This window comes from Primulina eburnea, chromosome 6 (genome assembly GCF_022965805.1).
Source record: "Primulina eburnea isolate SZY01 chromosome 6, ASM2296580v1, whole genome shotgun sequence".
NCBI classification, from domain to species: Eukaryota; Viridiplantae; Streptophyta; class Magnoliopsida; order Lamiales; family Gesneriaceae; genus Primulina; species Primulina eburnea.
This window is the reverse complement of record NC_133106.1, coordinates 26568477-26712655: the sequence shown is the minus strand read 5'-3', so window position 1 is coordinate 26712655 and position 144179 is coordinate 26568477. Positions and strand designations below refer to the sequence as shown.

Below are 144179 nucleotides of genomic sequence, written 5' to 3'. Positions count from 1 at the left end.
ACTCTCGAGCTTCTTTCTTCGTTTTTAAGCAATTCTGAAGGATTTGTATATATACGTCCATTGCATTCTGAAGAAACATGTCATTTTTTCATGAATTTCGGTCGGCGCTCGGGCGGTGCTAAACTACCGCTCGGGCGCGGCATTTTCTGTTGAGATACTCGGCCAAACATCTCCTGGCGCTCGGGCGGTAATATTCTACCGCTCGGGCGCCAAACATTCTGTCCAAGAAGTAAAATTGGCGCCCGGGCGGTTCTTTTCTACCGTTCGGGCGCGATATGTTCGGTCCAACATCTTGAGATGTTCGGTCTAACATCTTGGCTAATAATATAACGATGCCCTGCTTCTTCATTTGAGTTCCTATAACCTCAATTCTGACAATAATCAACGTCTGATTACAGCAATTAAATATCGGGCATTACATTTCTCCCTCCCTTAGATATGATTTCGTCCCCGAAATCACAGGCAATCAAATCAGATATGGAAAGAAATGCATAACAGAAATCAATCAGAAAACTTACAACCATGAAACAATTTTGGAAATCTTTGTTTCATATCAAAATCTGTCTCCCAGATAATTTCTTTGATGCTCTGAAGACTTTACTGTACTTTCAATAGCAGAATAGTCTTCGTTCTGAATTATCTGTCTTTCATGGATTTCTAATTTCAATCTGGAATAATACTTCAAGAAATATAATATCATAATATAACTCAAAGTAACTCTGATAAAATCAATCTCACAATACTGGTTATACAACATCCGTATATACCAATCAACATCTCATAACAATTCACATCATCAGCTGTTATCAAATATGTTTATCCCGGTCAAGGATATACTCAATCTTCGGCTTCAAATACTAACAGTCATCGTCCGACTCTGGCATATTCAGTCTGTTCATTCGAAGCTGGTTTTCATTTTTTTCTGAATCAGCTTCATTTTCTTTATCAAATTTCTGCTTTTCTCAAATTCAATCTCAAACATTACCGTAATTGATCGAGCAAAACTTGCACTGTGAATTCCCCAATAAAATATGATTTTGTATGCTCAAAAAGTAATCGCAAGTGCACGATGTCAAGTAATAATATAGTGTATGTGAATACGAGTATCGTTCCGCTGAAAACTGTATTTAACAATTATTATTTTAGTTATTAAAACTTTAGCGACGAAAAGTGATTGGTTGTGTTATAACTAATAGAATGCAAGAAAATTAAATAAACAAGTTCAAAGATTAAATGATAAAATATGATTGCTAAATCAATTGATTAAATTTCAAATGATAAAAGAATTTGTTGGGAATTCTGGTTCACCTACCCCTTATTAATTAATTAATTCGTTCGATTGTGTTCTACGCTTCCGACAGGATTTCCTATTCAATTGAACACACTCTCTCGAGCTATGCCAAACTAATTCACTCAATGAAGTAATTAAATGTCTTTAATTATTTATCAAGAATGAATCGCATTTCGATTGATGAAATCCCCTAGTTTTCGACCCTAAGGACTATGACTATCGACACGTATCCAATTTCATATCTCTATGTAAATTGTAGATCCGCGAATTATACTACTAGTTCTTATCACAAGTTATTCTCTCGAACTCACTCGCGAAATAAAAACGTTGTTAAAGTTAGCTGCGCTCTAATAACACAATAAAACAATAGTATAACCAAGAACAAATCACAAATCGAAAGATGAATTAACTAGATCAAAGTTTTGGGGTAGGATCCCCTTTAATCCCAACAAATATGAAAGTTTAGCTACTAGACTTCATAATTAAAATAAGCAAAACAATATTTAAATAAAGGAAAATAAACTAGAAATACGAGACGTGACGAAATCTGCGAAGACGATGCCCGGAAACCGTCGAATCTTCAATCCAAGTGCAAAAGCTCTCCAAAACTCCTTGTCGTAGCTTCAATGATGTCTGAATAATCCCTCAAAAACGTGCAATAGCCTTACCATATCAACCACACCTCCAAAATAAGGTAGAGAATCGCGCACAATAATTTCCAAAAATAGGCGGCGCTCGGGCGGTAGAAAAGTACCGCTCGAGCGCCAACTTTCTGTGATGTTCCTCGGCTGGTGCGGCATTCGCGCTCGGGCGGTAGAAAAATACCGCCCGAGCGCCACAAGTTCTGTTTGGCACTTCGTCTTCTCGCGCCCGGGCGGTATAAAAGTACCGCTCGGGCGCCAACTTTCTGTAAGGCTTGCTCAATTAGTCATCTTTCGCGCCCGGGCGGTAACATTCTACCGCTCGGGCGCCGAGTATTCTGTCCGAGTTCTTCAACTTTGCACACTTTGCTATATTTTCCGTTTTCCGACCATTTTTCCTGCAAATTCATCACCTAACAGTGAGATATGATAAAATGCAAATGGTTACTATAAAATGAACAAAATGTAAATGAAATGCATGCATGCACAATGTAAACACAACTAAAACTAATGCAATAAACACGTAAAAACGACACATATCAGTAATATCATTCCCATTCAAAGGAAATCCGTAGTACTCCCTGTACAATGTCTCATATGTAGCTATCTTAATACTCATTTGATAGCTATCATTATACAATAATTCATATAGTGACAATATGTCATGTCAACTAGTGCTAGCATCTCGCACTACAGCTCCATAATTATCTTCCAATATCTGGATTAAACACTCTGGCTATCTGTCAGTCTGTGAATAATATATGAAAGAGCTCATGGTATATTCTGCCATAAGTACAAATTCAATCAAAATTCACAATCTGCTATAGTCTATTTCTATATTCTGATCAATCTGACCATTCCTTTGACATCGATCTTTGTCCTCTGGTCATGTTTGTACGTCATCTTGTACAAACTAATAGATATAGATTGAACAATCTGTCAATCACAATCATATCATATCACAATCTGGAAAGTATTGCAGTGGTTTCATTACGAAATTCAGCGAAATATACTCCCCATGTCTAGTCAGAAATATACAAATTCTGTAATAAATCTTCTGATTTCTATCTTTATTTATTGGCAATTCAGGCATTTCAGTACAATTCTTGCCAACATTTCAGTACAAATCCTATCATAACTGATTTAATCTGTCTATATCAAAACTGTCTGTCCGAATATTATACATTCTCAGTCATCAAAATGAAAACTGAATCCACTACTGTGTGTTTCTGACACTATCTGTCATTTCAAATTCGAACTATTCGATACAAACAAATCAGTTAATAATATAATTTAAAGAAAAATACCTACCTGTTATTCGGTTCTGACTATTGATATCAAATTCTGCTGTACAATTCTGAAATATTTGACATCACAAGATAATCATTTTCATACAGTAAAAATCATGTATCTGTCACTCTGATCGATGCTCTGCTCTGATTATCGAAATTAAGTTCTGAACATTCTGGTTAAATCTTTGAATTGCCGTAATTCTCGAATTCAGATCTGATTCGGTTTGAATAATCTGTATCAAACACTGACTCAGAATAACAGTACTATCAACTCAGATTCCAAATATCCATAATCTATGCTGATCTAGTGAGTTCAGTAAACTCATAAAACGACAATTTCTGGCAATATTGTCAATTCTGACTAATCAATCACGTCTTCATGTCGTTTTGATCAACTGCTATAAATCATCTGCAAATATAATATGCCCCCAAACAATGTAAGCTGTCTCAACTACTGTTTTAGAACAATAACAATACTCAAGCAGATACAAAACAAAAATCGTATAAGATAATCTGCCAACTCAGACCAAAAATAAATTTCTGACATTTCTGAAATTTCTGATATTTCTTATCTTTCTGATATCGGTATCATTCCCAGTCACTGATCATGATCTCAACTGTGTCAAAATCAATCGGTGTACTAACTACAGATATCGCATACTCTGAATACAATCTGTTTCAAGCAGGATTCATATCTGAATAATTTCTGTATACAATAATCACAGTTATCAGAGTATTCAATACAATCTTCAGATATTCTATTCAATCAATCAGATGCTGCAAAATATATCAAAATATCATATATACAACGAGCATGAAATCATCAGAATATCTCTGAACATACAGAAACATGACAAAGAGAGACAATAAATCAGACGTAACTCCTGATCGGTACTCTTCTACGGATCTTTCAATTCATTCAGTGTCATTCTGTGCATTCAATGTCATTCTGTGCTGAATTCTAAAGCACAAACAGTACCTGGTATCGATTCAATCATGAAATTTATCTTTCTAATACAAGGCAAATCTGAAATCTTATCTGGGCAAACATCAGCCAACTCGTACATCACTGGAAAATCTATCAATGCTAGGCTCGATTTCAGTACGTCTACTGAATACATAAGGATACCATCTGCTCCTTTCTGTATCAATCGAGTCATAGACAATACAGATATCAAAGGAATTCTAGATCTAGAATCCTTACTGTGGAATTTCTACTCATCAGCCCTATCTGGTCTGAATCTTATATTTTTCTGGAAGGAATCTACAATAGTTCTGTACTTGTTCAGCATATTAATATCAATAATGCGATCAAATCAGAAACACAAGTACATCATAATCTAACTCGATCTCATTCCCCTCTTACTGTATTATAAAATATTTTACAGAAATCTCTGATATCAATCTTTCTTTCCCAAAAAGTAAGGGAATCAATACTACAGTACAAACAGACTCAACCGATACAACATATATCAATGCAATTCATTCAAAAATACTCATAATGAATGCATTAGTATATATCAATACATATGCAACATAATCATAGAGTAACAGTACCTGCCACTGTATCATCAAGTGCCTCCTGGAGCTATTCTTCGGTTCCTGCCACTAGATGGTCCTGATCCCTGAAATCTTCGGGAATCTCTCTGTGGACAAACTCTAGCAAAGTGTCCCGGCTGTCTACATATATTGCAACTACCATGTACTCCCTGGCAGTGCTAGGTGGGATGTCTCCCTCCGCAAGTCCTGCAATATACTCCAGTATAACTCGGGCTGGAACCACTGGAGCTAGATGAACTACTCGGTCCACCTCCTAACTTCTTAAACTGTTTCTTCCGAATTTTCAACTGCTACCGCCAATCTCAACTCTGGAAGGCAGTTGCTGTGAATTCGGTGCTGGAAGATCATACGATGCTCTCTCTTTTCCTATCAAAACTGTTTCTGCTCTTTTGGCTTTGTTCAAGGTATCAGCAAGATTAATCGGTCGTTTCACATTCACCAACGTACGTATCTCCGGATTCAATCTCTGAATGAACTGACTAGTTATAGCTTCATCATTTCTAGCCACAAGAGGAGCAAAACGTAGTAAAGTAAAGAACTGGGCCAAATACTCATCAATACTCAACTGACCCTGTCTCAAGTTTGCAAACTCTGCGCCCTTGTCTTGTCTGTATGATACGGGGAAAAATCGCTGATAAAATTCAACCTTAAAAATTTTCCACGAAATTACTGAACTGCGCTGTTCTAGGGCTTCTTTGGTTACCAGCCACCAACTTCTTGCAATATCCTGTAGCTGGTTCCCAATCATTGTAACTCTACAATCGTCTGTGAAACCAAGAAATTCAAATAGCATTTCTATGTCTTCAAGCCAGTTCTCACAATCTACTGGCGTCTCAGTACCCTTTAAAATCGACGGTTGAGATAACTGAAACCTCTTCCACTGTATTTCCATATGAGTATCTGATATATCTATCTGTTCAGTCGAAGTACTATCCCTTTCTGGAATTCTTCGTGGAGGTATATCTGCTTATCAAAACATTAGTACCCAAATACTACAAATCTGTTCCAATCTTTCTCTGATCATCTTACTGCTGATCAAGAATCAAATCTGATTCATACTCAATAACACATAATACCAATTCAACTCAGATAATCAGATAACATGTATTTTAAAGCAGTAAAACATAATCTCATGCTAGCATACTCAATGTCAATCAACATTAAAATAAATCTCATGCTAGCAATCGCATACAAGGAAAGAAAACTCAATCTACCCCGCTCATTCTCTTCTATCTCAGTCTAAAAGATCTATCGCTCTGATACCACCTGTTGTGGGGACCGGACGCTAATCATCTTCTTAATCGTCATTGGGACTACTTCGATCAATTAGAATAAACATGGTCTAAATTTTTTTTTAAAATGCGGAAGGTAATGGAATCATCTTATTATACAAACCAGTATAATAATACAAATCCTGTACAACATGCATCTAGTTCAAACAAAGGTTCAACTACAACAATCAAGTAATGAAACCTATCTATATCTAAGTCCGGAATCACCACTCTAATCTCGATCTCTCATCATCTTCTTGACCCTGATCCTATCCCACCTGTTGTCATGCACACATACAAACAAGACAACAGCCGGATAACTCCGGTGAGATATAAATATCCCAGTATAAACAATGTATCAATGCAATCATATAAAACATATATAAAAGCATAAACAAACAATAAAACATGTATCCAATCTGACTACATGAATTAACACAAATCTGTACTTACAACAAGGACTCATTTCTAATCTAGGGATCCCGATCTAATTTAGACTTTGGCATGTTGTATCGAGTGTCTACAATAGAAATCGATCTACATCTAAGCTCATCGATACACCATGAGTCTAGAGTCTTAGCGGTTCTGACAAAGACTCGGCGGTTCTGCCCTAGCTAGGCTGATCTGCCCTAGACTCAAATTCTGGCTCTGTTATAATTCAATAGACTAAACATATCAATCTGATAATCTGCAAATATCAATGCAATAAAATAAAGTATGTGATTTTGAGAAACTCAAGTCAAACCTAACTCGAGTTGTGCAATCCCGAATCAACATTTATTTATACATTTATCTTCTTGGTCTGACAAAGACGAAGTCTCGCATTCCAATCGGTCCATACCCAATCTGGAAATGACAATATCAAATATGCACAATATCAATGTACAATTCAATTTAAGACATGTTCTGATCAATACCCAAATCCAGACATACTCTGATCAATGTCAACAAAGTACGATACAATCTCAATCAATACAAAATCTGATCAATATCAATCTACTGATGTTTCGACGGTATAACAATACAATCTTGATAACCCCGTCAATCTCAACATCCCAGATATAATATCATAACTCATACTCGGTCTCAATACAGATCATAATCTTTAATAATCACAGGGCATAACATCAAATCTGCGCAATCTCAATCATATCATTTCTGAAAATCATAACAATTAATATTTTACCGCTCGGGCGCCAAACATTCTGTCCAAGAAGTAAAATTGGCGCTCGGGCGGTTCTTTTCTACCGTTCGGGCGCGAGATGTCCGGTCCAACATCTTGAGATGTTCGGTCTAACATCTTGGCTAACAATATAACAATGCCCTGCTTATTCATTTGAGTTCCTATAACCTCAATTCTGACAATAATCATTTGAATCTCCTCCATATATTTTTAGTTTTATTTTAACTTTTAAAAACATAATTTTTTATTCTTAACAATAATTTAGAATTAAAATTATTAACATCGTTAGTTTTTTTTTATGTAATTCACAAAACCTCGCAAAATTTAAAATTATATTTTTAAAAAATTTTAGCAAAAAATTATTAAACTACATAATAAAAAAAATTATCATATTTTATTAGTGTGTATGATTGATACATAGTTTTAAAAATTATCGATACGCATATATAAGTATGATTATAATAAATTAAATATATTAAACTTTTATAAAGTTACACTAATTGTAAATATTTAATATATTTATTCTCTATTTTCAGGTCAAATCTTGTTCATTTTTTAGACATATTGTTAAAAACATAATTGATAATTTATTAATATCAAAAATTAATGTTATATATTTTTTTAAAAATATTAATTAACTAAATAAATATGTTGAATTGACTTGAATAATTGAAATTTTAATTGCAATAATTTTAGTATAAACTTATTTATTGTCTTTCGTAAATTAAATCAATAAGTAAATAATATTTATATTGATACATAAAAATATTTTCAATAAATAAAAACTATCCAAGCTCAACTTTAATTCAAAAGATTTTAAAAAAATCACAATCATAAATTACAAATTTCATAAGTTTCTACGAAAAAATTACAAATGTCAATAAAAGTCGTGCAAAATAAATCTGTAAGCTTATGTGAAAATCTTTATAAAAGTATTAACTCAACAAAAGTCTATTATTTAAAAAGTAAGCAAATCTCCGCAATGAATAGACCCTCTTTACTCATAAAAATATTGAATTTATAATTATTATTAAAGTTAAAAGGTGAAACTCGTGTCGAACTATTGCTCTGATTACTATTGGTTTGAACTATAATTTATCATTTTAAATTTAATTGTAAGAATAAAAATATTGATACAATATGTCAAACAAAAAATATTAGTATTTCAATAATTATAATATATAACATAATATTAATATACAGTTTTATCCAAAAAAATAAAAATAAAGGGTTAAATTTAATTTATGATGACCAGATATTCTAATTACATAATTTAATGTGTCTATTTATATAACAAGATCTTAAAATATAAGATTAATTTACGGTTCCTAAAAAATAAGGAAAAAAAATTAAAATATAATTCTACGAATCCTGACCGATATTGGAACCGAAATCGTTTTCAGTTTTTGAAAGACGGTTCCAGTTTCGGTTACACGATTCCTATTTCAATTCTAATTTTGAGATATGGCTCTGGTTTTAGTAACATGGTTCTCAACAACAGAGGTTAGGTTAGAAAATTTGATATTTTAGTTTTTTTAGCATGTAATGATTTGGTGAGTTATGATTAATTAAGACTGTATTTGGATTGATAGATGTTAGTATCGAAGCTAAAATTTAAGTAAGATGAATAAATTTAGTCAAAAATATTTCGGTTGAATTGGCTACACTGAAATTTGATTATTGACATAAGAATTTTCAGCTAGACAATCGATTGATCTGCGCAGAAGTTGTCGTACTGAAAATGATTGAACAAATGACTCAGTAGAACTGAGAAAATAATTGAATGCGAAATTGTTTCTGGATGTTTGGAGATTTCAATACTCATACGTCATCATTTCTTCTTCGCGTAAGGTTTGCACTAAAAAACTTTTGTCATTATAATAAATTTGAAATCATCCACTTCAGCAGGACTTAAACACTCTCTAACTAAAAATCTTATTAAAAACTCTGATCTAAAGAATTTTAAGAAGTAAGAATTATTACTTTCAATTACAAATAGTACTGAAAATCTTCGAAGCACGAATGAGATCCCGAACTGATCTGGTAATGAATTGTCCATATGTATTGATTTTTAGTTGGGCTTTGAAGGCTTTATAGAAAGATTATCGATTTTCTTTGTATGATCAAAAGTTGGAACTACATATTGATTCAAGTCAACAGATTTATTTATACCTTCAATTGAAAATGGTAATGTTCCAAATATATCCCTTAATGAATGTGGATATCCTTGTTTCCAGGTCATCATCTTTTCTAATATATGTAAAATTGATGAATCGGTTCTGACACCTGCGAGGGTGCTTCAAACACAATATTATCAATGAGCTGCAATAGCTCGTGTTCTAAAATATAAATACCGATGAATTAGATCGAGTTTTTGGTTTTAAACCAAGAAAAAATACTTGGAATAATAATTCGTTAAGAAAGCTGACCTTGTGTGAATTGAATAACTGAAATGAGAGGGATCAGTTCGAGCTGATATCAGATATCAATTCAGTTCTGGCGAGAACTTACTTGATATCAGCTCGAACAGATCAAATCAATTTGAAAACAATAGAAAACGGTTAAGTACACAAGATATGTTTATGGATGTTCGGAGACTTCAATTGCTCCTACGTCACCCCTTATACAACCACGAGAATGATCTACTAGAAGACTTTGATTTACACAACACCGTGTACACCCACTCAACTTAGGACTTACGCTACTGCCTAACTGAACTCCTAGCATAGACTGAAGGTAGCACCTTCCAACCAATACTTGTTTAACGTCTACGTGTCAAAGACTACATACACAAGTTTAACGTCTTTGTGCAAGACTCACTCAACTAATATTTGAAGTTCAACTTTCTTGTAAATATGTGAGTGATTATGTGCATGTGTGTGATAATTTATACGAAAGTGTTCTCACACACCGAGGGAAATGTGCTTCTAATATAAGCTGATAACACTTTGAAGTGTTCCCTCAAATCTGGGTGGATTACTTCTTTTAAGCTGATATACGTTGAGTGTGCCCTCTTCTTTTCTCATGATTTTCACACACTTGTTTGTTGATGGTCTTGATCTTGTATTTAAAGATGCTTTGTGACCGTACTTCAAGACTCATCAAAATATATTTCCATTGCAGTTTGAATCTGTTCCTCGATATTTGTGTCTTGTTCTTTCTGACAGCAATTCTGGGACGTCTCATCACGTTGCTCATGTATATACACAAAATGGATTAGCTGAATCATTGAATAAACGTCTACAACTGATTACTAGACCAATGATTATGAAAACAAAACTACCTGTTTCTATATGGGAATATGCAATTTTACATGCTGCTGCATTAATTCACATCAGACTAAGTGCATATCATAAATATTCCTCATTGCACCTTTCATTTGGTAAAGAACGAGACATTTCTCATTTGAGAATTTTTGAATGTATAGTATATGTGCCTATTGACTGCCTCAACAAACGAAAATGGGACCTCAAAGAAAGATCGGAATTTATGTTTGTTATGATAGCCCATCAATAATTCGATATCTTGAACCTCAGACAGGCGACGTTTTTACAGCACGTTTTGCTGATTGTCATTTTAATGAGAAAATCTTCCCAATGTTAGGGGGGAAAAGAAAAATATCGAAAAGAAAATTACATGGTATACATCTTCATTGTTACATTTGGATCCAAGAACTAAACAATGTAAAAAAGATGTACAACAAATTGTACACTTGCAAAAAATATCAAATCAAATATCAGATGCATTTGCAGACACAAAGAGGCAACTAAATCATATATACATGTTGCAAATGCCCCTGATGGAATTGAAATTCCAAAGAAACAAATTGAAGACACTCATGATATCATTAAACGCTTGAAGCGTAGAAGGCCTATCAATTCCAAGGATAAAAATTCTCGAAAAAGAAAAATTATAGAGAAACACGATGATAACAAAATATAGAATGATATTCCGACAGAAATACATGATTATGAAAATGTTCAGCCAGAACCACAAACTGATGAGAATCGTAAAATCTCTATCAATTATATTGATAATGGAAAAATATGGAACCTAAAATAAATAAAAGAAATTGATGAGATATTTTTTTTACAATGTAGCATTTGACATCATATATGATAATGGAGATCATGAACCAAAATCATTTGGCGAATGTAAAAATCAACATGACTGGATAAAATAGAAAGAAGTCATCCAGGTTGAATTTGATTCACTAAATAACGTTTTTGGGTATTTCAACAGTCCTTACACCTGAAGGTATAAAACATGTTGGATATAAATGAGTTTTTATTCGAAAACGAAATGAGAAAAATGAAATAGTAAGATATAAAGCTCGACTTGTTGCACAAGGTTTTTCTCAAAGGTCTGAAATTGATTATGAGGAAATGTATTCTCCTGTAATGGATGCAATTACGTTTCGGTATTTGATTAGTTTGGCGGTATCTGAAAATTTAGAAATACGTCTTATGGATGTTGTCACAGCTTATTTATACGGATCACTCGATAGTAATATCTACATATATATATGTGTGTGTGTATGTGTGTGTGTGTGTGAAAATCCCTGAAGGATTTAAGATGCCTGAAGCACAAAGTTCAAAACCCAGATAATGTTATTCTGTGAAATTACAAAGATCATTATATGTGTTAAAGCAATACGAGGGAATATGGTATAATCGGCTAATTGAACACTTAATCAAAAAATATGTAAACTATTCAATATACCCTTGCGTTTTCATTGAGAGAACAACATCTGGATGCATAATTATTGTTGTATATGTTGATGATTTAAACATCATTCGAACGAATAAAGAAATTCAAGAAGTTGTATCGTATTTGAAGGAAGAATTTGAAATGAAGGACCTTGAAAAAACAAAGTATTGTCTTGGTTTGCAAATTGAACATAGCGAATGTAAAATATTTGTTCATCAGTCATAATTGGTTATGTTGATGTCGGGTATTTATCTGATCTACACAAGGCACGTTCCCAAACCAGATATGTATTTACTCGTCGAGGCACTGCAATTTCTCGACGTTCACAGAAACAAACACTTGTAATAACTTCATCAAATCACGCCAATATTATTGCACTACATTAAGCAAGTCGTGAATATGTATGGCTAAAATCAATGATCGAGCATATCCAAATCTCATGCGGATTATCATTCGACAAGAAGCATGTGATACTATATGAAGATAATGATGTATGTGTTGCTCAAATGAAAGAAGGATACACAAAAAGCGATAGAACTAAACATATTCCCCCTAAGTTCTTCGCATTTACCCAAGAGCTTGAGAAGAATAAAAATATTGATATTCGTTACATTCAATCAAGTAAAAACTCATAAGATCTTTTCACAAAAGCACTTCCCACGACAGTATTCAGAAAGCATATATATAACATTGGGATGCACAATCTATGAAATTTGTGAAGAATCATTCATGTTAATATGAGGAGGAGTTTACATGACTATACTATTTTTCCTTTACTATGGTTTTTATCCCAATGGATTTTTCCTAGTAAGGTTTTTAACGAGGCAGTATAAAAGCACGTAATGAAGACAATCATTTTATCATGATCATCATCACAAGAGGGAGTGTTGAAAATAAGAAAATTGAATGTTGAAATAAAAAGTTGAATGTTGAAAATAATAGTTGTAAGTATTGAAAATTAGTGTGTGATGATGTATGTAATTATGTATTTATTTTTGGATTATTTCCAAAAAAAATTCTATAAATAGGTCTTTCAATGTGTGAATAAAATCACACTTGAGTACAGAGAAAATTTTATAAAGTGTGTAATTTAATATATTTTGAGATTTTTACTTTTTATCATAAATTTTTACTTTAACATATATATCGATTTTGGTCGTTCTTTGTAAAACTTAGTCAGCCAAACTTTTTAAACATCGACGTATTTTAAAATTTTTTTATAAGTTGGTCTATTCTAACTTCTATTGCTTACAATTATAATTGGTTCATTTAACTTTTACAATATCTTTACACTTTTTTTCCTACAAAATATTGATTATTTCGATAAATATCAATCTTTAGATATTTTGATATGAGCTTCACTAAAAAAATATGAACCTCACATGTTTTGATAAATATCTACAGTTAGATATAATCTTAATGCATAATTCATCGATACTTGGTTTCAATGTCCTGTGACCAAAAAATAAAATGCAATAATTTTTGTTATAATTTGAGTTCTTCAGTAACCAAACGGAAAACAGATTGAAACCTACAACCACTCGTCTTTCTTTTCCACTATATATGCTTACTTTCTCTTCGAATATATGCTTATCTCTCTTCTTTATTGCTCTCCTTTCCACCTTTGTTATAGAACAATTTGCACTCTGCTTTTTCATATGAATTTCACATCATCATAAATGTCGATATCACTAGGCTCATAGCAAGAAGCACATCCAGTTACCATGAATCCATTGATATTTTTTCCCATCACATAAACCTTCAACTGCTTGGGGTCATGACAGACGCTACCGATGCATTATGAATAAATCAGGAAGACGTGGAGAAGGGACGAGTTCGGTCTCCAGTAGCTAACAAGTCTACCTCAAGCAAAGCGGAAAAAATTAGCATTTTGAAGTGAAGTGAAAGCATGACAACTTCTAGCTCAAGCGAGGAAATTTGATGCGGAAATAAAATTAATAGAACCTAATAACTTCTTGCTTAATTTTCAAATCCACGATAACTACCATTACTGTGAACACGGGACATCAACAAATGATTTGACCAGCCGTGGATACAGAACTGAACCAAAATTTCAATCCTCCAAACGGTTAAAGTGCAGAAATTTATGGAAAGAAAGAAGACGCTCCATGTAAACAGACCAGCTGATCCCTTCATAATTAGTTCTCTGAAATAGAAAGCACACTATGCATAAAACTACATCAAATAAACAGCCTGAGTTGCGAAACTATGGTGTTAATCAGCTAAATATACAATGTAATACATACACACAGAAGATTCTATAACACCAAAACAGGGTATTACACAATAGAATGATGATAATACTTTTATGATTTAATATGTTAAAAAAGTTAATTTACAGGAGGGCTGCTATATTTTTCTCTTCCCAAGCCTCGCAATGTCCACATCCATAAGCCTAGCTGAGGAACGTGTTGGCAGGGGAGTAGATAAACCAAGTGATTCAGGAATGTCAAGACCGACACTCTGGGAAGGGCCCACAATAGATCGTTTGATATTTGACTCATTCAATTGAGGAGCTTGTAGTTTTACTTTGCTAATCTACCAAGTGCACGAATGAATATGAGGTGAGTTCCAATACCACTAAATGAAATTTTCCATAACTGATAACAATTAATCATAATGATAGATAGCCACAAGACTACATTGACTTTACCAGTTCGTTATGATGAATGGATAAGCGTGCACTGGCAAGCCTTTGCTGCAAATCTTCTACTTTTCTCCTTTGATACTCCAGATTTTCCATTTCACTTTGTTTCTCCCCTGATTGCTGGTACAAAGCTGCATATATTGACATCCACACCAAAAACAATGCAACTCCAAACTCAGTCAAAACGCAAAGAAAATGCAGACATTGCGAGCCTTGTAGCTTTCAATTAACCATTACAAATAAAGGTAAAAGTCCATGGTTTTAAAAGAGCTAGACTCCACTATTTACTTCTCCTAATTCATAAGTTCAATACTATTATGAAGATGCAATACACGATCTGCATTACCAGCTTTGCACTCATTTAACTGCAAATACGGAGAGCGTCAGTGGTAATGGAGTAAATAATCAGAATTTTCTACCTTAAAATGGACTTGCACATCAAACAAGAAATCAATCAATTTATCTGTCAAAAATTTTAGATATGCCATGAAGTCATAATTTAGTAAGGACCAACAGCAAAAAGGTGAAGATATCTCTGAAAAAAACAGTCTTGATGAGTCCAAGAGCCCAACTCTTGTATATACCTGTCAAATTTGACAGAACCCAATTTTGAGTTGGAATGTCATTGAGCTTCTTTGCCAATGTCAGCGCAGACCTTAAGATCTCTTTAGCTTGTACAGTGTCATGCAGGGAAAGTGCCAAATTTCCAAGTAGAGTCAAATATTGTGAAACAAGTTGAAGATTTCCCATAAAAGTATGAGTCATCTGCAAACCGGAGGCCAGCCGGAGTCTGCATTAAAATTATAGACTATGTAAGAAAATAAATGAGAGATAAGAGGATCTCAATTTGCGTATTAATTTTGATTGGGCCTCTTCCCAATGTGGCAGCTAATAAAGAAATCGAGTATAAGATCTGCTAGGGGACATCTTTGCTCAAGAATCTTTTTTCCTTTTCAATAAACAAAATTTTAGACTCGTATATAAGCAACTTCCATGGTCAACTGCAGATATAGAAACTTTATGAAAAATAAAATGAGCAAAGAACAAATGATTTAATATGAATAACAAATACACATTTCCATTATATACTTTCTATGGGAGCAGTTTTTTTACCAAGGCCTGTTGAAAATACCAGACAGAAACAAAATAGATTTCGTGCAATCCCGTTTCATTAGAATCATTTTCTGGTCTCATGCTCATAAGTCTCACCTCACACGCATACCATTTATCACAGACAGCACAAAAATCAATTTCAAGTTATATTGGCCAGGCTTCCCGACAATTTTAATTCTCTCCATTCGAACTGCCATAATATCAAATGAGAAAGAAATCATGGGTTACTCAGATCAAGAGAAATAACTTCCAACAATCACTTCTCTGCATTCCCATTTTCGCATTTCCAACGATTGTTGTCGTACAAACAGATCCTTACTCCTTTGGTCAAGGTAGCATCAGATCCTTTTCTATCCGAATAAAAATTTCAATAGATTTTTGGCAGTTGTAGTTCTCAAGGTCACAACCGACCAAATGGGGTTAAGGACAACCAATCTAATCCCTACTGGGAAGATATGAAAAATAAGACTGTAAAAGTAAGTGCCGAATATGATCCCAAAAAAGATGCCATATAACCAAATTCTTAAACATTGATGACATGCCCCGTAGCATGAGAGCAGTAAGTACATCAGTAAAGCTCACAGTCACCCAAAATATATATTTCCTGTCCAACTAAGAAAATTGAATGCAATATGAATAGACTTGTGCCTACCTTGCATCTAAACAATTTAATACATGAAGGTGAAATGCATATTACAATCTAATAAATAAAGCAAATTTTTTAACATCTTTGATCGGTAAAATGATGCAATACAGCCGAACTAGAAAACGAAAATTAGCATATGCTAATTAATACAAAATAAAATAAGCATTGAGTAATTTAATGACTACCTGGCTTCTTGTACATTCTGTTGCCTCATCAGCAGAAATCCATAAGCATAAAGGGTACTGGTTTTTTCTCGCATCCCAACAAAAGAATCAATCACTCCCATAACGGGTCCAATCAAATCAACAGCCTGTGTGTAAATTAGATTGAATAATAATATCTTAACAAGGCCATACGAACACTAAAACTCTAGAACTTGAAGGAGAGGGTGCCACCTTTGCAGAAGATTCAGCATCACCAAGGCAGATAAATGAGACTGCAGCATAGATGTTGCACATCGCTTGCATTGATTTACTCCGTGTCAGCTACATGCCAAGCAGTGGTTAACAAAATTAAAATTCATAAGTAGTGCAAGCCGCAGTCTCACACACCAATCTCCATAAAACTCCCAAGTACACCAATCAATCTATTACGTATCTAACCCATTATCATACAGGTCCCTACGTACTAAAAATGAAACAATGGTCCAAAATGGTAGATTGAAAGTCTTTGATTTTTAGATTCAGGGGAAATCATAAATCCTGTATGTTTTTGTAATTGATATTTCAAAAGAAGACTGCTAAGTAGCATATGAAATATACAAAAGAAGATTGCTTGCCAGAAAATATATGTATTGTATTAAAGAATGAATTTATACAGCATTATTAGTTGTATGCCTTAGATGACGTATAATTTTAAGTCCATCATATTTTAAATATCCGTGATGAACAATTGTTCATAATTGTAGTTTCAAAGACTTTGATTTTGAGATTCCGGGAAAATTTCTAGGTGATGTTTCAAAAGAAAACTTCCAAGTAGCACACGAAATACAAAAAGGAAGACTGCTTGCTAGAGAATATTTGTGTTGAATTAAAGTGTAAATTTATCTGGCATTGTTAGTTGTGTTTACATGGTGGATATTTTGTAAGTCCGTTATATTTTAATTATCCGGTGTAACTTTTCTCTATAGAGGAGATAACCTCATGCTATTATTATTCAATATGTACTCATTTCTTTTTCAACATGGTACCAGAGTAGAAAACTTGGATTTAGATTTGTCCCTATCCTTTTTTCCCGAGATTTTTAAAAAATGGTTGGCACTGTTCATGACTTGAAATGTTGATGTAATTTTATTTATTTTTCTTTGTTGTTTCAATATATATATATACATAATTGGCATTTTGGTTCCTAATGTTTGATTAAGACAAGATTTTCAAGGAGGCTTTTCTACTTAGATAGTTAGATGGCAAGGCTCCTATTCGCTACCTCACTTTGGTATTGTCATGAGTTCCCTATTACAATGGAATCATTCCTTGGTACTCCATCACTGCTAAAACTAAAGTAAATTTTATTTTGAATGTTTAGTTGAGTCCTGATTGAGACATATCAATCAGGAAAACATCATCGTGTTTCTGTTCTTGGTCGAGTTGATAAACCAAGTTTGTGCATCTCAATAAAATGGTATGGCTGTGAAAAAGCATCGGCATCTTCTAGATGTAGTTCGGACCTTTATGATTCACTTGGGGTTTAATAACTTAATACCTTTTTGTCTATGCTGTTTTGTGTGAATGTCAGCACGATAAATAGAATATCATCTCTATATGGAGGTTAATACCTCTTTGCCAATGATGTTTTGTGTGGATATCACTTGATAAATCTAATATCATCTTTTCTTCGGGGATTTGATCGGCGAGTTTTTCCACTAAATCCCAGTCATTGGGTATGAATGATCTAGATGAGTTGATATCAAGTGTGTACTTGTTGGATATTCTCATTCCAAAAATGACCATTGCTATTTCTTTTCTGATGCATATTTTTTGTAATCTTCTCCTATTTTCATTCCACTAGGATAGATGAATCACGATCACTTTGCTCCACTTCCTCAACCTATAGTTCCTTCCTCCAACGATGTGTCTATCTATATCTCGATGCCCACACCATTGTAAGTGTATTTCCAAAGAATGAAAACACAGGGTCTCTCGTGATCAAGACGAAGTCCGTAAAATCTGATCCTAACCATCACCAGCCTGTTTCTGATTTAGATGTGCCTATTGCCATTCATAAAGGCCTTCATCGAATTTTGTTTCTAATGAGCATCTTTATGCAAATCTTAGTCTATTCTCCTTTCCTTGTCTATATTTGTCCACCATATCACTAGAAGTCATCAAAAAGTATCTTAAACAATACTTTCTATCTCTTGGGATAGAGATAGCCTGTAGAAAATCACTAGTTGATACATCTCAAAGGAAATATACACTCCACCTTTCACAAGAAACTGAGTTACTTGTGCATAAACTTGAGAGCACTTTATTGATTTCGACTATGATTTCTGGCTAAAGATTGAGAGACATTTGAGGACACATTACAGTATCATTGACTTAATGGAAAAATTGTATATCTGTCCATTTAGCATTTACCGAAGTTGTAAGTCAATATATGCAGAAGCCTAAGGTTGTACAATGAAGACCTACCTTAAGAATACTTGCTTTTATAAAAAAAATTCTTAGAACAGGATTTATTGTATGGGAACAATGGGCATTTTGATGTTAAAACCTGTTAGACACAACTTATGCTGGTAATAAAGTTGATTAAAAAAAATCTACATCTACTCAATTCTTACATTGGTAAAAATTTGGTTATTTGGAGTCATTATTTCTATAATCATGTATTCCATGAGAGGAACCAACATATACAGGTTGATTGTCCTTTTGTTCACTGATGTGATGACAAAATAACAAGCACTCCCTTACAGATTATCTATATCTTCACAAAGGATTTAGGAGCAGGCTTGTTCTCATTTTTCGTTCCAAGTGTGGTATGACAAATCTATATGGTCGAACTTAAAAGGGAGATCGGAGAATATTTTTGTTGTGTCACAACATAATTTTTTATTTATTTTTTAATTAACAAATTTTTTTCTTGTATTGTTAGTTGTGGGTTTTAGATACTAGATATTTGCAAGTCCATTGATATTCTACATGAATGGTATGCGGAGATAATCTAACACTCGTATCATTTGATGAACTAATTTTTTTCTCGACACAGCTAAAGGTAAAGATTACTCGAGACTGAAGAAGGTCATGTGTGATACCATTGCGGAGAATCAGTCTGCTTTTATTAAAGGAAGACAGATATTGGATTGTTGTCTCATTGCGAATGAAACTGTTGAAGAATTTCGACAGAAAAAAAAGAAGGGATGGGTACTCAAAATTGACTTGGAGAAAGCTTATGACAATGTCGATTGCAAATTTTTGGATTTTGTGTTGCTTAAAAAAGGATTCGGTGACAGATGGAGATGGATAAGAGGTTGTGTTTCTAACGTGACTTTCTCAATTTTTATCAATGGAAAACCGTGTGGGAAAATCAAGGGAGAAAGAGGCTTACGACAAGGAGATCCATTATCACCATTCTTGTTCAATATTGTAGTCGATGTGTTGGGAAAGATGGTGGACAAGGCAAGGGCAACTAAAGTGGTAAGGGGACTCACAGTTGGGAAAGACGAAATCGAGATATCGCATTTACAGTTTGCGGATGACACCCTGTTCTTTGCAAAATCAAGAGAGGATGTGACGGCAATTGTGGACTTAATTCAGCTGTTTGGAAGCGTTTCAGGGCTGAAAATAAATTTTGGAAAAAGTGTGGTGTTGGGTTTAAACTGTTTGGAAGAAGAAGTAGATGATATGGCATTTATTTGTGGGTGCAAAAAAGAAACATGGCCGATTAAATATCTTGGACTACCATTTGGAGGAAACCCCACAAAGCTGGAATTTTGGGAACCGGTCCTTTCGAAAATGTATGACAAATTAGCAAGCTGGAAAAAATCTTTCCTATCGAGGGGGGAAGATTCACGTTGATAAAATCTGTGCTCTGTGCGATGCCATCGTATTTCATGTCATTGTTCAAGGTGCCGACTAGGGTGGCAAATAAAATGGAAAAAATGATGAGGGACTTCTTGTGGGATGGTGTTGACGGGGAGAACCACTGCCATGTGGTAGGATGGAAGCAAGTATGCAAACCTAAAGACAAAGGAGGGTTGGGAATGGGGAACGTATGTCTCAGGAACAAGGCACTTCTTGGTAAGTGGTGGTGGAGAGGTTCTGTGGATAGGGAGTCATTGTGGAAAAAAGTGATTAGAAGTATCTATGGGAATCAGGATAATGGGTGGGATTTGGGTTTGGCGGAGAAGGGGACATTCAGAAGTCCTTGGAACTGTATATCTCAATCTTACCAGGCTTTCCATCAACTAGTTAGGGGGTGCTCAAGGAAGGTAATATAATTCGTTTCTGGGAGGATGTTTGGGAGGGAGAGTCGTCTTTTAAATTTCGTTTTCCAGCTTTGTTTCGTATTTCCATTTCTGTCAACAAACCCATTACTCATTTTGTAGAAACTGACATTTCTGCGGGTACCTCCTCTAACGTTTGGGACGTGAGATTTAGAAGAGATCTAAATGAGAGTGAGATACTTGAATTCACTAATCTGTTAAGAGTTTTAGAGTGTCAATTTGCAGGGGGGTATTCAAGATTCGAGAGTGTGGTTGGGTGACGTTTCGGGGATCTTTTCTGTCAGATCTTTCTACGATTCTTTCTTTCCGACATCTAATTTTCCATTATTCATTTCGTACAAAAATATTTGGAAAGTGCCTGTCCCACATAAGATAAAGATTTTCTCGTGGATCGTGGCCTTGGGAAAGTTGCCGACATGCGACTTTGTGCAAAAAAGATGGAAGAACTGTGTTTTACAACCACAGTGGTGTAGTCTATGTCGAAATCATGAGGAGAGCCAAGATCATATACTGTTACATTGCTCCTTCACAGGAGGTATTTGGCTCAAAGTATTAACAGAGCTGGGATTTCAATGGGCTGTACCTAGGCAAGCCACTGACCTACTTCATGCCAACTCGTGGTATCCTTTCAACGGAAAATTCAGAGAATTTTGGTTTATCATCAGCCATTCCACATTTTGGACCATTTTGTTGGAATGGAATAAAAGGATTTTTGAAGATGTGTACGAGTCAAATGATAAAGTGTGGGAGAGAATAAAATTAAGGGTGGCAACTTGGACTGTCAACCTGTTTCAGATTAAGCATTTAAGTGTGTCAGAGCTGTTTAGGGATTGGAAGCTCGTATGGTCTTGAGTATTGTATTTTGTTCTAATTAAGCAATTCCCTACAATGGTATCTTTGTAACGATGTTGCGGATTACTCATCCGCACATATGTTGTAAACAATTCCTATTATAATAAAATAGTTTCTTATCAAAAAAAAAAAGAAATACTCAACAGGACTTAATAATGTAATTCTGCTAAGTGAGCAAGCAGATACAGAATATTGACTTTACTTTGGAAGCTTCAAGAAAATGAAAACTGGCTTCGCTGTAACAGCCAACTGAATGAGCATAGTGCCCCCTTAGTGTCTCAATAGTACTCTCACAATCCTGCAAGATTGTTGGGAAGCGTACAAACCAATTTTGCATCTGTACCAAAGCCTGGAAAGTGGTAAAGTTAGTGTCGTTATCACATCGCATCCAAAAAAGTAAATGGAAAGAGGAAAATAAATAAATAAAAAGGTTCAAGTATCAAGCGAGGAGAGAAAGCACCAACAGGTCAATCAGTTTGCATAATTCAGCTTTTGATACACACAACACAAGTAAAGAAATGCTCATGAGTAGTGAGCTTAGTATAATACCCAAATGACTACACAATGTTACATTCATTTGTAGAAGTGGATTGCCCCACACCTCCTGTTTTCCCTGTCCTCCCTCTTACATTCCAACCAAATAAGAAAAAATATTGGAGTTCCCCTCTTCCAAAGTGTCCCCTGTTCTAACCCATATACAATGTGGTATCATCAGTACGATGGCCATGAGGGTTGTAAACATAAATATTGCGTTTAGGCTTTCCTATGGGGATTGTTGCATAGCATCCTTCTAGTCTAGGAGTAAAAATCTGACATTGAGCCAGAATTATTTTCAGCCAAAAGCAATTGAACAAAAAGCCGAGTTTAAAAGGCACACAGTTTGAATATAGCATTAGCAATGCACAACACTTGAACAAAAAATAGCTAAATGATATCCATTTCAAGTGTATAAAAAAGGTGAAGACGACTTGCAAGTATAATATATAGCAAAGATGAAGGTAATAACGAACCTCTTGAGCTTCAACAAATTCACTTCGTGTAAGATCAATTGCTACTTTGTTTTCAAGGAGCTGCATAAGCAACATCAAGTAGACACCAGCAATCCAAATTGCTGAATGTTGCAATTCCACTTCTGACATCCAGCAATTTTGAAAAGATGCGTGAGACTTCCAAGATATATTTGCTAATCACCATATAACAGATAATGTTCATAAACTAATCACCATTAGAAGAGATGAGAATTCTCTGTTCATTTGGAGCCTAGTGCTCTTGACTGAAGCTAAAAAGTAAAACCATGCCTCTAAAACTTACTTCATTCTATTATTTCAAATGTATAATGCAAACACAAACCTCACCTTTGACACCATCGGTAATGCCCAGTTGAACCAGTTCCTCTGAAAGTAAGACAAATGGGTCGTTAAAAATGAGTGTCCGATGCGATTCTGATATGCTTTAGTCTTGGAAAAGAATTTTCTTAATGCAGAAGGTACAAAGAATGATACTAAAACTGCGTTTTACTTTCCAAAACCAACCTTGGATAATTTGCATTCCAGATTGAATCCTCTTTCCACACTCCTTAAATAGTCCTTTTGGGCGGCCAAAGACCACAGCCATAAGATCTACCAATGCATAGACCACACTTTTTGGCAGCCACTCACCATCAATCGGAGGCAAGGCCAACTCAAGCTTATCAGCCCAAGCTCTCTTCACATTTCCAAAGTACGCAGGTTCCAAAGTTGTTTTCCCAAATGAACTCATTCCACTATAACTGCCAATCTGTTCTTCAAGCTTAGCTTTTTTTTTAGCAAGAGCAGATCTGTCTCTGTGATCCAAATTAGAATGGAGGCTATTATTTAATGAATCAAGCTCAATGGTTAGTTCTTGGACATGCTGCATTCTCTGTAAATCAGACTTCATAGCAGCGTCCAATTTATCAATGCGTTGAGCAGCATTCTTGTAGTCACATATCCGGAGGAGGTAAAACAAGTGCAGAAGCTCATGATAGAACAGTAAGCCAAGGCACTGATTTTGCTGTCTCATTTGAACATGTAGAACAGAACATACAAAAAAGAAAAAAATTTCTCGATTTCAGCAGGTAGTGTAGCACACGATCTTCCAAGAAGGAAAATATAATATTTATAATTAGTTTATATTCTAATGGATATAGACTTGCAAATAAAGTTAATGGACATAATATATGTGGCATAAAATCTCTATCAAGTCATATAATTAGACTGTATTGCCATTAGATGTTATGCTTCATTCTTTGTCTATACTCAATCAGTCAATCCATTCGAGGGGATGAAGATATACCTAGATGTCTGGAGCAAATATGGAAAAAATTGTTTCAATTAGCCAAACACACACACAAACACACAAAGTACATGGAATAGATTAAGCTATAAATAAATTATAAATTAAAGTTAAACACATGAACATGTCTATACATATTAGGCCCATGAGCTAGACATTATAGACACATAACCATATATATCTATAGACTAAGCCCAAGGACCGGATTTCTTAAAAGCCATATCCACTAAATACACTAAGCCAAGGGGCTAGGTTTATCCCGTCTAGCACCAAAAGTAGCTCTCCCCCTACATAGGTGTGAGGGATGATAAACAAAAGAACTCTAGCTAGCCTGTCGCCTAGGCGCAGCCAGACGCTCGCCTTTTATAACAATGAGTATGTGTCTTTTGTATCTTTATACTTTTGTTTTCCCAAAAAACATGATAGTTAGGGATTTTGTCAAATACCACTTTGGAAAAGGGAGTATTATCTGCAATCAACCCAAATAGGAAACAAGGCATTACATTCCAGATTAAGAAAGCATAATTTCAGAAAAGTTATGCCGCAGCCATAAAGTCTTTCTTGGCCGTAGAATAGCCTAAAAAGTCAAGACTGATGGTGAATACTTTTTTTTTTGAGAAGAAACTATTTTTTATTGATAGGAATAGTATTACATAATAAGCGGATGAGTAATCCGCACAATCGATTACCAACCAAAAGAAAACACTACGCTAATAGTGTCATGCCAAAACAAATTTCCAATCCCTAATAAATCTGAAACAGACAAATGATTGAAATCTTAAACATTAGCTGTCCAAGTAGTCACCCTGAACTTGATCTTCTCCCAAACTTGGTCACCTAGTGTTGTGTGCAACGTGGACTGTTGTAAAAACAGTAAAATACCCCAACAAATTAGAAGATTCAACAACCAATACAACAGAAAACTAGGACAGGACAGTTTTCCAAGAAATCGAATATATCAATCACAGGATTCAGAAAAGTTTTCAAGTCAAAATGGTATAGGCCGGTTAGAAACAGTAGAGAGTCAGAGAAGGAAATTAAAACAAAAATAAAAATGCCGTGGACTTTCTTACCTTATCTGGCTCTATGGATTCCCATACCACATTGCATCTAGCAATAGATTCTGCTACAAGACTTGTGTTGTCCCACTGCATCACATGCACGTGCAATAACGAAGTAGAAAAGAACATCTGATCCACAGACAGCAAAAAACAGAATTAGATGCGTATCTGCACAGTCAAAAAACTGATCATATATAAAGCATAAGCTCTATTGGACAAAAATTAAATAATGAAATGACCATTGCCTAAATTAAATCAAAGCACATTAACACTTATAGATTGATGGTACACGAATAGTCTGATAGGCTTGCCAAAACAATCAAGTAAATAAAAACCACCACAATTGTATCGAGATCACTTGACAGAACGAGTGATTTAAACTTCCATAAAACAGTTCTTTATCAATCCAAACCGCAATGCTTTTACCATCAATATATTTATCGATTAAGCTCAATTTTGAATATGAAGAACCTGCAATTCCGGATAACACATCTCTGTTGCAGAAGCAAGTCCCTGTTGCAGAGCTGAAATCGACCCATTATAGTCCCCTTCAATTACCAAGGCATTTGCAAGCTGAGAAATGAAGTTGCAAGACCATAATCTTCCCACAAACCTTCAATGAGCAATCCATCGCAGGTTTAGAGCACAAAATTATGGTATAGCATAAGATTTGGCATACCTTTCAGTTAAAATCATAATTGCAACAGCATAAGAAGATATCATACTCAAAGTTTTAATCCTTCTTCACACAAGCAGCACTCTAACAGTGTTATGTATAAATATTCTTAGACGAAATCCAATATCAGATAAAACAGAAACATCACAGAATGATTCCCAAAGGATGATTTTTAGCCTTCATATATTCATGAAAACAATAGCATTACTGTTATATCTAGAACAACCGCATTGTCAACTAAAGAGCTCAAGAACCGAGAGCAGAATAGACTCAAAAATATGATGACAACATCTACTGCATGCTACCTAAATGATTCTTCATTCATTTTCAGAAAATATAAAGACTTCAGTGGTGGTGTTGCTGCTATTATTATTATACTAAGTGAGAATGAGACACAACTGCTTTCTGAAACTCCAGGCAAGGCAAATATAACAAAAAATTAAACCACTGAAGCTAAATGTTCAGCAATTTGGGTAATTTTAAGGGAAACATAAAGACTTAAAATAGCAGTCTTGTCATGCACAATAAAAGGAGGCTATGTTCAACTGCTTTCCATGGACAAAGCAACAACAACAAAAACATAATACTACAGTGGGTTATTGTGAATTAACCGAGACACATTTTTACTTGGCCAGGATGTGCATTTCCAAGATCAACATGTTCAGAAGGCTGTCAATGCTATTGTTTAAGATTATTTCTCTATAGTTTGAATTCAATAAGAGGGTCCCCCACCTGCTCTTAGAAGAAACCTAGAGGTACCTATTGTAGAACCAACAAGCAGAAACTGAAAACAGAAAAAGAGTGCCATAATTCCATATATAGTGCATACCCATCTCCAGAACTTGCAGAGAGTTCTAAACCCTTCTTCAGCATCTGTTTTTGTGAAGGAATCGCTCCCACAAGATGGTAGCACTGACTCAACAGACTATATGTTCTGCACTTGAGCTCAAAGCAAGAAGGAATAGAGTTCAGGAGAAGTTGCTGCGCCAGTTAACAGTTCATCAGAAAATGAAAGAACACTTTTGCCAAGCAATTGAATTTTATATACAAGAACCTTAGACATGAGACATCATGTTTTCTTTAGCACAAATTCAAAAATAATGTGACATGGTGTGATGAAGGAAACAAATCTACAAAAGTTGGTGCTGGGAGCTGTGAATCTCTAGAAAGAATGCACCCCTGTACACATGCAGGGTTTTATAATAACTGTGTGGATGCAAACGGTGCACAGAGAAAAACAGGTAACGTTGCATAATGGCAAAGAAACTATGTCTGATCCCGGTTACTTTCTAAATTTCTGTGTCTTGGACGCGGCACAGTGTGAGCCTAATGTATTACTTCAAATGCTTAAACAAATTTTGCATCCACTGGAGAATCATGTTGCCCTTTTTTCTACTTGGTTTGGCAAAGTGAAAACAGACATGTGTACATTAGCCACGAACACCCACCAGAAGTCACTAGTTTTAAGTCTTAAGATTGCATGTATAAAAAAACGATAATACTGTTTACATATTACTAGAAGTATATCCAAATTTATTCAGTGTTGCACTCAACAAAAACAATCAAATCATAATCTCTCGACCCCGTGATGGAAGAACATAGTAAATGAAAGTTAAAGTAGTAAAACTAAAGATTGAACAAAAAAACAAATGAACAAAAAAGCACAGGCAACAGAAAATGAAAGGTATACCGAGCGTTCAAGATGAGCTTTGGCGTGGTTAACATTATGGGAGTGCTTGAGAAGTAGAGTAGCGATTCGAAGGCGGGTCTTGATTTCGATAGTTGGGAGAAAAGAAACGGGGCTCTGACAAATGGCCTCGAGGCATTTCACCGCTTTCCCTATCTCCTTCCTCTGCTCGTGCTGCTCGGCCAGACTCCAAAGCCCTTCCGCCACCGCTTCCATTGCCGGAAATTATGCAGCTGCTTTTACAGTAGCTGTTGAGGTAGTAGAGATGTAAATGGGGGGATTTCTGGCCATTGGAAACTGTGAAATTTGAAGATTTTCAGTGTCGAAGCATGTTTGAGTGAATTTCCGTCATCGAATGAAACGTGATTACGTAGTCCCCGGGTCAAAATTAACGGTGACCCGGCCCCGGATCGTAACCGGTCAACATGTCGGTCAATCGTTGACCCGATTCGACGGTCAGAATCGGAAACGGGTCGGTTATGGTTCATGTTGTAGCAGCTAAAATTAAAATTTTTTTGGATGATTATTTGAATTAATAATTTTAGATTTCAATAAAAGTGAAAAAGTGTTTAAATTGAGATATAAAATAAATTTACTAGATTTCAAAGGAAACAAAATATCAAAAGAAGGGAAATAAAATAATTTTATTCCTTGATGATATTGAAATCTTGAAAAATCTATGTAAGTCTTGATAAATATCTTATCTATACTTTCTTTACTTGACATGGGCTTAGAAGGAAAGAAAAAAGGAGGCCCATTGAGTAAGAATAAAAAAGAGAAAGTCGGAGACGTGAAAGGGAGGCGCAAAAAGAGAAAAAAATCAGCGCGGAAGAGAGAGGCGCAAAAAGAAAAAAAATCAGCGCAGAAGAGAGAGGCAGAGAAAGAAGAGAAGTAACAGGAGAGAAGAGAAGAGAGAGAAGTGAACGGAGAGAGAAAAGAGGAGGGCCGTAACAGGAGAAAAGAGGAAGGAAGCACAGAAGAAAAAAAGCTACAGTGAAGCAGCGACAACGCGGAAGAAGAACATAAGGGGAGGAAGATTGGAGGACAGAAGATGAAGGAATTCCTCACACATGTCTAAATCACAGAGAATTCCTCTTATTTCTTTCTTTATTTTGTTTTTTTTTCTATGAACTTAAATATGACTTTTCACTTCTATTTTGAATTCATGGAATAATTTTATTTAGACTAAGACCATAATAGGGCCGAACAATATTTTATTTGATATTTGTTTTATTTTCATTATATTATTTTTCTAGATTTTGATTATTGATTGATGTTAGTTTAATATTTCTTGTTAATAGCCTGATCAACTATTTACATGTATGTTGATTAATTACGAATCGGAAGATGATTGATTAAATATAGCAACAAAGACGTCATCAACACATGGTTAAACTGACCAGAAATAGTATTCAATTTCAGTGTGCGATTTTAGGTAAAAACTGAAATTTCACGAAGATTTAATGCATTTAAATCTAATTAAATTCAATTAGAAATAATTGGACTGTTAGACTTAAATAGGTTTATTAACTCGAGGAATCGTTTAATAAATAAATTTGGGGATTTCACCGTGATTGTCAAGAATTAAATAATTAATTGAATTTAAACACGTGTCAACATAGTAGAGTTTGGTACCGTTGTGTGTCTTAGTTATTTATTTGAATTTGAATCCCTCCTTGATATCTGAATCCGTCGTTTTTAATTGCAATTATTTTATTTAAAGTTTAGACTAATAATCCACATATCATCTTTTTATTTATTTTTTCTAGCTTAAGTTAAGTGATATAAATTCTAGTAATTAAATATTAGTCTCTGCGGAATCGATACTTGGACTCATCATCCATTTATTATAACTTGACCTAGTCCGCTTGTTAGATTTATTCACAACTGAAATCGTCGGTCAATTTAGAAAACAGTTTCAACATTCATTATTCATAATTCAATTCAAATTTTTTATAACCTTAACATTTTTTGGTATCAACACAATGCACACGGTCCAAAATTTCGCTACTTGTTACAAGGACGATCTGTAAATGATCGAGCCTTTCGTCCATATGATTCTTGACTTGAGTGGTTTATATTGAAAATTCTGCGTTCATTTGAGTGGCTTGATTCTTCATCGTGGTTTGTTTGGAGTTCAAAGTCAGGAAGTTTATGTCGTTGAAGCTTATATCCGTGAGAGATTGTTTCTTGAAATGTTAAAAAAACGTTGTATGAACAAAGTTCTTGATCTTTAGGTTGTTGATTGACTTCGACAAGGCCCTAAGTTGAACCAATAGTTGTTGCGGAAATGAATCCTCTTTTTCGAGGTCATCTGTCTCGAAAAAAGTGCGAGGAGATAAAGAAGAAGCGGTTTGAGTTAATTAGAGAAGTAATAGTTATGGCTCTAAAGAAGCAGTCTGAATTACAAGTTATCCACCGGTTAGTTTTTAGGAGAAAAATCATCATCCACGTGTTATTTTTTCATCGGCTTGAGTAATGATTGGAAAGTGAGAACTTCTGCTTTTGGCTAGAGCCCAACCATTTTCTCCAATGGTTCGGGCTCTGGTTGAACCCGTTCAAAGTCAAACCGAGACAAGGATTTTATCACATCATTCATAGACGTGAATGAAATTTCTAGTAGATTCTAGATATGAGATGGAGTAAGGGATGCATAGGCTGATCCGCCCACTTGTATTGTGAGGCCTAGGGCCGAAGAGGACGGGGAGTGATCGTCAGTGCCATGAGGTTGCACGGACAATGAGCGGCTCATGTCAGGCTTCTAGGTGGAGGGAACATGAATGAACCTATCCCACACCAGAATGAGAGGGATTCCGAGACTGTTCAATGTAATGGACTGTACAGTTGAATAGGGTTTAAAAGATTCATATCAAGAAGGCGCATCTTCTTTTCGGTAGCTCATCACATAAGAACTCCAAAGTTAAGTGTGCTTGACTTGGGGCAATTTTGGGATGGATGACCTCCTGAGAAATTTCCTAGGGTGCGTGTGAGTGAGGACATAAGCACGTTGGAAAGATTCGTCTTAATACAGTGAGGACAGTCGTCGAATCTAGGGCATTACAGTTGGTATCAGAGCCGACCTCTCTTAGTACGGTGTGGTTCGGGGATGAACCAAGCGGAAACTGGTGGGCATGTGAGGCCCGGGGCCGAAGAGGGCGGGGAGTGATCGCCGGTGCCATGAGGTTGCACGGATAATGAGCGGCTCCTGTCAGGCTTCTAGGTGAAGGAAACATGAATGAACCGATCCCACACCAAAATGAGAGGGATTCCGAGACTGTTCAATGTAATGGACTGTACAGTTGAAGATGACTTAAAAGATATGATTGATACTACTCATATCAAAAAGGTGCATCTTCTTTTCGGTAACTCATCACATAAGAACTCCAAAGTTAAGCGTGCTTGACTTGGGATAATTTTGGGATGGGTGGCCTCTTGGAAAGTTTCATAGGGTGCGTGTGAGTGAGAACATAAGCACGCTGGAAAGACTCGTCTTGATACAGTGAGGACAGTCGTCGAATCTGGGGCGTTACATTTATTAAGGATGATCATACTTTGTTAGTCCAAATTTATGTTGATATTATATTTGGATCGACTAACTCAAAGCTCTACGAAAAATTTGCTAAACTAATGTAGGATAAGTTCGAGATGAGCATGATGGGTAAACTAAACTTCTTTCTAGGACTGCAAGTTAAGCAGTCGGGTACTGAAATCTTTGCCGGTCAGACAAAGTACACCCAAGAACTGCTTAAAAAATTTGAAATGGAATTGTGTTCATCAACAACAACCCCCATGAACTCATCAACTAAGCTTAATAAAGATTAAAAAGGAATATCAATCGAGGTAACGTTGTATCGAGCTTTGATAGGTTCACTACTATACTTAACTGTTAGTTGACCTGATATCATGTTTACAGTTTGTATGTGTGGACGTTGTCAATCTAATCCAAAACAATCTCATTACTCAAGTGCAAAAAGAATCCTTAGATATCTTAAAGGAACTCAAATGTTGGAAATGGTATGCTAAAGCCTCATCATTCAGTCTAATTGGATATTCTAATGTAGACTATGCAGGGTGTACGCTTGACAGGAAGAGTACAAGCGGATCATATCAGTTTCTGGGAGACCGACTGATTTCTTGGTTCCGTAAGAAGCAAACATCAATTGCAGAAACTGAATACATAGCTTCTAGGAGCTGTTGTGCTCAGCTGTTGTGGATTCAACATCAACTGAAAGACTATGGAATTGATGCCAAATAATCATTGATTTTCTACAATAATACAAGTTCAATAGCCATCAAATACAATCCAGTTTTGCAATCTCAGACTAAGTATATTGACATTCATCATCACTTCATTCGAGATCATATATGGAAGAAGAATATTATATTGGAATACGTCTCAACCGAACAACAAGTAACACTGAAAAACAAGCAACAGATATCTTCACCAAACCACTCTCAAAGAATAATTTTCTTATTTCAAAAATATTTTAGGACTTATTGATTTATCATAAATGCATGAATATTTGAATCATAAAGTTCTATTGATAAGACAATAGTCAGTTAGTCTTTGAGTACTAAACTGACAATTAGCCTCATAACCTAACTGATAGAAAGTACTCTCAATCTAACAAATCTTATCATTTAGTAATGTCTTTAATAATTCATTTAAATATGTTTATTAATCTTTATTATTGTCTTAATTAAAAAAATTTGCATAATTTTTTAAAACTTTCATTAACAGTGTGACATGTGTCCTCTTTGTTACCAGATCAAAAGTCGCACATGTTTAATAATTGAAATCTTTAAATCTCAAGTTTACATTTGCATCTTCTCATTCGAAGCATATATGCTCTCAAACTTATTGCTCTACTTCACCTCAAAAATCTTACAATTTCTATCTCCAAGAACATATTTCAGATATGACCGCTCTAGCAACTCCTTCCGATATCATGAACGCGCTTGCACTTGATTTCAAATCAATTTATTATATGGAAGATGTTGTTGTTTCTCAAGTCTTCAAAGCTATTGAACCATCTAGACTTCGAACTTTTCTTAGTTCTTCTTTGGATATCTACGTGGAAGAGCTGAAGAATTTAAATGCCATAGGGGTAGTAACTGAAGATGGGAATATACTAATGCCTTTGGGAAAGGACAATCTATTGATTGAGCGTGATTATTTCTCTGCACTAATACAGTTTCCTATTGAAGGGTAACTGACTTCTCTTTAGTACCTCCTCAGTAAGAAGTTGTGTAGAGCTCAAAATCAGTACATGTAAAACACATGCATTTATTTAAATTGTTAAATTATTTATTTAGATTTAAAATTATTTTTAGCGATGCATGATTTATGAATTTTTTTATTTTAAATTATTTATATTATGTGATGCACGTTAAAATGTTTTTTTTAGTTTCATGTTTCATACGATTATTCGATGCGGGATCGAGGAAAAGAGACCGGCGACGATTTTTGGCGATTTTAAAATGTGGTATTTTATTTTAAGTTAGGATTGGGGTATTTTAAATGATTTATTTAGCTTTTAGCATTTTAAAAGCCTAATTTAATTGTTAGGTGATTTTATGATTTCAAATTTTTAAAATGTGACTTATACATTTTTATTTTAAATTATGAGATTTTAGAAAAGTTAGTATGAGGTTAGTATTTTAATTAGCTTGTTAATTATTAATTAAGCAATTTTATACCCCTAATTGAATCTAAACATACGCGCACACACTTTAGCACACAAACGCACACACGTTAACACAAACATTTCATTGCATTTTCATTTCAATTGTTTGAGAGAAAGTTAGGGTTCTTAGAACTAGTAGCAGCCGCTCCTTCCTCTAAAATATTTCAGCATTCCATCGCCCATTTTTCTTCAAGAAAATCGTTCAACGTTCGTCCCGGATCAACCCTCGCATCCTTTCCGCTTCGGTATCGTCGTTTCAAGAACTTGGAAGATCAAGGCATGTATATTCTATTGTTTCTGCGTCAATCTTGTCATAGTATATGTTTTGATGTTTATTGTGTCTAAAAATCAATGTTTGTTATGCAAAAGTTTGAGCAAAAACATTTGAAACGATTCTTGAAAGTTTTAAGATTTCAAAAACTGAATCTGATGTCATTTCGAATCCTGCGAATTTTTGGTCGGTTTTCTGGAAAAGCTTTCAACATATAAAACGTAGTATTTTTCGATATCTTTGATTTGACAGTAAATTCGTAATTTTCGAACAAGAAACGAGTGAGTTATGATCATTTTCGTATGATGGCTCAAATTATGTAAAAAATGTGTGTTTTTTTAAGATTTTCGCGCACAACCGAGTGGTCGGCACCCGAGAGGTGATATTTTACCTCCCGAGCACCAAGCATTCTGGGGGAAAAAATTTTTAATTTTTTTTTGTCTTAGGCAGGCATGCATAATGTATTAGTATGTTTGACGTGCAAAGAAATATTTTATGTTTTTGATGTATGCTAATTGTCTTGTGACCAAATATGAACGAGTTTGGAAGCCGGTGAACATGGCCGGGGACCTCTCCACCCCAGTAAAGCATGACCGGGTTTAGATCAGGATTGGAAAGCGGTAATGCATGACCAGGGACCAATCCACCCGGTAAAGCATGACCGGAGATCTCATGTATATGGTAGTGTACATCCCTGTCAGCTCAGTACTCTAGTCTAGTCTGATCAGACGCATTTATGTATGAATCACTTGCTTTGAAACATATCTCTACGCAAAATGATGATGTTTATGTATACTCAAGTATGTATGATGCAAGTATGTTCATGAAAAGTTTTATGAAACGATGACACGTCTAATTTTATGTATGTACGTTCAAGTTTAAGTATTTATCGTCTACTTTAAAAAAGCATGTGATTTTATTATGTTTGCATATTGAAGCTATAAATAGATCACTTGAACAAGCTCTATGTTAGACAGTTACACTTTTGGATTATCAAATAAAACTGATTTTCTCAGTAAATATCTTTCAGAGAGTCAAACTGAAATAGTCAGCACATACTAATAAATTATTATCTGATCATTTTGAGAGTCAAATTTGTGCTTAGAATTTCTCTGAGAAATTTGTGTAATTGAGAGTTGTGTAATTGAGAATAAGTATTGCTCAAAATATCTATATTGAAGTTTTTGATAGAGAACTCGTTCAGATGTAACCTTAATTTGATTATGCTTGAATTCATTTAGCGTAAAAACCTAAGTATGATGAAAGGCGTGAATTCATGGAAGTTGAAAAAAGATGCTTATCGTGTCTCTCTTTCTCCACGCACTCAAAACACGTATATATCTTTTGTATTGGGGAGGTTATCCTCCTAAACACTGGAACAATTAGAGAGAGCCACATGATTAGATCACGAAAGGTAAATCTTCTAAACATAATAGGTATAGATTTATAAACCATACGCAATAAAGTCCAGTTTTGATTGTCAAAACTAAAAATTCTTTAAAAATTTTAAACATTGTTGTATCTTGATTGCAAGAAAAATTATAGTTATATATTTAAAAAAAAACATTAGCAACTAAAAACGTAACCAATCAAAGCATAGAAGCCAACACCGTAGTGGTGTTCGATCTGATGCTAAAACAAAAACCCCACCCCATTGTTATAACAAAAAACAATTATAGAAACATTAAATCAAATCTACCAACTACCCGCAAGCAAGAGGTTCTCATATTACTCTCATCATAATTCTTTTCCCTGAAAACCCTTCTCAAATTAAAGCATTCTTGGTCCAAAAGACCCAAGCTGGACAACAAACACAAAAAGTCAAGTAGCTGTCGAGTACTTTATTCTTGCTATCTTATTAACACAGACTTTCATCTCTGATAGTCCTAGAGATGGGACGCATCATGATATATTTACAAGACTCGAAATTTAACATCGACCACTTATCATCATCATCTAGTAACCACCTTTTATAAATTCATTCAAGCGATTCAATTCATCACGATGCTCGCCCACCACAGCACGAACCACATCTCCAATCGACACCATACCAATCATTCCACTCTCATTAACCACTGGAATGTGCCTGATCCGATTATCTGCCAATCAAGAATACCAAAAGGTGATGAAACACTTTACATACTGTATAAATTTTCACGTGAAAAAAAATCAAGTTTTTACTGGTCATGAGTTCCATTGCCTTCAGGACTTTGGTATCTGGTGTTACCGTAATAAGCTTGTTCTGCAAAAGGCACGTTAAAAGGTTATTGAATTTACAAAATTCTCAAATGACAATCGATCGTGCCCATGAGCCCATATGATCACATGAGAATTGAATGAAAGTATGAAACTCATTCCAGATATACCTCTTCAGTCATGATGTCTCCAACCTTAGTTGTTTTGGATGATCTTCCCTGTACAATCATTTTCCTCAGATAATCTGGTCCAAGGGTAACAAACATCAACAAATGGGACACGGAGATAACGAGATTCAAATTCTTCATATGCAATCAACTTTTAAGTAAACTAGTTTTATCCAGTGGAAGAGGTGGTGAAATATGTGTGTAAAAATGAAAAATGGCCTTAAGGTTGTGTTTGAGAGCAAAAGTGTCTAATTTTTGTCTCTGTTTCTGGTTTTTTTCTTATCGCACAACTGTTTCATTTGTTTCTTGATGAAAGAAAATAGGTGTCTATTTAAAAAAAAAATATATTTTGTTTGGAAACAAAAAAAAAGTGCTCGTTTACCTTTGAGAGTCATGCTCAAAAAACAGTTTTTATTATTGAAATTATTACAAGGACATGATCAAGCAGTGATTGTTTTTAAATTATTTTATTTTGAAATTAAAGACAATTTATAATACATTTATTAATTCATGGATTTTAGTTTACGGAATAAAGTTTATATTAGTAAAATGTACAGACGCGGTTAGAAAAATAACCATTGATCTAAAAATCGGCCTAGACGACCGCCGAGGATTAGTCAGGCAGCTAACTACAGTTCTAAAAATCAGCCTACACGGCCGCCAAGGATTAGTCAGCCAGCCTAGGCGGTTCTAGGCAGTTAGGGCTTTTATTTTTATTTTTGTTTTTTCAGTTTTTTTTAAAGTGTTTTTTTCTTTTAATTTAAATTAAAAATCCAATTTAAAAAATGAATGGTAATTTTTTTATAGGTTCAAAACCAAAGACCATCAAAAAATGTGATTTGTTGGCTTGTCCCAACACATTAAACTTCATCTGCGATCTAGAGTGAGAAAACTTCACAAACGTGATTTTGCACCTAAAGAAGAGGAGAATTGCAATGATGATATTGAATTAATTAAACAATGATTTAATATCCTAAAATAAAAATAAAAATCATCTTATTTTTTTAGTTATATTCTCTCCACATATATCAAACAATGATTTAATTTCCAAAAATAAAATAAAATAAAATTTAAATATATTAATATATAATGTTACTAAATATTACAAAAATTAATTTAAAAAAACCATCTAGGCGACTAGGCGCTAGGGGGTAGGTAGCCACCCGCATACCGTCTACCGTTTTTTCGAACACTGAAAATAACAAATTAAATAATATATATGAATATATAAATTGATATTGTGTGCAAAGCCATTTATTATTTATAGATTATATGAGTACTATTAACAGATAGAAATTGCCTATTTACTGACCAATACACATCTGGCAACCTGGAAATGATAGTGCTCAATATTCGCAAGATAGGAGAAAAATCAATGACAAATCAATCTGAACCAGGTAATACATATATAAATACATACATAAAAATATACATATGTACTTGTGTGTGTCCACATATATACTCATGCTAAACGAGCAAACACACTTAGGTCGAAGATATAGTTACAGATATCAAAAGCAGGTAAATTTTAAAACGACGATCATTTTTGTGTGAGTTAATTCAAGTCAAAAGTGGGAGACATCAGCAATCAGTTTAGATGTACAAGGAAGTGCATCTACCTCTTTCTGTGACAATTCCAGCAATTGACTTCTGCTCCCCAGATTTGACAACCAATAAAGCTCCTACATTGTGTTGTGTCATCTGCAATGCACGTGATTCAGGGTGTCTCACATCAAATTATGGCCACTGAGGCAAAGGAAGTTCTTAAAATCAAAGTGATAAGTGTATAAAGATATATGATGTCTATTGACCATGAACAAACATAGAAGTAAAGAGCAAAAATGCATACAGACTTCACGGCATCATAAACAGTGTCATCTGTCTTGCACCAAAGCCAGGACCCATTTGCGTTTTCCCCTTTAGCAGTCAGAATATCAGAAATTGTTGTGCTTTCAAAACCATGCTCTTCTATGCGGGCAGCTGATGTTGATTCATGGCGTGCAAGCATATGAGGCTGCATAGACGAAGCCAGCAAACACGTGTGACGCCGAGAAGCAGCCTTGAGAATGCTTTCGTCGAAGAACATTGCTCGAAGCGCACGAAGCATCATCCTAACAAAAAAGAGATGACAAGTTTGAGAAATATATCAAAGAAACAAGCTCGTCAATTTAATATTATAGCAAAGGAGAGAAAATGCACAGATCACATGCCGGTCCGAGTATTTCCTAAGGGTTTTTAGTTGGTGTGATAGGTGACTGATATAAGTCCCAAGGTCCTCGATTACCCTCCTCCATGTATTTCCTAGATATGTTTAAGAAAAGGAAAAAACTGGAGAGATCTTGGAGGCTGTGTAAGAATGACACCATGGCGACATTGCCATAGAGCAACCAGGCAGATGCGGCAGTGTAGAAAATCAGAGCAACACGAAATATGAACAAGGAGTCAAAAACATTTAAAAAAAGGTGTTCGTTGTGCTGCATGAGATGGGGGTGGACCCTCTAATGGCTTCGTATTTGCTCGTGGTGGGCGTGGTGGAGCAAATTCTTTGTAAGGGCTTAGGAGGATGGAGAAGCAATGATTTTTTCTCACAGCATTTATTCTTGAGGAAATTTCAGAAAAATTGATAACATTATGGAAATTGACATGGGCTCAGAACTAGTGGACCAGCAAATTAGAGATTGGGCCAACAAGGGAATTATTGAGATGGCCCAAGTCCAGGAGTAACTCACAAGAGAATCCAGCCAAAATATCGAGACACAAGTGGAAGAGAAGAGGGAGGAATAATCAGCAATGTCGAACAGAAAGCACAACAAACCTACATGGATGTGCGATTACGTCACTTGAAGGGAGGGGAATATTTGCTAGTCACAATACTGAGTTGTAATCATGTTTTGGTTGTTATTTTTACTGTTAATTGGGGTCTGATGAACAAGGCATATATAAGGCATAGTAAAGGGATATTCAGAAATCTTTTATTGAGAGAAATTGTATTAGGAGTTTGGCTCAGACTCAAAGTGTGCTAATTTCTATCAATGGTGCTCTCATTGATCTCTCCTTTTCGACAACCACACAATGAGGAATGAAGACAATGCCGAGGCTGTGCGTCTCTTGGAATTCAATGTCAAGGCGCACTTGGAAACCCAGCTCGTTACTTACACCAAGATGCTCGAGCAATGCATGGCTATCATGGATTTTCGCTTTTGGCAAATGTCCCAGAAGCTTCAAGAAGCCTCAGGTGATAAGGGCGAATCTTCGACAATTGACGGGTTTTCTCAGAAGCAACTGGGTGCTGGAGTAGTGGATTTCCCTTCTTCTCTCAAGGGATTTAAATTTGATGTTCCGAAATTCATTGGTGAAGATGTGCATAACCGGACCTATTAGATCGAGAAGTTCTTTTCCCTCTATCTGTTCTCCCAAAGGTTTGTTTACAGGTGTGTGCATCTGATTTTGACGGGATGCCATTGAGTGGTATCAGTGTATGGATTGTACTCTAGTTCCTTGAAGGATTGATTTCAGTTTCTGGTTTTTCTGAAGGACCGCTTTGGATCACCGATCTACAATGGTCAGTTGGGACGCATTGCCAAGTTACTGCAAATAAGCAGTGTTCCTTGCTTCTGCGCCGACTTTGAAGAATTAATGAATCACATTGTAGGGGTCTCGGAACCCATGTTCCTAAATTTATTTATATGGGGACTTCAAGCTGAGATCCGCAGAGAACTATTCATTCGTTCTCCTCGCACTCTTTCAGAAGCAATGATCAGGGCTCAGCTCTTTGAGGAACATAATGAGGATTTACGAGTTGTCGTCTATAAGGATTTTAATCGGCCCGAGCCCTATGGCACTCCTGTCTCATAAGCCTGCGACAACACCTACCACGATCATACCAGAACCAATAGCAGTTTACCCGCCCTTCAAATCACTGGCACCACCACCGACACAACCTCAAAAGGCCCTGTTCCGCAAACTATTTCCTGCAGAATGGCAAGACAACGTGCGAAGAGTTTATGTTTTAGCTACAATGCGAGGTACAATATCAATCACCGATGCAAGAATCTGATTATGATTTTACTGGATGATGAATGATGATGCTGAGGATCTTGGTGACTCAATTTATTCTACGGTTGTGGCTCAACGAGTTACGGAACCGGAGGAAGAGCTCGAGGTTATTTTTCATACTCTTACTAACTTGTTGAATCACCATATTTTTCGCATCACGGCTGCACATCATAATGTTCCTGTTGAGGTTTTGATTGAAACGTGAGCGGAGCCACAACGATTTTATACAAGAGGGGTTGATCAAAGTTGGGTCTCACTTGCATAAAGCCAAGCACTTCCGTGCGTACATGGGCAATGGACAAAAATTATGGTGCAACAAGCTTTGTCCTCAGGTTCCATTGATACTACAAGGCCAAGAATTTTGCATTGATTTACCTAGTCTTCATGATCACGAGGTTCTCACTATGGAATTCTCTTGGAAAGGGCAACGTACTTGTTTGCACGGTAATAAACTTGCTGTTCCCCAGTCCATCTCCTATCATCAAATGTGCATGTGGCTTGGCACTTCTTATGTTACAGACTGTTATACTTTGGTGGGTCAGTCTACAATCACTCCTTCTCAAGCTGTTGTAGACTAGTAGGCATCCCTATTGAGGGGCAGCAGCTTCTGCGCCAATTTCTTATGGTTTTTGAGGAAACAAAAGTCATTCCTCCTAACCGTTCCGTGGATCACCACATTCACTTATTACCTGACACTTCTTCCATCAATGCCCGTCCTTATCCGTAAACGTATTTCAGAAGGATACAATGGAGAGCCTTCACAAGAAACTCCTTTTTTTTACATGAAACTAAACTTTATTAAAATAATAAACCTGGTTACAAGGATAGTAATCCTCGTTGCCTTGTTACAAAATGTAAATGTTCATTTCTAAAGTAAGATTAGCAGCATACAAACTTCCAATCCCTAACCAAATCAGAAATCAGAAATAAATAAATGACTGAACTCCGGCAATATTGTGGTCCAATTCGCAACCCTGAATTTGATTTTTTCCCATACGTCGTCCAAAGAGTCGGCGCAGTCTGTGAAACTCCTAACACAGGGGTTCGTTCGCCCCAGTACTAGCCCGTACTTATCCTCAGTTTTATTGGTCAAAAAGAATGATGACATCTGGAGATTGTGTTGATTATATGGCTCTATATTCCATTACGGTGAGGGCAGATTTCTTATCCCAATGATTGATGAATTACATGATGTATTGGGGGCTGCGAGGGTAGGACCAGCAGCTTAAGGGTAGGACCAGCAGCTTATAAACTCCAACTTTTCTTTCCCCCCATGGACCCATAGCCGCATTCACCCAACATTCCATGTATAACAGCTCCGACTGTTAAAAGGTGAAGCACCTCTGCAGGCTGAACAATTACCTGAATTCAAGATAAAAAATCAACCACTTAAAGTTCCCACTTGCTATTTTGGGTACTAGTCGTTAGTATGGCAAGCTGTCCTGTTAAACAAGTATTAGTTCAATGGTCCCGAACTTACCCAAAAGATGCTACCTGGGAAAACTTTGATGAACTCAGTTACATCTATTCTAAGCTTGACCTTGAGGACAAGGTCAATTTTGTAGGAGAGGGGAGTGATAACATTATGGAAATTGACATGGGCTCTGAACTAGTGGACCAGCAAATTAGAGCTTGCGCCAACAAGGGAATTATTGAAATGGCCCAAGTTCAGGAGCAATTCACAAGAGAGTCCAGCCAAAATATCAATACACACGTTGAAGAGAAGAGGGAGGAAACATCAACAATGTCGCTTTTTCGTGCGATTATGTCACTTGGAGGGGAATAATTGTTAGTCACAATACTGAGTTGTAATCATGTTTTGTTTGTTATTTTAACTGTTAATTGGGGAACAAGGCACATATAAACCATAGTAGAATGAACCAAAGGGGCATTTAAAAATCTTTTATTGAGAGCAATTGTATTAGAAGTTTGGCACAGACTCAAAGTGTGCTATTTAAGTGTTCTAAATGGCGGTCGAGACAGTCGCCTAGGCGCTCGACCGCACCGCCTATGCATGAGGCGGGTGTTTTAGGCAACCCAAGCTATACTGCGTTGGGGAGGCGGGTCGAGGCAACGAGCAGACGGGCTAGGCGGACGAGGCGGACAGTCAAAATTTTTAAGTTGTAGTCAACAATTTGAATGATGGATAATTGATTGAAACATTAAAATTTAAACTTAGTTTTTTGGTAAAACCGTAAAAGTAATTATATTACTTTGTTAGCACAATAACATTAATATGATGATGAATCTTTATTAATTGCACAATATCTCGATGATATTATACTGTATGAAGCTTCTTTGTGCTTAAACATTATTTAATTACATATTTTATATAAAAAAGGATGACTACTTGTGATTATTCATTATATTGCATGATTATCTATGATTATTTATAAAATATTACTTCAAAAAATTCAACAGTCTAGGCGGCGGTAGGCGGTCACCGACCGCCCCGCCACCGCCTCCCGCCATTTTCAACCTTGGCTAGTTTCTATAAAAAAAATACTTCAATGACAGCTCAAATTTCCTCACAAAACCAGAAAATCAGCATCTTTTACAATTATTGTTAAGATTGAAACTTGAACCTAACTTAACTTAAAAGCTAGCTCAAGGGGAAGGTTATCCAAGTCCGTATATACAAATCTCAATGACTTAATCCAACCAATATGGGACATCTAACAAACGTCTCTCACGTCCAGAAATGAACTAAAGCGTAAAGTTTACAAGATATTATCGGGTGACACATAGCTAGTCCAACACATAACAATGAGTTGGGCCTGGATCGAAACTTTTCTCTAATACCATGATAAAGATTGAGACTTAGACCTAACTCAAAATTCTCAAAATTAATCGGAAGGTGAGGAAGATTGTTAAAGTATATGTATACAACTCTCACTCAAAATTAACCCAAAGGTAAACAGGATTATCCAAGTCCGTATATACAACTCTAATGGACTTGATCTAATTATATGATGTTAGACATCTTACAAGTACATAACAGATTTACACCCTCAACAAATACTGTGATGCACAAAATCGACACAAAATCACATAATCCAAGCCAGCAGAAAGATTCTCTTCCCACAAATTGTTCATAGAAAACAAAAGAAAGAAAGTGTCTTCCCAAATCACGCGTCATTCTTCATTACCAGCAAAGAATCAAAACAGCACAATCTTCCAAACAACGTACAACTCATTTTTGTGGGACAAAATAAAATTATGTTTTCGTCATCAATCAATTCTACCCAAAAACATCACATTTTTATTAATACTCAATGAATCACAAATCTGCAGCGCCATTTTCGTACTAAAAATGACAAATTGCTAGAATTTTATTGATCCCTCACACGCACGAAGCATTCATGAATTGAAGAAGGAGATCGCAGCTTACTTGATCTCAGATATTTCTGGAAGTTAGTTCTGAGCAGAAGAGGAATGACTGAAAGCACTAAAACTTAGGTTTTCTATTATGAATATATATATATAAACTTTTTAAAATTAATATAATAAATTTATTTATTAATTTAAGTGAATGAATTATTATTTTTATTTCATGTGGCATTCTAAGCATAAAATTATTTTATTTTTTAGAAAATAATAAAATAAAATTTATAATGTGACGATATTTGATTTTCATTTCGTGAATACTATAAAACTAATAATTTGGAATAGTTATCTGCTTATAGAAAGCATCCAAGGGTTAGATATAAAATTTTTAAATTTTTTATATATGATTGAAGATTAAAATGATATATTTTTTAAAAATAAAATATTATTTTTATTGCTTTCAAAAAATAAACTTAACCCAAAAAATGGACCCATTGTAGTATCCAAACTTATGCTATTATTTGGGTAATCGAGTTCGAGCGAGCGATGAAAGAATAAAATTTAACTTTGAAATATTAACTTTGTTTATATACATTAAAAAAACATGAAGTTTGTTGTCACATGTCAATTTCCCAAAGGAACGGATATATAGAGGTCTCGAGTTCGAGACCGAAAACATAATATTTTCCTGTTAAATATATATTAAAAAAAATAAACTTGATCTTATGTATCGAAAAACTTGAAAAGTCCATTCTGTTTGTGAAACAAAATTTGTAAAGATTTTTCTTTACAAAAAATTTATTGCATTAAAAAAAAAATAGATTTTTGATAAAATTTAGCTCGGATTTAAATTGAATTTACTTATTCTTTTTTTGACAATGAATTTACTTATTCTACCTATGTTAATAGTGTATATTTAAAAATAGTTTTTTTTGTTATAGATTATACAACATAACATTTTATAATTTAATAATCCTAAAATAATCTTTCTTTTTCTTTTTTTTCTAAACTTAGTAAAATTAGATTCATTTTTAGAATAATTAAAATAAACTCATTTCAGTATGTATTATTTATTTTCTTAATAAATATTTTATGACAATGATATGATATTAATACAAATAATAACAAATTAATTAATAACATTATTGATAATGAGAATGTCAAAATAAATGAAAATGTCAAAATAGATATATTTATGCTAAAAATTAAAAATAGATTAATAATTATAATAATGATATTAGTACAATACTAAATTTTTAAAAATAAATTATTTATTTGTAGGACCAACTGTTTACTACATGATCAAAAGATATAGCTGGTAGTAATGGTTGTGATCCAAATCTTTTATATTATGTAGCAGCTCAAACATCACGTTTCGATTTCTCTACATAAGCAAAACAATTATTGAACTCGTCAATCTTCCTCTCGATAATTGCACTAATTGCTAAGAATCGAAAATGTGACTTGGCTATAATACAAATTATAGGAACGAGTGTTTGTCGTATTGCCAAAAGTTATAGCTGATAGTAACATTGTAACTCAAATCTTTTAAAATTTACAGCAGCTCAAGCGTCACATTTTAATTACTCTAACCAACAGAGACAATTACTTCACTCAACATTATTAATCGTAAAATAATAATAATAAAAATTATATTAAGGAAACTACACAATAATAGGAAATAACAAAATGGGAATGACATTTACTTTATTTTTCGCGGGAATAAAACTTACACACATTAGCTCATATTAAAATTTTATAATTTTATGAAAGTCTTACTATTAATATAAATTAAACAAATAACAGATAAATTTGTATGTAAAATCAAATGCAAGTAACTATAGGTATTTATAGAAAGACTATTTTTAAAAGGGTAATTTTGTTAAAAATCCATATATCAATGTTTGAATTAAGATTCAATACCTAAAAACAATTTTTTAAGAATTAGTACCTGACAATGTTATAATTTTACTTTTAACTATCTACAAACCCAAATTTACATTTTTTCATTTTTATTATTTAAAGAAATATATTATTTTATCAACAAAAATTATACGTGTCTTCTCCGTCTAAAATGTAATTTTTTAAAAATATTGTTTCTCAGTTATTATGTAATAAGAGTAAAATAAAAAAATTGACAAACAAAGTACATATTATGGGTTTCAGATACTTGATTTCGCTATTTAAATACTTTAAATGTATAAAAAAATATTATATTTTCGAGTAGTCACAACAAATTCAGTCATTGTTGTTCTTTTCATGAAAATACATTAGAACGACTTATTCATGTCATTTAAAAAAAAAACATATTTAATCACTTATCATGAAATAAGATTAAGTATTTATTTTGATCTAAAGTACTTATTTTGAAGTTCCAGATGCTTGAATTAACTCTTTGAATACTCCAAATGTTTAAGAAAATAATGGATCTTCGAGCGATCATCATAAATTCAGTAATTGTTCGTATTTTCATTGAAAATGTGATAAGATGACTTATTCATGTCATCTAATTTGGGGTACTTATTTCGACAGACAAAGTACCTATTTTGGGGTTCCAAATCTTTGATTTGCCTATTTGAATACTTCGTATGTGTAAAAAAATATTTGAGTTTCAAGTAATATTAAGTGACTTTTGACTGTGTCATTTGTGAAGTTAAAATGTGGTACCTAAATTGGTCCAAATAGTATCTAATTAGAGTGTACAAATACATGATTTTACTCCCTAAATACTCATATCCAATTATTTGAGGATGCCAAAATATAGTTTGAAGTTAATATTGAGTGACACAGGTGATCACATTCGTGAAGTAAAAAAGTGGTACCTCAATTGGTACAAATAATACCTACTTAGATCCTAATCAAGTATTTGTTGACTTGAATTATGTCTTATTTGGATCAATTTATGTATCACATTTTTACTTCATGAACGTCATCATCAGTGTCACTCAATATTAACGTCAAACTATATTTTGACATCCACAAATAATTGGTTATGAGTATTTAGGGAGTAAAATCATGTATTTGTAGAGTCTAATTAGTTATTCTTTCTATCAATTTAGGTATCACATTTTAACTTCACAAGTGACACCATCAAAAGTATCTTAATATTACTTGAAACTCAAGTATTTTTTTACACATTTGAAGTATTCAAATAGCCAAGTAAAAGATTCGGAATCCAAAAATAGGTACTTAACCGGTCAAAATAAGTATTTTTTATAATTCCATGATGAGTGAGAAACTGTGTTTTTTCAAAAATTAGATGACATGAACAAGTTATCTTAATACATTTTCAATTAAAATACCAACAATTACTGAATTTATGATGATAGCTCGAAGATTCAGTAATTTTTACACATTTGGAGTATTCAAATAGCCAAATCAAGTATCTGAAACTCCAAAATAGGTACTTTGTAGGTTAAAATAAATATTTAATCTTATTTCATGATAATTAAGGAATTATGTTTTTTTAAATAAAATGACATTAATAGATCACCCTAATGCATTTTTCATGAAAAGACCAACAATGACTAAATTTTGGTGAAAATATAATATTTTTGGAGTATTTAAAGAGCGAAATCAAGTATCTGAAACCCCATTGGAGTATTTTCTTATATATTTTTTCATAACGATGTTTATATGTTAGAGACCAGAAAATATATGCTATAATTGGTCCATTATCACGTATATTTTTTTTCTTTGTGCTTGTTCTTCAACAATCGTGCAATTTGGCTGCATCCTTGTATTATCTTATCTTCCTTTTATGAAGGTTTTGTTTGGAGAGACATTGAAGTTTAAACTACTTGAAGTGCATTCGACAAACTACTCTGTGTTGGTTCCACGTTCGGTAACTTGAGATAATAATATGAAAATAAAGTATAAAATTGGACACCAAGATTTACGTGGAAAACCATTATTAAGGTAAAACCACGGGCAAGATGAAAATAATTTTATTATAATAGTTTATGGTGTACAACTGCTAACTATGTTTCCATAGCGAACAAACATCTCACAAATATCATAGAACTAAGCACTCAAATATCTATAAAATGATAGAGAACTAGATGAAGGGATTAAGGAAATGACCGATTGGTGCATCTATTGATAGCAGAGCTCAATGGTATGAAACCACATTTTTCTTCTTCAATTTTGCCAACCGCATTTTTCCACTGCAAAGGATGACTTGACTTTTCCCTCATAATTAATGTGACTTTTCCTACTTTTGCCGACATTTCTCTCACTTGGAGATTTGATTGAGAATCAAACACATCTTCACACATACTTTCAATTTTGTCATTCTCTGCTGCTTACGTTTCCGTTAGGCTTCTTGAGGATCTACATCACTCAAACTTTTCAATGTTCACTGACTTGGTCAAAATATCAGCTATGTTATCATTTGTATGGATTTTCTGCATACAACACTTCTTTCTTCTACTATTCTCGAACAAAGTGAAATTGAACTCCAATGTGTTTAGCCCTGTAATGAAAAGCTGGATTTCTTGCGGTTTGTAAGGTACTTTGACTGTCACAAAACAAAGGAACATTATCTTGTTTCTTCCATGTCTCCTCCCATAACCTTTTAATCCATATTGCTTCTTTGCAAGCTTGAATAGCTGCCATGTATTATGACTCCGTTGTATATAACACCACAACTGTTTGCAGTTTTGAAACACAGCTTACTGCTCCCTCTGCAAGTGTAAACACATAACCAGCAGTAGATTTTCTCTTATCAAGATCACCTGCATAATCTGAATCGACATTGCCCCTGAGTGTAAAATCTGATCCTCCATAACATAATGCAGCATTTGAGGTACCTTTAATGTATCTAAGGATCCTCTTAACAATGCTCCAATGCTCTCGTCCATGATTCACCATATACCGATTACCTGCTCCAACTGCTTGAGCAATGTCTGGTCTTGTACAGATCATGGCGAACATCAAATTCCCACTGCTGATGTGCTTCACTGCTACGACACATCTCGGAGGATAACTTGAAGTTGACAGGAAGATGAGTCGATATTGGTTTACTATCTTGCATGTTGAAGCATTGTAAGACTTTATTCAAATAATTTTATGGGAAAGCCAAATTTTCCTATTACTTCTATCTCGGTGAACTTGCATCCCTAGAATCTTGTTTGCTGGTCCCATGTCCTTCATATCAAATTCCTTAGCAAATTGTACCTTAAATTCTTGGACCTGATCTTTTTTGGAGGCCTCCTACCAACATGTCATCCACATACAACAGCAAAATGATATAATCATCATCGGATCTCTTGAAATATGTACAAGGGTCTGCACTCAGTATATTATATCCAAGACTCATGATATAGGAATCAAATCTCTTTTAACAATATCTTGCCGCCTGTTTCAGACCATACAGAGATTTTTTTCAACCTTCAAACCAAATTCTTTTTGCATTTTTCTACAAAACCTTCTGGCTTGAGCATATATATTTCTTCTTCAAGGTCTCCATGAAGAAATGCCGGTTCAACATCTAGTTGTTGTAGATGTAGGTCAAACACAGCACACAATGCCAAAACTACTCTGGCTGTTGTAAACCGAATTACAGGAGAAAATATCTCATTGAAGTCAATGTCTTCTTTCTGAGTATACCCTTTTACCACCAAACTATCATGATACTGCTGCTCTATTTGGTTATTATCATCACGCTTGATCTTATAGACTCATCTGTTACCAATGGCTTTCCCTCGTGGTAGTGTAACAAGATCCCAAGTTTTATTCTTATCTAATGCCTCAAATTCTTCTTGCATTGCTATCATCCATGAGGATACTTCCGAGCTTTGAGTAGCCTCATGGAAACTCGATGGCTCACCATCCTCTGATAAAAGACAATATGAAATATTGCTTTCAGTGACATAATCTGCAAGCTAACATAATGGTCTTATGTCTTGAGTTGACTGTCTCACATTTGAAACATCAGATTCAACATGTTCTTGTTTTTCTTACTCTGGTATTGCTTCCAAGAAATTTGACATTCACGTGTCTTTTTCCAACTGAAATATAGTAGTTTCTGAATTCAGTGTATCTTTGTCTCCCTTTACTTTATTTTCCTCAAAGATAACATCTCTGCCGATGACATGCTTGTGAACAGTAGGATCCCACAAGCGAAGCCCTTTTACTCCATCAGCATAACCCAAGAAAATACATTTTCTAGATTTCAAATCCAACTTCGATCTTTCTTGCTCACTGTACAGAACGTACACAGTACTTCCAAATGTATGCAAATGAGAGTAATCTGCCGGCTTCTCAGTCCACATCTCCATTGAAGTCTTCAGATCAATCAACATTAAAGGAGAACGGCTGATAATATAACAAGCGGTTTTGACTGCTTCCGCCCAAAATGACTTGTCTAGACCCACAGTCCTCAACATAGCTCTTGTTCTGTCCAACAAGGTTATGTTCATCCTCTCCACCACCCCATTCTGTTGAGGTGTATAAGTCGCCGTGAACTGTTTTTTGATGCAATCATGTTGGAAAATATCTGATTTCTTCTTGATTGGATACACCCAACATTTTATAGAGAAATTGAACGAGACAAATTATTTCACTCCTCATAGGGATACAACCGGTGCTTGCCAAACATCCGAATGAATCAGCTCAAATATGCTTTTGTTTTTGACAGTAGAAGTGTCATTTAATCTGTGTTGTTTACTGGTAACACAATGTTCACAAAAAGGTAATGACACTTTTATAAGACCCAGCGATTTCCAAGGCATTATCATTTCCCATGAATATAGATCCTCCCGAGACTTGTTCAAAATGATCAAAAAATTCTCTCTGAGACGTCATGTGCCACGTCACTCCTGAATCTATAATCCAAGTGTCACAAAATTTGTGCATGCCTTCTACAACTGTTGTCGCTTCGCTGAATAATATTTCAACATCGCATGAAGTACTAGCCACATTTCATTGAGAACTCTTCTCGATACTCGTACACTCTTTCTTGAATTGTCCATTACAGCCATACTTAAAATAGTAAATATTTTTCTTCTTACTTCTTGACTTTGATCTACCTCGTATTTGGCTCTTACTGGAGTCATGGTCCATAAATCTTCCTCTTGTCATCAGTAAAACATCTGTCTGCTTCTAAGTTACCAACATATCTTTCTTATTCTTGCGCCGGCTTTCTTTTTTGAGAATCGCATTTAAGACATCGTCGAATTATACAGAGCCCATAGAATATTGTTGGTTAGGTTGATAATAAGATGATCATATGAATCTGGTAAAATTTGAAGTAGAAGATCCGCACGTTCATTTTCCTATATTTTATTCTCCATAGAAATGAGTTGGGCAAATAGAGTATTTAATGTGTTGATATGGTCGGTCATCGATGAGGATTCTGCCATCCGAAGAGTATAAAGCCTTATCTTTAAGAAAATATTGTTGTGTAGTGACTTGACCTCATATATCTTTGTCAGAGTTTCCTAGATAAATTTTGATGTTTTTATCTCAAAGATACTTTGCTATAGCCAAGTGTAAATTGGCAACAATATTATACTTCATCTCCTTCCACTTTCCACCGCCAGTCATTTCCACCGATCTATCTCCAATAGCCGCCAAACAATTCTCTTTTCTTAGAACTGCTTGTATCTTTATTTTTCACAGCATAAAATTGCTTCCATTTAACTTTGTTGTCTCGTACCTGCTCGCCATTATGTTTACAACAATTTAGTAGACTAGACAAAATAATCCCACCTTAATAAAAAAATATTTAAAAAACTTTTCTGATTTGGAAGAGATCAGTCTAGGCTGCAACCACATATCATACTTATATTTTTAAGAAATTTTAAACCAAGACTTTGATACCACTTGTTGGTCTCACTTGCGACAACTTGGGATTATAATATGAAAATAAAGTATAAAACTGGACACCGATATTTATGTGGAAAATCCCAAAAAAAATATTAACATATAAACAACGGGAAAGATGAAAAAAATTTAACTATAATATTTTATGATGTACAACCGCTCACTATGTTTCCAAAGAAAACACATTCTCTCTTAATATATGAGAACAAACACCTCACAAATATTATAGAACTAAGCACTCAAATGTTATAAAATGAGAGAGATCTCGATGAAGGGAATGATCAATTGGTGCATCTATTTATAGCACAACTCAATGGTGTGAAACCGCGTTTTTCTTCGTCAATTTTGCCAACCATGTTTTTCCGCTTCAAATGATGACTCGACTTTTCCTTCATAATTAATGTGACTTTTCCTACCTTTGCCGACACTCCAGATATCATCCTCTCAAGGAAGAACCATCTATTTTTTCCTCAGATGTGGAATGTTCATGATTTCCCCCTTTCGCACATTGTTATTTTGTCTGCAATACTTGAAGTGCATTCGACAAACTGCTTGTGGGTAACCTATTGCATTTTGGTAAACTGTTAATTCCCTTCCTCCTATTTCTATGTTGACAAACTATTGCATTTTGGTAAACTGTTCTCTCTACAATAGAAGGTATCTTTTACTCTTAAGCATGTTGTTGGAAAGTATATTTGATAAAAAAAAATGTTCAAGATAGTCTCGAGTTAGTATTGTTTTATATATTCTCCTGAACGAAGAATCTTGGCCACAACTGTGAAGGACTAGAATCTGGTGGTCGTTACTCGTATCTGTTGGACGCCAAAAATTTTCCACTTTAATCTCAACTTTGGCCATATATTTCTTGGAAGGATATTGGGCGAAAGCCATTAGCTTATAGATATTTCATTTGGCTCTGAATTACATTTGTCATTTATTACCTATTCTTCTGGAGGCTCATTTTTATATGAAGGAGCAATTCTCCACATTGACATTATATTAATCGAAGTTCTGAAACTGTTATTTTGCATTATCTTAGTATAATTATCCGAGACACCGATTCTGAAGCTCTCCTTTTCCCTTTCTCCCACATGCGAGCATGCAATAAATTATTTTTTCCCTTTACTTCATCAGGTGCTTTGATAACTATCACTGCCTTTAGTTACGAGGCTTATGATGCAATAAAGAGCCACCATCATAGGCTTATGAGGCTATGCTTTTCCCTTTCTCCCACAATGACATTTCAGTTGTTTTTTGCACTAGTTGGATTCATGTGGTTACATTACATCTTAAGCTAAAACACCCTTCGTAGTGCTGTTTTTTTTTTAGCGTGTCTCTGGGAGATCAGTTGCTCAAATTAAAGCTGGTTTTGTTGCTTGTGTTGGCCTTTGGAAATCTGGAACTTGATGACATTGGTTATTCTTTATTTCACAGCTTTAAAGTTTCTGGTTCATACCTAAGATCCCTTTACTTGTTTTGGCAGTTAAAATGAGCTTTTGGAAATATTGCTTTTGTATTGTGGTGGTTTCTTTGGCTATGGGATTGTCACAATCTGAGGATGCATATAATTGACAATAATAAATTTTAGTTTGTTTGTAAAGTAATGATAATAAAGATGAAACTGAGACGTCAAATGCTGAAGGAAAAAACCACTTGAAACTGACTGTGACGAAGTGTTTTACAATGTGATGATAAAAACAAATGTGAAATTAAAATTTAAAAAAATATTTTTATATTATAATTGTAATAGTAAGATGTAAACCTTTTAAAACATAAAATATATTTCTAAAAATTATAGTAAACATGCTTCACAAACGTTCCACATTCCACCATTGATTTTTTTGGGGATCCACCAGATGAGATCGCCAAAGTTCATCATTCAGGGTTTAGCAGAATTTATCAAAAACTAGTTGTGCACTACTATGAGCCTTTAAAATCAATAAGGGACAAAAGCAGTGGAAGGGAAGAGCTATGGGGGAGGCAGGCAACATGGGAGGGCACAGCGGCTATGGCTTCTCGATTCCCTGAGTTCAGCCTTGAGGACAAAGCCGCTCTTGTAGGGGGGTGGTGTTGATACGTAGGGATGTAATCATGGTTCGCCGGAACGGCCGTATAACGGGCGGAACGGGCGTAACGGAACGGGAACGGTGGCCACCGTTCCAAAGTTCCAGGCCAAATCGTTTATTGTATTGTAGCGGCGTTATGTGGCATTTTATCGGCCGCATAATGGGAAAGTGGAACGGAACGGGCGGAACGGAACGCAAGTTACGACGGATTTGTTTTGAACCGTCGCTACTAGCGACGGTTTTACCAAAACCGTCGCTAAAATCCGTGGGAAGTCGCACATATGCGCCCCTCAATCTCGCGCCTTTGCGCGTTTTGGGCAGAAAGGAGGGCGCATATGCGCCCGGAAAGTCGCGCATATGCGCCCCCCAATCTGTAAAAAAAAAAAAGAAACGTGTTTGTAGGCACTAAAAGAATACATGGGTGTCGAAGAACATATAAGATGTCTTGAATTGGGGGGACATCGACAAATTCAAATGACAGATAATTATGGATCGATGAGTTACAATTGGGACTCTCAGCATGTTGGGTATGATCCGACTGGATATCAATCAGGTGGATATGGATATCAGGGTAATTATAATTCCACACACGATTCTTTTGATAGATCATTTGATTTTTCAACATCTGGTACACATGGAATTAGACATCGTGGATTTGATTATGGGTCGTCTCAGTATATTGGTGATATATACAATGAATCTTCATCATCTATATGCGCGTGGTGTTGGACGTCATGGTCCCGAGTATAGATCTTCAAGTACAGCTGATAGTTCTACTGTGTAACGTGGATTCGGATACTATAATCGTCGTGACGAAACACTATTACAAAATCAATCATCACATTCTAATGATATTTCGTCATCTCAATCTAATCAATATCCCTATGGACAATCGCGTCAATATCCAAATATTCGAAATCAATTTAATCTACGAGATAGTGATGAAGAATATAACAATGATCTCGCTCCTCCGCGTCACTCTTCATGGTATTAGCTTTGGTATGTTATAATTTTTAGTGTGTATTTTCTTATTGTGCTATTATTGTAAAATAGTTTTGTATTGATCTATTAATTTGTAATAACTTTATACATTTTATTTTTTAGTATGATGTAATTTATATTTACATTTTTTTACCAATTTTTTGAATTTATTAATTTTTTTATACAACCGTTCCGCAACCGTTCCGGCGAACCATGGATGTAATCGAGCCGAGCCGAGCCGAGCCGAACTCTTGAATATTTGAGCTTGGTTCGTTTATAATCGAGCCGGTCTCAAGCTTTATTTAACGAATATATGCATGGCTCACGAGCTTATTCAAGCATTTATCGAGCCTAAACAAGCTTAATAAATATGAATTATACATTTAAATTTTCATTAAATTAATTAAAAAGTAAATTATATATTAAAGAAAAATATATAATTCTTATTAAAATTTGTAAATTTATTATAATAAATAAATTTAATAGATTTTTCTATATATTTTATAAATAAAATGCAAAATCAATAAATCAAATATCAAAACTATTATTTTTTTCATATAAAAGATTACTCATAAACTTACCAACGAACATGTTCACATCTAACGAGCCTAATACTGTAAAAGCTTGAGTTTGGTCTGTTTATCTTAACGAGCCTCATTAAACGAGCTCAAACGAGCTTTTATCGAATTGAGCTTCGAATAACTCACAAACGGTTTGGTTCTTACATCTCTATTGATACAAGATTACCAAAAGGGTCACAACCCATCATAAAATGTGTATTCTGGAAAGGGCAGACGACATGAGCGTTCTGATCGGCGAGGTCGAGGATTAAATATTACTTAGGGGAGAATTAGTTAGGATATTCTGTTGACAAAATTTATCTCCCACATATCTGTACAGAAGTAACATTGTTTTATCTGAATTTTCTTGATTCATTCTGCTCCAGACTACGATTTATTTCCGATAATTTAGGTGGTTGCATCAGATTTTGATAACCAGTTTCCCTCCCTAGCATTAGCTCCTCACACCTACATCACTCGATTGCCAATTAAATTCGAAAATCGTCTTACTTAATCCATAAATTTATTTTTCAATCAATCGCATAACAGAACCAATTGAAATTATATGAAACAGTTTAGTCTATCAACCAATTCAACGCATTTAGGGCATGCAATCATTGGACAAGTATAAAAATGGTCAAGAGGCACAACAGAAGCTAAGGCCATTTTACTAGAGAAACTGTTGCATGGCTATGCTTGATGTTTCCAACACAACCAAAACAAGAGAGTATTGTTCATTCTCATCAAACCTCGTCTCATCAACACCATACTATATGTCGAAACCGCATCTTTTTACATGGATCCGGCAGTGGCAGCAACTTGGCTTAGTCACTAAAACAGCTCCGTGAAGCCAATTTTTTTTCACCGCATCATTTATTAGACTTGTGTTTGAATATGTGATCCTTGTAGAACTTGAGTTCTGCTATGCTTTCTTTTATGTCATCCATGGCTCGGTGTTTGTTTTCCTTTTGAGGAGCCCTTCTGTTATCTGGTAAAACCAAATATTCGACTACTAAGATATCACCAACTCGGTAACGTAAATCTTGGTAAGAAGATTACTATAATTGTAAGGACAAATGAGAAATGAACGCTCTTTTAACGAATATTTGATCAATCATACCCAAAAGGGAAGAGAGGTTGGTTAATTATGTATGTCTGATACTGAAGATACAAAAAGAGGGTAAAATGTAGGGAGAAAAAAACTAGCTAAGTAGCAAATCGGTCACCTCGTGGGTACCAACGGACACACAGCGCCTTGACACTGCTCACGTCCACAAGGATGTGAGAAAAAAGGCCAGCCAAATTTGGCATATATTTCTGTGACAAGAAAATTTAATAACATGAACACCAGAATTCTTCAAGAAAGGCAAACAGAGTGAGAAACCAAGTACAAATTATCAATCGCGTACTTAATTCAATCCATGTCCAGATATTCTAACTCAACCAAGTCCCCTCTCCCTTGCAGTTCAATAATAGAGTTTCAATTATAATAGAAACATCTGCAGCTCACTAAGGTGTTGCATTCCCCTAGAATTCAATTTTTATGCATTATATTCTCAAAATTGAATTTAAGTAATTAAAGATCTTATTTTTTTATTCTATGAATGTGACTCCGTATTTTGTATTCTTTATAAATATGTTTTTTCTTCATCTGCTAAATAGTAGCATTCTCTATCTCTCCTCTTCAAGTCCTTTCATTTTGAAATAACCAGGTAATAAAAAATTTAATGATTCACAATCTCTAGGGGCATGCCAAAACTCATAATAGCAGATTTATCTGTCTGTCCTCTTCAAGTCCTTTCATTTTGAAATAACCAGGTAATAAAAATTTTAATAATTCACAAGCTCTAGGGGCATGCCAAAACTCATATATTAAAAAATTATACACAATACTTTCATGCAAGAAATTCCTAAAATAAAATATCTTTCCACTGAGATTTCCATGCCTTTCAAATATAGAAGATCACAATGATTTTCATGCAAATAATTCCTAAAACAAATTTATGTCTTTCCAATGAGATTTCCTTACCTTCAAAAATATAAGATCCGTATAGATTGAATTTCCAGCAATAAGAGGTGTATATGTGCCCACGTGTCTCTTCACAAACTCCATAACCTACATGGATGCAAGAGAACATACAACTGAGAAATTCTCCGAATATTTAAATTAAGTCAAGCTTAGAACACTCATTGTGCACCAACGTTGACCTTTCCAAATGTAGTTGGATAGCAATAGTCATATGACTCATTAAATTAGAGTAATAATTTATACAAATAACTCCCATCAACATCTCATGGAAAACCTTCTGCATCAAACCTATTTGGGTTGAAGGGGACTTCCAGGGACATTCATTGATAAGAGACGAAAAGAAAGACTAAAATCCACATGAGAGAAATGCACCAGGGAATCATAAGGCAATGCCTTCTTAAACATTAAGCAATTAACATATATTTTCGTAATGCCATTAACTTGAAGCTTTTTACAGGAATAACGGTACCTGCTTTTCAGCATCTTGTTCGGTAATTGAACTCTGAAGAACCTTCTCTGTCAAGCCTAAGTACCATGAAACTTTAAATAAGTTTTTGGATGTAAAAAGAAACTCAAACCAATTTCATTTCTGATTGTAATAAAAAGCTTTTGCTTAGAGTGTGAGATTATCTTTAATCTCTTGTATATCACATCAATGCCCAAGAAAATAACCAGGTAAATTCTTCCACTCTTACAGGAAATGAGGTTATCACTCTCAGCTCTCTAAAACAAATTTATCTTCAGCCTTTGAGAATAACCTCCAATGATACCAATTCAAGTGGACGGTTCCAATCAGTATCACAAATTCAAATGGGCAGGCGGACGTGGTTACATCATGGTCCAGACCCTACCACAACTAAAGATACCTATGCTGCCTAGCGTGGTGTGATTTATTACCGATCCAAAACTGTGAACCATCAAGGAAGTATGCGACTAAGAAAGCACATCTTACTGTTTTGAAATTCATTTGAAAATGTGTCACAAGAAGGAACAAGTCAATCACATCACAATTCCAAGACTAAATTGTGGCAAGAGATGGACTCATTCTATGATAGAAGGGAAATCATCCAGATGATGCCATGAAATTCACAATATGATTAAAATGCAACAGAGCACAGAGATTTATTCTGAATAAGCTTTATTTTAACATTGATTAATTGTAAAACTTGCTTTCGAATTAGTGCCCTTTAAAAGGCTAAACAAGCTTAATTTCCGATTAGATTCTGATAAGTTAGTGTCCAAGCATAAGACATGTACTTATTATTTTCAGTTTTTTATAAATATATTCCTCCAATTTTGAGTGCTTCTTGCCATAAGAAAAATTTCTCTAGCTTTTTATCCTTGGCGATAAATTTCTGAATTCATCAATGGATGACAGCGGCATTCATAACAGGATATCTGACGGCATTCATACCGGAGACCATTTATTTTGTCTTGGACATAGACGATGTGTTGAGGTACGCTTCAAAACGTCTAAGATCCTGAGTCGTTAAGCCAATTGGTAGAGGTACAGTTACTAATATTGTTTTTCATTATGTTTTGACTTTTGAGCCATATTCTTTTATTCAATTGTGGTGGCATTTATTATTATTAGTATTCATGTAGGTGAAGTCATCTCAGATTTGTGGGGTGTGTACTCTGATGAGATGCAATTCACAATACTTTGATAGTGAAATAATTAGATCCTTCAAAATTAATAATTGTTTTTAAACTTTTCTGGGTTTTCACACGTGATCTCGTGAACTGTGGTACGACATTTCCAGATGTTCAAAGCCTAACTAGTGTTGCATCATATCTTGTATATCATCGTTCAAGCAAACTCAATAAAGAAAATTATTTTCTTCCCATCTCTTGATTCTTTTTCTTCAAGGCTGAGTTTGGATTGATAAAGGAATTTTGAATAAATTGATTTCAAAATCAATGAATTGGAAATGACAACTCCTACACAAAATTTCAAGGGCATCGAAATATGAACTGAAAATGTATTAAATTTGAAACATCAAGTTCAAATTTTAAAATTTTAACTTGTTTCCAATCATGCATTATGAATGTGGATGATAGATTTTAAATTAATACATACCACTTGCTGAATGATGTTGTTGGCACCATTCTCCCATTTTATCCAGACACTCCTTTGTTTGATGAATAACCAAATCAGGACCCTATTGGAAGAAAAAAATGAGATACTAGTTATACAAGTTGACAAAAATAGCCATATCATAAGAGAGAAAATCTGGACAATTAGTGGAACAACAAAAATGAGTTTCCAATGCAATAATATAATAGCGTAGATGGATAGCGACCTTACCTCGATTGACTTAGTTAAATTTCCATCAGTTATCACACAAGCAATTTCCAGAATTCTGTCATCTTCGATATTCAAACCTACATAAACCGAAAAGACAAGGGATTGTACAGTCATTATGGAATAAATTTCTGTAACACTTCAAAAGCAGTTGTGTCACATGCCCATTCCCAGTTAGATTTGAACTCATACAAGTGCATTATGAAAATGATTCCTTCACCATTTGTTATTCCTTCTCATTTTTCCAAAGTTATAAATAAGAAAAGAGACAAAGATAGAAAGTAACAGAAAATATCAAATAGTGATTTAGGCTCAAAAAATTCATCTATAGCACATGACGAATAACTTTCATTGAATAATTTTCATTCAGTGACATGAGTTCAAAAAGGTTTTTAATTGTTAACACCAAAACTAAAAACTATGCGTTAATTTCGTATGTATATCACTTGTATTATTGCTATACTCGACCGCGGGTTTTTCTCTTCAATTTTTTAATTTCGACAACTGGAATGCTCCATTATTTCAATGTTTCAATTAAAATATATTGGAGTGATTGTTACTATAGTCGACCATGGCTTTTTCTCTGCAATTGTTAAATTTGACAATTGGAAATGATCTATCATTTCAATGTTTCAATTGAAATATATTTGGGTGATCCATTTTTGTCTATAAAAGAAATTATTGTCCCATGAGCCAATAATGCTTTAGCAAAGCTGCTTCATTTTTTTGTATCAAAGACTGATTGTAATCTTAAGTTCGGTCCAAGAACCTTATTTTTCGACACATTGGCCAACATCAATTTGGAATAGGGATGTAGAATCCTACGTTGTTTTAGAATAAAATGCTATTTTGATGAAATTAGATTTCACTTAAAATCTGTCAAAAATCAAGGCTTTCTCTACTCTATATAATTCTTATCTAAACTGAAGTTCTTTCCCACTTGACTACGAAAGACACATTCTATAAGTCTTACGCATGCGTATGTATGTGAGTTGCTTATCAAACTTTTTTTAGCCTTAAACATTTGTCTTAATCCTTCAAACTTTGGGCTGTTTCCTGAGCTCAGACAGTCCAGTTATGATTCATTTCAATTTGGAATCTTGACTATCCTTAAACTATATTCTCATTTTCAAACCACCTTTCTGATTTCCCTAATTCTTTCAATATGAGTTGATTGAACTCCTAACTTCTCAATACCTCAAATTTTTTTAACGTATTCTCTGATGAATCAATACTCAGTTACCTAGCTTAGGCCATATTTAGGAAATTTCCAGCACGATATGATTCATAAGCTCCAAGTGTTATAAGATCTCTCAAACAAAAATCTTGTAATTATTCACACACTAAAAGTGAGAGAGTAATAAAAACTCAAAATATCAAGACGGATAACCTTGATTTTTTTTTAATTGCATCTTTCTATTTTAATTTTGAATTTGATCACATCTTTTCTTAGAAAGAACCAAAAACTCTGATATCTCCTATAAGCTATATTGCATTTTATAAAATATTTTAAGAGCTATAAGCTTTGCCAAACACCCAATATCCCAGAAAAGCATAGGCTTGGGCTCCTGAATAAAACTACCGTGCATAAAACCATATTTCTGCTTACGGATTAGGTTAGACTCCTCATACGGGCAGTTGTTTCAAGCAGCAGGCACCAGCAAAGGCCACAAAGAAATAAATTTAGAGCTTTACATAGACATACCTGACCAAGCAAAGCTGGTACAGGGAACCTAGCTCCTAATTCAAATGAATGACAACACTTTGACGGGATGTCAGCCTGCGGAATGAGGCGACCGAAAATATAATCACTACCAACGAAAATACCAGGTAGCAGCTAGACCCGTAGTTATTTAGGGCACAAGGCACACTAAATCACTAGGGTACCCTGGACCCTCAGGCGCAAGGCGAAGCGCACACTTTATTCGAAATAAAGCGCATTTGGCATAAACTTTAAAATTCAATATATATAAGTGATCTATACTATAAAACTACAATATCATAAAAATTAAATATTTTTCACAAAGATAGCAAACATTATAAATAAAAATTTAGTAATAGATAATGTCGCATAAATCAGAACCAGAAAAAAACTTCAAATATCTAAATCATCAAATTCCTCTTCATCCTCCTCAATTATATCATCATCATAATCATCTTCCAAAACAACGGTGAGTCATTAGTATAGAAGAAATTAGAGTAAAAAATTGCATAAAAGATTACGGTATCATCAAATTCTTCTCCATCTTCCTCAACTATATCATCATCATTATAGGGGGATGTGAGGTTCAGAAGAAGGTTGAATGATATCGAGTTGGGTGAGTACAGTTCCCTTCTAGGTATTTTAGAGTCAGTTTCTTTGAGTGTGGGTTCGGTCGATGCCAGGGTGTGGCTAGGGGAGCCATCGGGTGTTTTTTCTGTCAGTTCTCTTTACTCTTCTTTATTTCCAAGTTCAGATAATCTATCTTTCCCTTATTTCACTAACATCTGGAAAGTACCGATCCCACAAAAGGTAAAGGTTTTTTTCTTGGATAGTGGCTTTGGGCAGATTGCAAACTTGTGACACGTTACAGAAGAGAAAACCAAGTAATGTTCTATGTCCACAGTGGTGCATCTTGTGCAAGCAAAATGAAGAAAATCAAGACCATCTACTGATACATTGTTCTTTTACGAGACGCATTTGGATCAAGGTTATGCAACACCTGGGATTCGAGTGGATTTTTCCAGCATCTTCGAGAGATATGTTTGTCATGGAGAACGGACTTATCACTGACAGGGGAATTAGGATCTTCTGGTACATCATTGTTCATTGCATCTTTTGGTCGACATGGATGGAGCGCAACAACAGAATTTTCAGCGACAAAGAAGACTCGTCGGAGGAATTATGGGAGAGACAAGATTCAGAGTAGCAAAATGGACAACTAGTGTGCCCGTGTTTCAACATTTACTTTTATCCGACCTAGTTAGGGATCGGTGTTTTATTTACTTATGAACTTGTTCTAGTTAGTTAATCAGTGGGTGGACTGTGGATTGCTCATCCACTGGCTTTGTAAAATCAATTATTACTACTTTAATATAATTATAGTTTCTGATAAAAAAAAAAATCGTTATAGGGGGAAGATGACAGTAAAAGTTTGCATAGAGGGCTTCTGAACTTTCTAATAAAAAAGCCTTGAACAAATGAGTGACCACATGGTTCTTTTATCATTAAATATAAACGAGCTTTGCTAATTGGACTTCAAAATTGGTTGAGCTCAAGTTAATTTTTATTTACTTACAAAATATAAGTCTACTTCTGTAAAGCGTACGTTTTTGCGTCTCTCGGATGCCTTGCGCCTGAGAAAGGCGCACGCTTAAAAGTGTTGCGCCAAGATAACAACCCAAGCGCAATGGGTGCGCCTGTCTAGGCCTGTAGCCTAGGCTCAGCCAGGCGCACACTTTTAATAACTATGGCTAGACCATGTGCAGCATATCATTATGTTGGGACCAGAAACAACCGTAGAAACTCTCACTCTGATGTACACATTTTTCTACAAGGTTTGATACAAAATATGGATGCAAGGTTATTCAAACCTTGCCTCACTGTTTTGACAATACTACTATAAAATAATGACCACACAAATAATCGCTTCTCTTTCCACTAGAACACCAAGGCAGACAAAAAGGAAAAGCCAACAGAAGTACATGATCATCTGAAATGATAAGGGCCTAGAAAATCTTGAACGTGGGGGAGGCTTGTACAAACAATGGAAGATGACAGTATTTGACAAATATCAATTCCAATATATGGAAGAAAACACCTAACTTGATCAAGAAACTTCAGTTGAGACCCAGGACATATAATTCTGGTAACAACAAGGTTGATGTATCCATGTCACGAGTGAAAAAGTAATTCAGCAACAAGAAGCTTACCAGTCATTTCCAAGTCAATCCACACAAGAGGCATCTTATACTCCACAGGAGTGGACTCTAAGGTTTGTTGATCTCCATTTGCATTCAAGCTTTCATCTCTTAAACTGCTATTTTCCACTTTACCACTGTCTGCATCAAAAATTCTTTTGTGACAGTTCAATTGACCATGGTAATGCAGCATAAAGTAAAACTTTCAATTTTAATGACAGGAAAAACAGTTGGTGAAGAATTTCATTAGCTTCAAAACTCTTGAAACCCCGACATTCCTCTATTCGGAAACAGGAATTTTCAAGAAACCTAGAGGTAGAAGAATAAAAAAGAAAAAGAAAAACGAATAGTACAAGCCTCTCCTTTTACGATTACCATCAGCAGCAGCAATTTTTAAATGGTCCCCAGGATCATCTACATCCAGCTCCAGCAATGAGAAATTATTCGCGAGCTTATTCATTTCTCCTGATAGCTGATGCTAACTAATGGTTCATCAAGTTCCTGAACTCAATAATACAGATTATCAGCAACCATTGCCCTCTTCTATGAGGTACTGAACACTAGCGATGGACAGCATGAAATCATTTTCTCCTTGTTTAACTTAATTTCGGAAGTAAGCTCACTAAATCCCAATGGAAAAACCATCTCAGTGTCTACAAAATACATGAAATACCGACGCATGGTCCTATAATCTATATTTTGGCAAAGAACCAAACAGTTGAAAAAGTGAAGAGTGGATCCAGGTGGAATAGAAGTTGATGAAGCTTACCTGCTCGAGGATCCACTCCGGAGGCGCGGCGGAACGAGAGGGCGGAGCAGAGAAGACGAAGAATGGCGACGGCCGAACCCTCTGATTGAAAAGATCAGTCACGTTGACAGTGTGGCAGTGGAGATGGCCCATATATATATATATATATATATATATATATATATATATATATATATATATATATATATGGCAAAAACTTGTGTGAGACGGTCTCACGGGTCGTATTTGTGAGACGGATCTCTTATTTGGATCACCCATGAAAAAGTATAATTTTTTATGCTAAGAGTATTACTTTTTATCGTGAATATGGGTAGAGTTGATCCGTCTCACGAATTATGACCCGTGAGACGGTCTCACATGAGACTCACTCTATATATATATATAATTTTTCGTCAAATATTTGTTTTGTTTTTTTTAAAAAAATTATATATTATATTATATAAATTAATTAAATATATTAAATTTATCTAATAAAAATGAAAATAACTCGTGAAATTGGAAATAAAATTATATATAAATCTTGGCTAAACGAAATCGAGTAATTTAAATTTAATATACTCCACGAGATGCCTGTTTTATATAGTCAACGTGTGCATAAGATTATTAATAAATATTATTTTTATTCATATTTAACGTATTTTTAGTTCAACGATATTTGATTTATTTATTCTATTTTATAAATTCCACGTGCATAAGATTGTTTTTCCATTCAGTTATTAATTTTTTGATTTATTAAATGAGGAAATTTTAAAGAGAGTTGGTTAAAGTTGTGAAATGCGCAAAGAAAGATATTTTGTACTTTTAAAAAATATCATGACTTAATAGATTTAAAATAACACAAAAATAAGATATAGAGAGAATTGTGATCTCCATAAATTCGACCCGACTGAGATCGGAGCCAATTAATCAAAATGAAGGACCCATGTAAATACACTTGGGAACAAGGAAGAAGGCCTAATAACCTTCGCAAGTTCTGACTCATTTCTCTCTTTGCTCGAGAATATTTTTTTCTAAGTAAAGTCTAGACATATGAGAACACTGTTATTAAATAGCCGAGCATAGGGTTATCGAGCATCCAGATTAAGAACTCTATGACCCGAATAGATATTTGAATGAAGATGAATTAAACAAATCTTCCATTATAAAGAAATAATCCCAACTATTTGAATGTATGAGATATTGAGATAAGAAAAAGATCAACAAATTTTAATATTCAGGGTAACTTACCATACTAGAAACATTTCCATACTTTCTTGCCATGTAAGAATTCTTGTCATACAATGTACCTATTTTTGATTATGTAAATATTAGGTACTCTACGAAATTTGATTCATTCACTCATTATTTACACGTAAACTATTATATCTACACTCTTAAATTTGCTCTTAGACTGACTTAAGCATCAAATGGACTACATCGGAAACACTTTCGGTGCTCTCTAATGTTTGCTCGTCCGTGTAGGATCCAGCTCGACTACAGATAGCTCGGCCATATTCAGGTCGGTTACCTCTCGACTTAGACGTCTCTGCTCGGATAACATTAAAACTATAAGGAGCATTGAAGAATTGGCTCACCGGACCGATCCCAATGTACATGAAATTTTTGGTATCATCAATTGATGTCGTCTGTGGAAGCTTGAATAAACAAGAGATAAGATGATGAGAGGTAGAGTCGGACAAGGTGAGGTCGTAGCCCAAATCGAGAAAGTGAAAATGAAGTAAGTATTAATCAAACTTAGATTGGTGAGAATAATGTTCCACCACCTCCTCTGCCCAATTTCGATATGGTTTAGATCACTCAGTTGATCAATACCACTATAGAGTGAGAGTTGGAACAAAGACAAGCCAACAACCCTCCCATAGGCCAGAACAATGCTACGGAGGAAATGAGAAGACCTCAGGAAAAAGTGCAACAACTACGAGAAGCTCGGGGAGGGCCCTCTCCACCTCCACCCCTAGATGTCCTTTTTTAGAGGAAGTACTAGTAGTCGTGCTCCCTCCACACATTCGATTTTCCAGCATCAAGGAAGACAATGGGAAAGGAGATCCCGACAACAATAGTTCAATCTAATTGATCCCGGAAGCATTAGAACATTCCAAGACTTTAGTAGGATTTTCTCACACAGATTCACTAGTAGCAAAATGCAACCACTGACTACGTTGAATGTATTCAGCTTGAAGCAAGAAGAATATGAGAGTCTCTGGGAATATTTCCAGAGACTCAATACAAAAATGGTGGAAATTCCCTCTACCATGCCAAAATTACTGTTCAACACATTCATCCAATGTTTGAGGCTAGCAGACCTCTTCAATTCACTGGTGAAAAAACCTTCTGTTGACTTCCAAAGCTCACTAAACAAGTAAAGAAAAATGCATCAATATGAACGAAGTACAAACAGATTGGTGGAAGAGCCCAAGAAATCCCCTCGGTCAACGAGGGAGGCCCGACAAAAAATCTTCATATATCGGCCTACACTTGCCAAACCGACTGCCTTGCTCAAACAATTTGCTGCATATACTCCATTGAAAATGAGCAAGTACTGGACTCTATAAATTTGTGAACAGAGGCACCTCATTCTCGAGCACCACTCTCCGACAAATATAGTGATTCCCACAATTATTATGGTCATAACATTGATAAATGCAAGCATTTGGTATAGAAAATTTAGCTATTAATTCAAAGGGATTCATACATGAAAGGCATATTGTCCCGCACCGTCGAAGATAATCGATAAAACAAGAGATCCAGGGAAGAAAGGAAACGTCGTGGTTGGAGAAGGACGCCAAAATTCTCAAGGCAAAGACCGCAGGGCTTGTTAAAACAATCCTAGGGTGCCTTCTCGCGCCCCACCTCCACCTATACCTCGAGGAGTTATATACATGATTTTTGGAGGACTACTGATGAGGAATCCAACCTAGCAAGGAAGACTAGCATCCGGATGATGAATAACTTGGAGATTGAGGAGAGAAATGTTTGTACTAAGCTAGTGGCATCATTCGAACTTGAATATATGAGAAGGGTATCCGACCACCACGAGGATGCTTTAGTTATTTGAGATATTGTATCCAATTATGAAATAACTCGGATATTTGTGGATTTGGACAGCTCTGTAAATCTGTTATTCAAAGAATCCATGAATCTAACGAACCTGGGTGATTATAAAGTAGAGCCGGTGGTGGCTGTTATGTTCGGGTTCACAAGGTATGTTGTTGAACCCATTGGAATGATATACTTGCTCCTCTATATGGGAGAATGACATGAAAGGAAGATTCGAATAATCAATTTTATCATAGTCGAAGCCCTTTTTGCATACAACGTTATATTAGGTTGCCCCGTCATGGCCACTTTTATGTTTGTAGCCTCGGCTCTAGACCAAAAAATTAAGTTTCCAGTGGAAAGCATTATCGAGAAAGTTAAGGGAGATCAGAGAATAGCTTGAAAATGATATTTGGAAGAAGTTCGAGTGAAACAAAAGTTGGCAAGGACCGAGCACTCGAGTCAACAAAAGCCACGTGGATACGATAACTGAAGCTAATTGAGGAGGTTGTCCAATTCGGATAGCCAAAAACCTTAGTCGAGCCCTTGAAAGATCGTCTACTTGAATGATTGCATAAAAACAAAGATATCTTCGCATGGTCGAACTCTGATCTCATTAGGGTCCAATCGGAAACTGTGGAACATCACTTAAATGTCATGGTTAATGCTCGACCAGTAATACAAAAGAAAAGACATTTCGACCGGAAACAAACTGTCACGCCCGAGCCTGGGCCCGTACCTGTGTGACTGCACAATAGGCCCATATAACAATCACTTCAGATTCGTCATCGCTTTACAAAAATGATAACCTAAGTTGCTATAGAAGTTCATTGTTGTCCATTATAAACTCATTTTAATTATTAAATTTTTACCATGTAGGATAAGAGGTATCACAATCACTCCTTCTTCAGAACGCGATGTCCTCGTCGTGGCCTGGTCCCTCGATCCACCAGCATTGAGAATCTAGAGGTGGTTCCTACTAGTTCAAGAGATGGCTCCCGTCATCTAGCACTTTGTCCCACAGGTTCAAGTGGTGGCTTCTATGCACGCAACATTTTTCCTCGCATAACACTTATTTCCTGGTGTTCCTTGCCGATGACAGTTTCTGATACCATTCTGTCACGTCCCGAGCCCAGGCCCCTCGCTTGCGTGACTGCAAAATGGGCCCCTATAGCAACTGTTTTAGATTCATCATCGTTTTACGAAAATGATTAACCCAAGTTGCTATAGAAGTATATTGAAGTCTATTGTAAACTCATTTTAAATCTTTAATTTTTACCGTATAGGACAAGAGCTATCATAAAAGACGTCTTCATACAACAGCAGGTGGAAGAAAGATTGAAGGCCAACCACATAAAAGGAGGTACAATTCCCGAGTTGGCAATCAAATGTTGTACTTGTGCCTAAGTATTCAGGAAAATGGAGAATGTGCGTGGATTTTCAAGATCTTAGTCGAGCCTATTTGAAAGATTGTTACCCCTTACCTCGAATCGATCTACTTATCCATTCACTACGCATGAACGGATGTGTTTTTTGGATGCTTACCAAGGATATAATCAAACCATTTAGCCGAGCAGAATAGAACTAAAGTAAGTTTCATTATGTCAGATGGAATTTTTTGTTATGTTGTCATCCCTTCGGGCTAAAAAATGTTGGGGCCACATTTTAAAGGTTAACGGAAAAAGTCATCAGGATCAAATCGGCTGCAATGTGGATGAAATTCTAGTCAATGCAAGAGTAGCTGAGGAGCTCAACACTGATTCGGAAGAAACGTTTTCTACTCTTCGCAATTACCGACTGAAGTTGAATCCAAATGAGTGCACTTTTGTTGTGCAAACAGAAAAATTATTGGACTACATGATTACTTGAAGGGGTATTGAAGCTAATTCGGTTGTGCTTGATATCCAAATACAACGAGATCAATTTCGAAGTATCCTTAAATTATCAAATAAATGTTATATGGAGAAGGTTCTCAATTTAGAAAGTCTGCATAATTATACTTGAACATAGTTATCGTACCATCATCTTGCTTTAATAAATAGTAATAGATAAAAGTGGATTTGCAGGTCTCTTAAAAGCTTGGATTGGCTTATGAAAATTTGTTGATGACTGATTTAGTGGGTTAGTCATACCACGAACCAATTTGGTCGGTTTGGGCTCCATGTCTAATTAAAAGACTACTAGGACTGACATGCGTAAAGTGCATGTGAAAATTAATTAGTTAAAAATATTTTATTTACAATTAAGAATTGGATAGAAGATTTTCTCAATCTTAAGTTTTATGTGAGATAAGATATTAATGAAATTAATTATAAATTACTTAAAAATAAAGATTATTTTTTAATAAGTAAGAGGACATATCAACCTACTAATAGTGACATTATAAATTAATGCGTCCCAAATTTTAAAAAATAACTTTTATATAAGAAGAAATTATATCCATGTGATATATTTTACACTTTAAATGTTGCTATATTTATTGTCCCAAGATTGGTGCCCTTTAATAATAATACTTAGATATTTAATCCAAATCAACTAATCTAATCTTTACAAATAAAAAACCCATAAAATCTATAGTTACCAAAAAAAATAGTTTTATGAAAGTATGAGCACACAAATCATGTATCGGGACAATGCTATTAAGAAAGACAAAATTTGTGTGAAACGTTCTCACATGTCATATTTTGTGAGACATACCTCTTATTTGTGTCATCCATGAAAAAAAAAATTACTTTTTATGTTAAGAGTATTATTTTTTATTGTGAATATCGGTAGTTGACCCGTCTCACAGATAAAAATTCGTGAGATCGTCTCACAAGAGACCTACTCATTAAGAAAATGACAATAGTTAAATCTTATTATTGTTGTTATTAACAGTTACATAAACTTGTTGCGCGTTTAACACATTTCTTGATATTATGTATTGAATTTATGTAACAAATATTTTAAAATATGGGAGTTGATTACGATATTAAAAAGATTAGTAATGTAATCTTTTATAATTATGAAATATTTGAAATTGTTGTGAAAAAAGTAAAAATTTATGATAAAAAGTAAAAATCTCAAACTCTCAAAATTTACCAAACTACACACTTTTTAATATTTTTCTCTCTACTCAATTGTGAATTTCTTCACAAATAGTGAGGCTATTTATAGAATTTCTTTGGTAATAATCCAAAAAATAAAATACATCATTAATAACTACATCATCACACACAAATTTCTAATTTTTACAACTCTTATTTTCAACATTCAAATATTCAACTATTAATTTTTCAACATTCAAATCTTTTATTTTCAACACTTCCCTTGTGATGATGATCAAGGATATGATGATGTCTTCATTACGTATTTTTGTACTGCCTCGTTAAAAATCTTACTAGGAAAAACCCATTGGGATAAAAATCATAGTAAGGAAAAAAGAGTGCAGTCACGTAAACTCCCCCCCCCCCCCCATGTTGACACGAACAATTCTTCACAAATTTCGTAGATTGCGCATCCCGATATTATATATGTGCTTTCTGAATATTGCTGTAGGAAGTGCTTTTGTGAAGAGATGTGATGAGTTTTCATTTGATTGAATGTGACGAACATCAATACATTTATTCTTCTCAAGCTCCTTGGTGAATGCAAAGAACTTAGGAGGAATATGTTTAGTTCTGTCGCTTTTTATGTATCCTTCTTTCATTTGAGCAACACATGCATCATTATCTTTATATAGTATCATAGGCTTCTCGTCGAATGATAATCCGCATGAGATTTGGATATGTTGGGTCATTGATTTTAACCACACACATTCACGGCTTGCTTCATGTAGTGCAATATTCTTGGCATGATTTGAAAAAGTTGCTACGAGCGTTTGTTTCTGTGAACGCCAAGAAATTGCAGGGCCTCCACAAGTAAATACATATCCAGTTTGGGAACGTGCCTTGTGTGGATCAGATAAGTATCTAGCATCGGTATAACCAATTAATCTGGGATTAGCATCTTTTGAATACAAAAGTCTCAAGTCTGTCGTTCCTCGTAGATAATAGAATATATGTTTAATTCCGTTCCAGTGTCTCTTTGTTGGATATGTGCTAAATCTTGCCAACAAATTTACGGCAAAAGATATATCAGGCCTTGTACAATTTGTAAGATACATAAGGGTACTGATAGCACTTAGATATGATACTTCTGGACCAAGGATATCTTCATCATCTTCACATGGACGGAATGGATCCTTTTCTATGTTAATGATCTAACAACCATTGGAGTACTTAAAGGATTTGATTTATCAATATTAAAATGTTTAAGGATCTTTTCTGTATAATTTGTCTGGTGAACAAACATTCCACATTCTTTTTGTTCAATTTGTAAACCCAAACAATACTTGGTTTTTCCAAGATCCTTCATTTCAAATTCTTCCTTCAAGTATGACACAACTTCTTAAATTTTCTTATTCGGTCCAATGATATTTAAATCATCAACATATACAGAAATAATTACGCATCCGGATGTTGTTTTTATAATGAAAACACAAGGGCATATTAAATTATTTACATATTTCTTTTTCATCAATTGATTACTTAGTCGATTATACCACATTCGGCCGGATTGCTTTAACCCACATAATGATCTTTGTAATTTCATAGAATAACATTCTCTGGGTTTTGAACTGATTTTCATATATATATTACTATCAAGTGATCCATATAAGTAAGCTGTAACAACATCCATAAGGCGCATTTCTAAATTTTCAGATATCGCCAAGCTAATCAAATATCGAAACGTAATTGCATCTATCACGGGAGAATACATTTCTTCATAATCAATTTCAGGCCTTTGAGAAAAACCTTGTGCGACAAGTCAAGCTTTATATCTTACTATTTCATTTTTCTCATTTCGCTTTCGAATAAAAACTCATTTGTATCCAACAGGTTTACACCTTCAGGTGTAAGGACTATAGGTCCAAAAATATTACGTTTATTTAGCGAATCTAATTCAACCTGTATGACATCTTTCCATTTTATCCAATCATGCCGATTTTTGTATTCACCAAAAGATTTTGGTCCATGATCTTCATTATCATTTATGATGTCAATTGCCACATTATAAGAAAATATATCATCAATTTCTTCTATATCTTTTCGGTTCCATATTTTTTCAGTATTAATATAATTGATAGAGATTTCTTCGTCAGTTTGTGGTTCTGACAGAACATTTTCATCATCATGTGTTTCTTCAGGAACACTATTATCTATTTTGTGATCATCATGTGTTTTTTCAGGAACATCATTCTTTATTTTGTGATCATCGTGTTTCTCTATGAATTTTCTTGTTCGAGGGTTTTTATCTATGGAACCGACTGGCCTTCCACGCTTCAGGCGTTTAATGAAATCATGAGTATCTTCAATTTGTTTCTTCGGAATTTCCATCCGTGCAGGGGCATTTGTAGCATGTATATATGATTTAGTTACCCATTTTGTGTCTGCAAATGCATCTGGTATTTGATTTCCTATTCTTTGCAAGTGCACAATTTGTTGTACATTTTTTTCACATTGTTTTGTTTTTGGATCTAGATGTCAAAATGATGATACATACCATGTAATTTCCTTTTCGGTATGTTTCTGTTCTCCCCCTAACATTGGGAAGATTTCTTTATTAAAATGACAATCAGCAAAACGTGCTGTGAACACGTCGCCTGTCTGAGGTTCAAGATATCGAATGATTGATGGACTATCATAACCGATATAAATTCAAATCTTTCTTTAAGGTCCCATTTTCTTTCGTTGAGGTGGTGCAATACGTACATACACCATACATCCAAAAATTCTCAGATGAGAAATTTCTGGTTGTTTACCAAATGCAAGCTGCAATGGGGAGTATTTATGATATGCACTTAGTCTGATGCGAATTAATGCAACGACGTGTAAAATTGCATGTCCCCATATAGAAATATGGAGCTTTGTTTTAATAATCATTGGTCTAGCAATCATTTGCAGACGTTTAATCAATGATTCAGCCAATCCATTCTGTGTATGTACGTGAGCACAATGATTCTCATAGACATACAATAATCATTGAAAGTCTGGGAAGTAAATTCACCAGCACTATCAAATCTAATTTTCTTGATTGTATAATCGAGAAATTGATTCCTCAATTTTATTATTTGAGCAAGTAATCTTGCAAATGCAACATTTCGAGTTGACAATAAACATACATGTGACCATCTGCTGGAGGCATCAATCAATACCATAAAGTATCTGAATGGTCCACATGGTGGATGGATTGGTCCACAAATATCACTCTGAATACGTTCAAGAAACATTGGTGATTCAGTTTGGATTTTGGCTGGTGATGGTCTTATAATAAGTTTTCCAAGAGAACATGGTTTACATTGAAACTTATTATTCTGAAAGATCTTCTGGTCTTTCAACGGATGACCATGTGTATTTTCTATAATTCTTCGCATCATTGTTGAACCAAGATGTTCTAATCGATAATGCCAATTGGTTAATATTGAAGAATTATCAACTATCATGTTTGATTCAATGGGACTTATATGTGTATAATGCAATCCAGTATGGAGCATTGGTAGTTTTTCAATCACACATTTCTTTCCTGATTATATGTGGTAAGACACATATATTTCTCATTCCCTTCATTCATTGTTTGAGTATCATATCCATGTGAGTATATATCATTAAAACTCAACAAATTTCTTTTCGATTGTGGTGAATACAAAGCATCATTGATAAAAAAATTTGTACCATTAGGTAACAAAAAATGTGCTTTACCGCATCCTTTAATCAAGTCTACAGGACCTGATATCGTATTCACTATTGTTTTTGTTGGTTTTAGTTCCAAGAAATATCTTTTATCTCGAAGAATAGTGTGCATTGTACCACTATCAAGTATGCAAACTTCCATGGAATTAGTTTCTTGTTTAGCTTTGTTCATGGCATTTTTCATATTTGAACTTCAAAAATATGCAATGAAAAAAAAATTACTGACAATTCATATGTAAATATAACACATATCATAATTGTACAATAAAACATTATCATATGAATACATGAAAAATAAATTATTGTACATTTATATTCTACCACTATATTGTTCATTTTCAGAGAAATCATTGAGAAAATCTGCAGCATCAATATTTTTCATTTATATCCCACCAACATATTGATCATTTCCAAATAAATCATTCAGAAAATCAGCATCATCAAAATGAGTTGAATCACTCAAACAGTCACTGCGTTTAGTGAAGTTGGTCTCTTTCTCTTTCCCCTTTATCGATTCTTTATAGAGCTTGCAAAGGTGCTCGGTGGCTCGACAAATACGATAACAATGTCCTGGAGTGCCGAATTTGAAACAAGAACTTTCAAATCTTTTCGAGTGATTTTCATTAACACTCATGTTCTCATGATACCTTTTCAGTGGGTGGTTCATGACGCCCTTTTGAGATGAGTTATAAAAATAACTATCTCGATTGTTTTCAAAACCATGGCCTCGAGCACAACCACGACCAATTCCACGTCCACGTCCACAACCACGACCTCGACCTCGACCTCGATCTCGACCAAAACCTTGTCTTTGAATTTGATTTTGGTTTCCAGGTTTAAATTCATTTTTACTTACAACATTTACTTCTGGAGATGCTGTTGATCCAGGTGATGATTTCTCATTAGCAGCTCGTTGTTCTTTTCCGCCACTAGAAGACAGACGATGAGTTCAGAATATCTCGCAAATCCACGCACTCTATATTGTTGTTGTAGAGTTATATTTGATGCATGAAACGTGGAAAATAGTTTTTCAAGCATTTCCAATTCTGTAACCTCATGTCCACAAAATTTTAGCTGCGAGATTATTCGATACATCGCTGAATTGTAATCATTGACTTTCTTAAAATCTTGGAATCTTAACATATTTCATTCATCACGGGCGGTCGGAAGTGTAACTTCCCTTATATGTTCAAATCTTTCTTTTAATCATTTCCACAGATCCATGGGATCTTTTTCGATGAGATATTCACATTTTAAACATTCATCAAGATGTCGACACAAAAATATTGTAGCTTTTGCTTTTTCTTGTGATGAAGATATACCATTTTCTTTAATGGTCTCGCTTAGACCCAATGACTTAAAATGCATTTCTACATTAAGTGTCCATGACATATAATTTTTCCCCGTAATATCAAGAGCAATGAATTCGAGCTTTGTCAAATTTGCCATGGTGATACTAAAAAAAATACGATGCATTTTATTAGTTAATGAATATTGCAATACAAAGTAATGGATAAACAACAAGTACAAGCATTCGTAAAAATAAAAAAAACACACGAGAATGATATTCTTCAATAAATACAAGACTCGTGAGTATGATAACCAAAATAATTTAAAATAACCTTGAGAAAACCATCTTCTTTTTTATTTGAAAAATTTGACGAAGAATAATTTTTAGAGAAGAAGAGAAAGTTGGAGTGATTGAATATGTTTGTGAGATCATATTTATAGGGTAAAATCTAGCCGTTTTGTTACCGTTTATGACTGTTGATGTACAAAAAAATAAATGTATGTATTTGTATAATTTTATGGTAATAATACGATGTATATAATATTAGTCATGTTTAAATAATTATGTATATCATATCATATTATTATAATGAGGTGTCATAAATTATTTTGTTTAAAAACCTTATAGGCTTTTATACTTGTCGTATCCCTTACCGGGAGTGTGGGATGTCGTCTTAACATCCTCCCAGGATTTATAACAAGTTTTTGAAAAATTTATTTTTATTATTTTTAATCTTTATCATATAATAACATTATATTATATATTAAATATATACATAATAAATAAATAACAGTCAAATAAATATTATTACTTTTGTTACCTTTTTCTTCTGTTTTGGAGCTTGGAAAAATATAGAGGACTTTTAGAGCTTCGTGTTGATAACATGTTGTGAAAAAGTAAAAATTTATGGTAAAAAGTAAAAATCTCAAACTCTCAAAATTTACCAAACTATACACTTTATAATATTTTTTTCTCGACTCAATTGTGAATTTCTTCACAAATGGTGAGATTATTCATAGAATTTCTTTGGTAATAATCCAAAAAATAAAATACATAATTACCTAAATCATCACACACAATTTTTTAATTTTTACAACTATTATTTTCAACATTCAAATATTCAACTATTATTTTTTTAGGCAAAAACTTGTGTGAGACGGTCTCACGGATCGTATTTTGTGAGACGGATCTTTATTTGAATAATCCATAGAAACTCATTTTTTTAACATTCAAATCTTTTATTTTCAACAGAAATATTTATATATTATTATTAATTAAAAATAATAAAAGCTAAAATACTAAAGTTGAGGATAAGGCCAAATACAGCATTAATTGAAGGGAAGAAAGAGCGATGCAAAATACGTGGTGGGAAACATTTCCTTGGACACACACTCCCATGGCTGAGGACATGTATACGTGATTCTTGCTTTCAAAATTTGTGTCAAATTTCAAATGGGTTCTCTCTCCTTTTGCTACCCATCTCTACTCCAAACAATCTTGAATTCGAGGCAGCGCAAAATCTCAGCCGTCATATACTGTTGTGCTTCCACAACTTCGACTCCGTACAGCGAAAATAGAGTCGAAGGGAACGATCGGTTGAAGCCCATTGTGGTGAATGGGGACCCGCCAACTTTCGTGTCTGCTCCTGGCCGCCGGATTGTAGCCGGTAATCGTTTTTGCTCGAGCAGTTTACATGGAGTAGCATTTGATATAGTTCATAAATTTTTTTTTGTGGTTCAAGTTAAAACTTTTTTTGATCAGTTATAGTTGTATTGTGATTTTTGTATGAATTATGAGAAAAGTTGAGATAGTTTTAAGGTGGATGAAGTTGGATGCAGGAGAGTCTGGTGCTTTAATGTATTAGATTTTTATGCTTTGTTTATAGATAAAACAATATATTTGAAACAAATTTTCAAGGTGGTGGTTGAGTTAGAAGCACGGGAATTCAGCTCTGTAAACTTGAAGAATGTTGACATGATTATTGTCTTTTCACTGGTAAATTTAGTTGTCATTTGGATGGAAAGGGAATAAGACGTTGCAAAATATGGTATTGCTGCATACAAATACTGAGGGACTTGTGAGATTTATACCTGCAGATGTGTCCTTTCGAAGAGTTACCAGCACGAAATTTGATCTTTTTGTTGATTTGAGAACCATTGTTCTTTGATACTTTCTATTTAATATCATTTATAGAATGAAAAAGAAATCATTGAGGTTTTGTAAAGCTATCAAATCAAGAAAACTCATTCATAAGTTCTTTGGACATTTGATTTTGCTGTGACATTGTTTTTATTTTTATTTGAAAAAACAAAATTGCCATGTTTGTGGCATCATATTGTTATGGGTTGTGTTCGCTGTATAAAATTTATCTTGATCATTAAAATTAGGGCAAATATATCATTTAATTGATGAGGATTAACAAAATCCAAATGCTCATCAGTTCAAAAACAGATTTTCAAGTTGTGCAACTAACTTATTGTTGTGTATTAATTGCTAGTTGGGGATTTGCATGGTGATCTTGACAAAGCTAGATATGCTCTTGAGATGGCTGGTATCTTAAGTTCTGATGGCCATGATTTGTGGGTTGGTGGGCATACGGTATTCAATTATTTCACTATTTTGTGGATTTATATGATTCATTCGAAGGAACATCAAAGTTATAATTCTCACTTAGCAAAATATATGACAAAATTAACTAGTTTTCTGAGACTTTATGTACTTTATCTCTGGACATTTGTATTCATGACCAGGTATTAGTTCAACTTGGTGATATACTTGATAGAGGTGGGGATGAAATTGCAATTTTATCCCTATTAAGGTCGTTGGATATTCAGGCAAAAGCTAATGGAGGTGCAGTATTCCAGGTTCAATGTTGTGCTCATTTGTGTCACACTTAAATCTAGTATCATAAAGTGTAACAACCATCTGTTAGATATCAATATTTGAATGTTCTAAGTTGTCAGAAATATTTCAAAATTCAACCTTGCGATATCTCCTCTCCGTGCTTTGATCTGATAATAATATCTTGTCTCTAATCAATAAAAGCTAGATTTCTGCTTTCTTGATGTTTTAAAGATGAAGTGAATTATGGTACACTTTCATATCATGTTTGTAGGTTAAGGGAAATCATGAAACCATGAATGTAGATGGGGACTTTAGATACGTCGATTCAGAAGGCTTTGATGAGTGTGCTGACTTCCTTGAGTACTTGGAAATTTGCGATCATAAGTGGGAAGAAGCATTTGTTGGATGGGTTGGTGAATCTAAAAGATGGAAAGAACAGCGTATGATGTCTAAGAGTTGGGGTCCATGGAATTTAGTGAAGGTATGTTGACCTATAACTTTCTAGTTTTTTTTATCATACAGTGTTCTAGATCGATGCCAAACAATCTGACTGCTTTGTAGGATGTTTTTAGAATTGTAGGTTAAACTTTTGCTGAAGTCCACCTATATTTCTAGATTGTGGTGTTAAATAAAATTCAAGTATCTGATTAAATTGCTAAAGCATGGTTCTTTATTTTGTTATACAAGTGGAAACCATTGAGCTCTTAAATTCTGACCATAGTGAACTCAATTTGCTTCTGTAGCTCATGTGATGAAATTTCCTCGTCCATATATTACCCTCACCTAACCTATTTGAAAGTGTCTTTTACATGAAGGTATGCTGAGCAACAACTTAGATTCGTTTTCGGTAATGAGGTTACAATTTTTTTTTTGCTCAAACTTCACTGTATATAAGATGGACAGATCTTAGCAAATAAGATGAATAAAAGCTACAGAAGAGCAGCACTGTTTAACAAATAAGATGGATGGATCTTGATGGAATCATCCATGTTTTGAATGTCATCGTCAATTCACTTGATTGTGCAATAAAATGTAAGTGTCGCCTAATTAGTATGCTAGTTCAACGTTGGAGGCAGCATTAACTGTTACAATTGAAAGTTATATGTGGTCAACATCTGTTATGCTTGCATTCTATGTTTATAAAGTTTCGAGTGGATGAATTACTCCAATTTTAGGAGTTCTATATTTGGTTCATTTGAATTCATTTTGATAAATTGTTTCAATGAGTATTAACACCGACCTGTTCTTGTTACCCTTGTTTTCACTTCTTCCTATTTCATTTAACCAATAACTGGAACAATTAAAATCTAGTTTTTACGGAGGACGATTCTTCAAACATGTGTAGCTGTAGAATAAATTTGAGCCAGAATTTAGTCAAATCATATTGCTATAGTTAATCTTCTGTGTGATAAACACATTGTTTGCTTAAACTAATCAAATCAACTATTGATATCAAATTACTGTGCACAATGACATGGGATATGCCAAACTTTTGAACTGGAAAATAGCTATGCTTTTCTTGAGTCTATCAATGACAAACAAAGTTTTCTATATTGTTTTGAGCCTCCACATCCATCTGGTTCCTTTTTAATTTATTCATCCAATTATTAGGACAGCGACAAAAGGGAGTCATTGCAAGATCAATTCTCCTGAGACCTGGGGGTCCTTTGGCATCTGAACTTGCACGCCATGCAGTTGTCATCAAAGTTGACGACTGGATTTTTTGTCATGGTGGGCTTCTTCCTCATCATGGTATTTTTCCTTTGAACTTTTTGTATTTGAACCTTGATCATATAAAATTAATATGGCGGAATTTTTTTTTTTTTGATAGGAAACATAATATTTTATATAATGGATATTTTTTGTACAATAATAGCGGATGAGTGATCCGCGAGTTCTAATATCAAAACATTTTCGTCAAACCATTAAAAACTTCAAATCCCTAACAACATCTGATATTGGTAGATGATCTAGCCCTTTGATTCTTGTAGTTGTAGTCGCAACTCTGAACTTAATGATCTCTCATAACTGTAGCATTTATCGTAAAAATATCATAAATTCACATGTATTATGACCCCTCGGGACACTGCCAGGACATTCAAACTACCCGGGACGTACAATGACCATTGTACCCCTGGACCCCGAACTTCTCGTTTTTGACTTTTTCCTATGTTTCTTGACTCGAGCCTATCCCAAACCATCATATATTCTTATTTTTGACTTCTACTAATTGTCTTAAACGTAAACTCACGTCCTTCGATTTATTCAACTTAATCGTGAAACCATAATCCCATTTATAGCCCGAATTGACTGGAAGCTTAATAACTTTTTCCCAACTTCGAACCACGACTTACTAGACCCTAGTTCACCCTCATAAGCCACGGTCCAGCTCACACATGACCACCGTCAAGCCGCTTCCCTCAGCCCTAGCAAAACTGCACGTTTTCCCCATGACTTGCGTCGCGGCCCAACTTTACCTCGAACCACTTTCGACCAGCCCCTAGCTAGACTGACTCCATCCCCTTAGACACCCTCTTAGGACCCTACTGGAACGCTTTTGCACCTGCTCCTGCGCACAGCCAACCATGCACCGTCTTTCTCCTTTCTTTCCCCAAAACCGTGCACCCTAGGTGCCAACCAAGCCGTCAACGCTTCCCTATCGTTCTACCCTTGTTTCCAGCCACACTAGGACTCTCTAGGACCATGACTCGACCCAACACAAGGCCTTGATCACCGCTGGACAGCCCGCTCGCAGCCTGCCCTCGCAAGTGCCAAAACCGAACCCTTACATGCAATAAACCTTAACGAGGCTCGGCACTTTCCCCTCTCATTCCAGCCCTTTTTAACCTACACGGGACTCCATTTAGGACCTTTAAACATCATCTCCCTTCCCCTTAATGGCAGTGAGTCTCTAGGAATCATAACGCGACTCAAATGTGCATTAAAAACTTCAAAAATTTTAAAAAAATAATTCAAAACGTTAATAAAACTTGATCATCATGTTTTTCATTCAAAATATCATAAACATGCATAATATGGTTAGAATGATGCAAAAGAAAGGTTTAGAATGTGTCTTTCCGTTTAAAACGCTCGAAATACGAATACCGATGACAAGGAGGACGATTTCTACATTTTTTTCTCGACAAAAACCCACCAAAACCCATCTTGGGATGCAAGGGAGATGGGTGATCGTTGTTGGATGGAAGAAGGAAGAATAAGAAAGAAAATCGAATAACGAAGGAGAAAAAAATCGAAACTTCCCCCTTGCAAGTCCCTTAGAATCGGCCGCTGTTCTCCTCTTGGAATTCACATGAATTTTGTGTGTGTGCGTTTCGGTGTGTTTAGGCATGTGTATGTGTTTAGGGTTTAGGGTAGTTATTTAAAAAAACAAAAAGACTTCTTATTTATATAATTAATGGGCTTAATCAACCCTAGTTTTAAATTAATAAATTAGGCTCATTAAGATTAATAAAATCACTAGGTCTCAATTTAAAAGATTTTTTAAACAATACCTTTTTCAAAAATCCTTTATAAATTACATAAATTTCTTGTTTCCACTAATTAATTTAAATTTGACCTTAAAAATGTTAAAATTCTTAAATTATTTAAAATAAATATTTTTTTAACAAAAAATAAAAATTTAGCTTTTAAATCATTAACACTTTAATCGTCTTCAGACCTCCGTCTCTGGCCAACCACCGATATTTGTCTGAAAATCTTTAAATTATGCAATCGGGCAAAATTACACAATTAATCATTTAATCACTCAAAATTTATCATTCATGTATCTAAAATCATTTAATTAAATTAATTTAGCAAATTAAAATTTTCATGCGTGCGGTTTAGTAACTGGATTTTTGAACGTTACACATATAAAATTTGTTCAATTCAAGAACGGTAGTTATGATAATTCCATTGGTGGTTTGTGATAGAAATACAAAGTTTGATGGTTGGGTTGAAAGTAGAAAGCTACTATTTGGACAATCTTCCATGAACTTGAGCTTATGGGAAAATTCATCTTTAATGTCATGAAAACAGAAATTGTAAGTTTGAATCTTACAAACATGTCCCTCATCATATTGAATTAAGGTGATATGATATGGTTATTTTTGGGTCTTTGTTGCCCAATACCAGACAGCATATGCTTGTATGCCTTGGATAAAAATTTTAGGCATATAATCCCCATTTTCTTTTTGGCATGTAGATGCGTATTAAAATATAAAGAATTGATTGGTACTTCCAATCAACTCGAACTTTAGAAGAAATGGTTAGTTTGATAGTTTCTTATAGTTCGTGCAATTTGGACTCATGTACATTGTGGGAGTAAGTATCATCTGAAATAATAATTCCTACTGTTAACTATCTTATGCTATAGTTGAATATGGCATTGAACGAATGAATAGAGAAGTATCATACTGGATGAAAGGTGTTTGCTCGAGTGATGGTTATCCACAGCTCCCATTCATTGCCACCAGAGGCTATGACAGTGTAGTGTGGAGTCGATTGTACTCAAGGGACACATCATATCTTGATGAATATCAGATTAATCAGGTAGCCTGTTAACGACATTAATTGTTTGCCACTTCAGTTTGAAGCAGGTTCTATATAGTTTTTTTTCAACCATTGTAACCATCAGAGGCCTGAGTTTTACTTCTCATCAGATCCAATCCATTCTTCGAGAGTCACTTCAAGCAGCAGGCGCCAAAGCAATGGTGGTAGGTCACACTCCGCAAGCTACAGGAATTAATAGGTACATAAACTTGCAACGTATTTTGGAAATATAACTTCTAGTCATTGGGTGCAATAATTATAATCATCTCAGAGATTTCTCGCTAAAACTTCTCTTAAATGGATGAGAAACTGTTGAACAAAAAATCGAAACCAGATAACATATAAGGGTGAAATTCAAAATTTTTATTAAGTTTATAGCATTTTCGGTCCACCATTGATGTAATGTTCGAAAGCTGTAATATCATACAAGCTCAAACTTTGCCACAAAATATTTTTCTATTGCATTTGGCCATGACTCTAGGTGGTACTGTTTCAGCTGTCTCCCATTGGGCCACTATGCAACTATAACAAACATCTTGTCACTCACTATTTCTTTCCTTTTACGCACATCTAAGAATGATCAAGAAGCTAAAGAGATTTGAAGATGAAAGATGTAAAGAAATGAACTATTGATACTTTTATTGCTATTCTGAATTCTTACTGATGAAAGCCAAATGCATGCATTTTTAATCATTCAGTTTGTGTTCCTTGTCTATTTACCCCTCATACTTGTTGAATGAGAGTCCAGTCCATTGCTAGTGGAAACCTAAGCCGTGAATGAATCTCATTCTTGGATTTCTCCTCATCATAGCTCCTATATCAATGCAAGCTTATTTTGTTCTAGGATTAAGGAAAACAGAGATGTTTTTGTCAATCTGAATGAGTTTTGCTTGTCGTGCAGTGAATTTAACGGAAGTGTGTGGCGCATTGACGTAGGAATGTCTAGTGGAGTTCTTGATTCAAGGCCGGAGGTAGAGCAATGCTTCATCACTACAATTTTCTAGCTGTTGGCCCCTTAATATGCTACACTGAGGATGTCTTGTATTTTTGTCCATTCATCGAGAAAAATCTTATAATCCATCTCACGTCACTTATTTTACCAGGTTCTGGAAATAAGAGAAGGTCATGCAAGGCCCATAAGGAGCAAAAGGGACAATACAGTGAGCTTCAAGTAGTTGATTTCATTTAGAAAAAACACAACGAAATCAAGCAAATCAAATCAAAGTTGTCACCTGTTGAGGAATCCAGGATTCGTTAAATATATTTTAGTAGCGAAATTATATTTCTAGAAATATAACACATTAAATTTGAAAACGAAATTTCCTGTCAATCCAACACCAACTTATATTGGCCCCTCTTATCCTAAATATCAACCTTATATTTTTTTAGCACATTTGTTACAACAATTCTAACTTGTGACATTCAAATAGGAACACAAGAAAGAAGGCTTTTCTATGTTATCAAAACATCTGGAGTTCATGTAAAGCACGATTACGGTATGAACTGATATGGATTCTGTGATGTACATGCATAGAGATGATTTCAGGAGAAATTTGAAATATTGAATTGGGAGTATTGTAAGAAGCTGTTCCTCTTGTGACTCAGACTGCTCAAATCTTTCTAAAGAGTGTTGATTTTACATTTCTTCTGTGCATGAGGTGGTTTTGTACGCTACAGATCTAGAGGAAGGTGGGCTTAAGCAATCCCTTCATTTAATAAAAATTGATATTGATAAATAATCTTCTGTATATGCAAAAAGAAAAATCAAATGTTCGGAATTTTTTTGAAAAGTAACTTTGGTCAAGTTTTGATTTCTCAATTGTTTTCGGATGTGTTCATTTTAATGTTCTAAATAAATAATATCAAATATTTTGTGAAATATACTATTCATATCACTAAAAAAATTGAGCATATACTTGAGCTACCAAATGATATATTAAACAATATTCTTAAAAATCTCAATACAAACATGAATATATTTTTCATTAATTATGAGCGATGATAAATGTTATATATTTTTGTTAATTTTTTTTTTAAATATATCTTTTTAAATTTTCTCCACCAATAACGAGATATAATATTTAATATATTATTTGCATGTCAAATAATGTACTACTTTAATTTAATTTTTTAAACACTCCTGTTTGGCTTAATCACACATATAAATCTAACTACATATGCATACTTCACTATTCCAAATTTTACTCAATTGGATAAGAATTGAATCAAAAGAAAAAAATAATTATTTAATAATTAGTAAAAATTTTATATTTATTAAAATAAATGACGGGTCAATTCAACCCAACCTAACATATACTAACTCGTAACCCAAACGAGCTAATCCGTTTTGACCCATCTTCAAATGAGTTGTTAAAATCGCAACTCAACCCGTCGTGACGGAATTTACTTAAGCGGAAATTAACATCTCTAAAATTAATGTTTTTTTTTTTTTTTAATTTTTTTTCTTCCAAAAGTTTTCACATTTACGTGCTAGGTGCTTGTGTGTACTTTCCATGTTATAACAAGCCGATATGATCTATTTTAAATTCGTACAAGATAATGTCAGCAACCAATACACACAAACACACAGTCCATATATTTTAAACCAACTCTAAAATATGAAACTACTATTGCGCTTGTCCAACACTTTAACATCTATTCATAACTTGAGCAATATGCATCCATGGCTGCCTTCTTTGAAGGCATAATGTTTCTTCTGCAAATGACTTTTGCATCAAAACGACAAACCTTGACCTGATCTTCTCAAGAAATGGTGAAAGTCGCCTTTGTCGAACCCCCGGCACTGATCCACAAAGGTCTTGTTATATGTCGGGAGAAACGTAAGAATCATCCTTTTGGTATCTTTTATGGGGAAAATCCATTGGATTACTCCTTCCCTCTTTTGCTGTTAGAGGTTTCAAGCTTCATTATCATTTCTCGGCTTATTTCTTTTCTCCTCAAGCCCTTAAAGCAACCTAAGATTGTTGCCAAGATTCTTGTAAGTACTTATCTGCCTCTATTGTCCAAGATATCATCTTTCTGTTGGTGTTCTCTGAAAATCAAAACTAATACACAGTTTTATCGGTTTGCTTTCAATTCACATAAACTAGTGTTTATTTGCTCATGATGTGTGCATGTTTGATAAATGTTAATATAAATCTAATGTCATGTGCAATAAGTTTTTTACTTTGCTTGTCGGGCACCCTACTCAACAATGTGAAGAAAAATGGATTATTTTCTGTGGGCTTCTTTTCTTGAAAGAGCATAACGAGAAATATTTGATTTATTCCATCTTTCTTTGAATTTATAAGATATATATTGGGTTCTGATATAGGGTGGCATTGTTCTTGGACCATCATTGCTAAGCCGGAGCGAGAAGTTTCACGCTTACATGTTTCCCGATACTGCAGACTTTGTGCTTCAAAATATTGGAGTAATAGGATTCATGTACTTTCTGTTTTTATCTGGTGTGAAAATGGATGTTACACAGATAAAGAGACTAAGCAAAAAACACTGGTGTATTGCAGTGATCGGAGTGGTCGTACCTTTATCTTGTAGTGCAACTATAGCAGTTCTTGAAATAAAATCTTTCAACAAAGAAATGGCAAAAGGGTCATCCATTTGGGGGATCACTGCCTCTCTGGCCATGACGTCATTTCCTGTTTTATATCCCATTGTTCGAGAGCTCAATCTCCTTGGCTCGGAGATCGGGAGGATGGCCTTATCAACTGCAATTATAAGTGATGTAATAGGCATGAATGGTGTACTTATATTTGAGGCATCAAAGCAAGCTGAGTACAGGGCTATTTCGGCTCTATGGTACATGATTTCGTTGATAGTGGTTGCTGCATCAGTCATTTGGGGTTTTAGGCAAGCTATGATATGGATTATTCAAACTACACCTGAAGGGCAGCAAGTGGATCAATTTTATATAGTTGTGATCTTATTAGGTGTAATGATTGCAGGATTCATCACTGATATGTTCGGTTTAGCAATAGCAAATGGGCCATTATGGCTTGGTTTGGCCATACCGGATGGGCCACCATTGGGAGCCACTGTTGTGGAGAAGAGTGAAACAATAGTAATTGAGCTTCTGATGCCTTTTTCATTCATGTATGTTGGAATGGTCACAGACGTGTTCACTTTGAGTGGCCAATGGTCTCATTTGAAACCGATTTTTTTGATGATTTTGGCCGGATACATAATCAAAACGGTCTCTACCCTCATCGCATCTCGTTTTTTTGACATGACGATCAGAGACAGTCTCACCCTTAGCCTGATATCGAGTCTCAGGGGTGAAACGGAACTTCTCTTGTTCCTACACTGGATGAGTTTTAAGGTAAGTATCTAGTTTTTCGGATTCCCTTTTCTTGACAACTTGTTATAAGTGTGAGTGTGAGTGTGTGTGTGTGTATGTAACTGATTTTTACTTGAATGCAGATGATAGATCAGTCAGAGTTTACAATTATGGTGTTGTTAACCTTATCTGTGACTGCTATATTAACCCCTTTGATCAGCATACTCTATGACCCAACAAAGCCTTATATGGTGAATACCAGAAGAAATATTCAACACACTTCCCCCAATACAGAACTTCATGTTGTGGTTTGTATTCACAGTGGGGAAAGTCTGCCTGGACTAGTGAAAGTTCTTGAAGTTTCAAACCCAAATGTCAGCAGTCCGCTCTCGGTCTACGCCTTGTGCCTAGTTGAGCTCGTTGGCCGTTCCCACCCTATGTTTATCGATCACGAAAATACTGAACATATTGCTTCTTCTGCTCATTACAATTCTATTCATAATGCTTTGAAGATTTCCCAACAGGCTAGAGGAAATGAATACATAAAAATACATTCTTACACGATGATTGCCCCAATAAGATGTATGTACCAAGATATTTGTGGCCTAGCTCTGTCCAAGAAAGCTTGTTTAATCATACTGCCACTCCACAGACAGGCCCTACATGATGTTGATGGGACGATGAGGAAACATTCCCAATCCATGAACTGTAATGTCTTGACACACGCGCCATGCTCGGTTGGTATCCTCCTAGATAAGGGTCCGTACGAGAACATAGTAAATGGTGTTTTCATGAGCCTGCATCGGATAATTGTTCTTTTCTTGGGAGGAGCAGATGCTAGAGAGGCCTTGACTTATGCAGATCGCATGGCTACAAATCAGGAAACATTCCTCACTGTTATTCGGTTTCTTTCGCATGAAAATATGGGAGACAACGACATGGAGAAAAAGCTTGATGATGGATTGGTGACATGGTTTTGGGTGAAGAATGAAGGGAATAGCCGTGTCATTTATCGAGAGGTTGTTGTGAAGAATGGTGAAGAAACCATCGCTGCTATTCAGGCATTGAATAAGGATATATTCGATCTTTGGATCGTGGGGAGGAAGCACGGGGTGAACCCCGTTATTTTACAAGGTTTTTCGAGTTGGAGTGAGAGCAATGAGCTTGGAGTAATAGGAGAGTATGTTGCATCAGAAGATTTTGGTAGCACAGCTTCTGTATTAGTGATACAGCAACAGATTTTGAGGGAGGAAGAGCACTCCTCAAGTGGTTTACTAGGAAGATTATGCATACGGTAGAAACTGAGCCAATTGTAGAGCATTGTATCATAAATGACTTAGAGAAGAAAAAGAACAAGAATGTCTTTCAACATCCATCCAAGAAAATACAGATGACATTATAAGTTGTGGCAACCATCGAACCATACTCTGCTTCTGCAGACGATGTCGAGTTTGTGTTTCCTTTTTACACCTTATTCTGTATTTTGGTTCGGGTTGTGGAATGATCAAGTGACAGATTATATTATGGATTTTAAATTGTTTGTTGGAATTTTTAGGCATAATGAATAGAAATAATGCAACGAAGTGGAAGGAAAAGAAAACTCGAAACCATAGCACGAGGGACAAACCCGAGCTACGAGCGCGCATAGGAGCTGCTGGAAATTTCCAGGCAGCATCTGCGCTTGGGCGCTGCCTGGAATATGCTGCCTGTAAATTCCAGTCGGCGTGATCCCCGTTGGGGCGGTTATGTGCCCGACGCACTTCCTGGAGTTTTCCAGGCAAACATCGCATGGCGTGCTGTTTCATGAACAATTGTATTCATATCTCGAGTTTTCAGACACAATTTAAATCAAATGGTGTCTTTTGACGATTCCTTCATGTCTCCTGGTCTAAAATACACCCCCGGATAAGGAAATATCATGCCCTGCAGAAAACCAACATTAAATAGAGAATATCAAACAACTTTTAAATACAGTTTTCAGACGTGAATCAAGCACTTGCATGCATATTGTTTTCTTCTTTTTTCTATACAAAAAAGAGTTTACGACCTTTCTGGTTATTGAACTTGTGAGTCATTTTGTTGTTATCACAAGTGAAAGTTATGTTTTTAAAGATATAGTGTTCAACACTAGCCTTAACTTTGATATTTTTGTTGGATCTGGGTTTTCTACATGTTCAAACGCAGCGAAAGTTTTAAAATTTTTATTTATTTTGACAATCAAAATATGTTTTGCTTTGGGCGCTCGTATGATTTTATCATAAACATTCATAGGGTATTAGAATGATACCTTTAGTGAATTAAATCACTTAATCCGGTATAGACGGATCTAGCTCTTGATGAATCCCCACGAATGATCTTCAAAAACTCTTTCCTTCAATCTTTCTAATTAGGTCCACGACTAAAAGATTTGTTCCTCTTTCAAGTAACACTCTTCTAATTAGGTCCACGACTAGAAGATTTGTTCCTCTTTCAAATAGCACTAGAATATTTGAAAGAAGTTTTACGCTGAGATCAAACATTTGAGAGAGGACTCAAATCCTTTTTTCTCGAAAAATTGGCCAAAAATTTGGAGGAATTTAAGGTGGGTTTCTCGTGAATCACCTTTTGAGATAGTGGAGGCTAGGTCATTTTTCTTTTCTTTTTAAAAACAATAGCCTTGACCTAAATTCCATAATTAACATTAATGAGCTTGATTAATTAATTGGGATAGTCCAACTAGTTTAATTACAACTCCTTGAATTTATCACATCCAAAATTTAATATTTAATAAACCCAACTTTTGAGTTTAATAAATTAAATTCTCAAATTATATAAATTCAACTTCGTTGAATTTATTCTCTCCGAATTTTATAACTTCATAAATTCAATTTTTTGAATTTACTATCTTATAAATTCAGCTCCTTGAATTTATTTTCTCAAAATTTAATTATCATAAATTCAACTCCTTGAATTTACTATATCATATAAATAAATTCAACTCTTTGAATTTATTATCTCAACGGGAACAAATGATCCAGTACTTGTGTGGCCCTCAATGGTTCAGAGATACAGCTAGTCGTGGGTTCACAATTCTTTGTGATTCAGAATAACATTTATTCTTATTCGGGCTTACCCTAGTTAGCCTCATTCTTTTCATCAACACCTTGATCAAGAATGTTAGAACTCATTTCTGATTGCACCCATCGGATCATGATAAGAGCGTCTAGTAGCATTGCCCCATGATCCCCTAGGTATCACTGATAGTGCCTGCAAGAACCAGTCGATTATGATTAGCGTACAGTACGGTCCCTTCATCTCATATATCCCGATCGAATTTTCAATCATTGGTTCATCGAGGGTTGCATAATAATTCGATAACTATGTGACACATATAACGGTGGCATCGCGTGTACTCTTGGAGAACTCCTTCCCCAATATACATCTCATACTCTGGCCAGAGATTCCATGCACTATTGTTACATCAGATCACATAGGATATCCACACCCGTAGGTGAGCGGTGAATCAACGACTACAATGCACTGGCTTCTATATGTGTCACAACTATACCCAACTTCGCCACCTGATGACTCTCTTGGAGCCGGTAAACGAGTCAAATCATAACCTTAGCATATAGAGCCTCAGTGTTGTCCCGGATCGTAAGGACTAATGGTATACAATCATAACCACGGACTTATCCTCTCGATGAATGATAACCACTTGGAAAGTCCGAGGGAGGGTGGTTCGGTATAATCATCATATTACTACCCATCTGCATGTTTGGACATCTCTATGCCCTTGCGAAGAAACGCAGTACACAACATCACAGATGCTAGTCTCAAGCTCAAGCGACCTTTATCCATGTTTTAGGTGGCTGAATCGACTAGGAACGAATTTAGATTATACAGTGTTTACAAATGAGTTTCAACATCGAATTACGATTCATTTGTATTAACGTATAATCAAGGTCTTTATCTATGTTTGTCACATGGATATACAGATAAAGAAACAATAAACCACGAAATAATGAATTATATTAAAATAAAGATTTTTTATTATAACTGAGTCAATAAAATCTCTAGCCAACAGTTGGCTTACAGTGCATCTACTCTAACAATTTTCGTTGTCATCTTCTGAATTTTTGTCCACAGGAATCGATCGTATAACATTGTTATGTAAAGATATTTTATATTTAAGAAGCCAAGCCATTAATTTGCTGTTCTTGAAACTATGTTGTCAAATTTCAATCTTGTTCTATTATCTATGTTATTTTTGCAATTTTGGTCTTTTTTGAATTGACACCTATGCAACACGCTTGTGTGGCTCCGAAATGGTGCTAATGTATGCAGCTACATTTTCGATGATTTTTTTTCTAAAATGATCAAAAATTGAAAGATACGAGACTAAAAGTGAAATTTGATAATGTTAATATCAAAATCGTAAGAAACAAACATTACGTCACAAAATGACATTATTTATCAAACAAAAATAACTTTATTATCATGTCAATCGAATCAATAAAACACACACACACACACATATATATATATATATATATATATATATATATATATATATATATATATATATTAGCTGGCTTAATTAGTTTAACATAAAATTAACATATTTGTTGAAAAATATGTTTTGAATGTTGAAAAATAATAGTTGAATATTTGAATGTTGAAAATAAGAGTTGTAAATATTGAAAATTAGTGTGTGATGATGTATATAATGATGAATTTATTATTTGGATTATTTGTAAAAAAATTCTATAAATAGATCTCTCATTTGTGAAGAAAATCACAATTGAGTTGAGAGAAAAATATTATAAAGTGTGTAGTTTGATAATTTTGAGAGTTTGATATTTTTACTTTTTACCATAAATTTTTACTTTTTCATAACACATTATCAGCATGAAGCTCTAAAAGTCCTCCATATATTTCCAAGCTCCAAAAAACAGAAGAAAATGATAACAAAAGTAATAATATTTATTTTACTGTTTATTTATTTATTGTGTATATATTTAATATATAACATAATGTTATTATATAATAAAGATCAGAAATAATAAAAATAAAATTTTCAAAAAAAACTGTTATAAATCCTGAGAGGATGTTAAGATGATATCTCACACTCTCGATAAGGGATACAACAAGTATAAATGTCTATGAGGTTTTTTTTAAACAAAATACCTTATCACACCTCATAAATATTTAAATCTGACTAATATTATAATACACCATATTATTACCATAAAATTATACAAATATAGACATTTATTTTTTTGTACACCAGCGGTCATAAACGGCTATTTTTGCCCTATAAATATGATCTCACGAACACATTCAATCACTCCAACTTTCTCTTCTTCTCTAAAAAATTATTCTTCATCAAATTTTCGAAGAAAAAAATATGGCTTTCTCAAGGTTATTTTTAATTATTTGGTTACCATAATCACGAGTCTTGTATTTATCAGAGAATATCCTCCTCGTGCGTTTTCTTTATTTTTACGAATGCTTGTACTTGTTGTTTATCCATTACTTTGTATTGCAATATTCATTAACTAATAAAATGCATCGTTATTTTTTAGTACCACCATGTCAAAATTGACAAAGCTCGAATTCATTGCTCTTGATATTACGAGGAAAAATTATATGAAACAGACTCTCGATGTAGAAATGCATCTTGAGTCATTGAGTCTAAATGAGACCATAAAAGAAAATGGCATATACACATCACAAGAAAAGGCAAAAGCCATGATATTTTTGCGTCGACATCTCGACAATGGATTAAAATGTGAATATCTAATTGAAAAAGATCACATAGCTTTGTGGAAGGAATTAAAAGAAAGATTCGAACACATAAGAAGTTATACTCCCGACTGCCCAGGATGAATGGAATACGTTGAGATTCCAAGATTTTAAAAAATTCAGTGATTCCAACTCGGCGATGTATAGAGTAATCTCGCAATTGAAATTTTGTGGGCACGAGATTACTGAATTGGAAATGCTTGAAAAAACATTTTCCACTTTTCACGAATCAAATATAACTCTCAACAACAATATAGAGTGCGTGGATTTTCGAGATATTCTGAACTTATCGCCTATCTCCTTGTGGCGGAAAATAATAACGAGCTGTTAATGAGAATTCATCAGGCACGACCCACCGGTTCAACGGCATTTCCTGAAGTAAATGTCATTGAAAAAATGAATTTAAATCTGGAAACCAAAATCAAAGTCATAGACAAGATTTGGTCGAGGACGAAATCGAGGTCGTGGTCGTGGTCGTGGACGCGGCAGTGGTTTTGAAAATAATCGAGATAGATATTTTTATAACTCATCTCAAAAGAGCGTCCCGAATCATTCACTGAAAAGACATCATGAGAATATGAGTGTTAATGAGAATCACTCAAAAAGATTTGAAAATTCTTGTTTTAGATGTGGTACTCCAGGACAATGGTCCCGTATTTGTCGAGCCTCTGAGCACCTTTGTAAACTTTATAAAGAATCAATAAAGGAGAAAGAAAAGGAGACCAGCTTCACTGAACACAGTGAAAATTTGAGTTATTTAACTCATTTTGATGCTAGAGATTTTCTGATTGATTTCTCATACATGATCAATTTGCTGGTGGAATAGATATGTAAAATATTTTATTTTCCATGTACTCGTATGATAATATTTTATTGTATGTTATATTTTTACATATGTATTGTATTTTATTTTTATAAATTTATTGTCAGTAATTTTATTTCATTGCATATTTTTTTTAAAGTTCAAATATGGAAAATGCTATGAACAAAGCTGAAGTTTGCATACCCGATAGTGGTACAATGCACTCTATCATCCGAGATAAAAGATATTTCTTGGAACTAAAACCAACAAAAACAATGGTGAATACAATATCAGGTCATGTATACTTGATTAAAGGTTGTGGTAAAGCACAATTTTTGTTACCTGATTGTACAAAATTTTTTATCAATGATGCTTTGTATTCACCACAATCGAAAAGAAATTTGTTGAGTTTTAATGATATATATTTCCATGGATATGATACTCAAACAATGAATGAAGGGAATAAGAAATATATGTGTCTTACCACATATAAATCAGGAAAGAAATATGTGATTGAAAAACTATCAATACTCCCTACTGGATTGCATTATACACATATAAGTCACATTAAATCAAACATGGTAGTTGATAATTCTTCAATATTAACCAATGACATGATCGATTAGGATATCCTCGTTCAACAATGATGCGAAGAATTATAGACAATACACATGGTCATCCGCTGAAAGACCAGAAGATCTTTCAGAATAATAAGTTTCAATGTAAAGTATGTTCTTTTGGAAAACTATTATAAGACCATCACCAGCCAAAATCCAAACTCAATCACCAATATTTCTTGAACGTATTCAGGGTGATATTTGTGGACCAATTCATCCACCATGTGGACCATTTAGATACTTTATGGTATTGATTGATGCCTCCAGCAGATGGTCACATGTATGTTTATTGTCAACTAGAAATGTTGCATTTGCAAGATTACTTGCTCAAATAATAAAATTGAGGAATCAATTTCCTGATTATACAATCAAGAAAATTAGACTTGATAATTCTAGTGAATTCACTTCCAAGGCTTTCAATGATTATTGTATGTCTATGGGAATCACTGTTGAGCATCTTGTTGCTCATGTGCATACACAGAATGGATTGGCTGAATCATTGATTAAATATCTGCAACTGATTGCTAGACCAATAATTATGAAAACAAAGCTACCTATTTCTATATGGGGACATGCAATTTTACATGCCGCTGCACTAATTCGCATCAGACAAAGTGCATATCATAAATACTCCCCATTGCAGCTTGCATTTGGTAAAAACCACACATTTCTCATCTGAGAATTTTTGGATGTATGGTGTATGTGCCTATTGCACCACCTCAACGAATTAAAACGGGACCTCAAAGAAAGATTGGAATTTATATTGGTTATGATAGTCCATCAATCATTCGATATCTTGAACCTCAGACAACACGTTTTTCTGATTGTCATTTTAATGAGGAAACCTTCACAATATTAGGGGGATAAAAGAAACATACCGAAAAGGAAATTACATGGTATGTATCATGATTGTTACATCTGGATCCAAGAACAAAACAATGTGAAAAATATGTACAGTAAATTGTGCACTTGCAAAGAATAGCAAATCAAATACCAGATGCATTTACAGATGCAAAAGGGGTAACTAAATCATATATACATGCTGTAAATGCTCCTGCTCAAATTGAAATTCCAAAGAAATAAATTGAAAAAACTCATGATGTCATAAAACGCCTGAAGCGTAGAAGGCCAGTCGGTTCCAAGGATAAAAATCCTCAAAAAAAAATTCGTAGAGAAACACGACGATCACAAAATAAGGAATGATGTTCTGAAGAAACATATGATGATCACAAAATAGAGAATGATGTTCCTGAAGAAACACATGATGATGAAAATGTTATGTCAGAACCGCAAATTGTCGAGAATCGTGAAATATCTATCAATTATATTAATACTGGAAAAATATGGAACCGAAGAGATATAGAAGAAATTGATGATATATTTTCTTATAATGTGGCAATCGACATTATAAATGATAATGAATATCATGAACCAAAATCTTTTGGTGAATGTAAAAATCGACAGGATTGGATAAATGGAAAGATGCCATCCAGGTTAAATTTGATTCGCTAAATAAACGTAATGTTTTTGGACCTATAGTCCTTATACCTGAAGTGTAAAACCTGTTGGATGCAAATGAGTTTTTATTCGAAAGCGAAATCAGAAAAATGAAATAGTAAGATATAAATCTCGACTTGTTGCACAAGATTTTTCTCAAAGGCCTGGAATTGATTATGAAAAAACGTATTCTTCCGTGATGGATGTAATTACGTTTCAGTATTTGGTTAGCTTGGCGGTATCTGAAAATTTAGAAATGCGTCTTATGAATGTTGTTACAGATTACTTATATGGATCACTTGATATATATATATATATATATATATATATATATATATATATATATATATATATATATATGAAAATCCCTGAAGGATTTAAGATTCTTCCCTGAAGAATTTAAGATGGCTGAAGCACAAAGTTCAAAACCCAGAGAATGTTATTCCGTGAAATTACAAAGATCATAATATGGTTTAAAGCAATCCGACCGAATGTGGTATAATCGTCTAAGTGATCACTTGGTGAAAAAGGGATACGTAAATAATTCAATATTCCCTTGAGTTCACTAAGAAAACAACATCCAGATGCGTAATTATTGCTTTATATGTTGATGATTTAAACATCATTGGAACGAATAAGAAAATGCAAGAAGTTGTGTCATACTTGAAGGAAGAATTTGAAATGAAAAATCTTGGAAAAACCAAGTATTGTCTGGGTTTACAAATCGAACAAAAAGAATGTGGAATATTTGTTCACCAGACAAATTATATAGAAAAGATCCTTAAACGTTTTAATATGGATAAATCAAATACTTTAAGTACTCCAATGGTTGTTAGATCATTAAACATAGAATCCGTCCATGTCAAGATGATGGAGATATTCTTGGTCCAGAAGTACCATATTTAAGTGCTATCGGTGTCCTTATGTATCTTAAAAATTGTACAAGGTCTGATATATCTTTTGCCGCAAATTTATTGGCAAGATTTAGCACATATCCAACAAAGAGACAGTGGAACGGAATTAAATATATATTCCGTTATCTACGAGGAACGACAGACTTAGGACTTTTGTATTCAAAAAATTCTAATCCAAGTATAATTGGTTATGCGGATGTTGGATACTTATCTGATCCACACAAGGCACGTTCCCAAACTAGGTATGTATTTACTCGTGGAGGCACTACAATTTTTTGATGTTCACAGAAACAAACACTCGTAACAACTTCATCAAATCATGCCGATATTATTACAATACATGAAGCAAGCCGTGAATGTGTGTGGTTAAAATCAATGACCCAACATATCCAAATCTCGTGCGGATAATAATTTGACGAGAAGTCTATGATACTATATGAAGATAATTTTGCATGTGTTGCTCAAATGAAAAAAGGATACATAAAAAGCAACAGAACTAAACATATTCCTCCTAAGTTATTCGCATTCACCAAGGAGCTTGAGAAGAATAAATACATTGATGTTCGTCACATTCAATCAAGTGAAAACTCATCAGATCTCTTCACAAAGGCACTTTCTACGACAATATTCAGAAAGCATATATATAATATTGGGATGCGCAATCTACGAAATTTGTGAAGAATTGTTCGTGTCAACATAATGGGGAGTTTACGTGACTGCACTCTTTTTCCCTTAGTACGGTTTTTATCCAATGGGTTTTTCCTAGTAAGGTTTTTAACGAGACAATATATAACACGTAATGAAGACAATCAATGTATCATGATCATCATCACAAGGGGGAGTGTTGAAAAATATGTTTTGAATGTTGAAAAATAATAGTTGAATATTTGATTGTTGAAAAATAATAGTTGTAAATTAATTTGGTTCTGAACCACATTAGTCATTTATTGCCTATTTTTCAGGAAGCTCATTATTTTACGAAAGGAGAAATTTCCCACATTCATATTACATTGATCATCAAAGTTCTGGAACTGCTGCACACCCTTATCGTAGGTTAACTATCTGAGACACCAATTCTGAAGCTCTCGTTTTCCCTTTCTCCCGTGTGCATGCATGCAATAAATCACTTCTCCTTTAAATGTAGTTTGGCTAATTGCTATCCAACATTAATAGATCCAGCTGTTGGATCTCGAGTTTTCTCGTGCCCAAACACATCGGAAGTTTTAAAAAAAATTATTTTGACGTTCAAAATATTGTTGGGACACTCGTATGGTTTCAATAAAATAAACATACCAAAGATGTTTAGTAATATACCTTTAGTGAATTAATTTACTTGGCTCCAACTATTCTGGTGTTAGCGGATATAGCTCTTGTTGAATTTTCCTACGAACTTTCTTCGATCTCCGAATCAGGTTCAGGACTGGAATACTTTTTCCTCTTCTAACTTGCACCAGAAAAATAGAAGATATTTTGTGTAGAGATAGAACATGAAGAAGAAATCGACTCAAGCCGATTTTTTCTTGCAAAAGAAAAAGGGGATTTCGAGAGCATCTTTTGGAATTGGGAAGAGCCGAAAAATAGAATTCTTGCTCAAAGCTTTTTGGATGCCATTTTTTTGAAATAAGAATAAAAAAATCCTTATATTTATTTTCTAATCCTTTCTTTAATTAATTAATCTATTTAATTAAGTTAATTAAAAGATTCCAAAAAATTCATCCCATGGTTAATCTCGAATGCACGCCTTTTTATTAGAATAAAAAAATATTCTAATTATATTTCTAATCTTTCTTTTTACTTAATTAATCCAATTAATTAAGTTAACTAAAGATTCTAAATCCATGCCATATTAAATGCAATCTCAAATGTTAATACATATATTTTGAGAACATCATACATTAATATTATTTTGTTTGTGTGCAAGTTTTATATTATGGTATAGTGAATATTTTCATATTACATAAATCAATATATAATTAATAAAAACTTAATGAACTATATTTTAATTCATTAAAATATAATTTAATTAGTAAAGCTCATTTGAACTTTAGTAAATTAGCATGATGTGCTTATACTCTTACAAGCTCATGATCCATACTCGCATTACATTAATCTCATCATAATCCCGATCGACGATCCAAGATCATCGATGTGACAATTTCAACTTGTTTTTATTACGATGCACACTTTAATTTCGAGATCACCAATGTCCAAATAAGGCAGGTGCACTCCCTTTGACTATTTTAGCAGTCATGCTCTCAAAATTCATATAAGCTTTTATAAAATTTATTTAAAAGCTTATCGATTGATCATATCAAACTTATTTCTTATAAATTCAACTCATTGAATTTATTATCTCAACTGGAACAAGTAAACCAGTGCTTGTGTGACCCTCAATGATTCAGGGATACAGCTAGCCGTGGGTTCACAACTCTTTGTGATTCAGGACATAATCCTTTATTCGGACTTACAATTTGCTTCATTCCATGTATCAACTATTGATCATGAGAATGACAGAAATCATATTTCTGATTAAACTCATCGAACCATGGTAAGAGCGTCTAGTAGCATCGTCCCATGATTCCCTAGATATTATTGATAGTTCCTGCAAGAACCAGTCGATTATGATTAACGTACAGTAAGATCCCTTCATCCCATATATCCCGATCGAATCTGCAACTATTGGTTCATTGAGGGTTGCATAATAATTCGATAACAATGTGACACATCTTTGAGAATAAATAGTAGCATCACATGTACAATTGGAGATCTCATTCTCTAACGTACATCTCATACTCTGGACAGAGATTCCATGCACTATTATTTCATCAGATCACATAGGATATCCACACCCGTAGGTGAGCAGTGAATTCGCAACTACAATGCACTGGCTCCTACATGTGTTGCAACTGTAGCCAATCTCCTACCTGATGACCATCCTGGGGTCGGTAAACGAGTCAAAGCACAACCCTAACATATAGAGCATCAGTGTTGTCTCGGGTCGTAAGGACTAATGGTGTATAATCACAACCACAAACTTATCCTCTCGATGAATGATAACCATTTGGAAAGTCCGAGGGAGGGTAGTTCGGTATAATCATCATATGACTACCTATCTGCATGTTTGGACATCTCTATGCCTTTACCAAGAAACGCGGTACACAACATCACAGATTCTAGTCTCGAGCTCAAGCGACCTTTATCCATGTTTTAGGCAGCTGAATCGACTAGGAATGAATTTATATTATACAGTGTTTACAAATGAGTTTCAACATCGTATTACGATTCATTTGTATTAAAGTATAATCAAGGTCTTTATCTATATTGATCACATAGGTATACAAATAAAGAAATAACAAACCATGTAATAATGAATTATATTAAAATAAAGATTGTTTATTACAATTGAGTCAATAAATTCCCTATCCAACAGTTGGCTTACATGACATCTATTCTAACACCAGCGACCCTGTACTTTATCACACGCTTTGATAACTATTACTGTCTTCAGTTATGAGGCTGATGATGTGATAAAGATTCACCATCATAGTTCCTCGAATGTACAGTTATTTAATTTGGTCGAAAGAGAATGATACGATTTTTTTGCTCGTTCTGAGGAAATATTAGTCGAGGTAACTGGCTTGCTTTTAATAGTTTTTTACACTGGTTGGATTCATGTGCTTATGTTACATCTTAAGCTAAAACTCCCTTTGTTGTGTTGTTCTTTTCAGTGTGGCTCTGGGAGATCAGTTGCTCCAATTAAAGCTGGTTTTGTTGCTCGTGTTGGCAGCAGGAAAGCTGGAACTTGATGACACTGTTTCTTTATTTCGTGTTTTGAAGTTTCTGTTTCATACCTATTATCCCTTTTCTAGAGTGATTGATGATAAACGATCTATGTTCTGTGCACTCACTTTTCATGAAGAGCTTGGATGTTTTAGCGGAAATTTTGGCAAAGTTGAGTTTTTGGAATTTATTGCTTGTATTGTGGTGATATCTTAGCCTATGATTGTCAAATCATGGCGATGCATAGAATGGATGTTTGTAAATTTTAAATTGTTTGTACAGTAATTATAATAAAAATGAAATTAAGACACTAAGAAGATGTATTCAATGTAGGAGATTTATTGACTTTTAATGACTTTTGTAGATTTTAAAAGTCCAGTTGTGTTCATATAAGACTTTTACATACTCTATAGAAGTCTAGTTGTATTCAACATCGACTTTTAAAAAATCTATAAAAGTTTATAGGTATTCAAATTTTCAATAGACTTTTAATAACTTCATGGAATTCATTAACATACAAATATTAAAGCATAAGGTACAACTATAAATTGTTAAAAATTGTATTTGGTTCAACCAAAAGATTTGGATAGATTTTTAAAACTTCGAAATCATACACAAGTTATTTATTTATTTCTCTGTCGTTTCACATCACCTCTCTTCTTGTCTCTTCTCCTCCCATCTATCTCTATCACTCTTTCAAATTTTTGAAGTATACTCTATATATATTTTCATCTTTACTTTTCGAATTTTTCGTTTTTTGGTTGATTGTTCATTTGATAATTTTTTTTATTTTAATATCATAAGAAATTTTGAATTCTAGATTTATTTTGTGATTTTTAATTATGATTTATACAAATTAATGTAATATTCAATAATCATGAAAGATGGTCCAAAAAATGTCGTTTAATTCTTAATAATTGAATAGCCTCGCAACAATCATATTTTTTTTTAAATTCTTTAGCATTTTCAATTAATATGTAATCTATGATATTTTTATACAAAATTATATCCACACAGTATTAAATAATATTCTTTTCACATATATATTATCAATTCAAAAATAAGGTTACAAATTAATCAATTAATGTATTTTAAAAAATTTAGAAAACATAAATACAAACTCATATAAATACACATATAAAAACTAAATGATTTAGCTTTAATTAAGTAAATTTATTTATTAATATAAATGTTGAAAAACTATTTTAAACTGAACTATATATGTCAATTAATTATTGGTTCAAAGAAATTAATAAAAAAATAAAATGTTATAATTAAATACAAAATTTATAAAATTCTATACATAAAAAAATTTCACAAAATTCTAAAAAAAAACTTGTAAAAAAGTCTACATGAATCCACATAAATTTGTTTATAAATCTGTGAGATTGTGTAAAAGTCAATAAAAATCTATAAAAGTCTATCATTTGAAAAAATCATTAAAAATATCAAAACTCTGAATTGAATACACCTCACCAAACGGAAAAGGAAAATGCCCCTTAAAACTGAATTCGATGAACCTTTTTCACAATGTAATAATAAGTGCAAATTTGAAATGAAAATTATTTTTACAATATAGTCCTAGTAAGAAAAATTTTATTTTTACACTATAATCAAGGTAAGAAGTAAATCTTTAGTGTCTGAAAAAAATATGTGAATCATTTAGAACACAATATATTCCACTAAAATTTATATATCTTTTATCTAATATTCTATCTATATAAAATCATGAATAAATTTTTGAATTGTGTACTTACATTTATGTCCTTGTTATTTGTAAATTGCCGGAAATTGATAGTTGATTCTTGGTCTTCCATCTTTTGGTTTTCCCATTTTAATTATTAATATTAATTGCTTATTTTATTTTCATTTTCATTAATTGATTCTTTATCCGATGTATTTATATAAGCTAAATATTAGATAAAGCATGAATAAAATTTTGAATTGTGTACTTACATTCATGGCCTTGTTATTTGTATATTGCCGAAATTTCTCATTGATTCTTTGTAAATTAAATTATTATGACAAGACCATATAACATAAGAAACGTAATATATAACTTATATTTACCATAAAGAGCAACTCTGAATGAACATATACAAGATATGTTTATGTCATAATTAAAATTAAAAACAATATATTATTTAATTTGAAATCATAAAAGTTGCCGTTAATTTTTCAATTTTTAAATTTTAATTTGTATTTAAAAAACAAAAAAAAATCGAAAAAATGACATGATCCAACTCGAAAAAGATAATAGAGAACAAAATGAAATCTAATATTAAGATGATGAAGATATATCTTTGTAAAAATGAGATACAAATTATTGATATAAAAAAAATTACTGACGCCCATAAAATTAATATGGAAAGATCGTTTCATTTCATAAGAAAATAATAGATAAAAAATAAAAAAATATCAAGTTATTAGGATAAGAAAAAGATAATTTAAAATAAAGTCATGTTTAAAAGTATATCCTATATAATAAAATTTAGAGTAGGTCTATTGTAAAATAGTTTTACGGATTTTTTTATGATACAAGCAACCCTAGTCATGTTTACAATGAAAAGTATTATTTTTGACATGAAAAATATGAGTGTCCTCAAATAGAAGATCCGTCTCACGAAATTGATCAGTGAAATAATATCATAAAATTTAATGCGTATATAAAAATATACTTGTCATATTAACGTCGAAACTAAATAAGTAAACAGACTTAAAAAACACTCCACATTCCATGATAATGTGTTTCGACTCATTGGTGTGGGATGCTTTCTTCTTGGGATGTATAAACTTGTCTTTGATATCATACTTTCTAACTTGTCTTTGATATCATATCATAATACTTTCTTCTTGTGGAAGTATAAACTAGTCTTTGATAAAAGAGTAAACCATGATGATGTGCTTCGACTCATTGGTGTGGGATGCACGATCCACAAGGAGGAGAGCCCTTCTGCCAGCTAGCTTGATGAGATGGACGACATAAAAGCAAATCGGCGGGCTGTGATTTGGGTAGGGGACGTGTTCCTTCTTCCACGGTCGAATCCATGGCTACAGTCCTCTGAAATACCCTTTTGGTGAAATGGGGTTTGAAGTGCACCAAGCTGGTTGACCGGTTTTCATTCATGCCCTCCCACAAGGCATCAAGTTTGAGTTTGGTAGAGATTGTTTTCTTCTCTATTAAAATTAACTAAGATTTTAGTAGGAGGGGCGACGTCATATATATTTTGGGAACCAAAATTTATATGTTGAAGGAAAATTAGACACGAACAGAAGTGAATGCACGCATGCAGTGAAGAAAATACTAGAGCTTTCGAAACAGTCACGGGAGTAACAAATTTGGAGAAGTATGCCATTGGTTTGTTACCATCTCTTAGTATGTTTGGTTTGTTACAATCTCTTAGTACGAAGAGATGAAAGATGAAAGTCAAAAAACCTTTTAAGAGGACGAGATACCTAAATTGCAAATCAATCCAAAATTTAAATCACAACATACAAGACAAAATCATAATAAAGACTAATCAATCAGAATCATACAATTTTAAATTCAAATGATATACTTTTCGACCATCTAGTTGCTTCAAGCTAGGATAAGTATGACGCACAAGCATCCATTCATACTTGCCCGGGAATGAACTCCTACTGTTGCTAGATAAATTTGTTTCAGTAATAACTGCCTAAAGCTTTCCACATTCACCAACTGACAATGCAATCATTCTGACACAATACCATTTAATATACAAGGCCTAACAACATTCTGAAATATCCAAAAGCTATAATGAAACAAATCAATGTAAAATCCTGACATGATTAGGATTATCCTGAGTAAATAAAAATAAATACAAATAGTTTCAAAAGAATTAAGCTCAGGGCTCATTCACGACAAAATTTGGGGAAAGCAAGCTAAGAAATCAAGTTGAGGCTCAAAGGCAAAGCTTACCTCCCGAGTAAGAAATGTCCACTTGGATTTGGTTAGCAACTGCACGGAGTTAACTGGAATATCCTTTTCGATGACTTCTAATGCCAGTGGTTGTCCATCTGTAGACTTTCTGGAGTCAGCATACATTTCCCTACATCAGATGTATGCGTTGAACATCATGGTTTTGGTGTATGGTGGATGTTACATAAATTATTTCAGGTAGTTAATAATATCTATTGACAAAATAAATTCGTGAGAACCACCTCCATCGGTAATCCAAGACTAATTTGAGGATGTAATACATAAAGCGAAATAGTTCAAATTTCTCAAATGAACTCACATATGTTTTCTCATGTCTCAAGTTTTAACTAGCAAGAAGAAAAAATCGCAGCGCAGGTCATTCAGCCGATAAAACAATAACTCCCTCCCTAGCCCTCCTTTATCCTCTCGCTGGGATTAACTTTCTCAATGTGATTAACTTCAAGGGTTGTAACTACAAATGACTTGCACATATTTGTAGCTTTAATTTGAGAAGTAAACTCCATGAGATGATATATATTTACAACATTGAGGGTATTATACGAAGGAACAAAAAATCATCTCCTCATTCACATATCCCAAATCCTTGAATCAGTCACAGCATGCATCATTATGTTCACCAATAATCACCACAAGAACAATCACCATCCTCAAAATGATGAAACCTCTTCCGATCTCTCACAATGATCTTTCTAGTTTCTACTTTGGACATGAACTTGAATGCAGTGTGACAATCTCCACAAATACGGAGGTTTTTGAAGACTCTAATGGTCGCCGCATGAGGAAGTTTCAGTATTCCAAAAACAACCGCAAGCTTCTCACTATGAGTAGACAATGCATATTCCTTCTGTTCAGACTCCATATCATGCAACACGTATTTCGTGTCAGGGGCATATCCCAATTTCCTTAGCTTCACTACTAACTCCTTCAGATAACTGTATACCGCTTGGACCTCAGGGTGTACAGTGTCATCGACTAAGAATACATGGACCTTGTTCTCAACCTCGAGCCAGCTACAACCTGGTTCTTTCTTCACCCCTCGATCCCTCATGAATTTTCGAACTTTTGCCACTTCATCCCATTTCCCAGCAGTTGCAAACATGTTAGCCAAAAGTATATAGGTGCCATCATGTTGTGGGATCTTCTCAAAGAGTTGTTCAGCAGCATGAACGCCCAACTCTATGTTACCATGAAGTCGGCTGCCAGCTAGTAAAGCTTCCCAAACTGGGGCTGCAGGCTCAAATGGCATGGACTGGACCACATCTTTGGCTTTTGACAATTCTCCTGCTCGACACAGTAGATCAATTAATCGAGCATAATGATCTTCACCAGGAGTTATTGCATAAACTTTCTGCATTAAGTCAAAAGTGTGTTGTCCTTCTTCAACTAAACCTGCATGACTACAAGCAGTGAGTACTGTAAGAAAGGTTATCCGATCGGGTAATATGTTTTCTTCCAACATTTCGTTGAAAAGTTCCAGAGCTTGGACACCATGCCCATGTTGTCCAAGGGCTGCTATCATGGCATTCCAAGAAACAGAATCAAGAAAAGGCATGGTAAGGAAGACTTTATGGGCAGCATCTAGGGCGCCACATCTTGAATACATGGTTATTAAAGCATTCCCAGCAGAAAGGCTAGAGTCAAAACCAAGCCGGACTAGCTGACCATGGAGCTGACGTCCTTGCTCTAAAGCTGCAAGTATAGCACAAGATATAACAGCTCCTGAAAATGCATAGTCACACGGCTCGAGTCCATGTGACTTCATTTGATTAAAAAGCTTCAAAGCTTCCTCACTTGAACCATTTTGTGCTAATCCAGATATCATAACAGTCCAGGATAACAAATTTTTCTCACGCATCTGATTGAAAATGGAACTTGCCTCGACAATTTGCCCTGCGCTCACATAGGCTGATAAAATCGCATTCCATGAAACAAGGTCTTTGATGCAAGCTGTGTCAAAAACATGTCGTGCTTGGTAAATTTTCCCACATTTCCAATATAATGTTATCAGAGCATTGCTTACAGATGCCAAAAAATGCCCAGGGGATTTTGTCTCTGTCCGTAGGATATAAGCATGAACCTCTTTACCATGAAGAAACAACCCAGCATCAGCACAGGCACTAAGAATATTGGTGTAGGTAAAATCATCGAAGTTAATCCCTAAAGATTGCATCTTTCTGAACATTTCAAACACTTGAAACACCAATCCTTTCTCCACGTACCCAGAAATCATAGCATTCCATGCCACCACCAACTTTTCATCCATGCCATCAAAAACTTTACGGGCAGAATCAAGATCCTCATTCTTGACATACCCTGTTATGATCGTTGTCCATGTAAGTTCATCCTTCTCATCCATCCCATCAAGTAACTTTCTTGCTGAGGCCATTAATGACGTGGAGGAAGTCACAGGCGACGATGCACACTTGACATAAGCGGCTATTAGGGCATTTACCACAGAAGTAAATAACCCAGTACCAGACTTGACCACAGCACAATGTAGCTGATGGCAATGCTCTTCTCTATCAGCTATGAGTGCCAAAGCTGCCAGTACACTCGTATAAGTATAATTATCAGGTATAAAACTATTCTCTCTCATTTCATTAAATACTCGAATGGCAGCGAAGCCATCGTCATTGTGAGAATAGCAAGTGATCATCGCATTATAACAAATAGTATCTCTAATTCTTAATGGGGTTTCATTAAATACCTCTCTGGCCGACCTAGGCTCCCGAGACGCAGAATATGCAGCAATCAAAGTAGTTCTTGCAACAACATCTGGTTGAGGTATTTTATCGAACAATTTCTTTGCATAGTTCAAATTATAACATTTACAGTATATATCGATCAAACGGTTGAGGATATGTTTACGCGGAACAAACCCCGAAGTTATCATGTGAGCATGGACAGTGGGGGCGAGAGAATAGGAGGCAGTTCCATGTTGGCAGCATAGATGAAGGCTGGCTGCATAGTTGTTGGCCACGGCGCCGAGGTCCGTTGTTTGACGGAGATTCTGAGAAAGGTTGAAACATACTGCAGTGCTACTTTTCATAGAAATGGGATGGGGATTAAGGTATCAGAAATTCTCAACTCAGACACCCCATTCTTTCGCCATCAATTTCCAACAAAAACCCAGTTGTGTACAACAAAAATAGAATGGATTCTCTTTTTCTTTGAAATATCAGTTGGACTTATACAGGTGTATTGGGCTTGTAGAAATTGGAAAAGGCCTGTTAGATGACAATTGAGAAATGTTGACATTGGAAAATAAATATAACATTGATGAGTTTATATTGTATTATACTTTATGGAGGTGTAATAATGATTGGTCAAGAGGCTCTCTCTCGCACGCACAGGTGCAGAGGTGCAAATCATGAGCCCGATTTACAGTGGAAAAAAGGCTTGACTTGTGTGCAGACGTACGTGCGCGATCTGGGCGCGTCGAACTGAAATGGCCTTTGGTGCTTTCGCTGCTGGCCTTTGGCCTTTCGGATGACCAACGGTTACGGCCGTAACTGTCCATATAAGTGTGCCTATATATAGAGGCAACATAGTCCTTCAAACACATTCTAAAACATTCCCCTACATTCTGATATTTTCGAAGCTGTTCTTGTCTTCCTGTCTCGGCACCCGCTGCTTCCACCGGCTGCTGCTCTTCTGTCGTTACTCTGTCTCGTGATAAGGTTCAGGTACTTTTTCGGTTCGCCGTCGTGGTGCCTTGTGTTACGGTACTACTGGTTTTCCGTTGTATCATAGGAAACAGACGTCTACGTTCATCCTCGCAGCACGCACCGGAGGGGACGAATCTGTTTTAAGGACACTGTATTTTCATACAGGCCTCGGTTTGATTTAATTTTTGCACTGACCTGCTGTTTTGTTTACCATACTGCTTCGCTTGTTTTGCACGTTACTTTAAGCATTGTGCTACCTTTTTGTTCGCAATAATAGTTCACTGTTCTCGTGTTCCTTTCTGTTTGTGCATACACGTTTTGGTTAACAATATCTTTTCAATCTCATTTATTCAGTGGAAATTCTTGAGATTTCCTTTCCGTCCCCATAAATTCGAACAGAGGTTGTGTTCGGTTGAGTGTAGTGATGAATAAGAATGGAGCGTGGAGCGACGCGGGAAGATGAATGAATAATTTCTTCATCTAAATACTCTACGTCGTCTATATGCAAAGGTATTTTCATTTTCAAACATGGTGTAAAATTTAAATGAAAACCAAGTTAAATATTTTATTGATTTTTTCAATAAGAAATTAATTTGTTTTGATGTTTTTTTTTGTCTGAAATACAAAAATTAGATGTTTTTGAAATTTATATCCAAAACCAACTTAAGAGATTTGTTTCCACGTAGAAATACAACATCTGCATATTGAGATATTGTATCATAAACTCTAAGAACATATACATAATTTCTTCATGAATGAATATTTCATTGAGAATGTAATAACGAGGTTCAATAAATTGATATTTCACTTTTATTCAGAACTTGAATAAACTCCAATAAAATAATACATCTTAATATTCAAATTGGTCTCAAATATGAAATTATATATTCGATCGATCTGTTACCCATAATAATGTCACTATCAAAATAAGAGTACTTGATAATATTTATTTCAAAGAAGAATACAGAATGTGTGATCAAATTTTTAGAAAGACAAAAATTTTGGAAACAATATAAGAGCAATTTTCTTTTAAAAAAGTGATTTATTAAAATACCCGAAGGATTCAAGTATTGAGGTTTAATTTGTTTCTCATTCATTAGTGCTCAACTTTTCAGGGCAAGAGTTATAGAAATTGCAAGAAAAAAAACACATTATGTCCTAGATATGAGGTTTCTTGAAGTCATAAAAAACCTTTAAATTTCATTAAAAACACAATAATTTTAGTAAATACCAATTTGTACAACAAATATAATCTTAGTCTAGCGAAGAGGCCATACTCTGCCAAAGCTATTCCAACGTGTATTCTCAAATGATGCAAATGAATCTTGCGAGTCATTCATTTGCTGCATCACTAACACTGATACCTGGCTGTCTGATTCTAACGATACAAACAAACCCCCAATGGATCCCAACTCCGGAAACTCATTCCAATCATCCAATCCAACCAAAAGTCTTGAATCCTTGTCGTGCCATCTCCCGACTAGGATCAGGTCGAAACAACTTTCCATGCTTCTGATAACACCAGTAAGGCCCACACTATCCTTCACCGATATTTCTTGATATTCACAATAACTATTCTTGGTGCAGTCGTCTCTGTAAGCATTTATCATATCCAAATCTCGCCGCATTTCCATAGAATACGTTCCCTCCAAGTCATGATCCAAGAATCGGACCACATTCAGGCGTATGTTAGGATGCTTAGCCATTCGGCATCCGTATGCCAATGCTTCCCGATCATCCTCTCCACCGAGAAAGATCACACCGACTCGCCACACGTCCCTGTGAGAAAGCATGGATCCAGTACAGGTCATTGCACCATGGTCGATCAAGATACCAACTGTGCAAGGCGAGTTCCTGCTGATATTGGTGTTCACTGCCCTTATAGCGTTGGATTCTGCTTCAGGTATGTGGATCACTGGATGCTTATGAAACAAGACGATGACCAAAGAAACCTTCTTCTCCGCTGCTAAGGAACATACATCATCATGCATTGATGCATGAGGCGAGATGGAAGTAAAAGGGTAAACTGTGGTGTTGCCTCTGTGCTCGTGCTCGAAAAATCTTAGAGCGTTGATGATATGCTCTGATTCATTGGTGTGGGATGGAATCCCGTTTCTTGGATTATGATCCACAAGTAGGGGAGCGCTTCTGCCGCCTAGCTCGATGAGGTGGACGACGTAGAAGCAAATCGGTGCGCTGGGATTCGGGTAGGAGGCTTCAAAGAGATTGATCAGACAAGGAGTATGCTCCTGATAGTGAATACAAGCAAGAATTCTCAGCTCTGATGTAGGTTTTATGTGCTGTATGGTCATGCGCTCTTGAGTAGTGTATCTCTTTAAGGGCTTGTATGAGAATTTGACAATGGGAGCAAGTATTCCTGTGAAGACAAGTATTGATATAACCATGACGCTGTATATTTGTGTATCTATCAGCTGCAACCAAAAAAAATTAAATATAGACACATATATGTATATATGTATGTCACCATTTATTGATGATCCACTAAAACTGGGAAATTTTAACAGTATCTCACCGAACTCAAGAAAATGAACAAAATAGAGAAAAAATAAAAAGCAAATCACCTCAGTGGATAGTGCTCTTCCCAAGATCAATACCTCTATGATCCCTTGGTTGCATAATATGAGACCAAGATAGAGTGCATCATTGATGGGCATCTTACAATATAAAGAAGGCACCATCACACCAGCCACTTTCCAAATCAATGAACAAAAAGCCAAGAATTGTATGACAACAAAGTTCCTCATTGAAATCGCAGAGAAATCAATCCTTGAACCAGTCACCACAAAGTAAATAGGCAACATAATATAGGACACAAACAGTTCAAGCCTATTCAATAAAGCGGATCCCAAAGGTGGCCCATCTGGTACAACAACGCCTAAGATCATTGGCCCGAACAAGAAATGTTGCCCCATAATCTCACCAAAAAGTGCAGATGCCAGTACAAAGATGAAGATCACGCAGGCATGGCTTTCTTTGAGTGATCTCGGGTTGTTTGTACGACGAATGATCCAAAGAATCGTGGGCCGGAAGATGAAGAAAGCGAAGAACAGCATGGCTCCAAAAAATAACAGCATTAAAAGGAATGTTTTCGCCTTCTTGATATGTAAACTTTGTTTCCCTGTCAAGACCATTACGGCCCATAACCAGCTACAGATGCCACTCATCATGGATGAGGATATGGCCAGCCGGCCTAGTTCCGAGTTCATGAGCTTTAGATCGGCTAGCAGGCATATGATTACATGGGAAGAACTCAAGGCCTGAAACGAGGTAATCCATTGAATCGATCTGTGGAGGGTCGGTTCTAGTGGTACGGTATGTGTTAGGATTTGGCCAATTACGAAGTTGAAGAGAAGTGGAACGGAGAAGGCAGATATGCCTATTGCTACTGCTTTTTTCCCACATTTCCGGATGAGATTTACATCGGTTTTTACACCGATGATGAATAGGAACAACAGTACACCGAAAAAAGCGAACGTGTCGACAGTATAGAAGCTGGAAATCGGAAAAAATCGGTCTCTGAACTCCGGCTCACCTCCAAGAAATGAGGGTCCCAATATTATTCCTGCCTTGATCATATAAGAACAACAAAATTAGCTAAAAGTTATGCAAGTTTTGAATTTTTTTTCCTTTTTATTCAAAGAGGGAATTGGTTGCAGCTTACAAGTACTTGGGATATGAAAGCACTTTGGCCAAGGGGTGTCAAAAAATGCTGCATGATGGCTGCCATAAGAGCCGAAAGGGAGAGCTGCGACAGGAGCACCGGAGTGTCGAATAAAAACGGGCTGTCGCCGAAAAACATCCCTCTATATCTCTGGTTGTGCCGAACTGCACACATGGTATTGTCCATTTGAGCAGCATTCATTCTTGCCTTGATTGATCCTTTTTTTTCTTTTTTCCCTTTTTATTTTAAAGCTCGAATCGATGTATCTTCAGAAAATAAAGTGAAGAGGGAAGAAACTAAGATTGCATGTATTGGATGAGGGAGGAAAATGATGAGAAGCGGAGAGGACTTTGCTCAATTGCTGTATTTTCAGCCGCATGTTACCGTAAAACAGTTAAGTTAGTTAATCACAAACATGACGTCACTGTGACTCATTAGGCTGCGTTTGGATTGGACAACGCATTGGATAATTTGGAATCATATATTATTTTTTAAATATGCCCATCCAAACGCTAGAATGAATTTAAAAAATCAAGTATAATGAATCTCAATGGAAAGTGGGTAGTTTTTGTTTTGTTTTTATTACAAGTCACTAGTTAAATGTGTGTACCACGTATAAATGGTTCGTATATTGGAAACACAAATTATTTATCTCAATTTGCACAAACGATGTTCTTCTGGATTCTTAGATTTTTCGAACTTTCAATCAATATGAAAGATACCATATCTGCTATATCTCACATCTTGCTTCCAAGATACAAAGAATTATCATGTTAATTTTATGACAATCTTAAAGAATTTCATGGTAAAAAAGTTAATATTTAAATCACAAGATATTAGGTGCAACTAAAGTACCAAATATTCTATAGCTAGTTATAGTTCAATCAATGAAACCGCCCTCGACAGAATGCCAAGAGACACAAAGCTAAAAGGACATATTTCGTGCTTTCCTTTTATCAGGCTTACATCTCCACGAGTGGATAGTAGATTTCAAGGCAACATAACAAGAGATGGGTGAGCGTGGTTGTACAACTTCGACGTTCTTCAATGACAGAAGATTGCAACCTATAATCATTAGCTCTGGAAGTATACTCAAGCCAATGAATGTAGATAATGTACCTACAATTTCCGAAACGTGGAGCTCTCTACCCTATTTTCTCCAAGGGGACAGTCTTGGTTTTGAATTCAGTTTCAAGTGCAAAAATGTTTGATTAAGTACTCAAATTTCAGACTGCAAGGCATCCGGCAGAGCCAATAGCGAGCTACCTCCATTCATAGCCAGAATTGTTGTCAACATCTCCTTCGCTGTACATCTCATCTTCAGGTAACTGATCTGCATCGTCTGACCAGTAATCAGGCCCAGAATTATCATCCTCGTTTGATGCTTGCCTTTCACTCTCCAGACTCTGTGACCGACTCCCAGAAGTTCTGCTCTCATCCTCTGATTCCTCATCAGAAGACCTGCTTGTCACTTCATCATCACCAACATCATCCTCCTCGGATGCATCTTCGTCTGGGTAATCATTCAAGGGATTGTTTTCCGCTGACATTAACAATAAAAAGCAACTTCATTGGTGTGCATGGATGTGAGTGGGCACGTAAATGCTTTTCAAATATGTTATATCAGATATGTTATATATGGGTGTGTGAGAAAAGAGAGAGAGATGATACCATTAGAATCATCAGTTTCATAATCTGAATTATCTGGACCATCATAGTAGTCGTCGTCATCGTCAACTTGAACCCTAAACCAGAACAATTTATGCTATACAAAGTAAAATCCCAAAAGCAGATGCTAAATCAAGGACACCATCAAATAGACAAATAAAAACTCACAAAGGGTATTGAATTGTAGAATCAGCGTACACATTGCCATCATTCGTAACAGCGTAGAAATCATATACATAATCATCTGAAGATCCTGCAAAACACAGTTCGTGGACACAAACCTCAAGAGATGAAAACCATATGATTGCAGATGCCCCTATAACATGCCAAGCACCACAAAGGATCCTATCATAACTCTTAATAATGAATCTAAATAAACATCTCATTATGTTCAATAATATTTAGTGATGAAGCACCACCCACCATCAACAGGGTCGAGCATGATTTATAAACCAAACACCTCATACAACGTTAAAAAAAGGAAAAATGATGGTTGTAGACCTTGTATGGACACGTAATCCTGAATATCAGTTTCTATCTCTGAGGCAGCAGTCGGCAAGACTTCTCTAAGGAGAGGTAAATATTCAGCCATCATCTCATGGTTCCCCAAATTTGTATCCCTAATTTGAAGCTTAAGGATCTCAGCATCAACACTTGGCCTAACTTCATGCAGTTCACAAACAATACAACATGAAAAAGGACTTACATCTGTTTCACCTTCATCTCCTGCTCATTAACATCAATCTTGACAATATCATAAAGGCGGCACATTTCATGTTCCTGGGAATCTTGCTTTCCTTTTCTACTTCTCCATATTTGCTCATACCGTGCATTTCTTGATAAAACCTGAAGGTGTGAAAAATATAGGATAAAATAAGCTCTTGCAAAAATTACCTTTATGTAGTTACTAATTGCATTTTAAACATATCATTGAGAAAAATGATTTCAAGACTGGATGATTATCGGCCATATCAATGCCAAAACATTTAATTTGCCTTTAAATAGAGTGGTTTAAAATGTCAAAATTAAGTAGTCTTTGATAAAAGGAAACTTACCATACTCCATAAAACAAAGCAAGAATCATTACAAACAGAAGAATTGGAATGAGTGAGACACACAAGCATAAAATTAAAAAGCAGCCTATTGAGAAAAAAAGAAAAGAAAGAGAACAATTTTAGTAGCTCATCTCACCAGTTAATTTTTTTTTTTAAAAAAAGGAATCTAAAGTACTCTAATTTCATAAACAAGGGATGAAATTTTGTTCCTCTAGTTGCTTTTACATATCTATGTCAGTTCTTTTTTATTAGATAATAAGTTGGTAACCGGTTTTAAACATAGAAAATCTTTTAAAAAATCACACATGTGAACCAACAACAGATAATAAAATTTTATGCTGTGAGCAGATAATATGGTAACAAACTAATGTAATTTACCTCTTGACTTCTCTTTGCTTTGACCAGTAACTCATCTTGTTTCTGAAAAATTACACAGCAATTGATAAGGTTAGAGGCTGTCATGGGCCTACAACAAGACAGAAAGTTCAAGCTCAATGAATTATTCTACAATCATATTTATTTAGAAACATGGTTTGTTGTTTTCTTATCTTCTTTTGAATAAAAGGATCATTCTACAGATAGGTTGATATTTTATTTATGCTAGGATTTGAGTTTATCTTCAGTTAATATGTAAAATTACCTTGATCTTTTAGTAGTTGATATGGGGAAGGATTCATTGCATGGAAATTAATGGTTAAACAGAAATTTTCTTAAAAGCCTAGTGCCAAAAGATCGTAAGTTTCTCTTTAACGAGCCTCAAACTATCTACGAGATCGTGAGGTTCTCTCCCAAAACAAGCCTCAATTTTCATCATAATTCCATCAACCCCCTATTGTGATCCACAACTTCGGATCTTAACAGAGGCCAGTATTCTAAAAAACGGTAGGCCGGCAGCCACCAACCACCTACCGCCTAGGTGCTTAGACGGTCGCCTAGGCATTTTTCTTTTATCTAATTTTTCTTGTTTATCTTCGCATATTCAAACTCAAAATCAATGACATATTCTTCCAATTTAAAAGATACAAATTGATTAAAAAATGTCAAAAAAATTATATATATTATATTAGGGAGCTTCTAAAAATCGAGACGATGAACGACAGTGTACAAATTAAGTTATGCAAATATCACAATCAAAAGCCAAAACACAAGCTTTTCCTGGAGGTCAGAGAAGCCACTAGTCTTCTAGGTCATGACAAAAACCATGTACAAGATATCCCAAAAATTTAACTAAAAAGAATTAGAGTGCAAGAAACCTAGAACTCATTGTTGTTCAATGACAGTAAAAAATATTGGCCATTGAGGTTCATGGTCATATGGTGAGTATCACGTTAAGAGTTCTACTGGGCACTGGCACACCCCAAGTAGGTGTAGCATGTTGATTAAAGAATAAGGTATGAAATTATTTGTGAAAATATATAAAAATATACTTGCCAGAGACAATTTGACAATGTGCAAGGTCAAAGTAAAACTGATTTTGTGCACATGAGACACGAGAGAGAGCGCTCACATTAACAGTCTTTATCTTGCGCCTCCTCTCTTCATTCTCTCCTCCATGTTCCCATGCATCAGATGAATTAGGCTGTCAAAAAATAGGTAGATAAGACAGCTCATGAATCATGATAACAATCACTCAAAAAACCATAATATCATTATGCAACCAGTATGATTACCACATGATATCATTGTCTGAATTGTGGGGAAAAAACATGAACATGAAAAAGGATGACAACAATTTTTTTTGATAAATCTTAACACCCACAAACTGATCACATGTTGATAGTACTCCAACATATTATTTTGTTTAACACTGACCACAAAAGATCGCAGCACGTCAATGGTGTTCTCCGAGCTAGTTACAGTCTCTACATGGTGAACAAGAATCTTTGTGGTCTTTAATTCCTCTCCTGTATCACATCACCCACATGCATCAAAGAAGGCAGTCATGTTCATTAGATGCTAAGATTAAATGAAAACAAAGCATCATCCATAACAAAATGTGTCTACAATCATTAAATAATATGAAGAACTATCCGAACAATGAAATGTAGTCGAAGAATCTTCGTAAAAGAACTAAAATAATGAAAAATCAAGTTGGAGAGAAAACAAATCCCAAAATAACCACCCTCCGCAAGAACAAGACAGGTATTACTTCTGAATGTATTGATCACAATGACATAAGAGGATCCATATAGCCGACCACACTTACTAATATAAAAACATTGTCATATGGGTCATAAAAATTGAACATGTGTCCTTTCTTCCATGTTTGACTTTCCTATCCAATTATTGGATTATTTTCAAAATGTCTAACTTGTTTTTGTTTCCTCTATCTCATAAATATGTGGCATGCCCCATGCCAAGGATATATATGATTGTTGCATCACGATAAGGACTACATTCAACAAGTTGACCACCTATACAAACACAATCACCATATTGCGGCCTCACAAATAAATGGAATTGGTTAATTCTGATTTCACCACACTAGGCAGTCGGCTCCAAGTTTATTAGAAATGTTAAAAGATAAATTAATATAACATTAGCAAACTACAAAAAGTACTGACACGCGTGTCTTCTTCATTTGCCGCTTATTTGCTTGTTTACTTCTACTTGGAGTTGGAAAAGAGATTTCAGTCGAGCAAAATTTGTCTTTCCTCTACTATCTTTTTGTGCTTAGCCCAAAATATGGTCATCAACAGTCAACCATCAAAATGATAATAACCTCGTGATAGTTAAATTTAGAACGAAAACGAAGAAACATAACAAACATAAAGAAAATTGCCACAACCTTTAACGCGTAATCAAATCAAACATGGCACAAAAATGCTTTAAAGAACGCAAATACATTCCAAAACTAGAAGCATATTTTACCTCTAGTCGAAGAAGATTCGGATACCGATAGTTTTTCAAAGTCCAGCAACGCTCGCTTTAAAGGCCTCTCGTTGATTTCCAGCCCTATAAGGAGGGGGGGAAAAGATAGTAAATCACAAGACCCCAAGCTTCGAATTAAAAACCCATTTGAGGAACGCAAAAGAACAAACCAATCACTCACAAAAAGCATCGACTCGGTGCTGAAAAGCTTTTCGTTTAACCCTAACGATGACAGGCTTGTCGTTCTTCAGAACAAGTGAAGAGCTTTCCGCTACCGCAGCCATTGTCGGTGGAATCAATCGATTTCAGGGATTGGGACTACGCTTTAATCCTAGGCTTCTTTTTATTCAGTCGGCCACAGATTTACCTAAATTTAATATAATATAATTAACTAAATATTTCATATAGTTGGTGACATTGGAGCCCAATATCGTCAGGTTCTTGGAGTTTCTAAAGAATCCTCAATGATCGACCTGATATTTGAATCGATGATTCTGGTCTAAGTTAAGTATCGACTCTCATGTCATCTTCTTTCTTTTCTTTTTTCGTGTTTCGGCTTTTATAAATTTGTTTTATACGTGAAATTTAAACTAAGATTGATTAGAATGATCAAGTGATACCGATCGATGGATCATATCGATCGATATTAAAGAGATGCACAGAAAGATTGTTGTGAGAACCCCTACTCTTGACTAAAATAAATCAATAAACGATCAAGATAAAGTAAAGTTAACATAAAAAACAAGTAAAAAAAATTAATTCTGGATCTACAGAACTTTCGATATAACTTCCAAATAAGTAAGACATCTCAAAAATTTCACAAACAACAAGCGGATGGCAACGGGTCGAGGTTGGGGCGAGTTTGACCAAACATGGGTCCCGCCCCCCGGCTTCCTTTAGAACCGTCCCGCCATGCGAACCCGACGGATCCAATCTGGGTAAGACTCGTTGAGCCGTCCAAAATATATAATTTTATATTATTCAATTAAAAAAATTAACAATTAACAAATTTATGTTTCCTAATTTCATGATTAAAAAAAATTATCACACGTTAAAATATATCGACTTGTATTCAATAGATAACCAAAAAAATTGTAATTATATATTTTAATATTAAATATATAATAATAAAATAAAATAATTTCAATCTAAAAATGTTATAAACTAAAATTATAGATAATGTCTTATTAATTCTTTAGTCTAAAAAAATATAATTATATTATTAATAATATACATACATATATATTTTATATTTTAGATATATGGCATATTTTGGTTGGGCGAGTTTGACAAAACCTAAGATCCATCCAAACCCGCTTATATACCCGCTACATCAGGTCTAAACCTACCATCTTTCGGGCGGGTTTAATACAGTGACGGGTTTAAGCCTGATCAATTGTCATCCCTACAACAATATATATTCGAAAATAGAATCATATCCAACAACACACCTACAATCAGTGTTCTAAAAAGCCCGCTTAAGCTTGAAGCTCGACAAAAACGTCCGCTTCGGAGAAAAACGAAAAAAAGCAGTTAAAATATAGTTTGACCGAATAAAGTATAATTAAAGTGTTTAATTAAGTGTTCTTAAGCACAATTAATCGCATCTATTTGTTTTTAAATTTTTTTGTTTTGAAGGTATATATTTTTATTTTAAAATAATAAATTAAGTTTATAATTTCGATGTTTATTTTTAATTTTAATTATGATTAAGTATGTCTGATAATAATTTGACAAATATTTAGCATTTTTTAATGTGGTCTGGTCTAGTTGCAAAAACAAATAAAGATTGTAATTTTGAGATTTTTATACTTTTATAAATATGAGAATTAATGCATCAAACTTAAATTTATCATATTTATGAATATTAATTAATAAATAAACATTAATATCCGTAAAAAAATAACATTTCATTAAATAACATTATGTTAAAATAAAACAAAATATGAATAATTACTGAAATTCAACGTGGTTATATGATGCTTTAAGAATTTATCATAAGAATTATATATGTTAATGCATGATAGCTTAAAAAACATAATATAAGCATATTAGTTAACATAAGAATAATATGCAATGAAACATGGAATTGAAAATCAGTGACATGAGATGAAAAATACGTAAATGTTCAAAGCTCAATTCACTGCCATGATCATGCATAGATTACCATAATCGTCGATATTTAATATAGATGATGTTGATATCAATTCATTGGGTTTACAATTTTTTTCGATTAATGATGATGTGGCCTCACTGACATATATTTTCTTTCAAAGAATGTGGTCTCACTACCACATACTCATATATATTTTATCAAATAGCATATGAAGTTCATCATTGAACATAAAGTCATTATACATAATAAAATAGTGACAAATAATAGATAATACATTTTCTTTTGGCAGACATTAGATCTTTAGTCACCTTCTTTAGGATTTAGGAATATAGCCAGTTTTAAATCTTTTGTAGATATTCTTTAAGAAATTTTAATAAATTCATAAGATCCTTAAAAAACATTCAACCAAAAGGGCATTAAATTCATATTTCTCAAAAATATTCTTAAGTGTTAGATCTTATATAAATATTCTTCATGTATATCAACAAATATTTGATACTTTGATCAATATTTCTTTATAAATATTGATATACTTTGATATAGATCTATCATTCAATAATATTTATAGATCTTGGATCTGATATTAGATCTCAATCACGAATCTCTTTAGATTCTCAATATTTAATCTTATATCATATTTTAAATTATAAATTTCTCTCAATATAAAATCATGTTGTGCTACTTTAGAGCCATCAACATCATGATATTTCATGGACACCAATATATGAATAATTATAATCGTGCTGCTTCTAGAACCCTGACAAATATCTGATAAAATCGAGTCTTGACAACACGTTGTGCTATTCCAATAGCATCACGAGAACGAGAAATATGTTCATCGTCAGCTGTTTAGAACATCGTACCGATAACGTGTTATAAATCATAAAAGAAAAAGAGACGAGCAGAGAGAATTCATAAAGAAACAATAATGGAAATCCTAAACATGACATCAAGGTACTACTTCAAATTGATGCCAGTAAGTCTCTGATCAGCATTAATTTGCTAACGAGAAACTTGTGCCGTTTTGCCCTTCAAAGCTTTTGCAAAGACATCCAGCTATTCGAAAATCAGCAGCCAGAGGAGGAAGAGTGATAACACTGTGAGTAAAGGCCTCCCTAAGACTAGAATATTTCCAACATCATTTGTTCATGTTTATCATCCTGCAACTCTTTGTCAAAGTGTTCAACGATCCTATTGGTGGTCAAATTATTTAGATCTTCAGACATTTTTTGTGTATAGAATAAAATTGTTGGAAAGCATAGTGACATGTAAAAATACTTAGAGATAATTGTTGCTATTGAATATTGATGGAGAAAATTGATGTAGAGAAGAATTATTGAAATTGATGGAAAAAATTGAAACATAAGAAGGTGTATTTTATAGATGAAAAATAGAGAGAGATATCCTTTGAAAAGGTTCATATTTATTAAAAAAAATTATTTAAGTTTAAAAAAAGAACCAGTTTCTAGAGAAAAAAAACCCACCCCGGCAGTAGGGGGTGAAGTTTTTAGTTCCCAGTAGAGAATTCGGTTAAATCGAATTAACCGACCGAATCGACATAATTCAGTAATTCAATTCAGTTAATTTGGTAATTATGTTTTGAAATTTTAAAATTAGTTAATTCAGTTTGGTTCTGTTCTGTTTTGTTTTGTGCGGTTCGGTTTCGGTTTCGGTTTTAGTAAAAAAAGATCGATGAACCGAATTATTAAATAAATAATTTTTATATATTAAATTTTAAATATAATTTATAATATTTTTGTAACATTTTTATATTTAATACTGTACATAATTATTTTTAGTTTATATGAATAAATTGTAAATTATATTATGATTAAAATAGGTTCGGTATTTTGACCGATTTTTTTCCTCTTCAGCTAATTCGATTTTAGTGAGAAATCGGTTCGATTCATTTCTGTTCTGTTCGGTTAATCTCCAACAATTCGAGTAAACTGGTTTTCGATGAAAGGAATGCCGAGCCCTAGTTCCCATTATAGATGTTCTAAGTAATAATATAGTATTCCCACCTCCCAAAAAACGCTTCTCAATGAATTGAAACGCATCCCAATATAATTTATTTATTTTTTAAAATGTTAAATAACAAATTTTAATATTTGTCCATAAAATATATCATATATACCACCAACCAAGTTATTTTTCGGAAGATATTTACTTATACTATTGACTCGAATATGATAAATTCATGATAATATAAATATATATAGGCCATTAATTCGACTAGAAGACTTTGATTTATACAACACTTTATACAAACTCATTTCAACTTAGAATTTATCTTTTGCCTAATTGAAACTCCTAGCACACTCTCGATTGTAGGGCGCAACCTCATAATCCGCATAATGTTTAACGTCTATTATACCAAGACTACAAACACAATCTTTAATGTCTTTATGTCAAGACTCACTTAACTAAACTTTGAACTTCAAATCTCTTGTATATATGTGAGTGATTGTATGTGAGGAAATTATTGTTTAAAGTGTACATCTCAAACGTATCCTCACACAAGAGTTTGTGGCAGATTTCTTCATGCTAGCTGCTCATGCTTTGAATCTCTTTCAAAAGCTTTTGTTTGAACTTCAAGATGTTGTATTTATAGACCCCAAATTTGAAAAGTTTCTTTACTATTTCTGAAAATACAACGGTCAAATTCGCCTTACTGGACATTTTTCCGAGCTTAAACTTGTTGGTCAACTGGTCAAATTGATCAGCGGTTGAAACTGGTCAGAGGTTGAAAACTGGTCAGTAGTTGAAACTGGTCAGCGGTTCAATCTGGTCAGCATCTCAACCGCAGCTCAACTGGTCTGCTGTGCAGAACCAGTAACTTCATCGCCATTTATCAACATTTTAATTTTCGATTCAGACATTGACTTCTAAAAAATAATTTGTAGCGTCTTATCTTTCCAACGCATATAGAATCTCTTCATTTTAATAAACGAGCTGAGAGATATGACCAAAATACCGTAACTACTCATACTCGACTGATTGCTGCAATCAGCTTGGTCATTCAGCAGCCGGTTTGACCTAGATACTGATCAATTTTGCCCAACTGATGTGAAGTACGACTTGTTTCAAATTGAGTTTTCTGATCATTTGAATCATCCAGTTGAGAGATATCATAAACAAACCAAAGCTCGCCAGAAATTCAGTTTGGCTAAACTCAATTTCAATTTCCTTCTTGCGTTAATAACTTAACACTTGAATAAATATGTTAGAAACACAATAACAAATTTTGTTAATATCAAAATAAGGATTTCAAACATGAAATATTTCAACAAAATCTATTTGACAAAGAATTCTAGATCCCAACCGATTTTTTTGAGTCATTCTTGTGAATTTCAAATTTATGTCAATACAAGTCATTCAAAATCATTCTTCTAACACTCACTCAAATTCAAATCCTCCGATTCAACGTAACATGAGAGTTTGTGATAAATTTCTGCTCGTGTTTATTTGAAATGTTTTGATCTAGTTCCTTCTCATGTAATCAAATTAAAATATTAATTTAGATAAACTTTCCTACCACATACAATTTCTTTTGATATTTCTTTTCCACCACAATTTTTGATCACTCACTATCAATAAAATACTTTATTATATAATAATTAATGTAAGTGCACGTCTATTTTATATCCCTATAATAAATAAAAAGAAAATAATAATAATAATAACAATAATAATTAATAAAAATATTATATAATAATAGGTCTATGTGACTTTACTGATTTTTATTTATGAGATAATATATTTAATATATAAAAAATTATTTTTTATAAATGAGAACTGATATTCATCTAATAAAATGGAATAATTTTCTTGTGAAAAATATCAGCTTCACCTGTTCGAGTCTTTATTTATTTCTACAGTGGTGTCCTATTCTTCTTCGCAAATTCTCCCTCTGATATTTATCAATCTCAATTTGATATCTCCGTATGGGCCATAATCACAAATCCTCACCGTGAAAAAAGGTGAGAATGACACGGAAAACTCCGTTTTTGTCTCGCTTTTTGTGGCACTTTTCTTATCGAATATCTCTCAGCTACTTCACGTGATGCATTTATATATATGTGACTGTATATCTCTCAATTCTACGCCTTAAATATCTGGCATTTGTAGCAGGCTTACTACCCGTGAGAAACTGGTAATTATGAGCTTGCTTTCACTTTTTGTATTTCGTTTGTTTGAGATTCTGAAGTTCCTGCTTTTACTTAGAATTCATACCTATTTTTTCTGTTTAAGTTGATGTTTTTGTGCTGAATTTTGAGCGCTTGAGTGGATTTATTGGGGTTTGTGTCGAGACAACAAAGCTTGCTTATTGAACTTGAATTTTTATCCCGTGCACGCACATCAGTTTGATCTATATTCTATATGCGTACTCTTACCATATGATCGACTTTTGATGTTACACATGTGGCCTTTCATTGATTTCAGAGAAGAAGTATTTGATGCCACTAGTAGCCATATTATCCCACAGTTGCCTTTCCCTTGTTATTCAATTCCTTTTGGTTTTGTTGATCGACCCTTTTCAGAGTACACCTGTTGGCTTTTGAGTCAGCTTGAGAGAGCTCAGCCTGAAAGACTATCTTACTAGCTGATTAGTCTTTCAAACTTAAAGTGTCATTCTACTGTTCCGTGTGGAATCAGCGTTGAATCATAACATATTTCTTCATTCATTTTGCAAACAAATAGCTAACCTGTATCCATTTATCATCTGGCAATTCACACCGTAGATTAATATGGCAACTACAGTGGAGACCAATGGTAGGGCAACTGTTGATACTGGACTTCCATCAAAAGTTCCGGCTATTGCCCATCCGCTGGCCGAAGACCCAACTGAGATTGCATCGAATATAAAGTACCATGCACTATATAGCCCTCATTTTTCACCTTTCAAATTTGATCTGGAGCAAGCATACTATGCAACAGCAGAGAGTGTCCGTGATCGGCTCATACAGGTATAATCAAATTGATTGATGCTTTGAAATTTGCTACCACATGGATACTAGGAACCTATATCGACCGTAATGCAACTGCTTTATTTTTGGCACTTTTATAACTATTTGTTTTCTTGAGGATGTTTAAGAGTTGATTTTTTTCTAAATGAATATTTATTTTGGACCTTTAAGTAGTAGCGTAGGCAGTGGCATAATTTTTGTAGTTACCAATCGATGTTTAAGTTAAATTAGTTTGTGAGGGTTTGTCTGATGATGATGGGCGGGCTTTATTAGGATCATTTGTTTATTTCCTTGACCATTTATTGATAATCTTCTGTTGGAAAGGTCATGTTAGTTTATTCTTCCATAAGTTTTCCAACTGTACTTGTGATTATCCATTGTTCCTGATTTGGTATGCAATGATAAAGCTATAATCCTGTTTTCTTCCTGAGTCTTTATCCTCTACTTGATGTTTCTCTGTATCGTGTTTACTGTCTTGGTTTACATTCACCATTGTCAAAAAAACTGTAAAATCAGTTAGAGGTAAGAGGTTAGAATTCAATGTCATTTTTTTCCATGCCTCTCCTGTTCGCTGCATGTCCAAGATTTTGAGCTTTTTTCTAGTTCATGGATATGCTATAAGGTTATTACTAATTTTCCTTTTTGTTATCATTAACAAACAGTAACTTTGACTAAATTTTTTATGGAGTTGTATACTTGAAGCCTGTCCATTCGGCAGAAACATACAACAGTTAGAGTCATCAAGTAAAATATATATATATATTCAAAGACTGCTATGTTGATTTCTATTATTTTTTGGTGATTGCCCTGAACAATATTTTTTGCCTCACTCTCATATTGACTCGGGTAAATTGAGTCTTGAAGCGTAGGAATCATGCCTTAAACAGCAATAGAGAAGTCATTTACATCAATCTTTTGTGTATTTATATAAAAGCTACAGTTTTTATGTTTTATTCTCATACATTCTTTGATTGCAATTTCAGCAATGGAATGATACTTATCGTCATTATCACAAAACCAACCCAAAGCAGACATACTATTTATCCATGGAATATCTTCAAGGACGAGCTTTGACCAATGCAGTTGGAAACCTGGATATTCAAGATGCTTATGCTGACGCTTTAAAGCAATTGGGTCATGAACTTGAGGACATCGTGGAGCAGGTAATTAGGCACAACAACTCCTTACTAATGAATATTTTCTCCATTTAATACCAAGGCTTATAATTTATATTAATAGTATCTATTAATCACTAATTGTCAGCAATTTTATTACGTTCCGAGGAGGGAAAACCTGTATGGATTTTCTTCTCAAATTGGGATTGAGATGCTTTCTGTTTCCGTAATCTGTGCTTCAACCTTTGCATGCTAGATTTTGAGGGTGATTTTAATTGAACCTATTAGGAAAAAGATGCTGCACTTGGAAATGGTGGTCTTGGGAGGCTTGCTTCGTGTTTTCTGGACTCAATGGCAACGTTGAATTTACCTGCTTGGGGATATGGTTTGAGGTACAGATATGGTCTATTCAAGCAGCGGATCACCAAAGCAGGCCAAGAGGAAATTGCAGAAGACTGGTTGGAGGTTTGATAGCTCCTAAAATTTTGTTAATACTGGGTTGACTCTTTACATCTGGAATAATTTGCCATTTTTAATAATGCAGAAGTTCAGTCCCTGGGAAGTGGTCCGGCATGATGTTGTCTACCCCATAAATTTTTTTGGTCATGTTGAGGTTCTTCCCTCCGGATCGTAAGTGAAACCTCAAATGCTTCTTATTTAATTACATTGTAGTCTAATTTTATAGATGTAGATCAAATATTAGCTCTGTTAAAGATTATCGTATGAGTGATTCAAGCCGATATTTCAAAATGTTTAGCCGAAAATGGGTTGGTGGCGAGGTCATGAAAGCTGTCGCATATGATGTACCAATTCCTGGGTACAAAACCAGGAACACTAATAGTCTTCGTCTCTGGGAAGCAAAAGCTAGTGCTGAGGACTTTAACTTATTTCAGTTTAATGATGGACAGTATGAATCTTCTTCTCAGCTTCATTCACGGGCACAGCAGGTAAAGACTTTTTTTCTCTTCTTCAATCGATGTTGCAGCAAATAGTATTTCTATCGTGATTAGCTATTTGTGCTAATAAGACTGAAATTTCTATTTGAGATATATGTGTGTGATCAGATACTTCTTTTTGCATGCTTGAATCTGATGCTTGTTTTGCAGATCTGTGCTGTCCTTTATCCGGGGGATGCTACAGAAGATGGAAAATTATTAAGACTCAAGCAACAGTTTTTCCTGTGCAGTGCGTCTCTTCAGGTTTCTCTATCTTGTTCTCAATTTAGTCTGAACTTTCCCCTCTTCAGTGCACTAGTCATTCATCTGATGTTTAAATAATAAAAAATTTCCCTAGTTCACTTCAAGAAACTTGGAAAACAAATTTGGATGGGCTCTTTGTGATTATGAAAGAAAGTTCTAGTTTACAAAATTTTTACTAGCTGGGTGCTTCCTTTGATAACATGTGCTGAAAGTACTAAAAAAGATCATTGTTACCATACAATTAGGTAGCGTTTGGTTTGGTGGATTAGGTAGGTTTATTTTTTTTAACCTATCTAATCACTTGTTTTGTACGTTTTTTATTTAACCAAGTCAATCTCTCCTATGAATTATTAGGTTATATTAGGTAGGTTAAAATAATACCTACTCACCCCTAAGATTATTTATCCCACTCTTAATACATCATATTTTTCCAATTTTACCCTTCTCCTAAATTCAAACTCATCACCACTTCCTTCCACCGACCGTCCACCGGCAACCCCGCCAAAGGCCGACCACCGCTGCCGGCCGCCGACCACCACCTCCGGCCACCACCGCCACCGTTTCCGGCTTCCGCTGCCGCTTCCGGCCGCCGGCCGCCGCTTCCGGCCGAACACCGCCGCCGCCGGAGTGGAAGAAGACAAAAAAAAGAGGAAAGGGCAATTTTGTCCTTTCATCATAAAATTCAAAATTATAAAATCTTACCAAACGAAATACTATTTTACACCATATATTACATTTCTACAACAATCATTTTCTTTATTATTTACATACTAATCATTAGTTTATTTTATCCTCCAAACCAAACGCTGTCTTACAGTACTGCCATTAGGGACAAGGTTCAACTTGTTTTGTGATACTTAGGTTGGGGGGATGTAGCATCTTTGCAGACTACAGATAGACCTTTGACATTTGGTGGAAGGATTTGAGCTCTTTGATATAGCGAATCTCATCTTATTCACACAGAATGTCTGGCAATTTAGAACTCGAGGATATTTATTCTGCTATTACTTCCTGTACCATAGTGTTTGGCATGTGAGTCAAAACTTACCAGTTATATTTTTGTACCCAAATTCCAGGATATTATATCCAGATTCAAGGAGAGGGAAAACGAAAAGAGTGAGATTCAGTGGTCTGAATTTCCGGCTAAGGTTGCAGTACAACTGAATGATACACATCCCACTCTTGCGATACCGGAGCTGATGCGTCTGTTAATGGATGATGAAGGGCTTGGATGGGATGAATCTTGGGATATCACCACAAGGTGCTCTCTTTGCTAGATTACTACAGATTTTCTCTGTGACGATGATTTTATTTCTTGCTGTGTGGATTAGCCAATTTGAAGATTTGATGTTCATTCTACCAGGACCATAGCTTATACAAACCACACGGTCCTTCCTGAAGCCCTGGAAAAATGGTCACAAGCTGTCATGTGGAAGCTCCTTCCACGTCATATGGAAATCATTACAGAAATCGACAAGAGGGTAAACTCGCCCACTTACTTTGGTTTTCATATACTTTGCATTAAAAGAACTCCACAGGAGTAATTGTCCTGCACTGTGCAGTTCATTGCAACGATAAAGTCCACAAAACCTGATCTTGAGGGAAACCTTCCTGCCCTGCGCATTTTGGATGATAACCCACAAAAGGCAGTAGTACGGATGGCCAATCTGTGTGTAGTGTCCTCTCACACGGTAAAAAATTTCTGCAAATTCAAGCATGTTAAATGTTGATCGTTGTTGACTACATGGGAAACAGTTTCAGAGAGTTGAATGATAGATTTCATTTATACAAAACAATTTTTCTGTCAGATTCTAATGGCCCCTTAAATGCATTAAGAGAGCAAGAAGATAACCTTTCTGTTCATTCAGAACTCATTTAAAACTTCCGGTTCAGTTTTCATATAACTGATAGCATTCTGAAGTTAGTAACTGATGAAGTTTGACATTTTATTTGTTGCTGTTGTTTGCTCATAGTGACATTTTTAGCAAATTCAAAATTTGCCAATTATCTGTGACGACGAAACTGTTATCTGCATAAAAATTTATACAATAACTCATCTTCCACGCTCATATTCACTCATGACATAAAATCCGTCGTCGTATTTTGCCAGCAATTTTTATAGTTTGATTTAGAGCTGGTTAAGAATATCTATTGCATTGAACGTCTAGCATCTGTGTAGTTTGCTTCATTGTCTGATTTCTTTACTTCAGATTTTCGATTGAGAAGAGTTTAGAAAGCTAATATTCTTCACCATTTTCCTGCAGGTCAATGGTGTTGCTCAGCTACACAGTGATATCTTGAAGGCTGAGTTATTCTCTGATTATGTCTCTATATGGCCTGCCAAATTTCAAAACAAGACCAATGGTATAACCCCTCGTCGATGGCTCAAGTTTTGCAATCCTGATCTTAGTCAGATTATATCCAAATGGTTAAAAACAGATCAATGGGTGACTAATCTCGACTTACTCACAAATCTTCGCCAAGTATGTATGATGTTTTTTTTTATCGACACAATCTCTATTGTTTACCCGGAGTTATTATAGACTCTATTCCCCCCTAGTTTGCTGATAATGCAGATTTCCATGCTGAGTGGGAATCAGCGAAGTTTGCCAGCAAAGAGCGTTTGGCACAATATGTACTGCAGGTTACTGGTGTGAGCATTGACCCAAATACACTCTTTGATATACAAGTCAAACGAATCCATGAATACAAAAGGCAGCTATTAAACATTCTGGGTGTTGTCTACAGGTACAAGAAATTGAAGGTGAGGAAAACTATATTTGTGGTACTTATCTAATGCTGTTTATATAAAGTATCGTACTTTTAAACTATTTAAAATTTGCGAAACACAAACAAATTTCTTGGATATGTAATAAATCTTCAAATTTCGATTAAAACAAACTGTTTATCCAAAATATTTGCAATAAAAAGATCACAAATAAAGTTTGCTAAAAATACTTGTTCAAACAACGTGAAGAAATCTCGTAAAAGTCAGAGTATTAAAATCGTCATGCATAAAATCTTAAAACATTGGCGGTCCTCGGGTTTAGCCTCCTGAGCAGACCGAGCCGGCTCATTGGTCTCCACCCCTCGTCTTCTCATATTCGTCCTCACCTGCATCGATCAAGTCTACTGAGTCTAAAGACTCAACATGTTTAAACTGGAGCTAACAAATAATACGTAATAAAACCACACGCATCTTTAAAGTAGAGTGTACATACTTGAAACTTGAACGTAATAACACAAACATAGACGTGTCATCAACATAAAACTTTTCATAAACTTATTTGCATAATACATACTTGAACATGTGCAACTTCATCATTTTGCGTAGAAATATGTTTCAAAGCAAGTGACCCATGCATAATTGTGCCTGATCAGACTAAACCACAGTACTGGGCTGGCAGGGAAATCCACTACCACATACATGAGATCCCCGGTCATGCTTTACCGGGTGGATTGGTCTCTGATCATTCTTTATCGTTTTCCAATCCTGATCTAAACCCGGTCATGCTTTATCGGGGTGGAGAGGTCCTCGGCCAGGTTCACCGACTTCCAAACCCGTTCATAATTGGTCACAAGACATTTAGCATACCTCAAAAATAAAACATTTTTCTTTTGCATGTCGAACATGTCTACTTGACGATGAGGGATTCGTTGGATCTCGCTTGGGGGCCACTGCTGCACATTCTAACACATTTCCAAGCACTTAACTTTCATAACTTAGACACAGGTAATCGTGCTCACTACCGAAGTAAATAAATAGCTTATGACATTCTAGATTACTCGAGACTTGACCTCGTTTAATCGTTCTAAACCATGACATCGAACCCCTAAACAATCTCCATATGAAGTGTTAACATTTCCCAAACATGGAAGACACGGACCTAAGAAGAAGTGATTTCAAAAACATAGACAAGCTACAGCGCTGGGCACTGCGCTGTAGGCGCTAGGCATCGGTGCTACAGCGCTGCGGCGCCAGGCAGTGTGAATGCCAGGCGCTGCGGCGCTCTCCAAGAGCGCTGTGGGGCTAGCTCCGCGCGCACTCGACTCCAAATGCACAAATTTGATGCAAACTCTAACCCGCGCCTTATCGACTCGAACCAACACTTCAAGACTCATCCTAGGACACTATAACAATGATTCAACTCACACAAACGCCCCGAAACAACGAAGCACGACATACAATGCAACACAACTCATGAATATGACATTTTGACACCAAAGCTTTTCCTACGACTTCTAATGCAACCAAGTGTCTATCGACACGAAACGAAGTACCAAAAATCGAACCCCATCATACATAATATACCTAAACGCAGCAGCAATCACCCTTCGGTCCCCAACGAAGCCTGCAACAATAAAACTTCAAGAACACATTTTCAGAAATTGTAGTTTGAGCAGTCCCGCGAAAAAGAACATAACTCACTCGTTTCTTATCAAAAAATTGCGAATTACTGTCAAATCGAAGGTATCAAAGAGTACTACGTTTTATACGTTGAAAACTTTTCCAGAAAACCAACCGATTTTTCTCAGAAATCGAAATGACAGCAGACACGTTTTTTGATCTAACATTTTTTATCCAAAATTCAACCCAAACGTTTTTGCGCAAACTTTTCGCAACATACATGGATTTTTACGCACAATAAACATCACAAGACATAATATAACGACATCGATGCAGAAACAATAGATTATACATGCTTTTTTATATTTAAAACTCACGATACGGCGATACCGAAGCAGAAATGGTGCGAGGGTTGATACGGGACGAACCATGGCGCGATTTCTAATCTAAAAATCAACGAAGGATTGCTGAAAAATTAGAGAGGGAGGGGCGGCCGCTCGATGATCTATGAACCCTAAGTTTTCTTAAAAAAACGGAATGAAATGCAAGGAGAAATGTGTGTGTGTGTTATCATGAAGGTGTGTGTGAGTATATGGGTGTGCGTGAGTTTTTAATTAATTAGGGAATAGAATTGCTTAATTACACAATTAAGATGTTAATTAAAATGCAATTAAAAATGTTAACCCCCTACTAACTTTTCTAACACCTCTTAATTCAAAATAAAATGCACAATTGCTAAAATATAAAAATTTTAAAATCCTAAAATCACTAATTAAATAAATTAAGTTTTATAATGCTTAAAACTTAATAAATCATTTAAAATGCCCCAATCCTAACTTAAAATAAAATACTATATTTTAAAATTGTCAAAAATCGTCGTCCTGTCTCTTTTCCTCAATCCCGCATCGACTAATCGCTTGAAACATGAAACTCGAGAAAACATTTTAACGTGCATTACATAAACATAAATAATTAAAATAATGCAATTTAATAAATCATACATCTATAAAAATCATTTTAAACTTAATTAAATAATTTAACAATTTAAATAAATGCGTGAGTTTTACGTGTATTGAATTTGGGTTATACAGTTTAATCAATTTGATTCTATGTTCTCCTTGTCAAAACCTTGGCACATTGCAACTGTATCTCATTGATTAGTTATGACATCATAAAGTATGGCTTCATCTTCAACTATAACCTTGTAATTGTTATAACCCTGTTATTGTGTTTTTATTGCCCCTTTTAGATAGAAACAATAGTAATTGATTATATTATGAATGCATTGTAAATACTTCACGGGCATCCCATCTATTGGTCCTGTACATAACCCTTAAAACTGTCAATGAAATATTTATTTAAAACTAATATAGGTCATCATCCAATTAACAATGATTTAAACTTGGTTCATTTAAGGTTTCCGTTCACTGGCCTTGCGACTTACTGCTTCATATTCTGGCATAATTGATTCTCTTTTTCTTGTACTCCTTCAAAAGCTCATACTTTCTCTTCATATCATCCAATAGCTGGCAGTAACATCATCCTTCATAATTTTCTGCTTTTTCTATCTTCTAAACATTCAGTTTTGATTTCCCCTTTTTGAGTTGCTCATTCTTTATTTTCTCTGGATAATAATGCAGGAGATGAAGCCCGAGGATCGTAAAAATACGACACCTCGCACCATCATGATCGGAGGAAAAGCGTTTGCTACGTATACAAATGCTAAAAGAATAGTTAAGCTTGTAAATGATGTAGGTGCTGTTGTAAACACCGATCCTGAGGTCAATAGCTTCTTAAAGGTAAAGTATAGATATAGCCTACCTTTTTTGAGTCTGTGATTCCAATCTCAAGTTCTAAATGACTGAACCACGAAGAACAAGTTTTCTAGTGCCCAATTAGTCATTGGCGATATTTTAGCTCATATTATCCTTAGCCATAAAGCGAGTTATGCTAACTGGCGCAACCAGTTGTTTGCAATATTTACAAAGTGAAGAATAGAAAAAATGGAATTTTTTTTTTTTGAATATCTGTTTTCTCAGCAGGGTCCTGTTAATTTAATGAATAATGTATAGCAGTTTCGGGTTTAACTATCATGTAGGTAGATTTCCAAAAAAGAATCAACTATGCTATAACTATCCTTGGAAAAAAAATAGGGAAGCTCGGTTACTATTAAATGCATACCTATGTTAATATAACCTTTTCATGTATCCCTGCTACTGACATAAGTCAACTGTCAAATTTTACTTCACCGCCAAACAAAAAATGATGCCATTATTTAACATATCAGGATTTCATATCAACTTCATTGTTATTTTCCAATGTTTCAGGTTGTTTTTGTCCCCAATTATAATGTGTCTGTGGCAGAGATTCTTGTTCCTGGAAGTGAGTTGTCACAGCATATCAGTACGGCAGGCATGGAGGCAAGTGGCACGAGTAACATGAAGTTTGCACTTAATGGATGCCTCATTATTGGAACACTAGATGGGGCTAATGTTGAGATCAGAGAAGAAATTGGGGAAACAAATTTCTTTCTTTTTGGAGCTACAGCGGATGAAGTTCCTGGCTTGCGTAAAGACAGAGAGAAAGGACTGGTAAATCCTGCTATTTACAATAAACTTAATCTTATAAATCTAGGCAGGTCATTTGTTACCTCAATTACAAAGCATAATCCTCTAGCACGTGATTCAATCATAAGTTCTGTCTAAACCGCTAAGCATTGTGAACTTTATAGCATGATACCTGTTCAGCTTTCATACTTGACTGTGCATCTTGAGTAAAAAGTGAAGGGCTTCTAGGTATGGTGCAGGAGTTCAATTTCAAAAAAAAAACTAAAAGTGTACCTAACTTGAGGTATTGTAACTAAATGCCTAAGCAAAAGAAACTGTTGGTTTAGGTTTTGATTACATCTTTTAGTAATTTAATTAATTAAAATCTGTTTCATCGGATTTGTGAAGGAAAAGAATGTGGGTAGACAGGGAGCTAGAAATTTACCTGCATTCCATCTGCTATCGATAATCAGGAAGTTAAAAGCTTAAATGTCTTCACTTTCTCTGGACTCGTTTATGATTCTAAATAACAATGAAAAGAAAAATATTCCTTTGTCACAGAAATGAAAAGTTTGGTGAAGAACCAGATCATTCGCGGTCCAGTGGACTAAATTCATTTTCAAATTTGAATATCATGTTTCGTGTATCCAAATGAGTACATATCCCCATTTTAACATATGTCGTTGACATGCACTTGAGGGAATTTTGCGTCATTTACGGATTTACCTACATGTATGGAACTTAAAAGATATGGAATTATAAATAAAGTAGGAGGATAAACAACTGCATTGAATATGCAAATGTAATACCAGTTACCCATCCACAAGACTTGTTTAGTGTTGCATCGTACTTGGCATACTGAATTCATTTCTCTATGTTTGTTCCTCTTCTGAGCTATTTCTGGTTAACATAATTTTAATTATCTGTTATTATGCAGTTTAAACCTGACCCTCGGTTTGAAGAGGCCAAACAATTTATAAGATCTGGGGCTTTTGGAAGCTATGATTATAATCCACTTCTTGAGTCACTCGAGGGAAATTCTGGCTATGGACGTGGCGATTATTTTCTTGTTGGTCATGACTTCCCAAGCTACATGGATGCTCAAGAAAAAGTGGATGAAGCATACAAGTAAGTATACAGCATCCTCAATTTTCCCACCCTTGGTACTGCAGTTACTATACTCTACACTAATATAAACTGGAAAATTTTCCTTTGTCGTCTCCCGATTGATTTTTTTCTTTGTGACACATTATATATGTTAAAAACCCAAAAGATAGATGCCTTTCTTGTCAAACAAGCTGAGTTTGGTCTTTCATGGAAGTTGCTACAGTAGGTAATAAGCAATAACAGTTTCTGAGCTAATTTGACCTCACAAGTCTGATTTTTTTGTTTCCACAAAGAAATTCATTTTGGCTGGGCATTGTTATTCAGTGTTATGGAATTAAAAACGTGAGGAATAAATATTGTAAAATATACAATGAGAGGCTCATGCTTTGGTCCATTACATGAAGATATTTTAGGCGCTTATTCCTGATTTGATCTCAGGTATAGTTTTGTATAGAGGTATTTTTTGATATCACGTTTATCAAAATCTAGCATATTTTCACATCTCTTAGAACAGGAAATTAATGGGAAATAGACTATTTTTCACTACCCTTGGAGATGTTGGTTGCCTGGAACCTTTTTCCCTCTTTTGCATGACATTCTTTTGTTTTGTGTTTCTCCACTGTTTACTCGGTTATGCTCTCTTTATCAATCCTGCTTTATATTTCTAATACTAGAGCCCCTGAGACAATGGTATGTCTTCTCCATGTATCCAAGTACCAGTTTATGAATTCGTTTACTACTTTATGCTTATTGCACCAACAAAATTAAGCTAATTGTATTAACTTACATTGGTTCAATTAACTTGGTTTATCTTTGCTGAGTTTAATCTGACAAAGCCTCATGGTATAGCATTTGGGACCACAAATTCTCGTGTTATTATCATGCAAGAATACACCGAAAAACACACTAAATGGCGATTGACATTTATTCTAATAATTTACTTTCAGGGACAGGAAGAGATGGATAAAGATGTCCATTCTTAGCACCGCTGGTAGTGGAAAATTTAGCAGCGACCGCACAATTTCCCAGTACGCAACTGAAATTTGGAACATAAAGGAGTGCCCATGCCCGGGATCAGTAGCCTAAAATCTATCAGATTTCTGTACTTCTCAGTGACCATGATAAAGAAAGTGCTTCTATCATGTATGTAGGATATGAATATAGCTTCCATGCCATTGTAATAAGCATTCTACTAATAAAAGATCGGTATGTCTCCTATACAATTATCGATCTATCTATCCACAACATACTTTCCTCCTTTTCATGTTATTTCAGGACTGTGTTCTGTAATGAGAATTGAAGACCATACACTTAATGCTAATGTGTTGCTCAATGTCTTTTAAGTAGCATTTTACATTTTGTTTATAATTTCTTGTAGTGGGTGTGATTATGGATATAAAGGAACCAAAATTTTTAGACCCCGAGTTGGCTTCGCTCTAATTCGGTTTGAATCAAGGTTCAAGTTGATAGCTTGAAATATATGAACATGAGAAGCTTATACAGTTAAACTAATAGTTTTTGGTTCAGCCAATCAGACCATCCTTTTTTCAATTTTGGTATTTCATTATTTCTTTCCCACTTTTTCTCGACCAGCCCATCATTTTAATTACAAGAAATCTTAAATTTAAAAAATTTATTTTGTAAAAAAATCCAAAGTAAACCAACAATTTAAAAAATAAAAATATATTATGTATAAAAACAAAATAGGCTCGCTTATGTTGCATGCATAGATAGATAGGAGTGTGTGTTTTCAAATATACACACATATAATATATGTGGTGCATATTATTGTGCTAAAATCATACTTATTTTACTCTCAATATTTTCTTAAAAAAATTATCAATGATACAAACTTTGGAATGGACGGGACATATGGTTAACAAAGTAAGCATTTTTAATAAAATAATAGTACCCATTGGCACATGATTGATTTATATACATAATTTTTTTTTTCAAGTCATTTTGTGTAAATAATTTAAAAATATTTGATTCTATTTCATTTTATAAGATTTTTATAAAATTTTGTGGTGTTTTAAAAAAATTCGGGACGAGGAGATATACTTGAGATGAAATCATCTGCTACACTTAATGCTTTAAATTATGCTACACTTTGTTCAAACAAGATTTGTTTGCACGAACTTTAATTAAATGCATATAACTTTACATATAAACAAAATAAAATAAACCACAAATAAAATATTAGATTAATCTGTTTTCTCATTGGACAATAAATGATTAAAACAATTTATTGTCGATTAAAAAAACAAAAAAGAATCAAATGTTTCATCTGTGACTTATTATTTTGTTTATATCATATTTTGTGCATTTAATTTTTAAAAATTCGTGCAAACGAAATTTGTTTCGGCAAAGTGTAGGACGATTTGAAACATCAAAATATAGTGGAAGATTTCATCTCGATATACTTGAATGAGATTTTGGATGGTGTATCTGGTATTAGATAAAAAATATATCATGACCTGTTAAGTGTAACTGTAGTATATATGTAAAGCATGTGATAAGAAGACATTATTCATTCTGATTAATTTTCTTTTGCATTATGTACCGTAAAAACTCTTGTTCGGTGATATAAAGAAAAGTCTCTCGTTGGCTATTTGATCGAGCTTTTCTTACACTAAGAATCTCTAGTAAAAATAATTAAAAAGTTCAAGCTCAATGTGATCGTAAATGTACGATACAAGTTATAGTATAATGTATAAAAATATATATATATATCGTTCTATTGGGCCTCTATTATACGAATATTATTTCACTTACAGGTTCTTTAGCAAACGATAATTTAAAATACTTTGTTAACTACTAGAATGTAATTAACTAAATGTGAAACGTCTATTACTTAAAATGCTACTAAATTTTTTTAAAGCTCATTTTTCTAAAATTATATCTTTAAGTATGCCTGCAATAGTAGCTGAAAAAATTTCACATTTTAAAATAAATGTAATCAAATGACAGATGAAAATACTACAGTTTAAAAAAAGCCAAATCGTCAACCCTAGACTTACGTTAAGAATAAAAAAAATTATGAAACGAGTAAAAATCCAGACAACCATCAACATAGTAAAAATTAACGAATATAAAAATATCCTTCCACTCCTAACTCAAACCATGATGTGCGAAAAATACGGTCCTCAGGTTCGCGTGTGCACATCCAACTCCGTCTACTCAGTCTTCGGCACCTCCAGTCTCCTGATCAAAATGCTCATATTCATCATTCATACCTAATGAGTCTAAAGATTTAACACATATGTAATGTTATAGCAAGTATATATACATAACATGCAACAGTGAAAAGTAGTGCAATAAAAATACATTTCACAATCTTACAAAATCGTATGCATAATCATAACATGTCGAAGCATAAACAATTTCATAATGTATCTCATCATATCAACATATACATGTTCGTTTCCTTAATTTGAATTTCGTTAATTAGTTGTGACTTTCGTATCATCGTATTAGGCGATGGATCCATCTACGTATAACCATGGTACCATGCGGCGGGGACATCAGCGACACTCTCATCGATCAACTGAGCTTTGGCCTTACATATCATCATATCATCATATCATCGTATCATCGTATTAGTCACAACCAACTCTCATCCTTCAAAACATGTCATCATATTTATCACTAAATAAAATCATACATATACATAAATTTTCCTTAAAATCAAGCATGCAACGTATTTTTCATATTTATATAAAAGTCATATTCGTGATAACATAAAGATTTAAAACATGTAAAATCGTGTTTATGGCGTTGCATGACTAAAAACTCGATCCGGGTGCAAAAAGACCATTTTGCCCCTGGATAACCTATTGACCATTTTATCCCTGGACCTCAAATTTTCGACCCGAATCCTACCAAACTCCTTAAAACCCCTCAAAACATATTAATCAACATTTCTTAAACGTAAACTCAAGCCTGTTTCAAACTTATACGATTCGTTTTAAAACTTGGACTGGATCCCGATTTTAACCCGAATCAACCCGAAACCTAACCAATTTTTTCCAACTTAAACAGTGACTTAATAATACTTAACCATACCCCTTACAACCCATTTCACACCATTTAGAACATTCAAAAACCCCCTGATACTTACTGAAATTTCCTGCACTAAGAATGACCGAAACCCTAGTGCACCTTGGTTCTATATATTCGACCCTAACTCAACTCTAGACTGGACCAGCCCCTAACTGGACCACCCTAGGACCATGACCAAGCTTTGGAACACTTCCTGGACCTACCTAACCCGACCCTTAGCCCGCATGCCTGCGCACAGTGCAGTTTTCCTCGAACAAATGCAACCTGAGCCAAAGCCCTCATTCCCCCGCGATTTGTCCCCTAGCCCACATGCAGCTATGCTTTAGCTATCCCAAGCCATGTCTTGGACCCATCAGATCCTGGTCCACAAATTGGAACCACCCTTGCATCGCTACAACCCGAACTAACTCTCGATCTAGCCATTTCATGCCCTACACGGCCCAAACGCTCAAACCCTTAAACCAGCCATGTTTCGATCAGCTCTCAGCCCTAGATATCCTCGATTTGCACGTGATACATCCCCTACAACACTACATCTATCAGCGCCTTGCACCAAAGCAAATGAAACGTGAGATATATGCAAAGACATGCGTATTTCATGACAAACCGAAACAAAAATGATTTAACATGCAAAGTCTATGCATTCTTCATACACGGCACACACATCAGCATATATACAACAAGAATGATGAGAAAACAAATATACATGGCATGCCTTGACGTGTATGTGCTCGAAAACTTGAAGATATGCGTGTAGGACTTGCACCGGAGAGGCGGGGGGAAGATTTTCTTTGAAAGCCAAGGGAGGGCCGACAGCTTGCTGCTGAAAATGTGAGAGGAGGCTATTGTTGGGAGGGTAGGGGATGGCTGCTAGGTTTAGAATAGGTTTAGGATTTGCTTAGATAGGGTTTAAGCAGAAAGATTATACTTAAATGGGCCTTAAATAAAATTACATAAATAAAAAAGGTTTTAGGCCTATTAAGCAATAAAAAATAAACTCATCAAGCTCAATAACACTCCCGAAAAATATTTTGTTTAAGTTCGTTTTTGAAAATATTTTTTGATCCTTCAAAAAGTCACCCGATTCGCTAAAATTTGTGTACCGGTTAAAAATATAACTCGACGAGTTAAAATACCCAACAAGGCTCATTTTCAAAAATCACACTTAAAACACCTCATATTAAATAATTAAAAGTAATCGTTCAATAAAAATATTTTTTTCCTAATTATCTTCAGTTTTCGTTCTTGTTCAAACGCGAAATGCAACTTAAAACCATAATGCGTGAAGCCTTAACAAACAATGAAATAAACACCTACCGATGCAAAAATCATACGTTCAATGCATAAAAATCATTAAACACAAAATTAAATAAAACTCTAAATTACATGCAGTCAGGTTACGCAGTTCGAATTTCCTAAACCTTACAAAATGGCTTAGAGGCTAAATAAATAACGTAAAATGAATATTTAAAATCAAATAGGAAATAAATTTGTTAGAAATCTCGGTTTACCTACTACCCCTCATTATTTTCAATAATTAATCTCAACTGTTCATTGTCTTAGACAAGATTCCCTAAATAATCAACATCATTTCTGAAGTTATATTAAACTAATTCGGCACGATGAAATAATTAAATATCTTTAATTATTTATCAATGATGAATTGCATGCACTATTTATGAAATCTCATAGCTTTCGACCTTTTAGACTATGACTATCAACATGTATTCAATTTTATATGTCTAAGTAAATTGTAAATCCACGGATTAAATTACTCATTCCTATTGCAAATTATTTTCTCGAACTCACTCGCAATATAAAACACTATCAAAGCTAGCTAGACTTCAATAATTCAATGAAAAGCAATAAGATAATCAAGCATAAAGTGAAAGCCGATGATTAATTAATTTAAACAACTATTCAGGATAGGATCTCCTTAAATCCAAACAAAATATGAGTTTAGCTACTAAAAAAAATCTCAAACAATAGTTAGAATAAAGGTTTCAAGCTAGAAATACTAAAAGAAACTAAAGAACACTACGTGAAAATCTCGAGTTTTCGCTTACCTCCTCAACTCCAGATGTCTTCTTCTTTTTTTTTTCTCTTTTTTCCTTGGTTGCTGCTGATAAAAACTCTTTTTTTCCTAAAAACGTTTCTAGGGGGCTTTTTTAAGTAGGTAGCCTCAAGAAAGAATGGAAAGAAATCAACCAATATTTTTCCTTCTTACTCGCGCTGGGGCGGCTGGAATTGCCCGCCCAAGCGCGCTTGTCTAGCAGATTTTGTTCAACATTTTCCTCGCGCACGCTAGGGGGACCAAAAACATTTGCCCCCAGTACGCATGGCTCATAGATTTCCTTTGGTTTCTCCTCTCTTTAGAGCAAAATATATTATGTATAAACACAAAATAGGCTCGCTGCGTGTATTTATGTTGCATATATAAATAGATAGATGGATATATAGATAGGAGTGTGTTTTCAAATATACGCACAAATAATGTATGTGTTGCATATAATTTTGTTAAAATCATACTTATTTTACTCTCAATCTTTTCTTCATAAATTATCAATGATACAAACTTTGGAATGGACGTACGGGACGTATGGTTAATAATATAAGAATTTTTAATAAAATAATAGTACCCATTGGCACATGATTGGTTTATATACATAAATTTTTTCTCAAGTCATTTTTTGTAAATAATTTAGAAATTATATTAAAATTAAAACTATTTGGTTCTATTTCATTTTATAAGATATTTTATAGAATTTTGTGGTGTTTTAAAAAAATTTGGGATGAGGAGTGATATACTTGAGATGAAATCATCTGCTACATTTGGTACTTTATATTATGCTACATTTTATTGAAACAAGACATGTTTGCACGGATTTTAAAATAGTAAATGCATATAACTTTATATATAAACAAAATATAATAAACCACAAATAAAATATCGATTCATCTCTTTTCTTTTTGAAAAAAAAGATCTCAAACATAATAAATGATTAAAACAATTTATTGTTGATTTTTTTAAAAAATAAAAGAAAAAAATCAAATGTTTTGTTTGTAACTTATTATTTTTTTCAAATAAAATAAAAAATCTCAAGCATATTCCTATCCCCGAGAGAAAATGAGAGAATGTTACTATGGATTTCGTAGTTGGTTTGCCGAGGTCAGTCAAAGGATCTAATACCATCTGGGTAATTTTTTATCGTCTCACAAAGTCGGCGCACTTCTTGCCGATGAAGACGACCTTTTCTATGACGCATTATGCAGATCTGAGAGATAGTCATATTGCAAGGAATCCTAGTTACCATCGTATCTGACAGAGACCCGAGGTTCATGTCGTCCTTTTGAAAGAGCTTTCAGTCCGCAATGGGGACGAAATTGCTATTCAATATAGCATTACATCCTCAAATAGATGGTCAGTCCGAGAGGGTGATACAGATTTTGGAAGATTTACTGCGTGCATGCGTGATCGATTTCAATGAGAATTGGGAATCAAAGTTACCTCTACTGGAATTCATTTATAACAACAGCTTTCAGTCATCTATATGTATGGCTCCCTACGAGGCATTGTATGGAAGGAAGTGCAGATCACCTATTCACTAGAATGAGGTTGGCAAGAAATCAGAACTTGGTTCAGAAATTGTTCAGCAGACCATGGATGTAGTAGTCAAAATCTGGGACAGGATGAAGACTGCTCAGAGTTGTCAGAAGAGCTACGCTTGCAAGAGAATGAGGGACCTTGAGTTTTCTGTATGAGATAACACATATGAAGGGTGTTATGAGATTTGTGAAGAAAGACAAATTAAGTCTGAGATTCATAGAACTATTCGAGATCCTCAAGAAGGTGGGAACACTAGCCTATCGTGTAGCACTGCCGCCAAATCTAGCAGAAGTACACAATGTGTTCCACGTTTCTATGCTGAAAGGATCGATTTGGGAGAAAATCGTTAAGCTACAATAGCTCGATTCTTGAAAAATTGAACACTGATGAATTAAATTAAGTTTGATTTTCAAATCAAGCGGAATACACTCAAAATAATCCTTCGTAGAAACCGATTATACATTTTGTAAAGTATTTGAAATATATGCAAGTTGAATGAGTAAAAATATTTTGGTTGAATCATTTTCTCAAACACTTTATATGCAATATTTTGATATTTGAAAAACACATAAAGTGTTTCAACAAGGCATCTTTGAACACTAGAAATGATAATTAAATGCAATAAATAAATTGACACAAATTTGTTTATGGATGTTCGGAGATTAACAACTCTTATGACACCCCTTCTTCCCTTGGGAAAGATTCACTAGAAGATTTGATTCATACAACTCTTTGTTCAAACCCGATCTAGAAGGGTAGCACCCAACTAAAACTCATAGCATTCAAGATTGCAGACGACATCTCATAATCATCATATTGTTTAATGTCTCATATGCAAAAACTACAAACACATTGATTTACGTCTTTATGTGAAGACTCGCTCAACTAATCTTTGAAGTTCAACCCTCTTGTATATGTGTGAGTGATTGTGTGATATGAATTTATCCTTTACGGTGTACATCTCATATGTATCCTCACATATAGGCTTGTGCTCTCAACTAGTAGATTTTTTCATGATAAATGCTCATGCTTTGAATCTCTTTCAAAAGTTTTTGTTTGATCTTCAAAATGTTATATTTATAGGCCCCAACAATGATATATACGTTGGACACAAAATATGACTATTTAGAAATTTTTTGTACTGTTTCTGAAATTACAACGGTCAAATTTGCCTTGCTGGACATTTTCCTAAGCCTAAATTGTTCAATTGGTTCAATTTGGTCAACTGGTCCAGTTCAGTTCTGGTCTGTACAACTGGCTCAGTTCAATTCTGGTCTGCTCAACTGGTTCTGTTCAGTTCTAGTTTGCTCAACTGAACTAAATTTATGGGGTATGCTGAAATCAGTCTGGCTGATTTCAGCCTACGCAGGACCGGTATTTTCTTCATCATTTATCAGCAACTTAAACTTCGATTCAGACTTTGACTTGTGAATATGATTTCTAGATCATCGTCTTAGTTTAGTAACGTATACCGAATCATTTCATTTGGATAACCGATCTGATAGGCTAACAAAAATATCGAACTGCTCATGCCCAAGTGATTGTTGTTTTTGTGCAATCATTTTGGTCTTTCAACTACCAGTTTGGCCTAGATAAAATTCGAGATTTTCAGTTTGACTGCTTTCGAGTTTCAGCTTTCATCTTCAGTTAATAATTTTATATTTGAGTAAATATATTATAAACACAATAAAAGTTTTGTTATTATCAAAATCAAGATTATTATAGTTCCTATACCCAACATATGCTAACAAAGTACATGACGAATGCTTCACATGTAGTAAGCTTTGAGACATTACAGCTATCATCAAACCTCTCATATGAGAAAGGTCTATTCATATTCTAGACCGATCGGAGAGGAGACAAAGGAACAAAGTTACCAAGTTGGTCAAGTTCAAGTGGCTGAACCATTCCGATGAGGAAGCTACTCGGGAGACCGAAACCAATATGAGAATTCGCTACCCAAAGTTGTTTGGTAAGCCTTAATTCGAGGGCAAAATTTATTTAAGGATGAAAGAAGTGTTGTAGAGCCCAAAATCAGTACACGTAAAACTTATGCATTCATTGAATTGTTAATTTACTTATTTAATTTTTAAAATGATTTTTAACGATGCATGATTTACGATTTGCATTATTTTAAATTATTACATGTTTATTTGATGCACGTTAGAATATTTTCTTGAGTTTTGTGTTTCTTGCGAATATTTTATGCTGGATCGGGAAAATAGCCGATGACGATTTAGACGATTTATGAAAATGCGGTATTTTATTTCAAGTCAAGAAAATTAGTAGTTTTAATCGATTGATGAAATTTAAGCATTTTAAAGCCTACCTTAATTTATTAAATGATTTTGAGATTTTAAGCTTGTCAAAAATTACTAACTTGAATAGTTGGAGATTTTATATCTTGAAAGTTTAGCACTTATGTATTCTATTTAAATTTAGGGGTGCTAGTAAATTAGTGAGCAATTAGTA

General features: G+C 34.5%; 9 protein-coding genes across 18 annotated transcripts; 3 read left to right on the top strand and 6 right to left on the bottom strand.

The window, feature by feature from the left end:
- Positions 1-14167: 14167 nt before the first annotated feature.
- Positions 14168-27766, bottom strand: LOC140834012 (sister chromatid cohesion protein SCC4). Of its 2 annotated transcripts, none has more exons than XM_073198582.1 (13): positions 27409-27766; positions 26548-26699; positions 25514-25655; positions 25055-25171; positions 23201-23699; positions 23024-23062; positions 22679-22797; positions 21871-22017; positions 16771-16860; positions 16561-16685; positions 15201-15406; positions 14623-14747; positions 14168-14507 (listed from the first exon to the last, which is right to left on the bottom strand). In XM_073198582.1, the coding sequence occupies exons 1-13, from the start codon at positions 27619-27621 to the stop codon at positions 14319-14321; spliced, it is 2163 nt and encodes a 720-aa protein (XP_073054683.1). In that variant the 5' UTR covers positions 27622-27766; the 3' UTR covers positions 14168-14318. The 2 variants fall into 2 exon arrangements, with proteins under 2 accessions (XP_073054683.1, XP_073054682.1); XM_073198581.1 differs by having other exon boundaries at positions 22679-22800; positions 27409-27764.
- Positions 27767-35103: 7337 nt separating this feature from the next.
- Positions 35104-43268, bottom strand: LOC140834011 (CBS domain-containing protein CBSX3, mitochondrial-like). The gene is made up of 6 exons (XM_073198580.1): positions 43174-43268; positions 37576-37837; positions 37346-37427; positions 35730-35803; positions 35545-35605; positions 35104-35462 (listed from the first exon to the last, which is right to left on the bottom strand). Exons 2-6 carry the CDS (start codon positions 37834-37836, stop codon positions 35320-35322), a joined length of 621 nt encoding a protein of 206 aa, XP_073054681.1. The 5' UTR covers position 37837; positions 43174-43268; the 3' UTR covers positions 35104-35319.
- Positions 43269-55065: 11797 nt separating this feature from the next.
- On the bottom strand, positions 55066-63278 carry LOC140834010 (oligoribonuclease). Its single transcript, XM_073198579.1, has 8 exons — positions 63153-63278; positions 62790-62918; positions 58881-58957; positions 58653-58734; positions 57042-57097; positions 56573-56659; positions 55770-55860; positions 55066-55531 (listed from the first exon to the last, which is right to left on the bottom strand). Exons 1-8 carry the CDS (start codon positions 63235-63237, stop codon positions 55413-55415), a joined length of 726 nt encoding a protein of 241 aa, XP_073054680.1. The 5' UTR covers positions 63238-63278; the 3' UTR covers positions 55066-55412.
- A 12700-nt stretch (positions 63279-75978) lies between these two features.
- Positions 75979-83725, top strand: LOC140834009 (shewanella-like protein phosphatase 1). The gene is given in 10 exon segments (XM_073198578.1): positions 75979-76309; positions 77141-77241; positions 77394-77507; positions 77759-77968; positions 79104-79239; positions 81863-82038; positions 82149-82237; positions 82940-83009; positions 83142-83193; positions 83196-83725. Coding segments are annotated over 10 exon segments (1194 nt in total). The 5' UTR covers positions 75979-76095; the 3' UTR covers positions 83228-83725.
- A 923-nt stretch (positions 83726-84648) lies between these two features.
- LOC140834008 (cation/H(+) antiporter 24-like) lies at positions 84649-88000 on the top strand. Its single transcript, XM_073198577.1, has 3 exons — positions 84649-85036; positions 85373-86377; positions 86479-88000. Exons 1-3 carry the CDS (start codon positions 84809-84811, stop codon positions 87631-87633), a joined length of 2388 nt encoding a protein of 795 aa, XP_073054678.1. The 5' UTR covers positions 84649-84808; the 3' UTR covers positions 87634-88000.
- Positions 88001-88123: 123 nt separating this feature from the next.
- Positions 88124-107848, bottom strand: LOC140834007 (pentatricopeptide repeat-containing protein At1g25360). Of its 6 annotated transcripts, none has more exons than XR_012118631.1 (4): positions 107677-107848; positions 103915-106855; positions 103673-103802; positions 102556-102909 (listed from the first exon to the last, which is right to left on the bottom strand). XR_012118631.1 is itself a non-coding variant. In XM_073198576.1 (2 exons), exon 2 carries the CDS (start codon positions 106740-106742, stop codon positions 104307-104309), a length of 2436 nt encoding a protein of 811 aa, XP_073054677.1. In that variant the 5' UTR covers positions 106743-106855; positions 107677-107848; the 3' UTR covers positions 102929-104306. The 6 variants fall into 6 exon arrangements, 1 of the variants encoding a protein (XP_073054677.1); XR_012118630.1 differs by having other exon boundaries at positions 103992-106855; XR_012118632.1 differs by having other exon boundaries at positions 103673-106468; positions 106562-106855.
- A 706-nt stretch (positions 107849-108554) lies between these two features.
- Positions 108555-111417, bottom strand: LOC140834006 (cation/H(+) antiporter 15-like). Its single transcript, XM_073198575.1, has 3 exons — positions 111044-111417; positions 109944-110948; positions 108555-109793 (listed from the first exon to the last, which is right to left on the bottom strand). Exons 1-3 carry the CDS (start codon positions 111242-111244, stop codon positions 108621-108623), a joined length of 2379 nt encoding a protein of 792 aa, XP_073054676.1. The 5' UTR covers positions 111245-111417; the 3' UTR covers positions 108555-108620.
- A 432-nt stretch (positions 111418-111849) lies between these two features.
- Positions 111850-117036, bottom strand: LOC140834005 (RNA-directed DNA methylation 4). Of its 3 annotated transcripts, none has more exons than XM_073198574.1 (10): positions 116819-117036; positions 116638-116721; positions 115579-115670; positions 115274-115345; positions 114145-114186; positions 113418-113557; positions 113213-113331; positions 112880-112955; positions 112715-112788; positions 111850-112586 (listed from the first exon to the last, which is right to left on the bottom strand). In XM_073198574.1, the coding sequence occupies exons 1-10, from the start codon at positions 116919-116921 to the stop codon at positions 112306-112308; spliced, it is 1083 nt and encodes a 360-aa protein (XP_073054675.1). In that variant the 5' UTR covers positions 116922-117036; the 3' UTR covers positions 111850-112305. The 3 variants fall into 3 exon arrangements, with proteins under 3 accessions (XP_073054675.1, XP_073054674.1, XP_073054673.1); XM_073198573.1 differs by having other exon boundaries at positions 112880-112964; positions 115579-115667; positions 116819-117035; XM_073198572.1 differs by having other exon boundaries at positions 112880-112964; positions 116819-117034.
- A 5570-nt stretch (positions 117037-122606) lies between these two features.
- On the top strand, positions 122607-135376 carry LOC140834004 (alpha-glucan phosphorylase, H isozyme). Of its 2 annotated transcripts, none has more exons than XM_073198571.1 (16): positions 122607-122736; positions 123499-123723; positions 124707-124886; positions 125127-125303; positions 125383-125468; positions 125596-125785; positions 125945-126037; positions 127114-127298; positions 127401-127518; positions 127600-127728; positions 128302-128520; positions 128598-128801; positions 132026-132184; positions 132713-132976; positions 133869-134059; positions 134986-135376. In XM_073198571.1, exons 2-16 carry the CDS (start codon positions 123505-123507, stop codon positions 135122-135124), a joined length of 2553 nt encoding a protein of 850 aa, XP_073054672.1. In that variant the 5' UTR covers positions 122607-122736; positions 123499-123504; the 3' UTR covers positions 135125-135376. The 2 variants fall into 2 exon arrangements, with proteins under 2 accessions (XP_073054672.1, XP_073054671.1); XM_073198570.1 differs by lacking the exon at positions 122607-122736 and adding an exon at positions 122743-122909.
- The last annotated feature ends 8803 nt before the right edge of the window (positions 135377-144179 follow it).

Coding starts and splice junctions, on each gene's coding strand:
- LOC140834012 (XM_073198581.1), bottom strand. CDS start 27,621: ATGGAAGCGGTGGCGGAAGGGCTTTGGAGTCTGGCCGAGCAGCACGAG. Junction 26,700..27,408: donor AAGCTCATCTTGAACGCTCG/GTATACCTTTCA, acceptor TAACTGGCGCAG/CAACTTCTCCTGAACTCTAT. Junction 23,700..25,054: donor AATCCATAGAGCCAGATAAG/GTAAGAAAGTCC, acceptor CAAATGAGACAG/CAAAATCAGTGCCTTGGCTT.
- LOC140834011 (XM_073198580.1), bottom strand. CDS start 37,836: ATGATGCTTCGTGCGCTTCGAGCAATGTTCTTCGACGAAAGCATTCTC. Junction 37,428..37,575: donor TTTATGATGCCGTGAAGTCT/GTATGCATTTTT, acceptor CGTGCATTGCAG/ATGACACAACACAATGTAGG. Junction 35,606..35,729: donor GAGACATCATGACTGAAGAG/GTATATCTGGAA, acceptor TGCCTTTTGCAG/AACAAGCTTATTACGGTAAC.
- LOC140834010 (XM_073198579.1), bottom strand. CDS start 63,237: ATGAATAAGCTCGCGAATAATTTCTCATTGCTGGAGCTGGATGTAGAT. Junction 56,660..57,041: donor AACAAGATGCTGAAAAGCAG/GTACCGTTATTC, acceptor GCATCCATGTAG/GTTATGGAGTTTGTGAAGAG. Junction 55,861..56,572: donor CGGATCTTATATTTTTGAAG/GTAAGGAAATCT, acceptor TTCTTGTCACAG/AAATATATGCCAAATTTGGC.
- LOC140834008 (XM_073198577.1), top strand. CDS start 84,809: ATGGTGAAAGTCGCCTTTGTCGAACCCCCGGCACTGATCCACAAAGGT. Junction 85,037..85,372: donor AGATTGTTGCCAAGATTCTT/GTAAGTACTTAT, acceptor GTTCTGATATAG/GGTGGCATTGTTCTTGGACC. Junction 86,378..86,478: donor TACACTGGATGAGTTTTAAG/GTAAGTATCTAG, acceptor ACTTGAATGCAG/ATGATAGATCAGTCAGAGTT.
- LOC140834007 (XM_073198576.1), bottom strand. CDS start 106,742: ATGAAAAGTAGCACTGCAGTATGTTTCAACCTTTCTCAGAATCTCCGT.
- LOC140834006 (XM_073198575.1), bottom strand. CDS start 111,244: ATGAATGCTGCTCAAATGGACAATACCATGTGTGCAGTTCGGCACAAC. Junction 110,949..111,043: donor CTTTCATATCCCAAGTACTT/GTAAGCTGCAAC, acceptor TATATGATCAAG/GCAGGAATAATATTGGGACC. Junction 109,794..109,943: donor GAAGAGCACTATCCACTGAG/GTGATTTGCTTT, acceptor TTTTGGTTGCAG/CTGATAGATACACAAATATA.
- LOC140834005 (XM_073198572.1), bottom strand. CDS start 116,921: ATGGCTGCGGTAGCGGAAAGCTCTTCACTTGTTCTGAAGAACGACAAG. Junction 113,558..114,144: donor AAGCAAAGAGAAGTCAAGAG/GTAAATTACATT, acceptor TCACACCTTCAG/GTTTTATCAAGAAATGCACG. Junction 113,332..113,417: donor GAGATGAAGGTGAAACAGAT/GTAAGTCCTTTT, acceptor GCTTCAAATTAG/GGATACAAATTTGGGGAACC.
- LOC140834004 (XM_073198571.1), top strand. CDS start 123,505: ATGGCAACTACAGTGGAGACCAATGGTAGGGCAACTGTTGATACTGGA. Junction 125,469..125,595: donor GAGGTTCTTCCCTCCGGATC/GTAAGTGAAACC, acceptor CAAAATGTTTAG/CCGAAAATGGGTTGGTGGCG. Junction 125,786..125,944: donor TTCATTCACGGGCACAGCAG/GTAAAGACTTTT, acceptor CTTGTTTTGCAG/ATCTGTGCTGTCCTTTATCC.